We start from the raw sequence: 101,289 nt of genomic DNA on the forward strand, positions 1-101,289 counted from the left end.
GCACTGTGGTTGTAGGGGTTGACAGGTACTTGCGTGCAATAGGTGCCAGCCTGGCATGTGCTCCTTCTCTCTTTAACCACCACTGTAGTGGACACTCTCCTATGTCAATTTTGGGCTCTGCTTTGTACAGATTCAGACAGCAGTCTATAGCATCTTCCTCTGTATCTGAATCAGGAGAACCCAGCAAGCAGATGGACATCTTGCTCTTCTTTGGTGAGGGTTCCTCTGTTGTCTGAACAGATGGTTGGTGTGCATCCGTCTCTGACATCAGAAGGTCATGTACTGATGCCCACACCTCTCTTCTTTCATCTTTGGAAAGGCATTTAAGATCTTTAAACCTGGGATCAAGGGCAGTAGCGATCTTCAGCCATGTGAGATTGCTGCTGTCCCTCCGCTGAGCTAGGTCTGTGGTAAAAATCTTCTTAAACCTCAAAACGTAGACTGGGTCATCATCTGAGGGCTCCATAATCCTGAACAAATGACACAAGGCTGGCAACACCATGGAACAAGAGACATACCGCTCTCCTCCCAGCAGTTCGGTAACATATCTGCAATAGAAAGATCAAGTCTGTATTTTTCTATTAATCACACAGAGACAAACATAAAAACTACATATGAAAATACACAGAGAGGTGGAGGTGGAGAACATACTTGAAAACAAAGCTAGAATGCAAAGATAGACACACAATCATGAGAAACAAAATGTATTTACCTGCAAGGTTCCAGTAGTTCCTCCAGCTTTTGCAGTCTGTCAAGCTCCTGGTCAGTCAACATAGTCACCTTGCTGTTTTGTTGAGTCAGGATGGTGGTCAGCCCAAATTTGTTTCTCTGGATCCGCTTGATCATCTCTAGGGTGGAGTTCCATCTTGTTGGAACGTCCTGAACAAGCGGTTCTGTTTGATGTCCATGTGCAGCTTGCTGTGCCTTTAATTCCTGAGCGTTTGCTGGACTATGCTTAAAATGTCCAACAATCTTGCGACATTTGGCCAGAGCCCTTTCAAATGCGCTGTCATTAAGAGAAACTGTGACCGTTCTTTGCAGAATGTGGGCCATGCAGGGCATGTGTTCAAATGGAAGTAGTCTGGCGGCTGCAACCATGTTACGAGCACTGTCGGTGCCAAGCGTGGTTACCTTGTCCTTGATTTTCCATTCGTTTGCAACATTCAGAAAATGGTCAGCACACGCCTCAGCATAGTGTCTCTCTTCAGTTTTACTCACTGTTAGTGCAAACGATTGCATAGTCCAGTCGTTATCAATAAAATGCGCCATGACCCCCAAGTAATTATCGTTGTTCACCGAAGTCCAGTGGTCTCCGGTGAGAGCGACATTCCTTACTTGCACAAGCTTGCTGGACTGCTGAGCCCTCTGGTCCCCATACAAAGTGTGCAGTCTCGACACAATGGTTCCTCTCGAGGGCAGATTGTAACACTCATCTCCTGATGCAGCACGAATGACTTCTCTCAGTCCATCATCTTCTACTATGCTAACTGGTCGGCAGTTTTTAGCTATCCAAACAACCAAGGAATTGGTTACCTTTTCTCTCACATTTTTTGTTATTCGTCCACAAGCACCATACTCCTGAAGCGTAGACTGGCGAGGTCCCGTAGAGGTGGATTCAGTTGGGTGTTTTGCTCTCAGGTGATACGCCAGTGATGAACTGCTTCTGTGGTACTTGAATTCAGCTTTGCAAATTGTGCATCTTACTCTCGTTTTGTCCAACAAGCCATCAGGCAACTTCTTAAAGAGAAACTTTCCACCCAAAAGTCCGTCCTCATCCATGCTTGCGTGTGTTAGCTAGTGTTAGCTAGATAGTAGCATGGTGTCACTTCTTCTTCTAATCATTTCTGTCAGGCCAAACGCCAGCATAGCACACTGTTGCCCCCTCCTCCAGAGGTGCTCATGAATTTAAAGGTCTTAGATTACAGGAAATTAATAAAAAAAACAAAATCAGCGTTAAATTTTTTTAATGCATTAAACATTTCACGTTGATCTAAACAATTAACGCGATAATTTTGACAGCACTAATATATATATATATATATGTATGTATATATATATATATATATATATATATATATATATATATATAGAGAGAGAGAGAGAGAGAGAGAGAGAGAGAGAGGTAGATATGGTGTAACAAATGCGTGTTACAAAGTTTATATGGTTTTCCATTGGGTCCTTTCTCGGGCCAGGTACTTTTTTTAGTACCTACTCAGCCAAAGCAATTCAGTCAATCTGAAAATGTAACGTCAACAGATTGCATTCCACCGATTGGCTAGTCAGTTTTGTCACTCGATGACTCATGAGAGCATGTCATTCACAAAAATCAAATCCTCAAAGCCTGTCTCCAAATCTGACAAAAAGCTATAGACCACACAGCAGGTCTACCATCGCCTCAAGTTTCTCCAGTGTGATGTTGTGCTTTTGTTGTATGCAAAATGGGACTTTTAGTAGTATTGCTGTAATGACCTTGCACACATAGGCAGTACTTGATTGTAATGAAAAACAATTTAACTGAGTTGGGTCGAGCCGAGAAGGTTGTAATGGAAAAGATACATTAGCTCATGTCCTCTTAAAGCACAAACAGTAGATAGTAGCAGCATGCTCCCTTTCGGTTATGTAAATGGTCAAGTTCTTGTTGAGCCGGGCAACACATAATTGTGACTAACATAAGAATTTATTTGTTCCTAGGGGTGGACGACAGTAGGAGCCTGGGATTTCAGGCACCGATAGAGGATGAAGAGTATGAATATTTAGAGCAGGAGGAAGGATACACGACAGAGCTGGATTATGTAACAACATCAAGGTTAAAAGACAAGTGCATAAATGTCTACTATGTACAAAAGTATATGTGTTATCTTTTGTATCCCAGCTCCCGTTTTTCCGTGTTTTCCTTAGGTTCTTGACTCAAACAGTTCCGTCTAAGAGGAGAAAAAAACATGGCAAACGTCGAATCAGCAAATCACAAAATTGCATAGATCTCAAAATCCGCATATTGGAAAACCCAAACATTGAAGTGCTTTCAAATACTGGTAAGTCTAAAGCAAACGTGATGTGAAATTTAAATGTTAAAAACAGAATGAAAACACCTCAGTACACATGAAACTCTGGAGCAGATGTGGAAGATTTCACTGTGATTGATTCAGTGTTCCTCTGTGTTCTAGTGTTTCGGATGTACCGGCTTCACAAGCTGAAGGTTCGTCGTGGTTTGAAGGAAGCTGACTTCCTGAAACTACTCAGGTCTACCTTCCCTCAGCTGGCTGGAGATGAACCTTTTGACCTTTTCTTATATTGCAACCTCAAGAAACTGAAACCTCTGCAAGTAGACTCTGTGACACCAGAGGAAATCATCAGAGTTTCTCGGGGATCTACCCTCTACATACGACTGCAGGTACTGTGCTGAGAAGATTTAACTGATCTCAACAGCGTTACCAAAGATTACAACACATTGACAACTTGATTTGAGAAGAAAATTCCGACCTTCTGTAAAACAGAAAGAAGATGCTGATGAAGATCATGAAGATCTTCCATCCACTGAGACAGACACCCATATAAATCTCAGAATCCGCATCCTGGAAAAGCGAAAGATTAATGTTTTGTCAAAACAAGGTAAGTCTAAAGCAAACATGATGTGAAATTTAGATGTTTCTGCTATAAAAATGCAGCACATGTAAGCCGTATATCACCTTGTTACCTACTAGGTAAGTTCTGAAGTGCTTTTCACCCTTTTACCTGCTCGGAGATCGGTCTATTAAACACAGGTGAAGCTGATGGTCTCCACCACACCTCTATACCAAAAACAGTCATTTGCACCTTGTAAATCACAATTGTTGATGCCAGTAATGCTCGAGAGCAGCTGAAACCCTGGTCAGGACCAATGTTCCCTCTAAGCTGAGTACTGCGTACAGAAAATCTAGGTTGCGCGCAAAAAAAAAATCTAACCTGAATTGAAATTAAAGTAAATATTTTAACAATTCTGTTTTTTGCAGTGTTAGTAAGTGACTGGCTGCTCCCGTATGGGGTTAGACCGATGCCACCTTATCCCATAGTCCAGCCAATAATGCGATTCACATTCGTATATACGCAGCTAATCAACATCGCTAACAGGCTATGACAGCGTCCTTATGTGTCGACACCGGTGTTTTAGCTAGCAAAGTGGCGTGACTGATGTGGCGTGAAGCCACGTTAGTGTATAACCATTGGAGATGTGAGCAGGACAGACAGAACAATTGACGGAATAAGTGTGGACTTTATACCAGTTTTTAAATTGTGTTGATAGGCCACGTAAAACCAGAGTTATGACAAAAATATCTGCAATGTTTGGTTTTCTTCCTGAATATTATCATTGTTTATATTTACTGCGGGAAGAAATGGTAAAAACTGCGTTTTATAAGGAAAACGCTCGAAAGCACTCTCCACCTGTGAGCAAAGACAAAACCAAAAAGCCCCCACCCTTTCCCATTCGTCGAAAAATGTACCATGTCGACCAATCAAAACATGATATGGCAATATGGCATTTAGTGGTTTAGGAATGGGGGGGCATCAAATTTGATGCAGAACAGCTGACTGTTCCGTAAATAGTTTGAAATGTTTTTTTAAAAAAATGCCTTAGTTGCATTTTTAGGTAAACAGTTGCAAAAAACTTTGTTTGCAAAACTCAGTAACTTTTTTGAAGAAGTAACTATATAATTAACTGCCCGACATCAACTGTATTTTGCAGACAGAGCGTTACAGGACTATCTCCCAGACCAGACTCATACCCATAATACAAGTCAGAGCTTGTATGTAAATGTAAATGCTATAATTTGATTATTTTAATAAACCATGTAACTTGGATGGATTCGATGCTGGCATGACCACAGTGCACACGTCTGATGTCGCTCACAATGGTCCAAGGGATCGCTCAGGGAGTTTGTGTGTTCGCTCAGACACATGAAAAATTAGAGGGAACATTGGTCAGGACACATATACCGTTTGTGCTGCCTCCCTGCACTCTACATGGACATCTTCATCTTTCTGCACTACTCCCTGGTCTAAGAATTGTAACATATTAATAAAGAAATATGTACTATAATACCAAGAATATTTTCATTATAAAACACAATGAAAACACCTCAGTACACATGAAACTCTGGAGCAGATGTGGAAGATTTCACTGTGATGATTGGAACATTAGGAGCCCATGTCACCACTGGTACCTCCAAACTGTGAAAGCAGATTCCAGATTCAATTGGAAAGTAGTATCAGACGAACATTTAGTGAAAGTACAACAGGAAAGTGATGATTTCTTTCTCCTAATACTGGAAAAATTGAACTGATCTCTCAGCGTTCCTCTGTGTTCTAGTGTTTCAGACGTGCCCGCTTCACAAGCTGAAGGTTCATCGTGGTTTGCAGGAAGCTGACTTCCTGAAACTACTCAGGTCTACCTTCCCTCAGCTGGCTGGAGATGAACCTTTTGACCTTTTTTTAAGGGCCAAGCACAACAAACTTAAACCTCTGAAAGGAGACTCTGTGACACCAGAGGAAATCATCAGAGTTTCTCGGGGATCTACCCTCTACATACAACAGTCACTGTGTCCAGAAGATTTAAGACTTAAGATCCGCATCCTTGAGGACCCTAAGATTGATAAGATCACAAATATAAGTAAGTTTAAAGCTTTTAACCTTCAAAGATCTTTGGAAGGATTTGATGCCGTTAACGTTTTCTACCTCTTATTAGCTCCTTAACTTGATTTAGAGGCTTTGCATGTCTCAAGAGTCCAACGTACTAGTCATCCAGCTCTCTGTGCAGGTTTGCTGAGTTACCCGTTTATTAGTTGATTCAGGAAAACATGTCTTCTAACTTGTCGATGACTGAAACTGCTCTGACTGTAGTCACACTACCCGCTGTCTTAAAAAACCTCGTAACATTATAAAAGATACCTCACACTCTGGCCACTCCCTGTTTGAACTGTTGCCCTCGGGCCGACGGTACAAAGCAATCAGCGTAAGGACAAACAGACTCAAACACAGCTTTTACCAAATCAGAAAAATATGTCTTGATGCTGCTACTAAAAAATGTCCATCACGCTACTCCTGAAGTGATCTATGCACTGACTGAGGCATGTGTGTGGGGATTGATTTTATTTTACAAATTTTATTTAAATTTTACATTTGTATGGATGATGCATTGATCAGAGATCAATTCTAATTTCGTTCTACCTGTGACAATGACAAAAAAGACATTCTGATTCTGACTTTGTGAGCTTCTCTGTTTTCTCTCAGTGTGTCAGAATCACCCGTCTCATGAGCTGAATGTTCCTCGTGGTCTTCAGGAGGCTGACTTCCTGGCTCTGCTGAGGTCCACTTTCCCTCAGCTGGCTGCTGGTGAACCTTTTACCATCTTAATTGGTCGCAACCACGATCTAATTCCTCCAAGAGTGGAGAGTATGACTGCAGAAGAGATCTGCAAGAACAGGACTAGGAATCCTGGTATTTACATCCGACTGAAGGTACTGCAAGAACCAATTTAACATCAGGGTGAAAACATTGTTTAAATGTAGAGCATGTTGTTCTGAATAAAAAATCAGATAAAAAAACGATTCTTTTACTTTTTGGTGGAAATTTAGGGTCCAGAGAAAAGGTCTCTACAGAGAGAAGATGCTACCGCTGCTGAACTTCCTCCACCCAGCCTGGATTCAACCACACTGACCACTGAGTGAGTCAAAGAAAAGAGTAAGCTGCTGCTGTTAGAGTTTGTTATTTATGTCAACAGTTCAATCCAATTTTGTTCTTTTCCCCCAGAGTTGAGTCTGAGAAACCTCAGATCAGTCAATCAGACACCCACGTGCATCTCAAGGTCCACATTGTGGAGGACCCTCAGATGGATACCATCTCGCCCAATCGTAAGTTCAAAGCCTTTTAATTTATCTGTCCAGTACAATATTCAGTTATCACCACTGTGATCACATGCTGAGCTGAAATAATAAAGAGTAGCCGAGCATAGCTCCTAGGGTGGTCAGGACACATTTGTGACTATGAGGTCCTTTGTAGAGCTCTGTAGGCATGCTGCTGGATGGTTTGGGAAGCTTGTGATGACCTGAGTTTGGACCAGTTTGTCAAAGCACTTCATGATTACTGGAGCACGAGCCACTACACAGCAGTCATTCAGAATGCTGATGGTGGTCATTTTTTGGTAGTGGTACCGTGATAGAGGATTTCAAGCAAGGCTGTCAGTGGTAAGGCTTAATGTTGGGGACATGGTCTCTTTGACTGACAGGTGGCTGTAGCTGCTTCCTGAACCTCAGCTGGACCTCTGGATTGTGTTTGTGCTCTTGGAGCCTTTTGGACCATTTTAATGCAAATATCTGATAAATATTGTAGTTGCTTTGCAGCTGATAACAGACTGTCTAAGACATCTGAGCTCTTGTTTTTTGAATGAAATTGTCAGGTTTTGGTGTGATGCTCCCTGTTAGCTGGCAACTTAGCACTCTTTCCTGTTTTATCCCAGTGTTTCAGAATTACCTGCCTCATGAGCTGCAGGTTCCTCGAGGTCTTCAGGAGGCTGACTTCCTAGCTCAGCTGAGGTCAACCTTCCCTCAGCTGGCTGCTGCTGAACCTCTGGAGCTCCTGATATCTAATGACGACAAGATACTAGAGCTTCTAAATATGGAGTCACTGACAACTGAGGAGATCAAAGAGGCTGTCCAGTCAACTGGGAGTGCTACCCTCTTTGTTCGATTGAAGGTACTGTGTCAGATTCAGCATTTCTGCCTTTGTAGATTTTTCTTTTGTCCTTCTTAATCCCTCCACATGGCATTGTCAGAAACCATTAATTACAAAACCCATACTAAATAAAAACTATAAAACTTTCCAGGCCTCAGAGGATGTTCAGGATGATGTGAATAAGCTTGATGGTGCTGAAGACTCTTCATCCTTTTCTGAACAAACCACACTGCACAGGAGGTAAGTGATTAATAAAAAACGGTAAAATTGGAGAATGAAAACACAGTTTCATAGCATTTATTATGTTGCATTTTGGAAATGGACAGTGACAAATGGACTGATTCCTATATAGCGCTTTTCTTCTCTCCTGGAGTACTCAAAGCGCTGTTTACAACATTCCTCATTCACCCACTCACACAAGGACTTCTAACCTCAAGTACAATCTAACCAACATTCACACTCCAGTTGACGCATCGGAGGGCAACTTGGGGTTAGTATCTTTCCCAAGGATATTTGGCATACAGACTGGGGAAGCAAAGGTTCGAACCACCAACCTTCCAATCAGTAGCTGATCTGCTCTACCACCACAGCCCCACCTTTCCCCACCCTGCCCTGCCCCGAAGATGGTAGTTTGACCCATCTTCAATCTTATGGGTTAGAAACCGTTTTGAAGATGAAGATGAAAGAAGTTACATCTTGGAGAAAGAATGAAGAGGGCTGCATTGGTGTGGCCAAAAAACATATTCTGCAATGTTCTCCCTTGAGACATTGCTGTAGAAAACCGGCTTACCTCTGGTCTCAAAGGTGTTCAGAAACAGTAAAGATCAAAAAACACAATAAGCTTTCTCCTGGTTGCACTCCTACCTGGTGTGCTGTCTTCTGGCTTTAATATTTTGAGCTGTTTGATATTTCCTGTTGTAGGGGTAGACTAGGGCTGCCAAAACTATTATTTTGATAGTCGACTAGCAACCGATTATTTTTGCAATTAGTCGACTAATCAAATCGTGCATCTATTGGATGTATACCGTACAGCTTATTGCATCAGCATGTGTCTGCTCTTATATAACTATCATTAGCTTACAGTAGAGCTGGGCGATATAAGATTTTTTCATATCACGATATGTTTTTTTCATTTCAGGCGATAACGATATCTATCACGATATCAGCCAAATAACTATATTTGTAAGATTTAAATGTGCCGTTGCTCACAAGTAAAATGTGAAATAATCAGCAGCTTGTTTTTATTTAAATATTTATTTCCCATAATAAGTTCATCCATTAAGCGGACGCGAATGGATGGATGAAGTTCAACAGGGTAGATGTCTGACAAAAGCCGAATGACGAATTAGCGCTTCCAGTCAGAGACTGAGGCTACGTCCACACGTACACGGGTATTTTTGAAAACGGAGATTTTCCGTTTTCGTTTTAAAAAATAATCCCGTCCACACATAAAGGCAGAAATGAAGGTAAACGCTGCTATGAACATGCCAAAGCAGCAGGTGGAGCTAGATTCCTAACCGTGCAGAAATGTTGGCCAATCAGAAGTCTAGAAGCCTCGGTGGGAAAAGTAAACAAAGCTGGGGCATAGAAGCAGAACCGAGTCGTATGTGTGGAGGGACAGTAACTGTGTGTATATGTAAGCATTTAAACACTGCAGAGAGTAGAATTAACAGTAACAGTATTGTAGAAATTCATTTCACCGAAACAATAACGTGGCGCACAGTGTGACGCATGCACCAGTTTATTGTATTTCCAGACTTGCTTTCGGCACATTTACAGTGCACGCTACTCTATTTTTTGTCAGACTTGAAATAGCCGAAATACCTTCACACTACAGAACTTCTATGGCTCTTCCGTTCGACAATCTCTCCGGCATTGGAACCAGCATCTGTTTTCTCTTCGGTAACCTTCGGTCACGCTTGGTTGATTTTTCTAGTCGGCACACTCATTTCCTCCATTACCCGGGCGGTACGGTCGCTGGCTGCTTCCCAAACAAATACACATGTGCGGCTTGGCACTTGTGCTGTACGTAACAAGTCACGCAACATGACGCTGCGGCTGTGATTGGTTCGGCTCTGCGCTACTTAATTTGGATTGGCTGACCTTTTTTTTTTTTTTTTTAAGAGGACAAGAGTGGCGAGGTCTATCGCGATAGTTTAATTTCTCTATCGAGTAAAAGTTATATCGCGATACATATCGTTATCGTTCTATCGCCCAGCGCTAGCTTACAGCTTGAAGTGTTTAAGGTATGTGCTAACTTAAAATAAAGACAAGATGATAGTTTATTAAACCTTTAATGAAATTTGCAGATTGTCTCAGTGGAGTTTAATAAACTCAGCCGTCTGCTTCTCGCTCCCTAAAATTTAACAGGACATTGGAGTAAATTCTCGACCATCTCACACTTCTGTTTAATCAGTTTTCTATTTGACGTTTATTCAGCTGTGTGAAGACTATAACTTTAATCTCAACCAAACTGATTTACTCAGGAACAAATAAAAAACACTGAAAAAATCCAAACAATGACATTTTTAAGTTATCTAAGTGACTTATATATGTTTAACCTGAGTAGCAAAAGACCGCGGGGGAGTCGAAAATGATGTGCCGGGGGTTGACTGTTCTCGCTGGCTCTAGTGAGTCTTGACCTCCTGGTCAGCTATCGAGCTGGTGCGTAACAGGTGTCTCCGAAAACGTCGGAGCACTTTTGCAAATATGTGATGTCTTGGTAAATTGAGCAGATATTTGAAGCTTACACAGCTACATTCTCGCCTGAAAATATCTTAAAAGTTTGTTACTCTTACACTCTTTCTGGGTTGTCTGTGAAGGTTCTCAGTCATCCAGGTCATCGTAGTCAAAGGAGCTTGTAAAGAAAAGCGTCTGGACTTCTTTAAGTTGCTTGAAGACGTTTCACCTCTCATCCGAGAAGCTTCTTCAGTTCTAAGGTCAAATGGTGGCGAGTCCCAGATTTTCAGGGTTGCAAAATAAACCTTTAAGATATTTTTAGGCGAGAATGTAGTTTTGCGACCCAGAAAGAGTAATATTAAAACTAAGTAGCTGCTGCCGTTGTTGGAAACTGGGCCGCGCTATGAATTCTGGGATAGGTTGGGCCACGAAGGATACACCCGACCCATCAATCAAATCTAGGGAAAAAGAGGGTGGATTTTTTTGGCCATATTTCGAGGAGTCTTCGAATTTGGACACCCTTCGTCGCGTTAAACGACTTACCTACTACTTACTTCTGCGTCTTTCAGAATCTTACAAAACTTCCAACGACGTGTCGACTTTTAAATTACTTGTCGATGATTTTTATAGTCAACATAAGCGTGACTCCTCAGCAGTGGTGATCTGCAACTTAAAGTGATGTACAGAATGAAAAATGAACTATCTGGAAGTTGTTGTTCACTCATATCATATCAAACCTTGAAATACAGGCTTCCTTAAAAAGATTGATTAAATGATTGATTGAAAACTTTGAGCAGCTCCAGTGCTGGATGGCAGATGTTATGTTAGCAGAGTTTTGCTGCTATTGTTTCTTTTCATTGCTATTGAATGCAACCTGATCTTTGCCCAGAGAGTAATGAAACATTATGATTACCGCTCCATTTATCAGGTATGGCATCACTGGCAAGATGTGGCGTCATCACTTCTTTTCCTCTTATACTAGACTATGGGTATATGGATGATAGGTAGCTGTTTAAGATACAAAGGTGTATTATAAGACATGATGGTCTGAACACTGCTGATTAGCATGCTAGCTGGCATGCTAATCAGCAGTGGATGTAAAATGTAGACATGTTTAATATTTCTATTTTTAACATTCTGTTGATATTATTGATTATATTATAAGTTAATTTTTGCGTGTTTTGATCTTAAAGTATGTATTGACAATTGTCAATTGTTTTCAAGCTAATTTGCGAATCTGATTTGAGAAAGGCAGTCAGGTTTGCCAAACTGCACAGCTGCTAATGATAACCTTTATGCAGGAAGCATTAGTTATTCCATTTATTCTTAAATGGAAACAGAGATGCTGGATTGCTAACCCACTATTAAAACTCCTGTTTCTAAACGAGATGCTGAATGTGAACCAAGATTGTTCCAGATTACATTGACTTTTATTCAACACTGACTACCAATTTAGCTACTGAAGAATCATTTCATGGAAATGTGTGTTTAAATGTTCAGTCTATTCTGTCTTGGAGGAAAACATTTTCATGAGTGTCGTGGATCTTTTTTCTCACAGTAATGAAAGGAAACCCTTGGATGAAGACCTGAAGGATATCATCCTCAGAGCTTTGCCATTAATTTCTGAAGACACTCAACAGTCATTGATTCATAAGCTGTTAAGTGATGGAGTGGAGTCTACCCAGGACCTAAAATTTGTCATTGAAGATGATATTGCTGACTTGCTGCCTCCCCTTCAATTACAGACACTCCTGGAAGCATTTAAAAATGGTAATGTTGACGTAAATACACTATTTTTTCTATACAATGTTATAGTAGTATATCTGATCATTTCTAACAGCCTTTTTCTTAAAATATATATTCCCTGAACACTAAATCCGTCAGTACAGCGAAATGGTAAAATTGTACTGAAAGTTTTTAAAACTGTTTTTTACTTCTGTTAACTTATTTTGTCATTCTAACACTGCTGGTTTCCCCACTGAGTGCTACAGCCAAGTGTCTGTGTTTTTTACCAAAACCTTTTAATATGATGCAGCTCTTGATCCATCCATTATGTGATGTTTATCTGGGTTCACATCAGGGGCAGCAGTCTGAACCGGACCTGCATGAATGGGTCTTTAGTAGTGCTTAGACATTTATCTAACAAGCAAACGATCCTTGATTCAATCCCAGAAAGAGACACAAATCCCTTGGGAGCTCCAGGAATAGAATCAGGATGAAAAATCTGCCAAATAAAACATCAACTACCTGTGTGGTGACCCTCTGTGGCTGAGGGAGCTTTTCACAGCGACTGCCAGCGACTTCCAGAGACTACTGGCAACCACCCTGTTGACTGTTAGATAGATGTCTAGGTTTTTCTGACCAAGGCCTTAGAGATATAATGAGTAACTTGGCTATTCAGAGGGGTATCTATCTGGATGGAGGCGCTACTCCGTTAAAAAAAAAAAACAGTTAAGGGGGATTCATTATGTCTATGGAGCCTCAGATCCTAGGGAAAATCAGAACCTTCTGGTGAGATTTTTGCTAGTATTTGTAAGATAAGAGATAAGATAGAACTTTATTAATCCCTCGGGTGGGTTCCTCTGGGAAATTCGATTTCCAAGAAAGCACAGCACCGACAGAAGTTACAGAGTTATACACACACACATATATATAAATACAGAGACAATATAAATAAAATATACGAAGGGGATAAATAGAATAAATAGGAATAAAAATAAAAATACAAGTGAATTGCACATTTCAAGTATTGAGTCTATTGCACCGTTGACTATTTACAAAAGTATTGCACAAAAGGTATTGCACAGTGAGGTGAAGAGGCACTACAGCTTAGTTGTTCCCTCCTTTGTCCTCCTGTTTCCCCTCCCTCTCCCCTCCAGAGAGGAGTTAAACAGTTTGATGGCGTGTGGGACAAAGGAGTTTTTAAGTCTGTTAGTTCTTGTCTTGGGGAGAAACAACCTGTCACTGAACAGACTCTTCTGATTGTTTATGGCCGTGTGCAGAGGATGCCTGGCATTGTCCATAATGTCCATCAGTTTCTTTAATGTCCTTTTCTCTGCCACTGTCACCAGAGTGTCCAGCTTCATGCCGACCACAGAGCTAGCCCTCCTGATCAGTTTCTCCAGCCTGGATGAGTCCTTCTTTGCTGTGCTGCTCTCCCAGCACACCACAGCATAGAAAAGTACTCCAGCAACCACTGACTGGTAAAACATCCTCAGGAGCTTCCTGCAGATGTTAAAAGACCTCAGCCTCCTGAGGAAGTACAGTCGGCTTTGGGCTTTTTTATACAGGTACTCTGTGTTGCATGACCAGTCCAGTTTATTGTCCACCCACAGCCCGAGGTACTTGTACTTGTTGACCACCTCCACCTCCTCCCCCTCTATCTGAACCGGCAGTGGACCTGCTCTAGACCTCCCGAAGTCCACAACCAGTTCCTTAGTCTTTGAGGTGTTGAGTTGCAGGTGGTTTGTGTGACTCCATGCGACAAAGTTCCTCACCAGACTTCTGTACTCCTCTTCCTGATCATCCCAGATACACCCCATGATGGCTGTGTCGTCTGCAAACTTCTGAATATGGCATAATTCAGAGTTGTAGCAGAAGTCAGAGGTGTACAGGGTGAAGAGAAGAGGGGACAGCACAGTTCCCTGTGGTGCTCCTGTGCTGCTGACCACTGTGTCAGACGTGATGTCCTTCAGCCTGACGTACTGTGGTCTGTCGGTGAGGTAGTCGGAGATCCAAGCCACCAGGCAGGGGTCCACCTCCATCCTGTTCAGTTTTTCTTGAAGCATACAGGGCCGGATGGTATTAAAGGCACTGGAAAAGTCAAGAAACAGGATCCTGACCGTGCCTTTTCCCCCATCCAGGTGTGAGTGGGCTCTGTGTAGGAGGTACAGGATGGCATCCTCCACTCCGACACCCGCCTTGTATGCAAACTGTAGTGGGTCCTGGGCATGTTGTACCTGTGGTCGGAGGAGGTTGAGGAAGAGCCGCTCTAGAGTCTTCATAAGATGTGACGTCAGTGCCACCGGTCGGAAGTCATTCAGCTCATTGGGCCGGTTCTTTTTGTATTCTCATGTTCCTGGTTTGGTTGTTGATAAAAGGCTAGTGGGGTATTGTCTTCATTCTGGACACCAAAGTTTGTGAATATGATAACTTGGAAACAGGGTGACATAGGCGCATCTACTAAAAATCCTGGATTAGTTCAATTTCCAGTTAAATTGAACTCACCGTTAGAGGTCAAGTTTTCTGAAAACCTTAAGAATCCATAACTCAAGAACAAGGAGATGTAGGGTTTAGAAAATTATACCATAGGAGGAGGATACTGGGAGGCTCAGGGGTCGGACTGACGGTCGGCAGTATTTAAAAATATATATATATTATTAACTTATTTTAAGCTCACCCTTGTATAAGAGACAATTGAGCTCACTGTGTGTTTTTTTCCTTTTCCTTTTCAGAGACAGACCTGGTTACTTTGGACCTGCCAGTGATTCCTTCCTCTAGCTCACTGCTCAGCAGTCCTGCAGCGTCACCTTGCTCCACTTCATCTGGTGTACTCCCACTCTCAAATCAAGAACATGACAACTCAGAAAGCTGCGGGCAAACCACCCTTTTCAGAAAACATTGGGCAGAGACGTTCCAGGTGCCCTGGGACCTCATGCCAATGGAAATTCAAGCAGCGGTTGCTGAGGGCAAGAGACCATCCCCTGCAGCAAGGAGACAGATGGTTAGAATTTTAGCAGATGAGATGAGGAAACACGAGCTAAACCCAACACGTGCTCAGTGTGTAACCATCTGCCGAAACATTGTCCGTAAGTACCCTCAGAGCTTTGCTGATCTGTGTGACAACGGTCAGCTGCTGGAAGAGGATTACATCTCGCTTGTGATTCAAATCAAAAACCGAATTGATAACCTGAAACGGACCAGCAACTTTCGCCACAGCCGTTTGTCTGGAATGAAAAGAGGATCCACCAACAATTATGGCTGCGCCAGATTTGAGCCTGGCCTGCTGCCGGAGGAGACAAATGAAACAGTGGAGCGAAAACGCCAGCGACTGGAAGAAATTTACCATCAGGATGGCTCAAGCATGGTAGAAAAAGACGAAGTAAAAGAACTCATGAAAGTAACCTTCTACCTGCAGCGCCGCCAAATAAATGCACTCCCAGTACCGGCTATTAGAGATTTAAGGGGCCGATGGCCTTATCTTTTCACACACAATGGACTTTATACTCATTTCGAGCTGCTCACTGATATCAAAGTGCTTCGCACTCTTGAGGTTGCAATGGAGGAGTGTGGACCAACCATCCTGGAGGTCTTCAGCAAGTCCACTAATCCAGATATCCAATCCATCCTCTCAGTGGGTCCAAAACTTGAACTATCCTTCTGCATCCTGCAACTTCTGATGGCTCACTTCTCCGAACCCCTCGGAGGACTGATTCTTTTTGCAAATGTGAGTTATTTTAGGGGTTTTGATTTCTTCAAAGGTGACACCTGTATCTGTTGTCTCTGTTATTGGGGAAGACAGCAGTTTTATTTGTTTCATGTTTTTGTTAATTAATTTAGTCATAACTCTGTGTCCTAGGCAAATGCCACAGCAGCTGAATTACAGACGACACTCCAACTACCTGCAACTCCTCGACTGATACTCCTCGGTATGACATACATATTTATTTTTTGTTGTTATGATTAGGGATGGGTATCGTTTAGGTTTTATCCGATACCGGTGCCAAATCGGTACTTTTGAAACAGTGCCGGTGCTCAAACGGTGCTCAAACCGGTGCTTAAAGAATGGAGAACACAAACTTTGTCCAAAAACCTCTCATGTTCAGCTGGTTTTTTGTAAAAAGATAACAATGTTAGCCTTTTCTGCAGCTATGGGGCATATATGGTATCACTCTTGGCTGGAAGCAGTGCTTAAACAATGGAAAAAACACAAACTTTGTCCAAAAACCTCTCATGTTTAACTGTTTTCCACTTTTTCTTTGGTCATTTTAGCCTTTTTGGCCAGGGTGAAGGGAGTATCTGCCATCAAACAAGAGGACAGCTGCATGTAGCTATGATGATGTTTGCTAGTTCACCTTACATGCATTAATGTAATAACGTGGTTAGCCTACTCAACGTAAATTACACACGAACAACATTAAACTACTCACGCAGAGAAGAACGGCTGCTGCTGCCATCATCATCCTCATCATTTCTGCTACACTGGCAGGGCTAGGGGCCAGGACTCTCCTCTTCGTGTTTTTGGGGGATGTTGCATAACAGGCAACCCACCCGCAGTAGATGCGCTCGGTGTGAGGTCTCGCAGCAAGCTATCAAATACGGCGCATTTCTCGGCTTTTAAAAAAACCGCTATGCGTCGCCTGGTGTTTCATCGGATTTGAGGTGTTATCTCCTTTGACAGCATCACAGTATCAGCTTAAAGCACTTGTTGCAGGCTGCTGAGTTTGCATATTTTGCTGTGAAGTACAGCCAGACTTTTGACCGCTTCGCCTTGGACATTTTTAATCTGTAGCTCTGCTCTAACTGAACGTACGTACCTGGGCCCGCCTACTATCCTCGGAAACGTAAAATGATTGGCTAGAAGTGTATCACAGCTCAGGAAAAAAAAAGCACCGAAATAAAGCACCGAAATAAAGCACCGAAATGTGCGCTGCTTTTCGGTCTGGTTACTACAGTTTATGTCAGAACCGGACACCGGTGCACATCCCTAGTTATGATTGCAAAAGCCAACAGCGTTAAGCATTAAGTGCTTCTTGAGAAGAAAAATAGCCTCACTATAATTTCATAACTCATGACTTATAATGTCATAACAAAGATTTATCTTATTACCCAAGAATCCTGTTACAACAGTGAACGTTCACCCGTTGCCAAATGCTAAAAGTCACAAGAAATTTAGTTCAACTTAAACCGAGATGAGTTAATGAGCCTTCAGTCGACCTAGAGGAGGTCAAATTTTAATTACCGGTTGCCTTTCCCCCCCCCCCATATTTTTCACCCTGTTTCACTGTTGGCTTCTTTCACTTGCCTTGTCTCTTTTGCACATTTTCCATGCAAACTGCAGTAATCGTCATCCAGTTAGGAAGTCACCAACAGGTCTCCAGAGACTGAAGCTTAAAACAAAAGGCAGAGTCATGCTGACGTTTTTTGGCACCTTCACAGATTGCAGGTTGTTCCTGATCTTGAATTAGAAAATGTTACCCTCACCTGTTTGTCTGCTGTAAAGCATAAATGTGGCACAACTCACATTCAATATGATGATCACTGGAAGACACCAGCTCATAATTTTCTCCATAGCTCCTCTGATATTGGAGGACTCTGTCTGGGCAGTAGAAGTTTTAGCACCTTCAAGTGGTGAAGATTCTCCATTTCCATTTTCTATTTTATTATGATGAAAAAAACACAGGAGACTTTGTATAACTTGCAAATCAAAAAATTGTCAAAGTCAATAAATTAGAAGAAAATCATGTCTTAAAAAACAGCTTCTGCAACAAGCTACTCTTCAGCACCCCAAAGAAAACAAACACAACACAAAAACAAAGCTTATCTAGCTTGCTTTTGCAAGTTGTATGCCCAAAGTTCCCTGTAAATATATGTTCAGTCAACATGAACAATGTTTTATATATTGCCGAGTCATATACACTACACAATCATCGGCATATTAAAATTTTATTTTATGGGCGCGACTCCGGAAGCTGAAGTCACGCTGTGTGACTGGAAAATCTACAGCTTTATTTTCATGCCTAACTGCGAAATTCTGGTCAGATACAGATGTTAAATGTTCTTGACAGGGTATGAGTGATGTACTTGATGGTTCTGTGTGTTTATTAACACATTTGCACTGAAGAAGTATATTGAATAAATAAGCTCATTACCATTTCAGTACTAATGGTGGGATTTTATTTGGATTTTAAGCCGAATCACCGGAAAGCTCCATTCGCCGCTGGATGATCAGTCTTGAGGGGCACATCATTTGCGAGGGCATCCAGCCGACTTTTCTGTCCGGCCTCGCTGCTGTCTTTTCTACTTACTACATCTTCAATCTTCAGTATCAAGACGATGCTGCATGCACACTGGAATTCATTCAAAGGTTAGATGAGTACATTTTCCAGCTGTTAATTTGTGATGTGAGGTCTTTGTGCTAAAAGGCTTGCAAGAACCCGTTCCTGTGTCACTTTGGATCTGACCACACATTTGTTTTTTCCAGGCGATTGATTGGGATAAATCCCGACACAGGCACCAAAGTTCCACAAGGCAAATTCCCGTCAAAGGAGACTGGGAAGTTCACACAGGAAAAGACTTCGCCAGTCAACCCCCAAGTTTTAAAACTGTTAAAGAAACTAATGGATGTGAACCCAGCTGTTTACACCCACACAACCATGTTTCCATCACTTCAGGGGACATCAAACTGACATTCATGTTTGTTTTCGTGGAGAAATCCGAATTTCTGGGGTCTGAAGAACCTCTTGGAGCAACGGCCGACACTTTGGAGCTTGCAGTGTAGTGGCTGGATATCCAGACCAGAACTTTGGGTCCCATGCACTGGTCATAGTCTACATTGTCGGTTTTAAAGAGGTATGATGTCATCAGATTGTTTTGAGAGTGCACTTTGACTAGTGCATTTGTCTTTCATTCTTCATTCGGACTTGCTGCATGCACCAAGTACCAGAAAAGTTTCTGGTGCCACAGATTCTGCAGACTGTTTATACAGATCACCCTTTGCCTTGCTTAAGACTTTGAAATGTGCAAATTCAAAGTGTGAAAGAAACAAGGAACAAATACAACTTTATGCTGTTTTCTTTGTTCGGGTTGACTTATGTTCCCCAATGCAAGCTGCTGTTTTCTAGCAGAAACTCTGAAGTACTATATTTTGTTTACTGTACACCTTTTTTTAAATTACTGTAATTAAAGTTACATTTCTGGGGTAAGATTTGGGCATTGTTTTACATTTCCTGTTTATCTTAGTTCATTGTTTACACACTGACTGCATAAAGGGCAGTGGCGTGTCTAGAAAATTTTTGTTGGGGGGGCCAGGTAGGGGCACAGATTTGGAGAAGGGTGGCAGATGTAATTGGCAGATAATGTTAAAAACAATTCTACCAACCGTTAACCATAATTCAATAACCCTATAAACCTAATAACCGAATGAACTTTTAACTCTTATTAGAATGAGATTTTAACCACTACGGTGCAAAGTTTTTAGATACTGCGTTGATAAAGTACAAGAGATACAATCAGTCAGTGTTTATTCAGCATTCAAGGACATCAATATTTGCATAGTATTTTTACTGACATGTAGTGCACATATGTTTTGGGCAAAAACATTTTTGAATATTAAAATACGAACATTTGTAACAAACAATTGGCAAATTAGCCAATGCCAATGCAAAACTTTATCTGCCTGTTAAAAAAAGAAGATAATCTTCTCACAAACTGGTGTCTGATTTTGAAACAGGAAAAAAGTGGGGAAACAACTGAAAAGACTAACATTTGAATAAAACCTGAAAGCAAGTAAATACTTTCTATGCTGCCTTATGGTAAACTGTGGTAATATTGATCAAGAACAACACTGGCTGATGATGAAATACAGTCAGCTGGCATGGTGACACTGCCAGTATTAAGCTGCAGGGCTGGACTGGGACAGAAAATCGGGCATTTTGACTACAGACCGGCCCACCAGGTATTAAAGCCATAAAGCCTTTGAATGAAAACAAACGCTGTTGTGACAGTGATATACACTGTCTTTTTGGTATATATATGATTTCTATACATTTTACGTCAGATAAAAACTTTGTTCGCAAGATTCAGATAATTATTTAATAAAAGCTAGATATTTTAAATGAGAACAAAAAAAAAAAGTATTTCTTTGTGCCCCCCTCTCCCTGTTAATGCCCTACTTGGCACCCTGGAAACACTTTGCTAGACCCGCCCCTGCACAGTTACCAGCTGTCAGCTACCTAAAAAAGGATCCTGGGGTTATTTGTCTCTCAGAAACAGTTCATAACTTCCCTTCAACTCATTCATGTCACCTAAAAGGTAAACCTGTTTCTCCATCACCTGTTCAGCTCTGATGATTCAGTAAGGACATCTTACTGATATACAAACAGATATACAAACCGACATCATGACCAGCAGCTTTACAGCTGTCGCTCCAGCAAACGTCAGCTGATACTAGAAATTAATATTAAATAAATTCTAACAACAGCTGATCAAGCTTAAACGTGCTGCTGTTGTTTAGCGTGACATCTGCTGGTTTCCTCTTTCTGGCGCAAAGTGGGCGATAAACAAGAGAGACGATCAGCTGATCATTGATCAGTTTCATGATTGAAGTAGCAATAGAAGAGGCAGCTGTAAATACAGAATAACTCCAGCTTTGTGTCTTTTTCCATCCTAGCTGAAGTCCGGGACAAACTGCGTCTCTTCTCAGCTCAATACGAAACGTGTAATATTTTCTCTGAATGAGGGACCATTCCATTTTTTTAAGGAGCCGTTGGCAACTCTACTAACCTTATGAATAAAATAAAGTTCACTATCAGTAACATCATGGCACCCACCCAGCTGTATAAAAACTCCGTCAAACTGGCTAGAACGCAGTATGAGTTATTGCAACTGACAGTAAAAAGTCAGCAACATGAAAATAAACTCCACCTAAACTTGGTTTATATCTGACCCAGATAGACTGCAGGTCATAACTTCTTACCTGAAGTTCAGTTCACCTGACACTCGGACTGGTGGCTGCCTCGGGTCTCTCCTCTTGCCTCACCTTCCCTCATCCACCTGTTGCCTCTGTGGAAGCTCCGCCATAGCCACCACCAAACAACTGAGTTATTTTTACACATCGGCCAGCATCTGGCCAATCCACCACCTCTCATTGTTCATGCCGTTACAAAAAAAAAAAAAAAGTCATCAGCCCACCATGCAAACGTCCGATGGCCAGTCCAGCTATGTTAACTAGTTAATCTTTCGCCGAAAAAATGTTTTCTGCGGTGCCGTCTTTCGTGCTTGGCTCTCCTACCTTTGCTAACATGATGCGCATAGTGCAGAAGCCGATGCTACATTCACTTACACTCGGATATCTGAGCTTCACCGTGAAACCATAATCGTACATTTGATATTTCATTAAATTTTATTGTTTTATCTTCGGGGTGGCACCTGGGGTGGCCAGTCTGGTTGGGGGGGTGGCCTGTGCCCCCCCAGGCCACCCCACTGGACACGCCATTGATAAAGGGCCATCTGCAGTACTATGTTTATTTACTATGCAGTACTATGTTTAGTACTATGTTTATTCAGTATGCCACAAAGTTCAAATCCTCTCAGAAGGGTTTGTACAACACGACAGTGATGCAAGCATGCCAAGTCAGCCAGTGGATTCAAACTGAGGATCTTAGTGGAATGAAAAAAAAAGTATATATATACAGGGAGTGCAGAATTATTAGGCAAATGAGTATTTTGTCCACATCATCCTCTTCATGCATGTTGTCTTACTCCAAGCTGTATAGGCTCGAAAGCCTACTACCAATTAAGCATATTAGGTGATGTGCATCTCTGTAATGAGAAGGGGTGTGGTCTAATGACATCAACACCCTATATCAGGTGTGCGTAATTATTAGGCAACTTCCTTTCCTTTGGCAAAATGGGTCAAAAGAAGGACTTGACAGGCTCAGAAAAGTCAAAAATAGTGAGATATCTTGCAGAGGGATGCAGCAGTCTCAAAATTAGTGATGGGCAGATGAAGCTTCATGACGCACTGAAGCTTTTCATCCAATTTCTTCACCCCAGCGCAAAGCTTCATGAAGCTTCATTTGCTCTAGCAGGACACCTACTGGACGTAAAAATATTAGTTGGCATGAATTTGAAGAGTGTGGCCTTTTGCACACAGCCTGTAAATGTCAACAACTAAAGGAGTGTGTAAAACATCTATATTGTAGTGATGCAGTACACTGTGTATATTTATACTGGCAGTATGGAAAATGATCATTTGGAAATGCTTAAAATGGAAATGATCATTTACTGTGAGGTGAGGTGTGGTTGGGGTGTGGACAGTGGTTGTGCTTTTGTAACGTTGAGGTATGGACAGCTACACACTGAGGCGTCAGTCCTGCCTGTTCACATTTTATTCTGTAAAAACTAAATTTTCACTGCTTTTATGACCTTTAGTGGGGAGAACATAGCTAGGATTTAATGATTTAACAAATCTTTTGAATCCTTTGTCCTCCACAATGCTAAATGACTGGGAGTCCTCAATCACCATGCTAACCAGGTCTTCATCTATTTGAGATTGTTCTCCTGAGGAAAGACAATAAAGACAAAGCACAAATATAAATATCACACACGTAACTTATTACAGTTGTATAATATTGTTATATCATTTAGTAACATTACTGCATGCTATTTGATGGCTCACCTGGTCTTGCTCCACAATCGGTGTTCCCCTTATTCTCATGCAAAGCTCTGTAGTGCCTAAGCATGGATGAGGTGTTGTTGTTATATCCCAGCTCCCTGGCACATAGCAAACACTTCACCTTGTACAAAAGTAAAGCCGCTTAACATAAATTGTATTGCACCATCAGTATTATGAAAATACATCTTCTGTAGAAATTTACATACCTTGTTGGGAGGAATAAGATCAAAATGTTCCCACACAGGGGAGGACATCCTCCTCTTCTTAGCTGGCTCCATTCTCTCCTGACTTTCTCTCCTCACTCTCATAAACCTCCAAACTGTCTCCAAACTCTCACTAACCGCAACTCTCCATCAAACACCCACATTTTGAATGAAGTCTGAGGGGTTTATATCTGTCATAGCTCGCGGCAAAGTTCGAACCACTTCATGAACCAGTCACGTGGTACAGCCGGGCAACGAGGCTTCGGACGTCATCATTTTCAGCCCCTCCCATAAATGAAGCATCGCGGATACGCGCATCGCGGAAACGCCCCCTCAATTACTCGACACAAGCTTCGAAGCCTCGATACAGAACGTCACATCACTACTCAAAATTGCAAAGCTTCTGCAGCGTGATCATCGAACAATCAAGCGTTTCATTCAAAATAGTCAACAGGGTCGCAAGAAGCGTGTGGAAAAACCAAGGCGCAAAATAACTGCCCATGAACTGAGAAAAGTCAAGCGTGCAGCTGCCAAGATGCCACTTGCCACCAGTTTGGCCATATTTCAGAGCTGCAACATCACTGGAGTGCCCAAAAGCACAAGGTGTGCAATACTCAGAGACATGGCCAAGGTAAGAAAGGCTGAAAGACGACCACCACTGAACAAGACACACAAGCTGAAACGTCAAGACTGGGCCAAGAAATATCTCAAGACTGGTTTTTCTAAGGTTTTATGGACTGATGAAATGAGAGTGAGTCTTGATGGGCCAGATGGATGGGCCCGTGGCTGGATTGGTAAAGGGCAGAGAGCTCCAGTCCGACTCAGACGCCAGCAAGGTGGAGGTGGAGTACTGGTTTGGGCTGGTATCATCAAAGATGAGCTTGTGGGGCCTTTTCGGGTTGAGGATGGAGTCAAGCTCAACTCCCAGTCCTACTGCCAGTTTCTGGAAGACACCTTCTTCAAGCAGTGGTACAGGAAGAAGTCTGCATCCTTCAAGAAAAACATGATTTCCATGCAGGACAATGCTCCATCACACGCGTCCAAGTACTCCACAGCGTGGCTGGCAAGAAAGGGTATAAAAGAAGAAAAACTAATGACATGGCCACCTCGTTCACCTGATCTGAACCCCATTGAGAACCTGTGGTCCATCATCAAATGTGAGATTTACAAGGAGGGAAAACAGTACACCTCTCTGAACAGTGTCTGGGAGGCTGTGGTTGCTGCTGCACGCAATGCTGATGGTGAACAGATCAAAACACTGACAGAATCCATGGATGGCAGGCTTTTGAGTGTCCTTGCAAAGAAAGGTGGCTATATTGGTCGCTGATTTGTTTTTCTTTTGTTTTTGAATGTCAGAAATGTATATTTGTGAATGTGGAGATGTTATATTGGTTTCACTGGTAAAAATAAATAATTGAAATGGGTATATATTTGTTTTTTTGTTAAGTTGCCTAATAATTCTGCACAGTAATAGTCACCTGCACACACAGATATCCCCCTAAAATAGCTAAAACTAAAAACAAACTAAAAACTACTTCCAAAAACATTCAGCTTTGATATTAATGAGTTTTTTGGGTTCATTGAGAACATGGTTGTTGTTCAATAATAAAATGATTCCTCAAAAATACAACTTGCCTAATAATTCTGCACTCCCTGTATCTATCTATCTATCTATCTATCTATCTATCTATCTATCTATCTATCTATCTATCTATCTATCTAGATAGATAGATCTATCTAGATAGATCTATCTAGATAGATCTATCTAGATAGATAGATAGATAGATAGATAGATAGATAGATAGATAGATAGATAGATACTGTCATGCTCCAGACGGGTTGTTGTTTTTTTTTATAGTAAATGTGTGTATACAGTGTTTCAGTCTGCTTTCTTTATAACGTTTCTCCCCGGACACATTTTGCGACAGCACAATAAGAACACCGTCCGGTCAGTGTCGTTCGCCTCTGAGACGGACCCGTGAAAACACACACATGTTTTATCTCGAGAAGAGCGGCAACTCGGAGTCCCCCGACAGCGTCGCTAACATGTCCAAGAGCGACATACTGAGAGGAATCATCACTGAGAAACTGAGCACAGCCGCCCGGGAGATCTTAGCAGTGGTGGAGAGGACTGTAGCCGACTACGAGGAGGAGGCTGCGGGCTTCAGGCAGGAGATCGACCGGCAGAGGAGACTGCTGGAGCTCCTGCAGCCTCGGGTCAAGCTTGAGAGGACAGGTCAGTGACAGAGGCGGATTTGCCGAACTTCATTTAAAAATGACTCATTTAATATTTCCTCGCTAGCTGGTGAATATAGTGACTTCACAGTGCAAGAAGAAAATGTCCGCACAATTGTTTAGAAATGGATTAACAAGTCGGCATGCGTTTAGTCAGCTTTCACAGGATAATGTGAGACAATCACCGCTTTTGGGGTTCCTTTAACTTTATGGGCAGCCCACCCCCTGAAGCTAATGAAAAATTAATTCTACTAAAACTCAAACTTTTCACTTGTGTTTCTTAAATTTTGACTTAATAACTTGCAGCTTTCCCTTCCCCACTGTCACCAAAGTGCGTGTGATGTGGTTTCTATGTATTATTGTAGGGTCAAATGTTGTAATTTGACACTGAATAAATAAAATTGAATTGAATATAACTGAAATTTCTAGTTATTCAGAAGTAAGTTGCATTTTCAAGTCGGCTTGTCAACATTTTTAATTAACCCAAAACTTGAGCTGATTATAAACATTTTTGACTTAATGACTCATAATTTACAGTTTTTCAGGAGTTAGTCGCAATTTTGAGATACTGATTTGAAATTTGGACTTGGCTCTGATCAGCAATTTTTATTTTTCAATGTTGGAAATGAGCTTACATATAAAACATAAAGGTGAAGTTTTCACAGTTCACATGAAGCCTGCTCTATCAGTTTTAAGAATTTAGGATGTCAGATTTTCCACAGTCTGCAGTTATTTGAGTGATAAACAGGACTAAATCCCAACTTTAAAGCTGCTCTTTAAAAATACATGTTGCTTTCAGCTGTTCATAGCAATATTGTGTTTGGCCATACATGAAGTAACTGATCAGATCTGACTGACAAAAGTAATCTCTTGTCACAGATCTGGACATCCATGAGGTGGTGGTCATGACCGGAGACAAAGAGGATCAGCAGCACACACATCTGCCGGGTTTGTTTTCTGTCAAAGCTTGTTTTCTTAAATGTTGAGAAAAAGGAGGAATGAGTGAATGAACGACTCTAAGGACAATACGTTTTTGCTGCAACACTAAAGATGATGTTCAGACTTACATATGGTAGTAAATAGTAAAATAGGGTGTGTAATGTTTCCAGGTATGGAGGGTCCTGGAAGTCCAAGTCTGCTACGTCGTGATGAAGATGAAGATGAGCAGCGGATGGCCCAAATGTCGATGAGTTCCAGGCAGAAAAGAGAAAATCTGATGCACCCGGATTATGAAATACCAAGGTTACAAATGCAATCAGAATCAGAATACTTTATTGATCCCTGGGGGAAATTATTTCAACAGTTTATGTCAACAGTCTGGATGTTACAGTTAGTTTACATTGTGACGCTTTGTGTTTTAACAAAAAACTTTGCATTTGCACCACGGCTTCACCTTTGCCAGTACTGGCCTGAATGTAGTGCTGTAACACAACTACCATTTCTCCTGACAGGAAGAAGTCCAGCAGACATTGGCTCAGTGACACACAGAGACATCTACATTTCAGGATTTGTTTCCTGGAGGACTCTCAAGACGGTATGCTCTCAAACATGGGTACATTTGAAGTTCCTATCTTAGCACCTGAACCAAATAGCCAGACCTAACGATACTAAAAACCTTAAATGTTCAAGGACTTGCAGATGAACTTGCAGAGTTCTGAGATGCTGCCGGCCAGGATAACCATTGTTTCCTCACTGCTTGCAAAGTCTTGATCTCACGATGGTTTCTTCTTTTTCAGGGTTTAAAAAAACTCTGTTTGAGGACCTGAAGTGTCCCCGTGATCTAAAGGAGGGTGACTTCTTGGACATGATCAAGTCCACGTTCCCTCAGCTGGCCGGGGACAAACCGCTGAACATCTTCAAGTCTGACCACAGTAAGAGACTCCAGAGGCTCATGCTGAAGACCCTGACACCAGAAGACATCTACAGGACCACGAAGCCCACCGGGCTTGAAAAGGCTGTCCTCTATGTCAAACTTAAGGTCGACACTAGAGTAGTTTTCCTCACTGCTGCCACAGATATAGTTATAGTCATGAAAAGTCTGTTAACAGGTAAAACATTAAAGGAAAAATGATAAATAAGTGTTCAAAACTAAATACCTCTTATGGTGCGTTTGATTTCTTCTGCTTCCAGCTGACTCTTTAGGAAACAAAACAAATGACAGCACGAACACACCACTGAACAGAGCAGAACATTTCCACTGTAATAACAGATCAACTGTAACTTGAATTGCTGCTCTGAACTTGGTTCTGTTAGTATTGAGATATCTTCATGGAAGTTTGTGTTTATTTGGCAAAAATGGTGATGAAATATGTCCTAAAATAAGCTTTTCCCACTGTGTCTGTCTGAGATACAGTCAGATGAGCCAAAACAAATGGCTTTGACCTGCGTTAAAACCATGTTCTGATTGACTAAAATGCAAACAACTAAAACAAGAAGAATAACTGATTTAAATGACGTTAGTACTTTCTGAGTTTTTGTAAAGTTGTTTTGTTTATCTTACAGACAGGAGAGGAAGACGAGGAGGAAGAACTTCACCTGTTACCCACAAGTGATAAACCTTTAACACACAGTGACAGAGTGCTTATGAAAGGCGATGAAGCCATTTCAAGGTGAATTAAAAACTTAAAAAGAAATGTTGAGTTATTTTGTTTAAAGGTCAATGAAACAGTGTGTCCTTTTTACAGGCTGTTAATGAAATATTAGCAAGTATACCACCCTATAAAGATAAAGATCCCCTAACAAACACAACCGTTTGAATTGCTGGCTTGTATGTAAAAGCAAAACATTTACAAACACAATGTCAAACAGTTGACAGATGACACTCTACTCTTTACATAAAACCAAATGAAAACCTCAATCAGGATTTTTTTTTCTTAAGTATTTTTATTCATATTTAGGCATGAAAAGATGAAAAAAGATCCTGATTGAGGTTGTCATAATTCATGCATGACAGGGTAAAATAACAATAATTACAATGTATCATGTCATACACCTATAGTAACATTAAACGACCAGTGGGTGACAGGGTATAGAGTGACACATCAGCGTCCAATGTAGTGGTTCATGTGTAAGTGTAACATCAACACTGACACAAATACAGAAAACAGCCTTTGAATAGCTGTTCACTGTAGTGACCACTATGTGTGAAAGAGTTACAGGCCTGGACTGGTAGTCTTGCATATTGTGCATTTCCCCTATTGGGCTGGCGAGCCTGTGGACTAATAGTTGAATGTAATTTAATTCTTTGTCGATATAATTATACGGGCCAGTCCATCCGTGCCCGAATAGACTGTTACAATAGATCATAGAAAATAAAAATGATCTACACAAAAAATTATGTTTGAAGGCAAAACGACTGGAATGAATTAAAACACTGATCCATGACCAAGAAATATTCTTGATTTTATAATAAATTCACAAAATGAACTAAATTTTAATTTGTATTCATTACCCTCATTGAGAACTGCAACCATCAGTAAAAAGAAACCTACTGAAGGAACACTCATTAGCTATTTCTATAGTCTTAAAATTATTTGTACCCAACATTTAAAACATTTAATTGCTCCATATTCTTGATATTAAAAATACGTTATTATCGACCAACATAATAGCCAGCTCCTCACAGCTTTTAAATATCATGATTTCAAATAAAGTTTTGATTATTATATTAATGTGAGGTTTGCAAGCAATTTGTTATAATTCTTGGCTTGTCCGTATTTTTCAGTCCATATTCATAAATGAATTTATGAAAATCTTTGTTTTCTTACCAGCTCCGTTCAACAACTAGACTATACCAAAGTGGATGTCATGGCCAACAGCTCAGCATCACAACTACAGCTCTTGCTAACAAAAGATGCTGCTGTAAATGGGTCTAGTGATGACAAACATGGAGTCGTGGCATTAAACCCAGAGCTGCAGGTGGCAAAACGTTCGAAGGCAAAAGAGCTCCAAAGTAGTTCGGAGACAATTCAGACAAGTACAATAGCCTGTAAAGTGTGTGGACTCCAGGGAAACCAGGACAGCTTGATTCAACATGCATGGAGTCACGTGGATGAGTCACCGGCTGTTTGTGGAATTTGTGGAGAACGTTTTGAATCAGTGGAAACATTAAAGGGACATCTTACAAATGACCCAAAATATCACAACTCTAATAACCAAATGTCTCTGCAAACAGAGGCGAAACAATACAAATGTGAAACTTGCGCTAAATCATTTGGTCTAAAGGAGCAGCTGGAAATTCATTGCAAGGAGCACGCTGGCCTACAGAAATACCACTGCAACATCTGCGGGAAAGCTCTCTCCCATCTTCGATCAATGAGACGGCACAAGCTGACTCACACAGTGGAGCGACCCCACAGTTGTGAAGTTTGCGGGAAGCATTTCAGATGCCCGCACGTTTTAAATTCTCACAAGAAAATCCACACGGTCAGGGAGCGGCCGTATCTCTGCCACATCTGCTGCAAAAGCTTCATGTCAAACAGCGTTCTGTCGACTCACATGAAGATTCACAGCAATGAGAGGCCACACATCTGCTTGGTGTGCAAAAAGGCTTTTATTTATAAAGGTAGTCTAAAGGCTCACATGCGAATGCACACCGGCGAGAAACCGTACAGCTGTTCCCAGTGCGGCCGCTCCTTCAAGCACAAGTGTCACCTGAACGACCATGTCAGGAGCCATTCAGGCATCAAACAGTTTGTGTGCAGCATTTGTGGGAGAGCGTGCTCTCGCCAAACTCAGCTGAAGACCCACATGAGGACCCATAATGGAGAGAAACCGTACCAGTGCGACATCTGCAAGAGGTGCTTCTCGCACCGCGGTACTCTCAAGTCACACGTGAAGATCCACGAGGCCAAAAAAAAAGACAGTGACCCGCCCGAAAACCAGACAGTGTGTTAACATGGGCTCGATTCCCTCCTATGCAACTTGTACGACTCTTGACTTTTTTTCTTTTAAAGAAAAAGTGTTAAATGAGGTATTCCTTTGGTAACAAAGCTCATGACATAAATACTTGGGTCTTGAGAGAAGGACATGAATAAAAATTATTTAATGAATAAATAATTTTTATTAAGAAAGAACTGCATAATTGGTTGTTTTTCTGGATATAAGTACTGAAAAGCCTAAAGAGATGACTAGTTCTGCTTTTTTGAAAGACAATTAAGCCAAATCTAAAGGGAAGAAATCAAAATGTAAGGAACATGTTTGAATGATTAAAAACACACACCAGCAGATTCACAGAAATAACTGACACTATCTTACCCTGTAGCGTAAGGAAAAACATGAAAGTAGACTTTCAGTCAGTCAGTAAGAAAAAAAACTAATTTGCGTTAATTTAAAAAAATTAACGCAAAAAAACCAGTCTTGATTCTGACTTCATGTTTTCAAAATCATATATATATATTACACATGCAAAGACAGACAGGAAATGTATAGAGAGAGATATTTGTATATATCTAAAAGATGAAAAAATATTTGATTTCTGGGGGATTTTGTGGAACTTAATTAAAATTAGTTTAAAAAGTTGTACAACTTAAAAAAGCTGTCAACAAAAGAGAAGAAGCAACATTTACATCTTTAAGATGTATTTATTTTTTGCTATTATGTTGCTAGAACATAACAAAAATTTCAGTGGTGCCCTCGGTAATAAAGAAAACACAAAAAAGATAAATAAGTTTGGGGGGGTTGTATATTTTGTTATGCTCAAAACATCATCAAGAGGTACAGTGTTGATGAGGTATCAGCTGAAATATATATACCAGGTTATACGTTCATGGAAAACCAATTTGCACCACAGGATGGTGCGTCAATGTTAACGTTTGAAATTTAGAGTTATGTCATCTTGAAACTTGTTTCTTCTAAAGATATTGAGTCAAAATTTTGAGCTAATTACAAAAGTGGATGTAAAACAAAAAAGATTGTTTTTCTCATTAGTGGAAACTAGCTCCCATAAAAGTCTCTTGAAGAAGGAAATATTAAAAGTTGAACGAAGAGCAGTACATCAGAAAACATAAAAGCCAGACAAAAAGGAGAAACAAAGAGAAACTTTAAGGGGAGTTTTTTACTCTGACTTAACCTTTGTTACGTTTTTTTAATTGACAAATTTAAGAAAATTTACTTTACAGTGATATCTGTTTAAAAGAAAAGCAGAGAAAACTTTTGAATGAACACGCTTTTTGTTAATTGATATTGAATTGAAACGGTTATTAATGCATTTTCCGTGTTAATTAGAAACAGAAATATAAAGGACACTAACTAATAATAAAAAAAAGTTTTTAAAGCAAACATTTGGAGAATAATCTTTGTAAAATAATTATTACATTACTAAAACTGGTTGAGTTGTTGAATTGTCACTGAAGGCTGTCCGGATAGAGTGGTCAGAAAAGGATACAGCTGTTGTTTCTCCCCGGACGCATTATGTGGCTGCACCGTAACAGTCTCAAACGCGTTCGACATCAAAACTGAAAAAACAAACAAAGAAAATCATGTTTTGCTGGACAAGCAGCAGCGGAGGCTCGGAGCCACTCGACAGCGTCGCTAACATGTCCAAGAGCGACATACTGAGAGGAATCATCACTGAGAAACTGAGCACAGCCGCCCGGGAGATCTTAGCAGTGGTGGAGAGGACGATAGCCGACTACGAGGAGGAGGTCGCGGGCTTCAGGCAGGAGATCGACCGGCAAAGGAGACTGCTGGAGCTCTTGCAGCCTCGGGTCAAGCTTGAGAGGACAGGTCAGCAAAGTTATGGTTATGGGTGTTCCGAACTTTCTTTACCAAATTACACATTTATGCTCACTAACTGGCAAAGAAAAAGATCAAAACATCTGAAACGAATGATACACAGATTGTTTTTATGACGTAAATAAAGATTTTTGTGAATTGGGTGCTTTTGGTCACTTTCGCATTCTCTACACAGCACTTAATGTAGAAACGGACAGACTTAGTGAAGGTAAAAAGATCAAAACAGCTAATCACCTCGGAATCTGTTTTACATTTACCTTATCATGAATATTTCACTATAAATATTTTTTTTTTTTTAGTTCTAGGCCCTCATAATTAAAAAAAAAAGTGTTTTACTTTTAAAGAGCTGCACAGCTGTGACGTATTGATGGAAGCCAGTCTCGAGGAGAATGAGCATCACATGCAACAGTCAGGTGTGTTTGTGAGGTTTTGCATTGGAGATTTTGTGTTGTAAAATACAAAAAACACCAGCAGTACAAGTAACTGAACTGACAAAAGCAGATGAAGTAGAAGTAAAAGAGGAGTTCGAAGCTCTCTGAGTGTTAGTGCTGGTTCGAAGTTATGAGATTTGCAAATGAACTGCATTTTGTTTTATTCATATTTGACGTAGAATTCCAACATTTTTAGAATTGAGTTTGTAGTAAAAAGCCTTTATTTTAGTGAGTTAAAGACATTAAAAAATGCAACAAAATGCATCAGCTTGCACCTCTTACAGGGTGTAGTGATACAAAGATGCTAACAGAACAGTTACAGCTGCACTCAGCACAGCTGTGCAACACTAAACAGCATATAAGAAGGCAAAGTGTATGTTTTTGTTTAGAGCTCAGCAATTTCCTGCTGTGAAATTTAGGTTAAATTGGGTTTTGCTTCAGTGCATGCATAAAAATTGTAGAAGTGTGTGCAGATGTTGTAAAAATTTACTTTAGTTGTCAAACAGTCCTGTGATGTAAAACTCAAACATTACTGTGTTAAAACTGACTTTCTGTGTCCAGATGTGAAGGACACTGTGATCTCAGGTCTCCCGGTGTACGATAATGTGGAAGAGGAGGGGGTGGAGATGCCATTTGTGCAACCAGACACAAGCTCCACACAGCATGAAGAACAACTTAAGGAACCAGATCATCAAATACCTGTAAGGTTTGAAATTCACATATCTATCTTAGATATGTGAAAATGTCAAAACTTAAAATTATTCAAGTCAGCTCTCGTGTGATTTATACTGAAAATTAAAAATTTTGCAGTAATTGGTTGTTAATTAGTTTGAGTTGAGACATAAAGTGAAAACCTGGCAGAAATGCAACACAGTCCAAAACCGATTAAGTATTTAGACATATTACTAAGTGTGTCTACATAAGCTGTAATTGCCTCAAACAGCCTTCAGTTCAAATCTTATAACTTAGCTCTCTAGATCCACCTGAAGGTCATCTGAATGTATTCTCCAAGGTTTAATGTTCTGGTCAACCAATTGGTAGAGTACATTTTGAGGCTCTATATCATTTCAATGAGGTAAATTGACCTACCTTTTTGAGTCTTTTCTACCAATTGTATTGCCAAAAAAATCCACCAAATGGCACCGTGACTTAAAAAGATAGCCCGAGAAGGGTCTGGCTGCAGCCGCTGTGGAGTGCCATATTACCTCCACAGTAACCGGAAACACGTGACCTCCACAGTAGGCAGAAATACGTGACCTGCATGGATACAGTGGAAACCTTGCAAGTGGATCGTAAAGGTTGGGACAGAGTCTTTCATATATAAATTTGCCGTTAGCAATTTCATAATTCTAGGAATCATCTAGTTTGCTTACATTGATCATGTTGGCACTTTGCGTTACAGCAACGGGCATTTTTAAATTTTGGTTTTTTTATCCATGGCAGAGAAACACAGATATGTCTGTTTACGGGCCCTGGTTAAAGTAAGAGAGCTGGATTAAGGGCTTCTGTGGGCGAGATGGCAAAAAATACACATTTTGCGTTAGAATATGATTTTTTTTGTTGGCATCAAAGATGGAAAGTAACAAAGTACAAATACGTCATTACTGTACTTAGTAGAAGTTTCTGGTATCTGTACTTTACTGCTACACTTTCTTGTGCCTACTTTATACTTCTGCTTCTTACATTTTAGCATGACATGTACTTTGTACTCCCTACATTTTCAAATCAGGGTTATTACATTACATCTGCTTTTTTGTTGCCCAGATTTTAGTTAGCCTCGGTTAAATTGTCTATTATATGTCAATAGATACATATGTCACAAATAAAAGTGTCTTGTAAATTAGTTTTTTGTAAAGAATTTTCTCCCCAAATCTCTTACATGCTAACTGTAACGTGTTATTTCTGCTAAAACCTGAACCTAAATGTGTATACGGTGTTTATCTGTTTTTCTCTGTTTTAGATGCACATATCAATTTGGAATTCTGCCTCAAAGCCAGAATTGCAGGAATGCACAACATGTTGCAGAAGACTCTTTCACTGCCCTCTGTGCCCCAATTTCAGCCCTACTGTCAGGGCAGTGATTGAGGAGCATATAAGTGGACACATTAAAAATGCTTTGCCTTTTAAAGGTATGTTAGTATTATATATACCTTATAGTTAAAGTTATAAACATGCACTTCTTTTTAGTACTTCTGCATTCTCTTTGTTGACTTAAAAGTTGCTTTTCACATTGTACAGTTCAGTGCATTCATCAGCAAGAGAAAAATGTGTTTTCATTAAATACATTTTTTGTTCCTGTTCACTACATTTCTTGACAGCTCTTGTGATCCACACCATTTTGCTTTCATTATTGAGGATGGCTTGGATATTTTTCTTAACATGTACACTCTGATTGTTAGATAAATTGATTGCATTCCATATAACTACATTTAAATTACATGTGTTTTTTTTCTCTCTTACAGACAAAATGATATGCCGGTGCAGGCTGCCATGTAGGACAACAGGACACTTTCACTGTCCTGTCTGTAACATGACAATCATACGGCGTGGGGATATGGCAAGGCATTTATTGTCATGTCAACATAATGTTTCAATAGCTAGTCAGCCACCACTATCAGGACTGCTCCCCACTGCACTCTCCAAGGTGCCCCGCATCCCTCTCAATGTCTTCTCTCCAACATCTAAACCATTTTCTGAATCTTCGGTAGACCATGCATATGCTCTACCCTCTGTGCTAAATGAAGTCCATGAAAATGAAATGCCCTCACTGTGGTCTTAGTCTTCTTAAAAAAAAAAGGCCAAAAATATTTATCACGATATACATTTGAAAATTTGCGATAACGATATAACTGACGATATAATTTACACCAGACAAAATACTTTACAACTCCTCAACTTTATTAGTGCAAAAAAAAAACAACCCATCAACATGCAGCATGCTCTACTAAAAATAGTGCTTTGTTGTGTATCTGACGGATGAAAGCTAAACCAGTTCTACACCACTGAAGTTGCAGCATATTTACAAACCAATTCTGGTTCATCTGTTTCATTTAACGATCCACTTTCACTCTTCTCATTCTGCGTCGCCACCATGTGCGTATGTAAACAAAGGCACCGCGCATGCACGTTTCACCCATATTCTGTCACGATGTTTCATTTTCTTATCGTTGCCCAACATTACACCGGTATTACCGTGAACGATATGATATAGCCCAGCCCTAATGAGGAGGCATTCAAACAGATCAATAGATGTTTGTCTGGCCTGTCATCTGCAGTGTTTTTGTGTAGAGGGACTTCTTTCTGTTTGTTTTTCAGTTTGCAGAGGACATGGAGCTCTTTTTAAAAGCATGTGCTGACGAGCAGGGATTACGGGTCAATGCGATGTTTGACATTTAATGGAGAGATGAAGGAATTGGCTATTTGTTGTTGTTTTTTTATTTTTTTTTATGTGTGTTTGGGTTGTTGTTTTTTTTTTTTCAGTGTACAGAATTCCAATTAAAGTTATTTCAAAATGTTGTTTACTTGTTTCCATACTTACAGTAAAACATTACAGTGTAAATGTAACAGCATTGTTTTATACTTGAAACTTCAAAATTAAAAGCTTAGAGTTGCTATTAACTAGAGCTGGGCGATAGAACGATAACGATATGTATCGCGATATAACTTTTACTCGATAGAGAAATTAAGCTATCGCGATAGACTTCGCCGCTCTTGTCCTCAAAAAAAAAAAAAAAAAAAAAGGTCAGCCAATCCAAATTAAGTAGCGCAGAGCCGAACCAATCACAGCCGCAGCGTCACGTCGCGTGACTTGTTACGTACAGCACAAGTGCCAAGCCGCACGTGTGTTTGTTTGGGAAGCAGCCAGCGGGTAATGGAGCCAGCTCGTAATGGAGGAAATGAGTGTGCCGACTAGAAAAATCAACCGAGCGTGACCGAAGAGAAAACAGATGATGGTTCCAATGCCGGAGAGATTGTCAAACGGAAGAGCCATAGAAGTTCCGTAGTGTGAAGGTATTTCGGCTATTTCAAGTCTGACAAAAATAGAGTAGCGTGCACTGTAAATTGTGCCGAAAGCAAGTCTGGAAATACAATAAACTGGTGCATGCGTCACACTGCGCCACGTTATTGTTTCGGTGAAATGAATTTCTACAAGACTGTTACTGTTAATTCTACTCTCTGCAGTGTTTAAATGCTTACATATACACACAGTTACTGTCCCTCCACACATACGACTCGGTTCTGCTTCTATGCCCCAGCTTTGTTTACTTTTTCCCACCGAGGCTTCTAGACTTCTGATTGGCCAACATTTCTGCACGGTTAGGAATCTAGCTCCACCTGCTGCTTTGGCATGTTCATAGCAGCGTTTTCCTTCATTTCTGCCTTTATGTGTGGACGGGATTATTTTTTAAAACGAAAATGGAAAATCTCCGTTTTCAAAAATACCCGTGTACGTGTGGACGTAGCCTCAGTCTCTGACTGGAAGCGCTAATTCGTCATTCGGCTTTTGTCAGACTAAAGTAACTGTTAAAACTGTTTGAAAAGCTCAGCTATACAACAAGGAGAGATTGAGAATTTCCTTTTAGTTCTCAGTTTATTTGATATTGACAAAAGTTAGTCAGTTTTGTCGGTTCTTCTGTAAAACAAACTAAGATTTATTTTTAGAATTAATATTTTGTTTCTAAGTGGAATTGACAATTTAGTAGTCTGTTTCGTTTGTCCTATTTTGAAACTTAAACGCTTTAGCGGCTGCCTTTTGTGTAGTTTGCAATATTTGCCTTTATTTATCTGAAAAAGTCTCATGTTCCTTAAGTACATCTACCCTGTTGAACTTATTATGGGAAATAAATATTTAAATAAAAACAAGCTGCTGATTATTTCACATTTTACTTGTGAGCAACGGCACATTTAAATCTTACAAATATAGTTATTTGGCTTATATCGTGATAGATATCGTTATCGCCTGAAATGAAAAAAACATATCGTGATATGAAAAATCTCATATCGCCCAGCTCTACTATTAACATTAATGTGTTACCCTGTAATCAATAAGATTTTTATACACTTTATGCATTAAAGCTCTGGGCTTTGTGCTGGCCATTTGTAGCCACTTCACTTTTATTTATTTATTTATTACCATTTTTGCTGTGTTAATGCAAGTGGAATGAAAGGGTCTTGATTTTTTTCAGCTTTAATAACTTTCAGCTTCTTAAATACATCAAAAATATATTCACTAAACATTGTTCTTGCCTCTATCATGGCAAAAAATGGCTAAAATTGCTTTCACTCGAAACTCAACACCTAAAAATTATACTTTTTAATGTTTTTTTGTTTTGATTTTACAAATTACATCATTTACCCAATTTTGGCCATACAAGCAATTCCATGTAATATCCTTATTTTCAAATAGGGGCGTTTGATGGCTTACCACACCCCAATGGATCAAAAGATTGACGGAGGTTTGATTTTAAGGATCTAATACAGGGGTAGGAAACTACAGGCCACGAGAGCCGGTGTCCTGCAGTTTTAGATGTCCTCGATCCAACACAGCTGATTCAAATGGCTAGATTAGCTCCTCAACATGTCTTGAAGTTCTCCAGAGGCCTGGTAATGAACTAATCATTTGATTCAGGTGTAGTGACCCAGGGTGAGATCTAAAATCTGCAGGACACCAGCTCTTGAGGACTAACGCTCCCTACCCATGATCTAATAGTTTGAGTTAGCTAATGTTATGAGTAACGATGGAACGATCTGATATTATGCATCGTATCGGTCCGATACTGATCTAAATTACTGGATCGGATATCGGAGAGAAATTAAAAATGTAATCCGATCCATTAAATATCACGAAAGCACCTCACAAAACTTGCGACATGGGGTAACTCATAGTGGCTGAGAAATGTGAGACCTCTCGGCAGTCTGGTCGAGCATTTGTAGCCTCGCTACCAAACCAGCACTTCATCTCTGAGAAAGTGATCCCAGAGAGAAGTAAAGCAAGTGTGTAAGTTCATCTCTGAATGTTTGTGAAGCATTCCAGCGTTAAGCTTAACAACCGATATATGGAGCGACTGCCTCTTCTTGCTGCTACTTCAGTCATGAAACTGATCAGTGATCAGTTGATCGGCTTTTCTGTTGTGACTCCGTCTCTCTTGTTTGTTTTTGACCCACTTTACACCAGAAAAAGGAAACCAGCGGCTGAACAACAGCAGCACATTAAGCTCGATAAGCTGTAGCTAGAATTTATTTAATATTACTTTCTACACCAGGATCCTTTTCTACGTAGCTGACGGCTGGTAACTGTGCAGGGGCGGATCTAGCAAAGTTTAGCCAAGGGGGCAGGTAGGGCATGAACAGGGAAAAGGGGGCACAAAGACATACTTTTCTTTCTTATTCTCATTTAAAATGTCTAGCTTTTAATAAATAATTATCTGAATCTTACACCCAAAGTTCTTATCTGATGTAAAATGTATAGAAGTCCATTACCGTATATAGTAACCATTAAGTCAAGGTTCTTTATTTGTGACATGCATAGTTATACAAGTATAACACACAGTGAAATGTAGCCTGACACGCTCCTCGACATGTGCAAAAAAATTGGGGGGGGGGGTGTAGAGGAAGAACATTATATATATATATATATATATATATATATATATATATATATATATATACATATATATATATATTAGGGGTGCAACGATACACAAAATTCAATTCAATTCAATTCAATTTTATTTATATAGCGCCAAATCACAACAAAAGTCGCCTCAAGGCGCTTCATAGATACAGAGAAAAACCCAACAATCATATGACCCCCTATGAGCAAGCACTTTGGCGACAGTGGGAAGGAAAAACTCCCTTTTAACAGGAAGAAACCTCCGGCAGAACCAGGCTCAGGGAGGGGCGGCCATCTGCTGCGACCGGTTGGGGTGAGAGAAGGAAGACAGGATAAAGACATGCTGTGGAAGAGAGACAGAGGTTAATAACAGATATGATTCAATGCAGAGAGGTCTATTAATACATAGTGAGTGAGAAAGGTGACTGGAAAGGAAAAACTCAATGCATCATGGGAATCCCCCGGCAGCCTACATCTATTGCAGCATAACAAAGGGAGGATTCAGGGTCACCTGGTCCAGCCCTAACTATATGCTTTAGAAAAAAGGAAAGTTTTAAGCCTAATCTTAAAAGTAGAGATAGTGTCTGTCTCCCGAATCCAAACTGGAAGCTGGTTCCACAGAAGAGGGGCCTGAAAACTGAAGGCTCTCCCTCCCATTCTACTTTTAAATACTCTAGGAACAACAAGTAGGCCTGCAGAGCGAGAGCGGAGCGCTCTAATAGGGTGATATGGTACTACAAGGTCATTAAGATAAGATGGGGCCTGATTATTTAAGACCTTGTATGTGAGGAGCAGGATTTTGAATTCAATTCTGGATTTAACAGGAAGCCAATGAAGGGAAGCCAAAACAGGAGAAATATGCTCTCTCTTTCTAGTCCCTGTCAGGACTCTTGCTGCAGCATTTTGGATTAGCTGAAGGCTTTTCAGTGAGTTTTTTGGACATCCTGATAATAATGAATTACAGTAGTCCAATTCACGGTTCGGTTCGATACTTTGGTGTCACGGTTCGATATTTTTTCGATACAAAAAATGTTCATGCATTTTTAATTTGTCATTTATTAAAATTATAAATATATATTTTAACTCAAAAGTACAGTTTTTAAATTTAACCCTAACCCTTGTGCGTGTTTTTTATTTTGACAGCGAATGCGCACCTGCGGACCACTTATGTGCAGCCCTGGTTATTTAGCTCATCATATCGCAGCCACAGAAATTATTTTGTCCATGAAACCATAAAGCTGCACTTTCTTTTTGCCTTATAGTCTGATTTGTCATAACTTCTCCGTTTTGTGGTAAGCTTTTCTTTGGCTGTCACTTCTTCACCCTGACCTGTCTTATTTGGCTCAGCAGAACTGAAATGCTTTTACACACGTACTCACATAAGCTCAGCGATTCTCTGCGCGATCAACCTCTCACATGTTTAAGCTTGCTGCGGGAGATTTCACTTGTCATGTTTGCATAGTAAGCTAACGATTAATAAGACGATGTCAGAGGAATTGGTGCGCAAATTATCATCACTCACAGATCAGTGCTGTCGCTCTCTATACACAGTTCGCACGATTGCAAAGTGAAAGCAAAAAAACAAGCGCAAATTCAAACGCGACTTCAATATGTCACATATTGACAGTGGCTCACCGATGCCAATGACATAATTACCCAGCTACATTTCTGAAAGAATGCAAAAGCATTGACATATATTTTTCCTACAATAGCCCGATGGGCAGGGAAGAGATAGATTTTGGTAGCCCGACTGGAAAAATCGCTAGCTCCGGGACGTCGGGCTAGCGATATTGCAAGCCCTGTATCTGATTGAGGAATCACTCATCTTTGGAAAAGAGTTTATTACAGAGAAATGGCTCTTTCCAAAATAAAAGCTATACTATCCGCTTCTTCTGGGCTATATTCTCAGCAGCATAAGGAGAATCATGTGCTAACAGCTGTCTAAATGACTCGGCTAAAGTTAGTAGCATGCTTGCTTTTTTTTGTCTGCTTCCACTTGTCTTTGCACTAGGATGATGTCGGCGTAAATGTGCAGTCATATTCGTTGTGTTCCCACTAGTGCTTTCAGGTTAATCTCGTTGAAATGACCTTAACGCCACAACACGGCAAATCTCCGTTAACGAGCTACCGCCGATCGCCCCGTGCATGGGGCTAGACGGCCAACACGTTAACGAGCTAACTGCGCTAACACACTAGTTCACACCAATGTAATTGAGCATTGCATGGCACATCCAACATACTGTTTTACTTTAGTCCATGACTCGCTTACCTTCAGGGTCATACGTCACATGAAAACCAAAATAATTCCAAACGCCAGATCTGAATGAGGTTCAATGCCTGTTGCAAGGAGAGCTTAACTTCTGTCTCGCTAGCTTGCCCTGCGCTCTTCCTTCTGACTATGCTGTCTGTGTTGAGCGCTCAGTGGATCTGCGCTCGACAGTGCAGCCTAGGCGGAGTAGTCGAACACAGATTCACTGAGCGCTCAACACAGACAGCATTGTCAGAAGGAAAATTGATAAAATAAATTACAAATGTTGTATTGTTCGATACATATGCGTACCGAACCGAAAGCACTGTATCGAACGGTTCAATATCGATACGAATATCGTTGCACCCCTAATATATATATATATATATATATATATATATATATAGGTATATATATATATATAGGTGTATATATATATATATAGGTATATATATATATATATAGGTATATATATATATATATATAGGTATATATATATATATATATATATATAGGTATATATATATATATATAGGTATATATATATATATATATATATATATATATATATAGGTATATATGTATATATATATATATATATATATATATAGGTATATAGGTATATATATATATATATAGGTATATATATATATATATAGGTATATATATATATATATATAGGTATATATATATATATATAGGTATATATATGTATATATATAGGTATATATATATATATATATATAGGTATATATATGTATATATATATATATATATATATATATATATATATATATATAGGTATATAGGTATATATAGGTATATATAGGTATATATATATAGGTATATATATATATGTATATATATATAGGTATATATATATAGGTATATATATATATGTATATATATATATGTATATATATATATATATATATATGTATATATATATAGGTATATATATATATATATATAGGTATATATATATATATATATATATATATATATATAGGTATATATATATATAGGTATATATATATATATAGGTATATATATATATAGGTATATATATATATATATATATATATATATATATAGGTATATATATATATATAGTATGTAGTATATACATTAAGTTTAATATACCCTAGTAAGGTATAGTACTTTTTCCTTTGGGAAGGTACCATCTGTGCAGTCTGCAATTCTGTTGAAGAAAGATGTTGAATCTATTTATTTTAATTAATTTTTAATTTAATTATTGTTGAAATATAATTGATTTCTCTGCATTTTTTTTTACACGTGCATTAAATTAAAGTTGATTGCGTCATAAGGCGCATAGGTGGTTCCCTATTTTTTATTTATTTATTTTTGCTAGGAGTTGGCAACCCTATTAGTTAGGTTGCTTAATATTTCCGCTAAGTACTCTTTAAAATACCAGAATAGTGAGCATGGTGTAGGTTTAAATTTATTAGATTTATCAGTATTTCTGAATTATGAAATAGTTTTTGCATACAGGTTTAACAGAATAGCTTTAGCGTTTAGTTTTTTTTAAAACTTGAGTATGAACTTATACAAAGCAAGATATTAAAAAAATTATTTTGTTGATTTAAAAAATACACTATATCAGATTCATATCGGTATCGGCAGATATCCAAATTAATGATATCATTATCGGACATAAAAAAGTGGTATCGTGCCATCTCTAGTTATGAGATTCAAATATTTTTTTAAAACACTTTACCAAATGATTAATTTGTCGATTTATGATAAGATATGATAAGATAAACCTTTATTAGTCCCTCAAGAGGGACATTTGAATTGTCAAAAGTTATGACAACTTGGGACACTTCACTGTGAAAACCAAGGCCGTTATAACCACTGTCCAAAGGTACTGTCAAGGTGGAAATGTCAGAAGTGCAAAGTGTTTCTGTGCCTGAAAGGCCCACCAGCAGTGCTTTGTTGCGCATCACCAGAAACAAAGGACATCTAACACCTCTAAATTGCAGTTGGTTCTGTAGCACAACAACTCTCTTGTACCTGTTCTGTCTAGTCTGCTGCTAAGTTACAGAAGTTTATAACTGATTTATTAAGCTTTTAAAAATATTTTTGTATTCAGAGTTTTACCATTAATGAAAATCTCAACCGTTTGGTAGAGGCCTATGTTTAAAAGAAAAACTATTGCGTTTCAAACTATGTTTGAAAAAAAAAAATCTAAACTTTGTTACTGTTGTTCTAAAGGAATAAAAATGCAAAGAAATATTTTTTTTAATTGCAATTGTCTTGATGTGAACCTCAAATGGTTAAAAGAATTTATAGAATTACAAAGACAAAATCTCAGAACTTACACAGCCTTCAGTCCATTTAAAAATATAGATATAGAGTCTGACCAATACCAACACCATTATTTGTTGTTTTGAAAATTTGTTATATATATTTTTAGACACATGAAACATAAACAGACGCTCAACCATAAAAGGCCGATGGGGTGTTGTCATCACCCCCACTGGGTGGGTGGCATGGACACACAAGTGTGTACCCTGCCTTATGCCCAGCTAGGATAAGTTCCAGCCCTCCCGTGACCCTTGTCCACCTCCAGCTGGAGGTGTAGCTGCTGAAAATGTCTAACTAAATCTCATTGACCTGGAACACAACTGTTTTCTCTTCACTTTTAAAATTTTTATTTATCAGCCGATCTAAATGTCAATACAGATATATCAGGAAATGTTTTATATCAGTTGATTGCTCAGCCCCACCAATACGTTGGTTGAACTTTAGTAGATGCTACAACAGGAAAGAGAAGTATGTTCTTCTGTATGGATCAGAATTCCAACTCAGCATTTGCATCACAAGCTTTAGAGATGTACCAAACTCTGACATAGACAACATGTGAGACTGTTGTTCTCTTTGCAAGAATAGATGTTACCGCTACTGTTTCAGGAAATCTCACTTTCAAACACAGGCACTTGTAGCTAAAATCCTGAGTCTACATCCCACTCAGAAGGGCTAGAATTAAACTTTTAAGTGGTTTTTTTTTGTATTTACCATTAGGATAAAGGGATGGTGAACCATTTTTTTCACTCGAGTTAAATATCAGCAAAGACTTTCACCTTTTTTATTCATCCCGAATTGTTGATTCTAATCATCTGAACAGAGTCAACTTTTTGGTATTTCCTTACCTGGATGATTGAGCATGCATCAATGCTTTTTAGAAAAGTTTTGTGGTTCAGTTTGTATCTAACCAGGCCAGAAGTCAGAGTGTTCAGACCTCTCAGTTCTATTTTGTTTGTTGTCTAATGTATATTTTGAGCTTTTATCAAGAGATTATCTGTAAATAAACTTGTTTCTACAATCAGTTTGAAGTGAAGAGGCCCAGCAAAGCTCTGACTGGAGGCACGCAGACCCTTCCAAATTTCCGGATCCGCATCTTGGAGGATTCCCAGACTGAAATACTCTCTAACCTTGGTATACTTCATGTTCTTTGTTTTTCAGATATGTTTTTTTTTTTTTTTTAATTTTCTTACCAATATTAAATGTGTTGGAATGTAAAGAGGCCCAGCAAACTGTTTCAGAGTGACATTCATCGTTATTTCAGGACCTCAAGGTGGACTCTTAGGTTTTACAAATGATCATGAAAGTGCCTTTTTTTTTCTTGGTTTCACGATTTCACAATGACTTCTTTGTATTTCAGTGTTTAAGAAATGTCCGGTGCAGGATCTGAGGTGTCCTCCTGGTCTACAGGAGGACGACTTCCTGGAGCTGCTGAGGTCCACCTTCCCTCAGCTAGGCTCTGATGAACCTTTGGACTTTTTTACATCCAGCACAAACAGGAGGCTCCAGCCTTTGCAAGTAGAGCCAAGGACCCCAGAGGTGATCTACAAGGCCATCAAGACTGCAGGAAGCTCGGCCCTCTACATCAGACCGAAGGTAGGTTGATACAGTTCTAAACAATTCATAAGAGGCATTTTGACACTTGTGGTGTGATGTTTTGTTGGGAAGGACTGCATTCTCTTCAAGATTCAAGATCCAAGAGCTTTATTCTCAATACAGTAGTATACAAAGTATACAGTGTATACAGAATTATGTGACTGAGTGCAAATAAGCATGTTGTTTTCAGGTCCAGTTTGTAGTGGATTTGTGGAAGGTTTTTTTTTTTTTTTTTTTTTTGAGTCTTTTAATGAGTATTGTAAGGTGTTCATAAGGGTGTATGTGTATATCAGTCATTTTGTGGTAGTGAGTTGAGGGCTCTGACTGCTTGGGGGAAGAAGCTCTTGCAGTGTCTGGTCGTTACGGTTTTGATGCTGCAAAACCATCTGCCAGATGGAAGGAGGGAGAACAGTGCATGTGAGGGGTGGAAGGTGTCCTTCACTATGCTGTTCTCACGTCGGATGATGTGTCTGCCATAGTTGGGAGCTGTCCTCACTATCCGCTGCAGAGACCTCTTTTCAGCGAGGGTGCAGTTCCCGTACCAGATAGTGATGTAGCAGGACGCTCTCAATGGTTCCCTGGTAAAATGATGAGAGGAGGGAGACTGTCCTTCTTCAGTTTCCTAAGAAAGTGAAGACATTGTTGGGCTTTCTTCATGATGGTGGTGGTGTTCAGGTTCTAGGAGAGGTCAGCTGATATGTGCACACCCAGGAACTTCACACTGTTGACCATCTCAACAGCAGATCTGTTGATGTGCAGTGGGGTGTGGGTCATTGACCTCTTCCTGAAGTTAACAACCATCTCTTTAGTCTTCTGAACATTTAGAGACAGGTTGTTATTCTGACACCAGTCCACCAGGTGTTGAAGTGTCATCCTGACATCTGCTGTGGACAAACAGAGTACTTGGTCATTGGGGGAGGGGGGCATCTTCCTTGCTGACTCTTTGTTCTCTGCTTCAAAACGTGCAAAGAAGTCATTTAGTTGGTCTGGCAGTGAGGGATCACTGCTGCATGCCGGAGGTTAGGGCTGGGCGATATGGCCTAAAATCCATATTGCGATATAATTTGAAGCACGTGCGGTAATGATATATATCGCGATATATGATTTTCTTCTGTATAACGTATTTTCCACACTATAAGGCACACTTAAAATCCTTTAATTTTCTCAAAAATCGAGAGTGTGCCTTATGTATGAATTCTGGTTGTGCTTACTGACCTCGAACCGATTTTGGCGTGCAGAAATCTGTTAAAAAAATGTTTTAGTACATGTTTGGTAAGCCGCACTGCTTGATGGATTGTCAGAGCATTACGGCTGCCATAGTGAGGAGCTTCACGGAGTAATCTGGGTCCAAAACTCCGTCCGCTTCAGGTCCCAAAGTCAAACGAACACTGAGAGCTAAAAACGGTCTAAATTCTTTCGTCTTTAATAAAATCATCAGCGTTGCTGTTTAACAAGTGTAACAATTAAGTTTAACATCCATGCATCAATGAAAACAGAATTTATTAAATTTGACGGAGTTACAAGTTAACAGGAAGTTAGCTCGCTAGCTTCCACCCAAACATGACATACCATGTTCTGACTGAGAGATTTTTGAAACTAATTAAAACGTGCAGCTCTGCTACCACTTCCAACATAAATGAAGACAGAAAACTAAACAGCAGTGGCGTTTGCAGGGTTACTGAAGTTGGACTACCTGGTATATAATTGGTTGTGCTATGCGACTGCTAGCGACACAGCTATGTTAGCATAACATTAGCACAGTGAAGCTGGAGGACGAACACCAACTTTTTTTCCACGCAATAAAAGTTAACGTGAGGGATTCTGGTGATCAGGGACAAATGCAATCGCATAGCAGGATGCTATACACGGGCTAAACTTCAGTCAGGAGAACAACTGAGATTATTCATCCACAATACGAGGTTAGTTATTAATATACTGCAACAACATGGGAATAGAACAGCTGCGAGAGAATTCAACATTAATGAATCAATGTTACGGAAGTGGAGGAAGAGCAGTTTTTGGCTTTCCCCATATTTCAAAAGTGCTTCATCTCTTTGCCATGACTGTCGCCCGGCATAATTTGCAGATGATAATGGTTGTAGCCGCTGCGATGCTTTCAACCAAAACAGGCGCAGCTTGATGATGTCATCAACATGCGCTATTGCAATAGAGCGGTATAGTCAAAATCTCTATCGTTGGCCAAACTTATATAGTTTCTATCGTATATCGTTTATATCGCCCACCCCTACCGGAGGTGTTGGCTTGTAGCCCGTGATTGTTTGGATGCCCTGCCACATGCACAGAGTATCCTTTGTACTTGTGAAATGTGTGTTGATCTTATCTGCATACTGCCGCTTTGCCTCTTTGATGGCCTGTGATAGGTCTGCTCTGGCTGTAGTGTAAACTTCTCTATTTTTGGACTTAAAGGTAGAGTCTCTGATTTTCATCAGGTTGCGTAGCTTTGCAGAGAACCGGGGTTTTTATTCAAAGCAATCTCGCAGAACAGATATGACCCCCTCTTGCCATGTTTTCACCTCTCTGACGGTTGGAAGTCTGATCCGTTTGTTGATGGGTCTCTTAATGGCATTTTCAGAACAAATATTCAATAATTTTGCCTGTTCAGACATGTTCTGATTATTTTCATACCAATTGGGTTGTATTTTTACCAATTAGTGCATATTCATCTGGTATTGTTATATCAACAGGGTAACAAATTTTTTACACATTTAGGGTTGTTTGTTCAGTCCAGGAGATTTTTTGCGATTGTGTAAGTTTTTCCATAGAGACTGAATCATTTGGAAGCTAAAGCTTTCAAATGATGAAATGTTATGTCAGTTGGGGCATGTTTTTTTTCTGTTGGGGAAACTAAACACTGGGATGGTGAAGTTTGAGATATTTTTCTGCTGTGTCTGTTTCTCCAGAAACAAGATGACAACTCCAGATCCAACCCTGCAACACCATCAGCTGATCGAGCAAAATATATCAAAAGGTAATCAAACTAACCAGAAGCATTATATGTTAAAAGAATGCTTAAGGAATTGGGGTTGGTTGACGTGTGGAGGGATGCACACTCACTGGAAAAGAAATATACCTTTTCTTCACATTCCCACCATATGTATTCAAGACTGGACTATTTTTTTATGTGACACTTTGATAAGCATAGAATTATAAATTGTGATATAGGGGTGAGAGATATTTCGCACCATGCAGGGGTGTACCTGACACTCCATTTGGATTCAGATCGCAAAGAGACTTTATGGAGGCTTAATACTAGTCTACTAAATGATGTAGAATTCAAAAAGTTTGTAAAAGAAGAATTTAAGGAATACATGGAGTACAATAACAATGGTGATATTTCTCCTAGTATTTTATTGGATGCAGCGAAGGCAGTTCTTACGAGGGAAGCTAATTTTGTGGTCCTCATATTAAAAAAAGGAAAAAGAGAAGTATCTAAAAGACCTTACTACGAGACTGAAACACCTAGAATCAGAACATATGAAAAATTAAAGAAACACAACAGATATTAATAGGTTATATGATGGGCTAAACTCATTAAGCAGAATTATTATGAAAATGGTCCCAAATCTAAGAGACTCCTTACTTGGAGGATACGGAAACAGCAGGCTGACAGATTTATTCAGAAAATTAAAAACCCAGCAAATGATAAGATATGTCATGACATGAAAAGCATAAAATAATCTTTTGTGACCTATTATACCCGACTGTACGCAGAACCACACATGATAGATGTGCCCTCTGTTAATGTATTTCTTTCCTCACTTGATTTACCATCGATAGGAACAGAACAAAATACAAGATACACAAACAATAACTGCGGAGGAGATTAACAAGGCTATTTCAAAATTGAAAGGTAATAAGATGGCCGATGAGGATGGCTACCCGGCAGAGTGGTATAAACACTTCAGAGTAGTAACCCCTCTGCTGAGGGATTGCTTTAACCATGTGCTTACGGGGGGGGGGGGATACCACCATCCTGGAAACGAGCAGTTATTTCAGTAATTCCCAAACTGGGTAAAAATAGAGCAGAATGTGGTTCCTATAGACCCGTATCAGTCTTGAATATCGACTATGGGATATTTGCAACAATATTAGCTAAACGGTTGGAATTTATAACTTCCGAACTAACTGATACAGAAACAGGTTTTGTTCGAAATAGGCAAACTCATGATAACGTGAGGCGGGCTCTCCATCTAATAAATAAAATGAAAAATATCGAATCAGTAGCTGTCAGGCTTGATGACGAAAAAGGCGTTTTGTAATTTTATTTGGGCCAAACAAAAACCAAGAATAAAATTTTAGACATTACAACTGCAAAAGGACAAAGGTGGATTCACTCTGCCATGTCTTGAGGACTATTATAGGGCTGCACAGTTACGAGTGATGATTGGGTGGTGTGATCCAATGTGTGAGGCTAAATGGAGATCAACCACTCATTAAAGGACATATAGATGCAGACCTGCTCCCAGCACTAATGAAAGTGCCCATAGAGACATGTTATAGGATACTCAAATATAAGAAAACTGAAAAAAGTCTGCTTACGATTCGGATTTTGCACCTGCAAACATGGATAAGAGATTTATAGAGTGGTCACATAAGGGTATAACAGGCTACTGGAAGATTACAGATAAAAATGTACTAAAAGACTACCAGCAACTCCAGAGAAGTTTTTACTTGGAAAGACAGGATTTGTTTAGATACCTCCAGCTGAGGCACCATTACGACAGAAACATAAAATTCCTAGAAGAGGAGGACACGGGCTTGGTTAAAATCTTCATTGACTCTTGTAAGGGGAATGCACCAAAGAAACACATATCCAGATTATACAAATGTTTACAAAGATGTAGGAATAATGACACAACATATATCAAAGCTAGATGGGAAAAAGAGGCTGAAATAATAAAACATGACAACAACTGGTTCAATATATGTAAGGCTGTGGTAATGACCTCAAGCTCACATCTATGGAGGGAATTTGCATGGAAAAACAGTGCGTTTTTTTGTCACGCATAATACTAAGAGTAAACAAAGTAAGGACCCCGACAAGGCTCAGTGTTGGAGAAACTGTGGATGTGTATCTGCAGGACATTTTCATATTTTTTGGGAATGTGCTAAGATTGTTCCCTATTTGCTAGTAGTAATCAAAGAAATCAATACCGTGATGGGCTTGAACTTGGCCCCTGATTTCACTGTGTTTTATCTATGTGATTTGCCACAAGGACTGAGGAATTCAGACAAATATCTTTTATTGATACTTTTGGCTGGTGCAAAGAAAGCCATAACTCGCAAATGGCTAAACGTGGATCCACCGTCATTCTTGGACTGCATAGGCATTATCAAGAAAATTTACACAACGGAGAGACTGACTTTCTCACTAAGACTTGCTGCCGATAAATTTGAGAAATACTGGAAAAAATGGGATCTTTACTTAAATGGAAAAATATTATAATTTCTGGTACCATGTGTCATTTCTGTAATTCACCTATTTGATCTGATTGTACCATAAAGGGATATGTCTTTTTTTTTGTTTGTTAGGCTAGATGCTCTGTGCTTGTTGGGGGTCTGCATGTTTTGTAAAAGATATACAGGACTGTCAATAAAAATAAAGTGTAAAAAATAAAAAGGTAATCAAACTAAAGAGGGCATCACTTGTGCGCTCTTGTGTATTTGCTGGCTCTAAAGACGTATAGCACTGCTGCACCAAACCTAGAGCCAGTCATACATTTTGGCCACGTTTTGTTGTAAAAATTGAAAACACAATGCTGTGACACTTTCAGCCAATTAAAGCCATTAAAAAATGTATTTTCCTTCTTCTCTGCGTGTTTGCGTTTGATAGGGTGAAATACAATGACGCAAAGACTCCTATAGATTTCCGGATCCGCATCCTTGAGGACTCTCAGATTGACACGCTCTCGAACACTGGTACGGTCATGTTCTTCATTATGGAGCTAAAATGATTAGTCGATTAGTCCTAGAGACTGGCAAACTATGATTGCTAAATAAAAATATATGTACAGTGGTGTGAAAAGGGGTTTGCCCCTTTCTTGATATATTTTTTGTTTGTCACACTTGAATGTTTCAGATCATCAAACATAGTTTTAGACAAAGATAACACAAGTGAACACAAAATGCAGTTTCTAAATGAAGGTGTTTATTATTAAGGGAGGAAAAAAATACAAAATGTGTGAAAAAATGATTTCCCCTAAACCTAGTAACTGGTTGGGCCACACTTAGTAGCAACTGCAATCAAATGTTCTTGATAACTTTAACAGCGCTGAATTTTGGCTCACTCATCTTTGCAGAATTGTTGTAATTCAGTTGTATTGGAGGGTTTTCGAGCATGAACAGCCTTTTTGATGTCATGCCACAGTCTCATAAAGATGTTTTCTGGCAAAACTGAGATGTACCTTTTGCTCAGCAGTGGTTTTTGTGTTGGAACTCTGACTTGCAGACCATTTTCCCCCTTAATAACAACACCGTCATTTAGATGGGCGATCGTGGCTCAAGAGTTGGGAGTTCGCCTTGTAATCGGAAAGTTGCCGGTTCGAGCCCTGGCTTGGACAGTCTCGGTCGTTGTGTCCTTGGGCAAGACACTTCACCCGTTGCCTACTGATAGTGGTCAGAGGGCCCGGTGGCGCCAGTGTCCGGCTGCCTCGCCTCTGTCAGTGCGCCCCAGGGTGGCTGTGGCTACAATGTAGCTGCCATCACCAGTGTGTGAATGTGTGTGTGAATGGGTGGATGACTGGATGTGTAAAGCACTTTGGGGTCCTTAGGGACTAGCAAAGCGCTATACGAATACAGAGCTGGAAATCGGGAAGGGGGTAAACACTTTTCCACATCACTGTATATATTCCACAGCTGGTTACTAAGTGGTTGCCTGAGGTTATCAGAAAACTCCAAAGCAATTACAAGGAAATCGAAGGTGTAGCAACTGATTTTGGATAACTAGCAACTAGTCAGGGAATGCACATTTTTACCTAGCAACCAGAAGCTGCCAGGGAGTCTCTAGGCTGGTGTAGCTGAAGCCTTAATAAGTTACAAAGAAGTGTGTTTGTGTGAGTCCTGTCACTGATTTATGTTAATGCAAGTTTACAAAACCTCTCAGTGACCAGTAGTCGTTTGATGAGGTCTTCTTGGACTGTGGTTGATCACTCTGCTAATTTTTTTTTTTTGTTTTCTTTTGTTTTATAGACTCAAATAACTGTTAAATAACTGTTAGTTAAATAACTGTTAGTTTCTTTCAGGCTTTAGATCCATCAAAGGTTGAACTCTTTTTATTTCAGTGTTTAAGAAATGTCCGGTGCAGAATCTGACGTGTCCTCGTGGTCTGCAAGAGGACGACTTCCTGGAGTTGCTGAGGTCCACCTTCCCTCAGCTGGGCTCTGAAGAACATTTGGACTTTCTCATATCAAGCTCACACAAAAGGCTCCAGCTGTTGCAAATAGAGCCGAGAACTCCAGAGGCGATCTACAACGCCATCAATGCTGTTGGAAACTCGGCCCTCTACATTAGGCCAAAGGTAGGTTGAAGCAGTTATAGACAATTCATATGAGACATTTTGACACAACATTTACATTTGTTAGCACATGATTTCTGCTTTTCTGTAGAGCAGCAGCTTTCACAATCTGCTTTGCTCCTAGCTTGTCGATATTTTTGAGTCAGGTGACTTTCTAGCAAGGAAGTAACATTTGAAATATGGTTCTTACTGGCTTGTAAATGTCTGTAGTTGTGGGTTGACTAGAAGAAGAGAATTTTTGAAAGGACGGTTGAATTTAAAAAATCTAATCTAAACTTGTACTTTTGTTGTTTTTGCAAATAAATTTGTAAAAATAATTTGTGGAACTAACCCTTACAGACAGGGAAGGAGGAGGAGAAGACCCTTCACTCTTTACAGACAAATGTCGATCCACCGTCCAGTGATGCCGAGGCACTAAGAAGTGTTAAAGCTAAACTGCTTTCCAGGTAATTTAAAAAACTGATAAAACAACTGAAATTAAAGAGATTTGCTACTGATATTTTTTTTTTTACAAAGGCTTTTACAAAAACATCTTCTGAAACAATAAAAAATTAAATGAACAGCATGAAAAAAAATCAATTGTAGCCAGATGACACCATAACTTACTTGATTATTATGCTTAATTAGATTAATATAAAGAAATGCATACATCATTTTACTAACAGGAGTCAACTGAAAATTAAAGATGGCGAAATCTGAGAAAAGAAAATGGCTCTAGAATTCGCAATTTACAGTTTTACAGGTGGAAATTTTTCAGCAATTTAATTAATGCATTTAATTAATTAATTAAGATATATAAATCTGAGATCTAGTCTAATCTCCTAGTTTCCTAGTTTTGTGTTTTGTTTCCTGCTTTTAGTGTTCGTGTTTCACAGCAAATAAAGCCGTTTTGAGTGTTAGACGTTAAATGTCTCAGTTTGTAAGGGACAATTCAGATGACCTTTATTGGATCCCAGTGATCTCTGGGGCCCTCAGACAATGTCAGTTAACACAATCCTCCGTGCCATCTGCAGATACTAGCTAAAGCTCCGTCATGCAAAAATAAGTCATATTTGAACATGGCCCAGAGGTGCCATCATGTCATGTGGGCCAAGAGTCATTCGAAGAAGTCCAAATTTAATATTATTGTTGGTGATCATGAACGTTGCGTTCGCCAGGGAGACCATCCATCGTGTTATCAGCGTTCAGTTCAAAAGCCAGCTTGTCTGATGGTAACGGGGTGTATAAGTGCAGACGGTATTGGCAGTGTGCTTGTTTTGGAACGAACTATGAAAGCTGAAAGGTATATAAAGGTTGTAGAGCAAGATATGCTTTCCTGGGAGGAAAACTCTTATCCTTTTTTTGTGCAAATTTTTGTTTTGCAACAACATGTACCTAAAGCCCATTAAATATCAAGTGTTTTTCGAGATTGGATTACAGTGGTCCCTCACTATAATGCGTTCCATTTTCGCGGCCTCGCTGTTTCACAGATTTTTTGGGTGCAATTTTGCATGCTTTTTTTTTTCACAGCGCATTTTGTCCTATGTCCTGATCGACTGTAAACCATTGTCAATCACTCTCGTACCATGTCTCCAGTACAGTACAGGATGTGTTCAGCTTGTCAAATTTACATAAATCTTCGCTAGCAGAAGAAAGCAAACACAACAGTGTCGACGTCAAAGGCACCTGCAGTAGCACACCAAAAGGCAGAGGAAGATGCACAAAAAGTTGGACTTCTGGACAAGCTAAAGGAGGATAGAAGTTACCGTATTTTTCGGACCATAAAGCTCACCGGATTATAAGGTGCATTAAGCAAAAAAACAAACAAAAACCAAACAGTCAGATAAGTCAAACTTTACTCAACTCATTCTTCTTCCATTGATTCATTAATGATGAATTCTCTGGCAGCTGCTCTATTCGTATGTTCTGTACCTGAAAACAGGTTTTGATCTTTGGTTTCATTCTATAATACTGGACTTATTTTTCTACAAAGGTTTGAACTTTGTGTGAAAGTGTGTGAAAGAAGTGTGAAAATGTTCATGCCTGTCCGAGAAAAGTCTACAGAGTGTGTAGTGAGGGGTTTTACAGCCTTAAAACATCTATAATATTTGTAAAAAATAAAGATTACCAGTTTGCGAATTTTACCTATTGTGGGTTATTTTTAGAATGTAATTCCCGCGATAAACGAGGGACCGCTGTAACTGGGATTCAGTGAACACTTAAGACTTTGTCTTAAAGTCATTTCGAATTTGCACAAAGTAACTACAAATTTATGTTCCTCGGCAGCCCAACTCAGCATGACGATGACACCACAGTCAATGTTCTGGCCACCAACTCAACATCAGAAAACCAGGACCTGCGAACTGAAGAAGATGCTAGTGACAGCGAAGTTAACTCCAGTGATGGCATGAATGAAGATGAGATGTTGGATGGAGACGATGACTGGAAACCTGATCCCAAGCTGCAACTGCCAAAAAGAAAAAAAGAAAAACAAACAAAAAAGAAGCAAGTAGCCAAGTGTTGGATAAAGAGGTTTAAGGGTAAAGTTTCCTGTAAAGTTTGTGGAGTTGGGTACACTCACCTGGCCAGTTTGATGAGACACATCTGGAGTCACGTGGATGAGCCGCAGAGTGTTTGTGGAGTTTGTGGAAAGACTTTGGACTCTGTGGAAAAGTTGAAGGACCATCTTCAAAATTACCAAAAAACTTACAAGTGTTCAATTTGCGGGAAGTCTTTCTACTCCAGAAAGAGCTTGCGGAGCCATGTGTCTTTTCACACAGCAAACAAGCTGTTCAAATGTAACGTTTGTAGCAAAACCTTTCCTCGAATGTCTGCCCTGAGGATTCACCGTTCGATTCATGTGCAGGAGAAACTATACCAATGTGATATATGCCCCAAATCATTTGTTCTTAAGGGACAGCTCACAGCTCACACCAAAACCCACACCAGGAAAGAGCGATACCACTGTAAGATTTGTGGTAAGTCTGTCGCTGATCGCAGGGCTTTGAGCCGACACAAGCTGACTCACACTGGTGAGCGGCAGTATTGCTGCCACATCTGCGGAAAGCAATTCAGACTTCAATGGTCTTTGAAGACTCATGAGAAGATTCACACAGCCAGGGACCAACCGTACCTCTGCCACATCTGCTGCAAAACCTTCACGACAAATCAGACCCTGAAGGCTCACCTGAAGACGCACAGCAACGAGAAGCCTTTTGTCTGCGTCACATGCAATAAAGGTTTTGTGAGCAACGGCGAACTAAAGAAACACTTGCGAGTGCACAGCGGTGAGGCTCCATACGGCTGCACCATATGTGGACGTTTTTTTAAACAAAGGGCTGCCCTAAACTCCCACGTCAAGATCCATGCGGGCATCAAACAGTTTGTGTGTGAGATCTGTGGGAAGGCGTGCTCTCGCAAGGCACACCTGAAGATTCACATGAGGATCCACAATGGAGAGAGACCGTATCAGTGCACATTATGCGAGAAAGCCTTCACTCAGAGCCACTGTTTAAAATCGCACATGAAAACCCACCAGCCCGAAGAACACAAGTCCGCCACTCAGTCCACGCTCTAAGAGACATTTTAGCGCAGGGTCTTAAAAATCAGTCAGTTAAACATTTTAGTTTCCCAAGTTCATGTGCTACAACCTTTTATATTTGTTTGTTTTCTTAAGTCAAAAAAGTATGGAAGTGTTAACAAATTTTTCAGACTATTTTTGGATAGTTAAATGTAAATGTGATTATGATGGCCTCACTATGGTGAGTTTTCCCTGAAATAGAAAAGGAAAAATTCTGTGTATTAACAAAAAACGAGTGACTTATTCAGTTATTGATTATTTCTTTTGGAGATTATTTCGTTTTTGGGGTTTTTTTTTTTACCAAATATGTAGATGAACATTTTAATTTTCCTTTTTCAACTTGTGTTACTTGACACTGCCGACTAAGGTGGAGTCAAAAAAGTAGTTTATGTTCTTCTGTTGAGCAAATCCTCAACTCCAGACTTTCTATCCATAAAAAATTCTATCCATCCATCAAACCAGTTCAGACTTGTGGGTGCTGACTGGGGTCTATCCTAACTGTCAGAAGAGGAAGAGGATGGATGAATGGATAAATATAATTGTTAAAGTGCCACCTTGCCTCAATTGCTGTAGTGTTAGCAATTACAGTATGATTTTTTTCCAGATGAGTCTTGTTAGATTCCGAGGTAGGCTTTGGGGTTTCACTTGTTTGGAACAGCAAAATGTTACAAATCTTACTGTGTGAACTGTGTGCTTAATTTAGATAGTAACATGCTTCCTTGAATAAAAAAATAAACAAAAAGCTTACTGGTACTGAGTTGGACCTCCTTTAGCCTTTAGAACTGCCTTAATTCGACCAGGCAGAAATTCAACAATGTGCTGGAAACATAGCTCAGAGATTTTTCTCCATATTGACATTAAAGCATCGCACAGTTCCTACAGATTTGCTGGTTGCACGAGCATGATGCAAATCTTGGATTTAGAGCATGTTCAAGAAACCAGTTTGAGATTATCTGAGCTTTGTAGCAGTGTGTGTTACCCTGCTGGAAGCACTCATTAGAACAGAATGGGGGAACTCAGTGTCCTGCAGGTTTTAGATGTCTCCTTGAACCAAATGATTCAAAATTACCTCATCAACATGTCTTGAAGTTCTACAGAGGTAATGAACTAATCATTTGGTTGGGATGTGTTGACCTAGAGTGATATCTAAAACTTGCAGGATGGGCCCTTGAGGGCTGGAGTTCCCCACCACCCTGCATTGTTCCCCCCATCCCTCAACTCTTTTTCCTGTGAACACTTTCCTGACGAGCTGCACACATCTAATGTGTTTTACCCATGTGAAAAATAAATAAATTTATTCATACATGTTACATGTCATACAATATATGTTAAAATCTCAAGTGACACAAAAAGAATAATACACTACGCGACGCTATCACATCACTATCACATTACCAATGCTGGCATCAGCTTTAACCTAGCCCTTGGCCTTTGGGGGGAGTTGTGCTTTCACTAAAATCTGTTTTAAACAATATGTGTTGGATATATTTCTAAAACAAAAAAAATATGCCTCATTATTTCCTTTGATGGTTTCTATTGGTGATAATTTAATCGGACACATCACAGCAAAACACTTCTGACAGTTGTGCCAGCAAAGCCAGAGGGATCCTCACCCCTGACACCAACACTGAACCTGGGGGTGCCAGAGAGGGAGGAGTCAAGGGTCGTGGTGAAATACAAAAGAGGATTATATCTGAGTGTTCGTGCACAAAAATGTTCTAAATATAAATGTTTTTTATTGTTAATGGAACGTATTGTGTGGGCATTTCTAGGGCCTGCAAATGTACATTTAAAAAAAAAAGAGTGAAATTGAAAAAACAAAACTGTTTTCCTGTGAAAAACTAACAGTTTAATATCTTAAGGAAATACTTTTCGTCCTGTTTTGGCAGTTTCGATTTATGAAGTAGACTGATGAAAGACAGTATTATGGCCACAGGAATAAAGAGCTCAACCAGCCCCGACTCTCAGGTGATTGAGGTTGTAGATGGTTTACAATCTGAACATTTGGGGGGTTTTGTGGGTGTAGAAGAGAAAACTATGAGGAGAGCACTGGAAGAACCTGAGGGAAGAAAATAGCTGTTTGTTGGGGGGTGGGGAGGTCGAGGGGTTTATAAACATCATGGACACGAGTTCATCTCTACAGTAGAGATGAATCACACTCAAAGACTGTCCTGCCACTCTTCTCCGTGCTAACATCTGAATTATCCACAAATCTCTAAATCTACTTTTACTTTAGGTTTCTTTCATATATTCCCTCCTTACAGTCAAGGACAGACAGATGCCCGGCATAGAGGTAAGTATTCATTCTAGTGATTATTGTTATTATTGGATTTTTAATTGAATTATATCAAAGGATATCATGGGTGTATTACCGGCTCTTTGGTCCTTATTTGGGGAAACTGTTGTACGGTAAAGTCATTGTCATAAATAGTCATATTGATATCACATAAATACAAGTTAATTTCTACAAAACTTATTAATTTAACTTCATTTTATTGTAAAGTAAAAAAAATATGTTTTTTATGTTTTGAATGGTAAATTTCATCATAGTCGTCTTTTAAAATTAAGATTTTCATCTACAAATGATAACAGTTTGGTAAATAAAGATATTCATGGCAACTCAATGACTTTTAGAGCAAATATAAATGTAACTAAAATAACAATAAAACAGTTTTAACAGACGAAAGTAAACAGAGTAAAAGTGTCAATCAAATGTAAGTGCTTATAAAGCGCTTTTGTGTTGACAGTTACATATTAATGATAGAGAAATAACCAGTAAATGATCATTTGTAATATATAGTGTAATGCATGCTAAGATGATAATGAAATGTACATTTATTCATTCTGACTGCCTGAGTCACTGTAAACTGTGGATTATTGATCTTATTTCAGGAGATGGGACTAAATCCAAACTCTGCAGGGCTGAGCTGTGGCGGTAAAAATCAATAAACATAGATAAAAGTAAGACCATCAAAAAATACATTTTCTGACAACATTCGAAAGTGATTTGTTTCCTCCTTCTGTTTCAGTTAAACTGCAGGCGTACGACTGGTGGCCAGCTGAGCAGCAGCAGTATCTCAATACGACCAGCAGGGGGCAAAATAACACGCCACAGACTCAAAGCACTGCTGCTGATACTGTGAGTGTTTTTATCCCCATCTGTTCACACTGTCAGGATGAGGCCTCGATTCACTTCTGATGAGATGGGTGTGTGTGTGTGTGTGTGTGTGTGTGTGTGTGTGTGTGTGTGTGTGTGTTGAAACCTTCCCTTAAAGCCAGTATGTTCCCTTTCTAACAGAATCAGTGTTAAATGCAGTCCAAGCTCGGGGTCCACTGTCCCCAGGCTGTTTTCATGTGCCTGATGTGTTGAACACAGTGTGTTCAACACATCAGGCACATGGGAAAAAGCTACAAGCTGCTGCTTTCTGTTTCTATTACGATCAAGACTGAGACACCAGGAAATTGCTGGGCAGAGATCAGCAGCCTCGAGGAAGTTGGGAGTGAAGCACCGATAATACACAAAAGGAAATAAATGTATTCATTATACTAGTGAACATCCTGTTACCTGCCATTTAAATTAAACCATCCATTTTCTCAACTATAAATAAATTAATAGTACAATAAATTATTTAAAATGAACTTTTTCGGATTTGTAATCGTTCAATTTCTTTTTTTAAACTAAATGTTTGAGCCTCTCTCCTTGTCTCTCTGCAGTCCGTCCATCCTCTCGTTCCTCTCCTCCTCTACAGCGACAGACACTTCCCCTCTTCCTCTCTGTACAGCCAGCCAATCAGCACTGCTGCTGCTGCTGCCCAGCAGGTCTCCGCCCAGTCCGGGCAGCACGCCTGTTACCACAGCAACAGTGCCTTCAGGTGAGCTTGTGGTGGGTTACTAAAGTTGAGCAGTGCTTCTGATGGAAACCAGTGGTGTGAATGAACTCTGTGCGCTCGTGCCTCTCGCCCTCGGCAGCAGGCAGCCTGTGAAGAAGCCTCTGAACGCCTTCATGCTCTATATGAAGGAGATGAGACACAAAGTGCTGCAGGAAGGCCAGGAGAGAGAGAGCGCCGCCATCAACCGCATCCTGGGCCGCAGGGTGAGAAGCCTGATGATGTCAGAGTGACGCAGGAGCAGGGCAACACAAACACAGTTTCAAAGGGTTTCTTTGGTTGCTGGCTGATGTAGCCCTTTTCACCATTTTTAATGTTTGATGTTTGATTTATGCAACTCTGAGTTTGTTTAATAAGCACTTCCTGTCTCTGTTCCTCAGTGGCACGCTCTGTCCCACTCCGAGCAGTCCAAATATTACGACCTGGCGCAGAAAGAGAGACTCCTCCACATGCAGCTCTACCCTGGATGGTCTGCCCGGGACAATTATGTATGTTTTATTTTATTTCATTTTATTTATCAGAAATTCTCCCTTTGCATGTCTGTGCCTGAAAGCTTCTGCTTCTTTTTTTAATCTTCAGGGTAAAAGGAAGAGGAAGCAGAGCCAGCAGATATCAGGAAGCACTTCCAGGTCGGGTTTTTTTTAATATCCGTCACTGACAGTCCAGTCATATTCATAAATATAGGACATGATGATATTTGAAGGATTTTGGAATTAGTGTGAGTGAATATATGCCAAAAATTCAAAAAATGTAATACACAAAAATATAAGAATAAAATAGAACAGTGTTTTATTTCCCTTTTTAATAATAAAAGGGAAATAATTTTATCAGTGTGTGCTCAGATATGGAGTTTTATGGGAATATTTTAACTTTAGAAGAAAGTGTGTACTTTATTGTACTTTATTGAGCCCCGTGGGGAAATTGCTCTCTGCATTTAACCCATTCACTCAGTGAAGCAGTGGGCAGCCATTGGGCGCCCGGGGAGCAGTGTGTAGGGACGGTACCTTGCTCAGGGGTACCTCAGGGTGGCTGTTAAGGGGAATCGAACCCCCGACCTTCCGATCATGGGGCAACCACTCTACCTACTGAGCTATCCCTGCCCCTACTTGCCTACACTGAGACTTTTTTAATGTACAGATCCTGATTCTCCCAGTAAAACTTTCAGTTTTATATATTTAACAGTTTTTGAGACATTTGGGAAGTGAGCTGCAGTTATTTTTAAATAAATATATTTAATGGCCAAATAAACAAATAATATTTAAATAAGATTGTTATGACACTATTATTAATTACATACATCAACTGGTTTTAAATAATTTTAATTTTCCAATGGTTTTGTACTAATTACATTGCTTTTGTATTATACTGAGTTTGCTTTCAGTCAGTGAGCACCTGTCTGTACGTGGAAACGAATAATAAACACTGGCATTTACACACCAGGGGGCGCTGCAGAGAAGTGTTAATAATTAACCTAAAGTTTCTTTAAACTATAAAAGTGATACACTGGGGTTTAGTATGAAATAATTACTGTGAATAATCTCATAAAAGCTGAGATTTTAACCACGTGTGTAAAACTATTTTCTGTGAAATACATACAAATCTTTTCTGTTTGTTTACTGCAGCTGGACTCTGAATGCTGGATGAGAGCTCTGAAGGGGGGGGGATAATCAGACAATGACAAACAACTACAATGTAATAAAACAGCATGCGTGACTTTTCTGTCTGCGTGTTTGATTCTTTGGCTGTGAACTCCTCCTACACGATGAGGAGTGGTGGTATATCTTAGGTTAATCATCATAGCACCTAACTAAATGTAGTTTATCAGTATGTCAACAGCACGAACAGACCAAACAACACCACTATGGGCATGTAGCAGTAACATTATTGTGTATGCAGGCTTATTGGGGCTACCCAAAACTTTAAAATAGTCAAAATTAAAATAAATCCTCAGATTTTTTTTAAATTGAAACCCACTGAGAAAATGACTTGAATCCTTATGAAATGACTGCTCAACTTACCTACTTTTTATCTCTGCTTAAACTGTTAAGTAGTTTAATTTGTCCCAAAAAGTGGACGTAGTGTTTTCAGTGAGAGAAACGCTTTGTCAGAAGGAATAAACTTTCTGAGATTTCCTTACGTGGATGATGGTGAACATTCATCAATACACTTTCATTCGTATTTTCCAATCATAAATCTTTATCTTAAGTTATGATCGTTACACGCTAAACAATAATGTCACTAAACAAACAACCTCTGCAATCTTTTCCTGAAAGATTTATGACTTTACAGCTGATAACTGCCTAGTTCGCATATTATTAAGTTTTTATTTTAACTTAAAAGCCATGACGGTCAGAACAATTAACACTGATATCACAACACAACAACTCAGTTCTTCCTGATACTGCAATGCTGGTTTTGTGACTTACAGAGAATAAATAAATATAACAAAACTTTTTAGAACAAGTCCTAAGCCAAATCTGGATGAAAACATGATAAAAATTGAAATGACAAGCATTCACATGGAATTTACTTTCACATTTTTGACACGTCTGAGGCTTCTTTTGTTCAGTTTTGCAGCATTTTCACGAGTAACCTACAGTTTATTTAAGGTGACAGAAGAAAAGAAAAAATACAGCTGACAAACAGTTGGCCAAAAGAAAGTGGACATTTAAGGATGTGGGTCTTAAAGAGACAGGAGCTTTTTTTTCCTCCAGAGAAGATGTATATGTGAATTGTATGTAGTAGTTCATCTTTAAAACAGAAATATTTAACCATAGTAAACAGTTCTGTGCTCAAAATAAGTCTTTTATTATCAAAGCAAACGTGTGATTGTGGCAGTGTGTTCAAGTCAACATTGGAAAAATGTGAAGAAACATGTTTATAAAACTGTGGAGCTTTCTGGCACAACGACCTTCATTATTAATGCTAGGTACATTAGGTAGAATCAAAGTTTGCAGTAAGGTTTTCTTTCACTGATTGATATGGCATTTAAAAAACAAAAAACACCCACCATTAACTCAGTGCCTTAACACTTAACATTAAGACTTGAAAATATAACTTAAACAACAACAACAACAATCAAGAACATAAAGCTACAAAAACAAATTAATTGACACTGATGAGGACCCACCTGGAGCTAGCACTGAGAATTTGAAGTCAAACCACTTTAAACCACCACAGCCAGAAGGAACTGTAATACTTAAGGGTTTAGTTTATTTTGTGTTAGGTTGCACATCCAGAAACAACAACACGGCTAGTTTAGATTTAGTCTTTTTTTACCATTTGTATGTGCAGCTTCATTTTCCTTAAGTATATCCCAAAGATATAATTAACACAGTTAGCAACAATCCAGACTGAAAAATACAACACAGCTTAGAAGTTTAGCTTTGGCACCACTCTCAGACTAGCTTACAAAAAAATAGTGTCTTTTCTTGTTGGCAGGTTTACGTCATGGATGCTGAAGACATTAAAAATGTTGTTTCTGATAAAGAGCAAGAGCTAATAATGTAAACGCACCGTCTCTTCCTCCTGTGAGTCCTCAGTACAAAAAATGCTGATTCCAATAAATAACCTGAAGGTAGAGTCTCATGTCCACCTCTGTCCATCCGTCCTCTTCAGGAGTCAGGGAGGACAGATGCTGCTGTCATCAGGTGACTTATCTCCCCTCCTCTTTGTCCTCACTTAACTATCATACCTGTCCACTATACTGTATCTCCGTCTGCATGAGGTAGTAGGGATGGGCACTGGCCACCCAAACTCAACGGGAACAGTAGCCTTGACGTTCCCTTCCAGGAATTTGAAGATCCGGTTCCACCAGGTTCTAGTCAGGTACTTGTTGGGTTCCTGATTGTGTACCTGACAGAGCACCACAAGTTAGAAAAGAAGAAACAGTTGTTGTTTTCAGTCAATTTTGAAGTCACTCAGATTTGAACTTGTCCGAGATTTTTAGTAGATGCAGCTATGCTATGAGTTTAAAACTCTTTATGTATCTTTATCTTAATGTAATAATACCTGACACAGTGAAATAACAATAGGCCAAAACAAGATGGCCCAACACAAACACATTCCAAACAAAAAGTGTATACAAAAATGTATAACAAATTATATATACTATGTCCTATCGGCCTTCTCATTTAAATTGATTCCTCCATTTCAAATGCTTTCGTTATTCCTGCAAGTGTTTCGTGCTTCATGACTAACATTTTGTTGCCTGCCCATCATGCTGCTGCTGCTTCTCTATTTGTTATGGAGGTGTGTTGGTTTAAAAATGAGATTGTATGTTTTCATCTGGTCTTGTCTGACTAATTGAAGCAGCTGAAAGAATCCTAAAACCCCAGAACACTGAATAAAGCCAGGAGATGGTGTTACGAGGCCATAACTCAGTGTGTGTCTACTCACATGTGATTCCAGCATGGCGTAGTACCACCGGAAGGTCCAGTTGACGACAAAGTATGCAACCACCACATCGATGCTGTAGTGTTCATGGCCGAGGAGGATGCAGATGAGTCCAAATATGCTCAGGAAAAAGCAGAACCAACGATACCACCAGAACCTGGGCGGGCAGTCTGAACACAAACAGGGAATACTAATAAAGCAACATGCACAAATTAGTTTAATACTACGGCTAAGTAGTAAAATCAGGGTAATGTGAAGTTAAGAGTTTATTCGTGATAAGTTGCATATCAATGTGTGTGATCATGTAAAAATAAATAGGTGTGTGGTTACTCACACTCCTTGATGAAGAGGTAGGACAGCCTCAGCATGATGGTGTGACCGCTGTACAAATAGTCTCCACACAAGATGTGAGAGCCGGTCACATTCAAACCTGAAGACACAAAGAAATGCAGCGTTTTATGTTAAATAATTATCACATCCATCCATTCGCTTCCGCTTCCCCTTTTCAGGGTCACGGGGGGCGCTGGAGCCTATCCCAGCTGTCATAGGGCAAGAGGCGGGGTACACCCTGGACAGGTCGCCAGTCTGTCGCAGGGCCAACACACAGGGACAGACAACCATTCGCGCTCACATTCACTCGCACATTCACACCTAGTGACAATTTGGATTATCCAGTTAACCTATCCCCACAAGCTGCATGTCTTTGAACGGTGGGAGGAAGCCGGAGTACCCGGAGAGAACCCACACAGACATGGGGAGAACATGCAAACTCCACACAGAAAGACCCCGGCCTGATGGTGGAATTGAACTCAGGACCTTCTTGCTGTGCGGCAACAGTGCTAACCACCGTGCCACCCCGTTAAATAATTATATTATATTATATTCATTCATTTCACGTGATTAAGAACGATGCAGAACTTTTAAAGAAACTCTGCACATTAATGTTGAGTGGACTCGTTTTCTAATGTAACCTTAGCTAATGTTGATAATTGTTGGTGGTGGGAACGAGGCTCCCTGGTGTGAGTGAGCATAAATGTTACATCAGTACTCCTTCTGCATGAATAAAACCCACTGATGATCAATCTCAGATGCCCTAATCTCCGCTGTGTATGCCACAGTGCAATGCAGCAGTGTCCGGTGCTTGAATACACTAGTGTTTCCTGTGAGTCAGTGTTCAGCTACAAGCCAAATACTAAACACTTACTGTACATATTTTATAAATCTAGTTTTACCTCCTCCTGAGACCATCCGGATAATCCGCCACATTTTCTCCGTCACATTGTCGTAGAGCTGCATGGACAGGACAAACGATCTTTAACTGAAGAAGGGCGACTAGTGAACAGGTGAGTACTTAGGTGCACCTTTACATACCTTTGGAGCGCACTCTAAGTGTTTTCCAGGTACCGGCAGGGTGGTGATGTACATGGTGATGCAGCGATACAGGTAGAGCGTTGCAATCATGAAGAAACACCGCCGAGCCACGATCGCTCTGCAGACAATAACATAAAAGTGTTTTTTCAGTGAGATTCCAATCCGTGTGTCAAAGGACAGTTTGGCAAGAAACTGAACCCCGTTCACAGCTGAATGAGACAAAGCACTAAGTAACCCCGGGGACAACTGGGGGAACACTGTATATAAGAACCAGTCCATTTATTAAGTACTGCAAAAATCTGAGGGAGAAATAAAATTGACTACAACAGAGAGTGGGGACCCAAGATGGAAAACTCCCAGCATTTTATGTGTTTCTAACACAACCACGAGGTAATTAAACATAATTCACTAGCATAACCAGAAATGCTGACAATAACAACAAGTTAGGAATTAGTGACGTGCCTTTGCCACAGATCAAAACACCTTTGCGATCAGGAGATGTGGGAAAACTTTCTCTGTCGGAAAATCCCTGTAGTGATTGTTAAATGCACTGGAGCATGCCTCACTAACGCTCCGTCAACTACAATTAAACCACGTAATGCATGACACTGTGAAACTCGTGCTCTGCAAGAATGTGAGTTTAAAAGATCACACTGACGTTTACTCCATAAGGGAGGGGAATTGGGCTTGGGTGCAGTACGAGTGTTAGTACACCTTCAATCCTTAGTATTACCTGTGTTTAAGTGCCAGCCACTGGACGAGCCACAATCCACAGAGAGTCAAGCCACAGGCCTCTGTTGCTTTGAAGGCCCAGGGCACTCTGTCAATGTAGTCGAAGAACTTGTCAGGAAGCGGCGGAATCACAGATTTGTCAGGCACCCGTTCATGGATGATAACGATTATGACAGCGTTGAAGACGAGGGCGAAGAAGGCGTAGATAAAGGACACGCCCGTTTTCCACCACTCTTTAGGGAGAGGGTCGTCGGACTCCTTGGTGATCTTGTCGTAGTTGCAGCGTTGCTGTATCTTGTTGCACAGCGAGTTTATCAGCTGGTTCTCTTTCAGCACTTCAGTAATTTTTCTGCGCCTGCCTTTGCCGTCACCATCGAGAACATCCTCAGAATGAGGTGTCCGGGAGATGTGGTGAGTATGGTTGGGCACCTTCGTAGACTGAGGAGGTGAAGGCGGATCTGTCGAAATCACCTCTATGCAGTTTTTATCATCTTCCTGGATCAGTTCTGATGCTGCCATTGAAGTCTTTGGCAAATAAGTTCTCTGATTTATGTGAAAAAGTTTAATGAGTTCTTTGATCACTCACAAGAGTGAGCTTCTGTGTCAATAATGAAGAAGTCCGACTGTCAGCAGCGATTGAGCTCCTTGGTCTGCAAACCATTTGGTATTAACGACAGAGCAGCAATCTTCAGTATTTGCAGTGACGTCACAGAGAAAGCAGGTGACCGGCATAAACCTGAAAAAAAGAAGACCATGAGTAAAAAAAATAACTACAACTACAACTCTGTTATGAGTTATCAGTAAGGATCTTATATAGACTCGCATTAGTACACCTACATAACCCAAACAGTTTCACTACGTCGTACATCTGCAGTGAAATAACGTAAGTTACAAAAACAGAAACTAAGATAGACATTGCATGTTGAGCGTGTCAGAATCAGATTACATTAGAGTTTAGATAACAATAATCAGATGAACTTACAGCATCTGCCCTTCTCATCCATCAGATAAAGTTTTTCAGCTGAATCTTCAGAACAACGATGATTTTCAAGAACTCTCCTTTCACTCACTGAGTATCATGCTACACCTGCAGTGTGGGTTTGTCTTATATTAGCGGCATCACCATTAGCCCAGATCTTTACTAAACTGCATAAAGTGAAAATTGTACTTTTTCATTAGACCTACTCCATAACCTCAGCCCAGAAACCGGTCTTGTATTGACACTACAAATTTCTCTCTGCTTCTTTTTCTGCTGCCATTTCTCAAATCGACTGGAAGTGCACGGATCAACTTAAAAAGATGAACTCCGCTGCCAGTTCTTGCTTTGGTGGTGAAATTGAAATAGTCACACTGGCAACACTATCAGCTGCTTGTGTGGAGGATCTACATGTGTTCAACACAGAAGTACAGATTAATCTTTAAATGCATTGTTGTACAACACAGGTACTCATTCTGGTCTCCCTTACAACTCAAGTCCCCAAAATACTGGTAATATCAGCTCGCACACTATCATGTAACTCTCTTAAAAGCAGACCTTTACCATCCATTCATCCAACCTTTTTCTGTTTATCCATTTCAGGGTCACAGCAAGTCATTCTGGTCCCTCTTAGGACATTAAGTCCTCACAGAGTGACTGTAGACAGACTTACGTCCCCACAATGTCAGTAATACTGGTATACACACACCTACACCCGGAAGCCCACATGACTCCAGAGAATTTGGCCTTTAGTAACCTGAGGATGACACTCCCTGCAAAGCCAACACGCCCACACAAACACAGTGTGTGAACCCACAGCTGCTGACACGTTCTGACAGCATGCCACCTGGGACAGACACCGCCATTTCAAGTCTTCACCTTCAGGATCAGTATCTGCTGATAATGTGCTGATAAACCTCCCACGCCCTTCCTCGTTCCAGAAGCAAGGCGTGGTTTGACAAATAACAAAATGATCATTAAACTTCAGTTTAAAAACATAAAAACTGGGCCAGCATTAGAAACGAACATGACTATTCAATGAATCCAAGTTCATAGTTTGATACTGACTTACATGTTATTTGAAATTATAAGGATTTATTCATCGACTTCTAAAGTAAAATGTGCACTTGTAAACCCACTGCTGATAAATTCCTCCTGAGTGTGTTGCCTTTCTACCAACACTTCACACAGGAGTGAATGTCTGACATCACCTGTGTGTGAGCATCGCCATGTGAATGTTTTCTAACCAGTCTCACCCGACAGAATTACTCAGGCAAGACGTTTCCATGAAAATAAACTGTTCACAGCTGTATGAAAGATGCTAAATGATAATTAGTTAGTTTTAAGCTTGAAAAGTTGAACTTTTTTTTAGAAAAAAAAGTAGTAAAGTAGAAAAAGTTGAATATAATACAATAAAGTGATTCTATAAAGTGACTACAGCTGTCATTGCAGTTTCTAGGTCCCCAGCCCCAGTTAGCAGCTGGTGGCACTGTAACATATTTGAAATGATAACTGTGTTTATAGAATACATTTAACTGTGTAGCACTTCTGTCACCAACCAGTAAGATTTAAGCATCCAGTTGAACATCCCACACCCCTGATACTTTTAGGGAACCAATCATGTTGCGAAAAACAAAAACCCTAAAGAAAAAAAAAAAAAGAGTAACTGTGTCCCTACGAACAGCAAATACAGAAAAATCCAAATAACTACCTTTTCATACTTTGTCCCAAACACAACTCCTGCTGCCCACCATCAGCTGCTCTGCCCTGGATGAACCTTTATTTGCTTTTCTGCTCCCGTTTGGTTTCATTTTAGCGTCATTGTGTCAAAAGCTCCACTTTCTGCCCTGAACTGGCAGAAAAGTGGCCTCTGCTCAGCTACCAAGCTACATCCTGTTTACAGAGCAGCAGAAACGAAGTCTAATCGAGTTACAGGCATGAGAATTCAATTTCACCAAGTTAGAGCTGATTCATTAACCCAGGACACACGAGTTTTACACTGCTGCAAAGCGCCCAACTTACCTCACTGAGATAGTAAGATAAAGAATATTTTCATCTTTCACTCACCAGAGAATGTGTTTAGCCAAAAAAAAGCACAAAATTCAGTCACAAGGATTTAAAACAGAACCAATGGTCACACTGTGAGAAGAGCAGGCTTCATAACAGCCTATGTACTCACTGAAATGTCAAATGAGTAAACTTACCATCGTTTAAACAAATAAAAGTAACACAAATACGTAATATTGTAATATAGTGTTATAGAAAACACATAAATAACCTCATTAATGTGCTGGAACTGATAAATACAGTCACATTTCTATCAGACTTATTTGTCTGACCAGCTGATTAATGATTCATTTGTTTTTAGAGCAACATAATGTTTACAGTCACTGGCCACTTTTTTTTTTTAGGTACACCTGATAAATTGCTCATGACTTTGAATGTGACATTGCTGTTTATGCAAGATGGGCTGATCTGCTGGGATTTTCACACATTTAGCATTTATGAATGCATGCAACATGTGGAACCTTGAAGAAGATAGGCTGCAGCAGCAGAAAACCACACAGGGCACCGCTCCTGTCAGCTAAGAACGGGAATCTGAGGCTACTTTTCGATGGTACGGTCGGAATATGGGGTGAACAACAGGAAAGCGTGGACCCATCCAGCCTTATATCAACAGTTTAGGCTCCTAATGGTGTGATTTGGTATGGGGCACAGCTTGCTTGGCACACTTTGGGCCCCTTATAATCCAATGAGCATCATGTAAACACTACAGCTTACCTGACCATGTCCATCCTTTTATGACGATGGCTGCTTCCAGCAGGAAAACACACTGTGTTACAAAGCTTAAATCATCTCAAACTTCTTTCATTCCAACTTACTGTACTCAGATGGTCTGCACAATTACCAGATCTCCATCTAACAGAGCACCTTTGGGATGTGCAGCCAAATAAATCTGCACCAACTGTGTGAAGCTAAATGTCCTCCTTGAATCTGTGCCACAAGGAACTTATGGCAAAAAGGAGTCCAGCCTGGTATCTGTTAAAGTGGCTAGAGAGACAAGCTGGAAGTATTGTACTGATACCTGCCAATTAATCCTTTATACCAGCTGAATTAAACACAATGAAAACACATCTAATATGCAAGCGTTGAATCAAAGACTCAACAGAAAGGCAGGAATGACATGTTTAAAAATGTGCCACAAAACAGCAAACAGCCACGAACTTTGAGTTAACTTTCTGCTAATTAATGACTTATTAGCCAATCAACAACTGATCGATTAATTAGTCTGAAAATCCCATTAGCACAACATTAACAAAAGTAAGAAGGAAGTAATTTTAAGCTTTACTTTGATAAACAGAAGTTAAAATTAGTTCACGTTAAATAATTTCCAGCAACTAAAAACAAACGTTTCGTGACTCTTTGACGAGTCTGATATCGATTAACTGGCTTATCATTTAAAAGGTGTTTGAACCCCACTCTCTGATAGAACAAGTACAAATTCACACAAAAAAAATGGTGTGAACATGTCAAAACCGTGAAAACCTACTCCGATTTAACGTTAAAAGTTACATTTCGTGTCCACGGCTTCGGTAAGCCAGTGTACGTCTCACATTTTAACTGGTGCAACGTAAACAGGAACTCAAACACACCTGTCGGAAGGTGCACGCGCGTTTCCCGTTCGTTTTAGGTATAAAACAGGTTAAAACAATTGTTTAAAAAGTTTTAACAAAAGAAAAACAAAACTGCAGTTTGTGCGCGCGAAGACGGACAAAAATAAGACTAACTTTTTGTCACCTTTCCTTCCACTTTTTCACCTCCTCCTGTTCCTCCTCTTCCGTCTCCTGGTTAAGCGACACCAAGGTTCATCTGCACGAGCCTCTCTGTGCTGGTGAGAAACTGCGCCCCGCCTCCACATGTCCCTCGTTTGACTCCAAATATGGTGATGCTGCTTCCGCCTGCATCGCGCCTGCACCGCTGACTCAACTCGAAACGGGCCGTGACTCACCTGAGATCGACTTCTCTCGCGGGACCTTCCGTCAAACGGAGAGACGGATGTACGGAAGCTCGTTTTTACCAGAAAAGTTACAAAAAATAAAACTAAAAATAAACATTTACAGCTTGACAGAATCAAAGTTGTGATGATGAGAAAAAGAATGAGGCTACCAATGAAACATTTTTCATTTCCTAATTAGGTAATGAATGAAGGCGATATTTGTCTAAGTGATGTCAGCATTCCTAACACCTCAGGTATGCAGGTAAAGAAACAAAAGCCGGTCATGGCAGAAAAACAAACATTTAATTCACTGAGTCACTTTTAATCTTGAAGTCAATGATTAAACAATGTAGGCAAAAAAAAGGACTATTTATAGGTTTTATTTTTACAAGTATTAATCGTATATGAATAAATTGACATTGCTATTATTTTAATATAAATCTTTTACACTAATATGTTTTCTGCATGTATTTGGACCAAATTTATACCATAAATCAGAGATGGGAGGGGGGGGGGTCAGACACATTTAAATCTCTGTGATATCTTAATATAAAAACGTTAAAGAAATTCTCCTTTAGATAATGAAACAAAATCTCTCACTGTGACTTTTTTTTTAGCTTAAGTTTGTAAGAATTTGTAAATTACAGAAAAACTTCTGGTAGGTCACAGACACTTTCTGTTAATAAACCTTTTTATGTGTACTCATTGCAAAACCAGTCAACTGTTAGAAACAGTTGCAGAGTGTGCTTTGCAGTTGTTTAGGAATGTGTACGAATAGCCACGGGGAGGTCTTTGAAAAGCTGTAAAATATGAAATCACAGTTAAAAGCCCAAAATGTGTCTTCCTTTACACTTTCAAAAGCTTCCGGTGGGCCTGAGTGGAGTGTGGTCGAGTCTGGCATCTGGGCTTTATGTTTGACACCCTGCCTTAAGTAAATCAGTTTTAAAATATGCATTCAAAAATGAACCATTTTAAAAGTTAGAGGCATATAAATGATAAATACGTCAAAAACACATACATATAATAGGAAAAAAATGTGGATATGGACAATAAGCTAAACTTCGTAAAATTCACAAAAACAATTTGTGAACTGATTAAAGTATTTAGTCAACTCATTTTATTCAGCACATCTAAACAGCAAACACCAAAGTGATGTACAGCATGTAAATATATCAAAATCAATTCATAAAACGATAATCTACAAATTAAAGATGCAAAGATACAAATGAAGTGTTAAGTGCTATCTAATGACAAATAAAAATAAAAATAAAAAAATCAATAAAAAGACTCATTTGAAAAGAGCCATGTTTTAAACCTGCTCTTAAATACTGTTAGTGAGTGAGGTAAGTGACATATCTGAACAGCAAGACACTAAAAACTGAGAATGCTCGCTCAGTTGTACGAGTCAGTTGTATGTGTTAGTCGGGACTCTGCAATTAGTAACAACCTCACCGAGGGGTGTGAGACACTGTACTGTAAGAGATCTGATAAATATTCTGGAGCATACCCAAGCAAGCACTTACATGTGAGTAACCATATTTTAAAATAGATCTCGTACGTCACAGGATGCAAGTGTAACAACATAAAAACAGGCCAATGAAATTATTGTTTTTGTTATTATTATAATTATCATTGTTAGTGATTTATTATTGAAATTGTCTCATTTCTCGTTGGGTTGTAATACCAGATGGTTTCACCAGAGCGAGCTCACTGTCGACTAAAACCAAACACACTGAACTGAATCAGATCCTCTCAGTATATATACACAGTGACCACAGGGCCAGCTGTTAGAGTTAATATGTTTGTATCTGGAGGTTATTGTCATGGTCCTGAGTCTGAGGACTCAGTGTTTTGTGTTTCCTTATGCTTTTGTTCATTCCGAGTGTGTATTCTGTTGTGATTTTGCCATTTGTTAGGTTTCTGTTCTTTGCCTGCCTGCTCCCACTTCTCTGTGTTCCCTCTGTCTGTCCATGGTGTTATTGTGTCTGCTCATGAGTCTGCCTGTCAAGTTCAGTGTCCTGTCTGGTTCTCTGTGTCTGTTAGTTTCCTGTTTTATTCTGAAAGTTCATGTCTCATGTCAGTGTGTTCAGTTTTACCTCTCCCCTGTCTCGTTAGCCTAATTGCTCCCAGCTGTGTCTCCCTCCTGTGGCCCATTCCCTGATTACTCCCCGTGTATTTAAGCCCTGTGTTTTCCTGTGCTCTCTGTCGCGTCGTCTGTTTAACTCCGTGTCCGTCTGCATCATTCTGTGTAACCCGGTGTTCAGTCTGCATCCCTCCGCCATCTTTCTTTGTGCATTTTGTTCCTCCTCCCGTGCGTGTTTGGTTTAAGTTGAGTTCTTTAGTTTTCCCCAGTTTAGGTTTGTTTTCTCCCCGCTCTGCTCCTCCTGTTTTTGTCACCTTATCACCTCTGTAAATAAACATTCACTCGCACCCCAGCCAGTGCCTGCATTTTGGATCCTTTTCGCAATTCACCACACGACTGCTGCGCAGCCGTGACAGTACAACACGACAGAGAGCACAGGAAAACACAGGGCTTAAATACACGGGGAGTAATCAGGGAATGGGCCACAGGAGGGAGACACAGCTGGGAGCAATTAGGCTAACGAGACAGGGGAGAGGTAAAACTGAACACACTGACATGAGACATGAACTTTCAGAATAAAACAGGAAACTAACAGACACAGAGAACCAGACAGGACACTGAACATGACAGGCAGACTCATGAGCAGACACAATAACACCATGGACAGACAGAGGGAACACAGAGAAGTGGGAGCAGGCAGGCAAGGAACAGAAACCTAACAAATGGCAAAATAACAACAGAATACACACTCGGAATGAACAAAAGCATAAGGAAACACAAAACACTGAGTCCTCAGACTCAGGACCATGACAGTTATGTTTCAGCAAATGTGAGATCATTTGCAAAAAAAAGTCAAAATTATCCTATTAATACACATTATGGACATGAATTTTGAGGCTGGTGCTTATTTTAAAGTAAAATAAAATAAAGAATATGAAATAAACCCTGATATTGATGTTTTGTCTGCAATCCAAACACGCATTTCGACTGGAAGTCCTTTAAGTAGTTATTTTGTTTTTAACCCCATCTAGTGGAGAAAAGTGGAATTACAACACTGCAACTTCTAATATCGAAATATTTTTCTCCAGCATTGCTGTAAATCAGGGGTGCCCAATCCCGGTCCTCGAGAGCTACTATCCTGCAGCTTTTAGATGCATCCCTACTCCAACACAGCTGAATCAAATGGTTTGATCTCTTCAGCATGCCATCATGTTTGGCAAAGACCTGATAACAAGCCATTCATTTGATTCAGGTGTGTGGGAACAAGGATGCATCTAAAAGCTGCAGGACGGTAGCTCTCGAGGACCGGGATTGGGCACCCCTGCTGTAAATAAAAGTGATGGTCATCGAAAGAAATATAAAAGCACCATCAGTATTTTTACATTATTGTAATGAATGGTTTATTGCTATTATTCAGTGTTTTAAGTTTACAGAAGTATGTATCTTCTAACCACACTGCTATTTCTGGAGAAATTGTAGTGGCATTGTTGCTAATGTCAGAGGAAAGGACATTGGCTGCCAATATTCTGAGATGTCATCAATTAAAGGAATCTAAAGTCTAATAAGTCTAAGAAGATTATCGTTACTATGTATCTGTTGCTATGCATCTGTTACTAAGAGCAGTAGTCCCCAACCTTTTTTGTGCCACAGACTGGTTTACGTCTGACAATATTTTCACAGACTGGCCTATAAGGTGCCGCGGATAAATACAACAAAATAAAACCAGTACCAGTACCAAAAAAGAAGATCTGTGGCCCGGGGGTTGGGGACCGCTGACTAAGAGGAATTGGGGGGTGGGTGCCTATGCCTCCACTCTGAACATTACAGTCCTTGAACTGAATGACAGGTGTTTTTTCTGTTTTTCTGTTTCTTTTCTTCTTCTTCTGCTCCTCCTGCATTTGTCCTTTAGCTATTAGTTGGGTAAGGAAGATGTCCTCGAAACCAATACGCTGCTGTAGGTGCTGCTGGATTTTGGACCTCATTAATGATTTGCTTTCACTTCTTGTGATTGGGGGCTATGATGTGGGCTTCCTCGATGGAAGGTATTACTTTTTTTTAAAAGTCTTCCTTCATGTGGACTCTTCACGTTTTCTTTGGCGGAAAGCATTACACCTTCCACTGGGCTAGTCTTGATCCAATTTCCATAAATTTGTCATACGTCGCCAAACCATCAAAGTCATCGTCGCTGTGTTTGTTTTACAACTGGCAACTGGTCATTAGATCAGGGGCTACCTTCTCATTTCTTAGGTGGTCTAGAAAGGGACACCCTAAGAATTTGCTTGAAGGGAACGCTTTCGGAACACCTCCAATTTGCTAATGTCGGTTTTGAGAAAGGTCCATGTCTCAGATTAATGCAGATGGATAGATGAGGTGAATCTTGGGGGCCACACATTACTGTTCTTCTAAACATACAGATGCAAATTGACCCAGAAGGGTTCATACCCTTTTCACACATTCATACGTCGATGTATATTGTAATAACATTGTTATTGTGAATTTTTTTATTGTGAGCCACAACAACCTTGTGACAGCCATGCTTTATATTTAAATGTGTAGTTGAAATTGTGACAAAACGCACATTTTTACAATTCATAGTCTTCAAAGTCAGTGTGTCTGAGATCAACATCAGACATGAAAACACCTGAAGTATTTCAAAACTGTACAGTACTTGAGTGTAAATGTAACCTCCAGTCATTTCTTCCTCTCGGGTCTTGTGGGATTTAAATAGGGAGGTGTTTGACCTTTCACCTCCAGCTGGAGATGGAAGCTGACAGCTGACACACAGCATATCAGAGGCGAACACACACTCTCGGCGAGCTTCTGTCTGTGAGCGGCTGGCTGACCAACAACATCCTGCAGCATGGACAACACCGACAACCTGTTTCACCCCAGGTACGAACACCTGAGTGACTTTTAATCCTCCGCAAATCCTCACTTTGCTCTGTAGGCAGTTGCAAACATGGATCTGTGAGTGGAAATGTAAAGGCTGAATCTGTATAATCTATTTGTAAAGCTGCTGAGGAACTGTCATATACTAAACATGAAACTGTTCTGTATATGGCATGTTTAACATTTTTTTTGGAACTGGGAGTATAAAAAGTTTGGGCTGTTAGGGTCTTTTTAAAACCTCATCATTGTCTTGCTGTTTAATATTTAAAATTCTTCCATGGTATTCAGCTCTTTTCCCTTTAAAAGATGCAGAAATTTGTTTTCCTTTCACGTCTTTTCTTCTCCATTATTTTGTTGGATTAAATAGGAGCGTTGTCATGTGTGAGTGTGTGGTGTGCCATTCGGTGATATTTTTAGCAGCAGGCCTCGCTGCAGCTGTTGTGTCTCTCTGCATGTCAGCTGTTCAGTAGCTGCTGTATGTGTTTGGTGGTCATGAAATTGAATCTGTCGAGTCTATTTGTGTTTATGGACATTAATTGTAGTTTTCCAGTTTCAAAAAGACACTCAACGTGGTGCAAGGTGCTGTTTTCAGAGGTCCTTTCACACGTCAGTTATTTTTACGCCTATGCTGATATTGGTCAGGCCCCCCTTTTCTCACCAAAACAGATCTGAGCCATCAGAGTGTGGACACAGGATGTCTGTGGGTGTTTTTGTGTAGGTGGATCCTTAATGAAGTTTTCTTTGGTCCATTTATGGAATTATATTAATGTCAAAATGTCATATGACATTATGTCATAGCAAAAACATAATTCGAGCAAATAATTTCATTTCACGGGCGCAATTAAATTCCTCACAAGGTAGAACTCAGCAGCCATGTCAACACCGAAGCCATCGCACATGTGAAAGTGTTTGCTTTGCACATGCTGCTACAGTTTTACGCTCTTGCAGGTATCTCTGCACTTGGAGAGGAATCCTGCAGAGCCCAAAGTAAAGTGATTTTTCATTTTGATGGACACTTCAGGTTACTGATTTAAACTGAGTTACACTATGACAGCGCTGTTTTAAACAGTTTTTTTAGAATTTGAAAACTAAAGTTTGCTGAATTAATCATTAAAGGTCTGCTGAGCAGCAGTGGAAATACTGACAACTGTCACTGGATTATTTAACACTGAAGGAATATTTAAACCACAGGATTCTGAGGTGAGTTCTGAAGCCTCTGCAGTGCTGTCCCATTAATGTGTTTTACAGTATTACATAGCTCATATGATTTAAAAAATGAAAAAACAAAACATAACAAAAAGAAAACCCATAACGAGGACCTGCAAAGGAAGTGTGCAACAGAATCTGGCAATCATATGTTTGACCAAAATACAAATATTTAAACCTGGCAACAAAAAGTTGCTCTGTCTGCAGCAAAAACATGTAACTGCACAAACATGACTGGAAGGGACTTGTTCAAAATGGGCCCTTGAATTCTGCACTTTTTAAGATGTTTCTCAGTGTTAAAATGAAGCTTGGTGATAAACCAGTACATCCACAGCTGCACAATAGAAATACAAACAGCTGTGGGTAAACTATCATACTGCACTTTCAAAATGTCAATAAATCCTCAAAACTGATGTGTAGCACATATTCCCTCTTTCATGTTGATTTTTTTATTTATTCATAAATAAAACAATTATATAAAATTCATTATGAAACCAAATCCTATGTAAAAGAATTAAATTAATATAAAATATAAACCAACTAGTCTTTTTATGGATCTGATATCCTAGTCTATTTGGATTTGTGAGTAAATAAATATAAAAACGTGTCAAACAGAAAATAAAAGTGGGTTGTTGAATATAATTGGTGAAATAAAATGATTTGCTCAGATTATGTTTTTGCTTGCGTATTTATTATGACATTAATATAATTCCATATTTTTGATATAACTAAGAAGTTAAATTCAGATAGGTATTAACCTAGTAACCTTTGTGATGGTGAGAGAAAATGGCAGCAAACTCTGTGTTTGTTTAAGAGGAACCAGGCGACACGTGGAGACAGGAACCTAATAACAAAAGGCAAGCCATTTATTAAGGCAAAAGACGAAGGTACATAATAAGAGAAACCAAAACAAATAGCTAATCTAAACTAGGAAAAACTAAACTAAGAGCAAAGAAAAGGGACAGTGGAAAAAAACTAGGGACCAGGAACACAGGGGTAGACAAACAGACAACCTGACAATGAACAAAGGAAGACCAAGGACTTAAATGCACAGAAGGGCAAACACAGCTGATACAAATAAACATGACACCAAAGGGAAAGCAAAACGAAACACACTGAACGTGGACCATGAGACATTTAAAAACTGTAGGGTTTGGCTTCGTTTTCAAGTTGCAGCTTGGCTATAACTGTGACCAAATAAGCACAAGAGCAGAACTTCCCCTGATTTTAATGTAGACATTGTTACAGCACTCATTTCTTCCCTGCAGTCACAAGCACAAATGCCACCTCTCTTTCATCAGTTATCATATAATTAACCAGATTACCTCACTGGTTTACAAAGACTTTTGCTGCCGGCATGTTTCTTTTTACTTGCTTCTTTATCACTTACAATAACAGTAGCTGTTAAAGGGGATATTTGCTTTAATACTACAGAGATAAATGTGTCGGTGACATTGGAGTGTGTTTGTGTATGTAAATGCTGACCGCGCCACAGTGGAGAGCTCCGTCAGGCGTTTTTACATCGATCTTTATGCAAAAAGTCTGGCTTCTCTGAGCTATTTTTTTCTCCACAGATAATATCTGTGTAAACTTACCTGACAGCTTTTTCTGTGCTTTAATGTCTTAAATCAAAATCAAATCAATTTATTTATATAGCACTTTTCACAGGATAAAAACCACAAAGTGCTTCACAGTAATATAAAAACGGAAATACATAAAATATATCAATAATCAAACATACAGCACAAATCTAATTAAAAGCCAATCTAAATAAATGAGTCTTAGGCTGCTTTTTAAAAGAATAAATACAATCAAGGCAACATAATGATGGAGTCAGGACCAAGATTTTAAAATGAATTAGTTAAGCTGCTGACACACTCACACTGACCTCTCGCCTGTCACTCAGACTCTTTGCACCTTTCTGGCCTTTTGCTTCAGCTGAAGCTCTTTTTTTGATATGAGTTCCCCATAAATAACATTAATGATATAGATTCGTGAACAACATGAAAATGATCTTGCAGATGTGTAGAAAATGCAGGAAGGCTTATTTTGAAATGTCTCTTGCTCTTCACTTAACAATTGCCAGATTCCTTTTAACCTCTTTTGCCTTAAACTCTAAAAGCCAAAAAACATGTTTCAGATTTTCAGCCCACTGCATATGCAAACCCTTCAAAGTTATAAAATGAAAACTAAACATGCAAATTCAAAATTTTTTACAAATCAATGTTAGAGTGAGCGGTGTACTTAAGCATCCTCTTGTGTGAGAAACCAACCCGCAGCTTCTCAAAATTGCCCAAATGTGCCGAATATTAAAGTGCACAATGTCCCAGAGCAAGGACCAAGATATCTTTATCTTTATCATTTAGACTTTTATGGCATTGAGTTGCCAAAGAAAGCAAATTAAGCGTGAAATATTCAAATCATATGAGCCTTTTTAAATTCATAGAGGATGTTTAGGTCCCATATAAACACAATTCATTTACATTTGAAAGAACAGTAAAAATAAGTTTCTCCTGAGCTCAAATTACACAAACGAGCAAGATTTCTGGATATATTTGAATAAAACTATTCATAATGCAGAGGTGGGCAGTGAGTTTGATGTCTGGCATCAAACAGGAAGTGTTGTGTGGTGACTCATTTCAGTTTTGATCCAAAAAGCCCACAAAAAACAACCTGTCTTTGATTAACTCTGACATCTCACAATGTGTGTTTATGTGCTCGCCTTAGGCAAAGACAAACCCTTCACTTCCCCTCCTGTAAGATATCATCTATATAAACATTTCATCAGCACATTGGTGACATCATCTCCTGTTTGATTTGTATAATGTCAATCATTAATTAGTTAAGCTACATGGAGGTTTACCACTCTGTACTTTGGACCCTTTTGGGTTCTCTGCACCTCACAAGAGACACTACAAGGACAGAATCTTTGGACTACCCTCCAGGAGCTTTTGTGACATCCCTAAATCTATGAATATACTGTAACAGCTTTGCTGCTATCCACTCTTCTGTGGATCTTTCCTGTTCATCTTTGTTGCATTAATGAAGGCCCACTTAAGAAAACCACATCTTTTAAACGCTCGTATAATATGTATGTGTGTGTGTCTCCTTCTGTTTCAGAGGGAGCGTGCTCTGTCTGATAGTGTAAGTTCCCGATAACCCAACTTTTGTGTTGCAGTTGGTTGTGAGAATCAGTGGTCAGGTACTGGCCTCTGTGTGGATTTCACCGTTGAAGTTTCCATCCTCTGCGATGAGCCCAGGAATGGGAATCTGTTTTGCTTCAAAATGCTAGCATCTCATTTCTTTTTCAAACAACAGGAAGCACTATACTTAAATGTCCCATTGAAGACTGTGGGACATTTATGTACTGCCAACACTGACTTTCTTATAGAATTTTCTTTCCAGAGACATTTAGTAAACAGAATTTCAGTCAAATCTGAAACTGGTAATCAGTTTAATGCCAACTCCAATCGATTCCAGTAGGTAGACAGTATATACATACACACACAGCAGATTGACAAGGTCCTTGAAGCATTCAATCTTGTTAGATACGAGGCATAAGGCATGAATGGGATTTGAACCCATGATCTTTGGTTTACGAGACCAACGCCTTACCACTTGGCCATCATGCCATGTGTTTCTTTACAGTTCTTACCATTCATCTCCATTCCAGTCAGTTCCAAGATGAAAAATATTCACAACCTCTTGGACAGCTAACGTATTGAGATTTCTCTTTACTGGAACAAAGGAGTAAATGCCCCAAACACAACACAATGGCATTAGTGAAGTCACTACGAGGTGTGGCTCGGGATTTTTCTTCCCTGTAATGTTGCCTATAATGAGTTTATTATTGTCTGCTAATCTGGTCCTAAGTAGATATAGACTTGATTTAATCCTACAATCGGAAAATTGTAGGATTAGGAGATGAAGTAAATTAGAATATATATATATATATTTAAAAGAAAATACTAACAGGAAAACACACGCTGAAGGGCTGAAGGGCCAAAGTCAGCAGATGGAGCTGATTTTGGCCCTTCAGCATGAGTGTTGTGTTACCAGTCCTGTTTATCATTAAGGTGAAAACCTAGAAATTTGTATGTGTCAACCACCTCAATGTCCAAGCCATAGATGTTCACCAGTGTGATGGGTGGTGGGTTTCTCTGGAAGTCAACCACCATGTCTTTCATCTTACTGGTGTTGATGTGCAGGTTGTTCACATCTGATGACCCATATACGTTAAATCATTTCCCTCAGACAGACATCCAATGATGGCTGTTTCATTAGAGAACTTCTGGAGGTGACAGTTAGTATTTTGTGTCTCAAGTTCAGTGGAACTGAGAGAGGACCATTCCCTGATGCGGCCCTGTGGTTCATAGCATCACCTCAGACACATAACTCACGCACTGCAATCTGTTGGTGTGGTAATCGATAGTCTATGTAGTCAGATGACGATGGACTCCAGCTTTCCAGCTTCTTACTCAGCGGTGCAGGTTGAATTGTATTGAAGGAACTCAAGAAATTGAAAAACATGACTCTCACAGTCCTTCCACTGCTTTTGAGTTAAAACCACAGGCCTGAAGTGGTTAGCCTCCCTGGGAGCCCAGTCTTTGGCACTGGAAACAACAACAATGGTAACTAAATAACAACTGGTGCATCTGGAATGTTTACAAGGACCATCAATTGATGTTCTGAACCACTTATCTAGTTAATGGTTGCAAAAGAATCTATCCCAATTGCGCATGTCTCTTTTATATAACCTGCATGACATTTCATTGTACCTGAGAAAATGAAATCTGACTACTCCTCCATATCAGCATCAGTAATTATTTTTGTGTGTCTGTTTTGTTTGTCAGTCTGGAGGCTGCTGTCATGAAGTTGGATCCAGAGGATGGGGAGCAGATCATAGACTACTTTAAAACCCACGCTCTGCTGACCAGAGAGAAAGCTCGTAAGACAGAAGAGCAGAGTTTGTTTATTATTCAGTTATCCATCAGCCAAATGATAGAGTTAATCACCAACTCTGAAGCCATTGTAATTTTGTAAATGAAGGACTAATAATCAATTGAAGACTTAGGTATCAAGAGGTAATGAACCCACTGTGGGTGTGATAAAACCTTCTTATTCGTGTGTTTCAGTCCTGCAGGCATCTGTCAGAGAGCAAAAAAAGCTGCTGGTGGAAAATGCCAAACTCAAGAAGGACATTGAACAGCTGAAAACTCAGCTGCAGGATAAACAGAGGAGACGTGCCGGTACATACACTTTTCATACTGCCGTGCACCATAATAGATTGACATTGAAATCGTGACAGGTCAAAAATTGCAGTTTTGTCTGTGACATGTGGTGACTTTCACAGAAAAGCAAGGAAAGTGTCTCATTAAATCTACAATTAGTTAAAGTAAAATAGAGTTATTGTTTTCAAGTAGACATGTTATATCACTTGACATCAGCTGTAGCCAATGTCAAATCCAGAGCAAGCTCAACTATACAGTAAAGGCATCAATGGGGCTTGAAACCACAATCTTTGGTTTAAAAGACAAAAGATTTGTGGTCTTACTACTTGGCAGCCATGCTATGTTTACACTACTTCATTTTCATGGCCACCACTTTCGTTGGAAATGGAACCTTCCTTCCCACCTAAACTTTCCAGTTTAGGGCGGGCGTGTGTATACTATCCTAAATCCTTGGTGTGGGTTAAATAGGGCTAAGAAACAGATTTCACTCTTTGTAAGTCTAAATTAGTCGAATGTTTTTTGTATTACAAGTTTCATTGACTACTATATTTGGGTAAGAAACTGGGGTAGTGTATCATCACGGACACATCGGTCAGTAAACATTCAGTATTGTTATAAACTCTCACTAAAGGCATGAATGGGGATTGAACCCATGATCTTTGGTTTACGAGACCAACGCCTTACTACTTGGCCACCATGCCTGCTTTGGGAATGAGGAGGAGAAAATGCATCATCTATCCAGCCACTACCCCTTCTCGGGTGCCTTGTCAGTTAAGTTTAGTACAGTTGGATTTTAATGCTTAAACTCTGTCACTAGGAGCACATGCAGAGGATTAAATCACTACCTGGACCAATACTTGTCTTCGAGTATGGTTAGATTACTTTCTGAGCCATGTTTTCTGTTATTAACTGTCAATAACACATTCATTGGTGCCTTTCCTTCCTCAAGAATTCTAACTATAAGATTACTTTCTGCAACACAGAGACAGTAGTCTCTGAACATCACCAAGTGACTTTAAACATTGGTGATGCCTAACAGAGGTTTTTATTTGCAGCAAAGCTTAAAAACTATGAAACAATCAAGACAGCAACTTTGGTAACTTAAGTAATGCCTTGTGATGTGGCATATAGCATGTAACACCTCAAGGAAGCACTAAGGGCATGGATGGGGATTGAACCCATTCTACTTGGTATAAGACACCAAAGCCTTACCACTTGGCTACCACACCTGGATGAAGCACAATGTTGTTTACTCCAACTTTGACCCCATTACCTGGTTGCTGCAGCAGAAATTAATATACATTAGAACAGCAAACAAACATCGTGCCTTTGAAATCACTTTTCTATGTTTTTGGATATTCTACTATTTTGCCTGAGTGGTGGAACTTCAAGTTCTTCTCCTGCTTATTCCATCTGGTTGTAGCTTTACTGCGTTTTCCATTCAGAGACAATCTTCTGCTCACCTTGGTTGCAAAGATTTTGGAAATTCTGATGTCAAAGACAAAAACTGTTTACTTTGCCGATACCAGAATGCTCCATTCAAGAAGACTAGAAAGTCACATTAGGTTGTAGAGGACATCATAGGATATATCATTACTACCAGTGAAACTTCAGCATCCATGTGACATTAACAATACAAGACGCTGAACATGGAAGACATCCTTTGTAAGAAGGCATGGATGGGGATTGAACCCATGATTTTTGGTTTACGAGACCAACGCCTTACCACTTGGCCACCATGCCACTGTTGTTGTACTCTTTTGTCATACTTAAGGGTGTTGTCAGACATGGTCCATGTTTATTGTAGACAGTTGACAGGAATTTGTCTTAGTGTGGCCACATATACAACAGATCACATCCAAAAACATAGAATAAAGCACGTCATCATGCAGAATACAAGAATACAACTAAGATATTAAGAAAATAGAAATACTGCAATATATCAGGGTACAGAATCTGTACCTGATTATTACCCAACTGAGCATTTCACTTGTTGAAGACTAAACTTTGGAAAGAAAGGTCAGAAAGGTCCTTAAACAAACAGCAACTGAAAGCTGCTGCAGTAAAGGTCTGGTAGAGCATTAAAAAGTTGGAAAAGCAACTTCTTGCAATGTCAATAATTTCAAGACTTGCCAGCAAAGGGTTTTCAAACAATAATTAGAAATGAACATTGTATTTTCACTTATTTAATTTCTCCATTTACTTCTGAGCCCCTGAAATGACGGGATTGTGTTGAAAATACTTTACTGCCTCATATTTTCATGCAGTCCTTTCGTTCAACCCTTTGAATTCAAGGTGAAAGTCTCCACTTCAGCTGCATCTGAGTGGTTTCATTTAAAATTGAATGTAGTAATATATAGAACCAACATTAGCAAAGAAAGTTGTCTTTGCATTTATTTGCTGATGAGGCACTGCCATGTCTTTCTTTCAGCTAAAAGTTTGCTCCCTACGGCTCCGCCTCCACAGACCCCTAACCTTACCTCTACTACAGCTGCCAATCAACCGTCTTCACCTGCTGGTGCAACAGGTGCTTTTCAGGTCAATCCTCTTCCTTCTTCCTCCTCCTCACATGAGCGGAGAGACAAACACAGCAGGAGGAGGAGAGGAGAGAGGAAAGGTGAGAGTAGAGTGAAAGACAAAGTCAAATAAAATGAGATAGCAAAAAATATAAATAAAATTACTGACTCTCTTTGTCTACTCAGCTCGTTCAACCTCGGACCTTCTTTCCCTGGGGATGGAGTCACAGGTTGACGTGTCACGACTTGACCTGAGGGTGGGACGAATCCTCAGCGCCCGCGTCCACCCGCTGGCCGAAGCCATGATTGTGCAGGAGGTGGACATGGGAGAAAACAGCTCCCGGACGGTGGTTAGTAAGGTGGGACAGGAAGCAAAACCTGAGGAGGTAATGTGACTTTATACTGAAAACTATCATCAACTTTGTTATTGCTTTAAATAGGCTATATACAGTATACTAAATGAAAATACAATATTAATAAAAAATATTATTGTTATTATTTTACATTTACATTTTTTGTCAGAGTACTGAAATTTTTTTCCAGTAAGTATATTGATGACATTTTAATTTTTTAAATTAATATAGTTTTTTTTAAAAAATATTATTACTTATTATTATAAATGTATAATTTGCCCTTAACATATACTGCTTAGCATTTCGAGTATTTTTTACTTTTCTACTAAATAACTTCTATTTAATGCTTACAAAACAAAATAGTTTCTTTCTCTCTGTAGCTTCAGGGCTCCTTAGCTGTGTTGCTATGCAACGTCAAGGCCTGTAAGCTGAAGGGCGTGGTCTCCCAGGCCCGCCTCCTCTGCTGCTGCATCTCGGATGACTGTGTTGAACTGTTAGTCCCGCCCACAGGCTCCACCCCAGGAGACAGGGTCACTTTTCTCAACTACCCTGGTAACAATGTAGCATTAAAATATATGAACACAGTGACTGAGTTAAGCAGAGTTTTAAAAGCAGTTTATAGAAGCAATTGTAACTCAGATTAAACAGACGCAGGGCAATCGTGGCTCAAGAGTTGGCATTTCGTCTTGTAATCGGAAGGTTGCCGGTTCGAGCCCCAGCTTGCACAGTCTCGGTCTTTGTGTCCTTGGGCAAGACACTTCACCCACTGCCTACTGGTGATGCCCAGAGGGGCCGATGGCGCGATATGGCAGCTTCGCTTCTGTCAGTCTGCCCCAGGGCAGCTGTGGCTACAACTATAGCTTGCCTCCACCAGTGTGTGAATGAATAATGGAAGTGTACAGTGCTTTGAGCTTCTCGAAAAGCGCTATATAAATGCAATCCATTATTATTTATTTCTCTGCCGACAGTTTTTAAAGCTTAAACTGACTAAAGATTCTGATACCATCTTCTCAAGCATGAGTATAAAGAAGAAAATGCTGCTGAAATTGATCAATTTGTTTTTAAATTAGACTTAGTTTTTTCCATAATGTCTTTTGCGGGTAAATCAGCAGGTACTTTCGGTAAATAGTGCAGGGGTCTCAAACTCCAGTCCTCAAGGGCCATTGTCCTGCAACTTTTCCATGTGCCCCTGCTGCAACACACTTGCATGCTGAGGTGGCAGTTCAGCCATTTGATTCTAGTTACAGCAGCTCATGAGTGAATAAACATGGTGCAATAAAAGTACTTTTAGCTTTCTTACAACAAGCCTCAATTGCACATACATTCATGTAAATAAATTTTTTCTCCCTAACCCAACATTCAAACGCTGGTGGACATATGAGGGTTCAGTATAATGCTAAGAATACTTTGATATCTAGAACAGGAGCCAGGGATCTAACCACCGACCTTCTGATTAGCAAGTGACTTGCATCATATCATTTTAAAAAGTTATTGTCTAAAAATGTTAAAAATAAAGTAAACATCAATGTCCACAACTTTCTATACTTTTCTGACCCAAAGAAGCAAAGCAATAACAAGTATAACTGAAAAAATCACTGGAAGCTGCCACTCAGCAAAGAATTCAACCAATCATTCGAAAGTGGGCTTAAAGAGAAAGGAGTTAAAGTAGGTTGTGTCAGACAGAGGATCCATCCATCCATTCGCTTCCACTTATCCTTCTCAGGGTCACGGGGAGCACTGGAGCCTATCCCAGCTATCATAGGGCGAGAGGCGGGGTACACCCTGGACAGGTCGCCAGTCTGTCGCAGGGTTAACACACAGGGACAGACAACCATTCGCACTCACATTCACTCGCACATTCACACATTCAGAAAGAGGATGCATAACCATAATAGAGATTTATAGTAATGTATCTGGAGAGCTAGAAATAATTGATTGACATGATCTTTTTTCACTTTATTCCTTATGTGAATTAAAAGAAATCAAATCATTTGACTCTTCGTGAATGACTGAAGACATAAAAGATGTACTTTAATTCATCTTGATGCAAATTTCTAAAATATGTTATAAACCAAAGAATATAGACACAGATTAAATTTTTTGGGCTCTGGTGTAACAACGACACAGATTTGCATCTTACTACTAAACATTAACAAAGTAATGATCATTTTCCGGACGGGAAGAAATCCAATCATGTCGTTGTCAGTTAAAACCTTGATAGTTAGTTGCAAGAAGCCATAGTTTGTTGTGCCTGTGAATAAAATACATTTGTTAAATTAAAAAGTAGGAGATAAAGTCCTTGTTTTGTATCTGCACCACAAAAACATTTGGGTTTTTTTCACTTTCCTTCACTGTCTTTCTCTTCCCGTGTTCAGGTGAGCCGGACAAGGAGCTGCAGTCCAAGGAGAAAGTTTGGGAGCTTCTCCAGCCGGACCTGCAGGTCGATGGCAGGGGCGTGGCCAATTACAAAGGATGTAGCTTTGAGGTGAAAGGCAAGGGGCTGTGCAGGGCCCCCTCCCTCACCAACTGCATCATCAGATAGAAGTTTGTGTAACTGTGAAAATCCTGTGCAGCACTGCGGTACATGCTTACTGTGACTAAGCACCTGTTTCTTCAGGTGTTTTGTAAATGAAGAGTTTAACAAACTTGTCACTGTGTGGTGTCAGTGGTCTCTGTTCAAACACAAAGCAGTTAAAGCAATACCGAACACTTTAAGTGAATAATAAAGCAGCCATAAGAAAGAAATACATAATTTCTTTCCACAAATAACTTTATGTGATAAGAAGCTGACTTCAGATTTAAAGATTAACCAAATAAAGGCCCCACATGGTGTCAGACAGAGGTCCTGATGGTCAGAGCCCTGTGATGGTTCTTGGCTGAGAGGCAAAGAATTTGGTCTCTGAGTGGTCGCCCTCTGACTGACGACCAATCACTGGTGTTATCTAGGAACCAGACCCCGCCCCTTATTTCCCCAGCCAGATTTCTGAGCCAGCCAGTAAAGGGCTGGGCAAGGTAGGCTGAAGGCTGAAGCCCCGTCTCTCTCAGGTGGTCAGAATGCGTGAGGATAAGTATGGAATGCTGATGCCATTCTGGACCAAGGAGCTTCTGAAGGCCAAAATACAAACACAGAAAACAAACACAATTAGCAGATGCAGACAATGCTGTTAAAAATAACACAAGATGACCATGAGCTCAGGGGCCTGATATCCGAGTCACAGAGCGCAGTACCTCTGCATGCTGCTGCAGGTGTTTGCCTTCGTGCGGCAGGTCGGCTCTCACAACGATGCTGAGCACATGCACGCCTTCAGGGCAGAGTTGGTGGATGCTCAGTGGGTCAGGCACTCCAGGAGGCGTGTCAACAATTCTCAGCATCATGTCAGTCTCCACCCCCTGTCTTCTGAAAAAGCGTGGAAAAGTGCGCCAGAGGAGGCGACACTCAGTGGTCACACCTGAGATGCTTCTTCCTGTTTGGAATTCGTCTCCACCTGTCAGGTGCAAAAATCTGTAGTATTTTTTTTCATCCTTAGCAAATCACGTTTAGTGATTTTACATGATTAAGTTAATTTATCATTGTGTATGTGCTATAAGGAGAAAGGTGATTCTAAATAGAGCTTGTCCATAATTTTACATTTCTTATGTTCATCATATTTCTTAAATGAACAAGAACCAACTTTCAGGGCTTAAAAAATTAAACCTGCAGTTTCTCTAATGTCCACTTGAGGCTGATTTCAAAAGAGTGTCAGTTTCCAAAGGCTCCCATGTTAAAATGTTAACTTTACAGCAGAAACAAATATGTTTACAGCCTGATACAAAGAACAATTTTGGTTTCTATTTTTCCTTTTTATACTATGTTTCCAGTTAAAGGCACTGGTGCTAGGGACATGGCCTCTTTGCCTGCAAGGTTGACTCTGAAACAGGTGGCTAACTGAAGTGTCTGAACTGTGAAATACTGTAGCTTTCTTGTGTGGCAAAGCCCATTCAAGGAGTTTGTGCTTCAGTTCTGGTATACCAGTCTGCACCAGCATTGCACCTGTACAGGACACTGGATCTAAACAAACAAGCATGGGTGTGGCCAAACTTCAAAATAAGGAGTCCAGACTCAGTGGCAATTTGGGAAATGTTTCTATGGATACACCATCAAAAGAGACATAAAGCAAAATGTATTTAAAAGAAAGTTCTGTAGAAGGACTGACCAAGAAGAGCATTCCCCACAGAGCTCCTCCCACTCTGAGGGCCGCCTAGCAAAACCACGTTCAAGACCAGCACGTCCCTTTTGCCATCACCATGATGATTAACCCACCTGCTGAGGAAATCAAAGAGGCTGTTTCCAGGTTGACCGTGTTCAGCTTTGAGAGCCATCTGAAAAAACAAAGTCTTCTGAATACACGTCTCACAGTGTTTAATATAAAAGTCACACACTGTTTAACACTGATTATTCTTTATTTCTAAAGACTTTTCTCATTCAATGTCATATTGTGAGATTTGATATAAATACTTTACAACCTCATACAAATATCAGGTATTAAATCAACAGATTTTAAGCTTTTTTGTTTAATTTCATAGTGTTAGATGCAACACACAAAGGTTAAAGGCAGGGCGAGAGCAAATAAAATACATTTCAAAAAGAGATTTTATGTAAAACTTTTATTCCTATTTAATCTTATTATAATAGGCTGGATGGTTTCTTGATAAAAAAAAATAACAACACATACGTTAAGTTTATAGGTACATAAATATTTCTGGCTTTCTTCGAGCTTTGCACCTGTCAGTACTAAGCTAAGGTCAGGACTGAGTAGTATCCCAGACCGATCCAGTTTGCATCCAACAGAAGTCGAAGGACAAACGAGTGGAGCTATAAAATTCATTAGTCAAAGTTTTATTGAGACATTATTTTATTCTAATTGTAAAAAAAAAACTCATTACACTAACTAACCTTTAAGAAAGAGGTCTCATAGGGTCATGAACAGTAATATTTTCTTTAACTTAAAGGCTTTGAAACTGTAGTTAAACAAAAGTGAGTCTTACCTGCTTTACTTTACCAGGAGAGGCAAAAGGTTCAAGGACTGCATATGCTTGATATGGGAGGTTGAATGTGTATTTACGGGAGTGGTTACTGGTTAAACTATAACTTGCCGGTCCTATCTGTGCCTCGCTGCAGTTTTATTGGGTTATAAAAGCAACAAACATCCGTGCAATTCCTGACACTGATGTTCCCTGTGTTACCTGTTGTGATTAAATCTTCTGTCAGCTTGCATCAACTAAAACCAACAGGCAAACAGAATTCATGACTTGTAAATAATGAAGCAGGTTTTAAGGGAAAACTGTCCCACAGAGCAATCATCTACTCTCAGTTTTTCCTGAAAAAGTCAAATGAAAAGACATTTTATGACAGACTGCAGCTCATTGATAATACATCGCTCATTCATCACTGATTTACAATTTGTTCACGGTAATTGGAATTACAGTGAACCTCCGTATAGTTACTGTAATGTAGATTTAAAGTATTTAACTATTTAACTTAGCTTACTATAACATTGTAAAATGGTACTTACACTGTAAACACTTGCAAATTACAGTATAATGCTGCAATTCGTTACATGTATTATTTTTATGTCTTTAGACTGAAAAGTACTCACGGTGTGTTGCCATCAGTGTTGGGTAAGTTACTTTAAATTAGTAACTTAGTTACATTACTAGTTACTTCTATCAAAAGTAACTCAGTTACTTCAAGTTACTCGTTACTTTCAGAGTAACTAGTTACTAGGGAAAGTAACTTTGGTTTTACTCAGAATTCTCTTGTTAATGTGTTGCTTCCGTAACTGGATACCCAGCAAGACTGTCAGTCTTCTAGCTTGCTTACTTGCCACAAGTGCACTGTGCCACCTACGATTAGAAAGGAAAAAATAATGCGCACATTTCCACGAGAGAAATCCCACGCCTGATTCTATCCTAGCCATTCTATCCTCGCTTTTTACATCCAACACAAAAACTGCAGTCGTGGTGCTTTCGATTGTACTCAGAACTCGGAAATTCTGCCTTCTGAATAGGAAGATGTTGGTAACACCAGACTGCAGATGAGCTGCATACAGGGCTGGACTGGGACAAAAAAATCGTCCCGGGCATTTTGACTAGAGACCGGCCCACCATTATAGGAAAAATCATAAAGCCTTTGAATGAAAATAAACACTGTTGTGACAGTGATGTACACTGTTCTGATGGTATATATGTATCAATCTATCAATTGTTTGTTGCAAGACTCAGATAATTATTTTTTTAAAAGCTAGACATTTGAAATGAGAATAAGAAAGTATTTCCTTCTGCCCCCCTTTCCCTTTTAATGTCCTACATGGACCCCTGGCAACACTTTGCTAGACCCGCCCCTGCACAATTACCAGCTGTCAGCTACTTAGAAAAGGATCCTGGTGTTATTAGTCTCTCAGAAACAGTTCATAACTTCCCTTCAACTCATTCATGTGACCTAAAAGGTAAACCTGTTTCTCCATCACAGCTCTGATGATTCAGTAAGGACATCTCCTGGTTTCATCTTCATGTTTCCCTCTCACCAGATAACCAAACCGTCATCATGACCAGCAGCTTTACAGCTGTGGCTCCAGCAAACATCAGCTGATACTAGAAATTAATATTAAATAAATTCTAACAACAGCTGATCAAGCTTAAACGTGCTGCTGTTGTTTAGCGCGACATCCGCTGGTTTCCTCTTTCTGGCGCAAAGTGGGCGATAAACAAACAAGAGAGAAAAGCCGATCAGCTGATCATTGATCAGTTTTCATGATTGAAGTAGAAATGGGAGAGGGAGGGGGGAGGATGAGAGAAGAAGAGGCAGCTGTGCAGCAAAGACACAGAATAACTCCAGCTTTGTGTCTTTTTCATTGTAGCTGAAGTCCGGGACAAACTGTTCCTTTTCACCTCAATAAGAAACGCGTAATATTTTCTCTGAATACCAGACGATTCCGTTTTTTACGGGACGGTTGGCAACTCTAATAATTAACCTTATGAACAAAATAAAGTTCAACATCAGTAACATAGCACCCACCCCGCTGTATAGAAACTCCGTCATGCTAGCTAGCACGCAGTACGGAAAAGTCAGCACAACGAAAGTAAACTCCACCTAAACTTGGTTTATATCTGACCCAGATGGACTGCAGGTCATAACTTCTTACCTGAAGTTCAGTTCACCTGACACTCGGACTGGCGGCCGCTTTGGGTCTCTCCTCTTGCCTCCCTTTTCCTTCATCCACCTGCTGGCCTCCACCACTTGCTAATGTTATTGAATCTGTGGAAGCTCCGCGATAGCCACCACACGAAGTAACGAATAATGAGCCTATCTAAATCCCAGTAACGAGTAACGCGTTCCTGGTTTTGGCATAACTAGTTACCGTGCTCTTTACCACAATAATAACGTAGTTACTGTAACGCGTTACTTAATAACGCGTTAGTCCCAACACTGGTTGCCATAAAACCAAAACTAACACAAAATTAATTTTAAAAACTGACTCAAAACATTAAATTTATGGTGTTACTGCCATGTCAATTTAAACATATTGGAGAAAATGCAGACATGTTTAACAGTGAGCCCTTACACCAGCGGTGTGAAACATTAGACTTGGGGGCCAGTAGTGGCCTGGCAAACACTCCAATCTAGCCTGTTGGACGACTTTGGAAAATGTGAAGGAGGACATAAATTTTTAACTTTTAATTGTATTTTTTTTTCTTTTAACAGATTTACAACTTTTCTTACCAATAAAGACCTGCCCCATAGCCGCAGCCTCATATGACACCAAAATGATGGTTTTGTAATTGTAAACACTTTCACTTTCTTTCATTTACTACAGCTGCATTTCATTGTCATGTAGAAAAACCGAGACATATTGTTGCAATTACGCTTCTTTTTCTTACATTAAGTTAATTCGTTGATTAATTGTGTAGTTACATTTCAATACAGTAGAAGAAAGGGGATTTTTACCGGTTTGGTCCAAACATATACATATAGTAGACTAGATGTTGTCTTATATCCTGCTTTATTTCACTTTGACCATGCGGATAATAATGCAAAGTTTAAACCTTAATACAATTTTAAAAAGTAAGTTATAATAACAAAGAAATCACCCGCTGGTAATGTTAGTATGAAGGGGCAGATTAGGATTAGATCTAGGCCAAAACCATAAATGCTTAGTTTATTTTAACATGGATTCTTTGGGATGGACTCTCTGTTGGAGTCAGCCTCAAGTGGTGATTGGAGGAACTAAGCTAAGAGCTAAGAATCAGGTTATCATGAGAGCAACAAGGAAAACTTAGGAAGGAAACGAGGAACGTGACGCTCATGCAGATAAATCACCCACGCAGAATATATGTGAACAGGGAAGCTGGGAAACACAGCTGGAGGGGTATGGAAAACACTGTGTGTGTTTGTTATCTTTATGACAACCATACACAGAGCGAGAACAGCTATGCCCAGCAGCTACCAGCCACAATGAAACCAACACATGTTCTTTTCTGTTGTCCTGTCCAGACCTTCAAAAGATCACAATCAATTGGAAGGAAGGTTTTAGGAAACAAACAAACAAACAAATCCTTACATGGTCATACCCACATGCCATCAGATTGTAGTTTTATTCTTGTAGACCTTTAAAACGGTTTTTATCAGATCAGACCTCACTTAACCTCTTTCTTTACAAACCTTTGGAGATGATTCCTTTCCCACTTTAGCTTGTGTTATCAGTGCCCATCAGCTAAGTGGAAAAACATTAAATAAGCATGTGGTCTGAGCAGATGCAGGGCTCTCTGTAACAGATATTAAAGCATGAGAAGGATGTGATTTAACCACTAGTTTTATGTACTCAAGTTCAATCTTACTGCATTGTATTGTTCAAGTGACCAGAGAGCCTAGGGATCCTTCTTACTGGTCTCCTTTCTACTTAAAAACTTTAATTTTTCTCAGTTCAGAACAGAACTCCTAATGATAGATTTTCTGTCTAAAGTATGCTAAACGCTACTTTTAACCAAAATTGCAGCATTAGCTCTATACAAAGCCACAACAGTTTAACACATCTTAGATTAACACACAAAACAAATATACTTAAGCCCATTTTGTTGTTTAGATACACAAAAAACAAATAAGAACAACAATCACAGTCACAACTTACATTTATTATGATCTAGGCTACCACTTGCTACAAGCTAACTGCTAGTAAACAATAACAAATCCAATAGAAATGGGCATCTTACAAGTATCCCAGCAATAATGAAACAGAAAAAATAACTGATTATGATTGGAAATGACAACTTAAATCTTGTGGGTTGTTATCAGACATTACACTTTCCAAACATGGCATACTTTCAGCCATATAGCTTAAAAGGTAAATCTTAAGGAGTTCAACTATGTTCAACTTAGATTGACAAATAGTTTTATGTTACATTACAATTTCCTTTATAATTGCTGGTATAAAATCAGCAGAGTGCTACAACCAATTAAATCTGATACATATTTACACCAACATTAACTCAAAAATATACAGACACCACTTACAGGAAAGTAATTCCTCTCGACAGCCTCAGACCTGAAACTTGAGGATGTTTTTAAATGTGTTTGTGTAAAAAACTGTTTGAATTATTTTATTGAATAATTTTGTCTTTTTTTTTTGGAATTTTTGGTTCCTTACTTTATCATTACTATAAATTTTCCTAAAGAAAATATTAAATTTGGAGGTTCTTGGTATAATTTCGTGCTCCAGCATCAAGCACATTATTTTTTTTTTTAGATGCCTCTGATTTGACAAAAGAAGAGAAGGTTAACATATCTGAGGCACTGTTTTGGAACATTATTTTATTGTAACATTATATAACTACAAATGTATTTTTTCAGAAAATTTAGCGCTTGGGTCTCTGAAGTCCAATGGGTTAGAGTAATATTTGCACCTCTTGAGTGCTTCAGTTGAAAATCATCACCTAGTTTAACACCTGTAAAAGCTTATTTTCTTTTTTCTTTACAGGTTGAAATTGTGGAGAAGTGTTTGAAGATTGAGTTCAGTATTCCTTCTTAGTTTTAATTCAACGTTTTAGCTAATACAGGTTTGTTTGATAACTATTTTTCCTCTTTAGTAACGAAGTAATGATGTTATCTTTGTTTTGGGAATATGAAAACAAAACCTTTTCATTTCAGGTTTCTTCAAAATCTCAGCACATGAATACATGTGCTGGAGGCAGTTGCAGCAGATATGCATTAGGGATCAAACACCGGTTCTTTTCGTGGTGGTGCAAATGGGGTCAAACTGGATTTCAAAGTGGTTTCTGCTTGTCTAGACACAAATGAGGAAACAAGATCTGCACCACAAAGAGTTTCACTTCCTGCTGAGTTTGCCTGTCAGTGCAGCCTGGCAGGAAGCTAATTAGCATTAGCATGTAGAAACACTGTAAGATGTAGTGGGGGAGGGGCCACGGGTGTTGTCATGCATTTAACAAGTTATGTTATTCACCCCTCCCTTCATTCCACAGGTCTTCATTTTCTGTCTCTGAGGTAAGTCATTGGCAAAAGCAGCAACTCACTAGTCCTTAGTCATTCTTTCGGTTTGTCCACTTCATTTAGATCGGTGACACACATGAAGCCTTGCCTTGGCTGGTGATGCAGAGCCTGAAGACAGTCCTGAGGAGTAGCGAGATGAGGTTGCCGAGAAGTTGAACCGTGACACTGCAGCTAGTTGGGTACCGGGTTCTCGCAGTGTCTGGCAGATGAGTCCGTCCCCACAGGGACAGCGCTGGAACAGCTCCAGACCGTGGTTCCCCTTGCGTCGGTGTCGCGTGCAAACCTGTCCTTCATGTAGCACGGGCTTGCAGATGCGAGTCCAAAAGTGACGGGCGCAGCACAGACCGTCCAAGCAGTCGGATGAGCGCAAGCAAGGATTCCCGACCTGACCTGAAACAAACACACAAACCCTTAGAGAAACATGAAGGAGGCAGGGGGAAACATACTGCGGGTTTATAACACTAATCTCACTTCTGCCAGGGGATCCTTTGGCTTCCTGCCTCCCGCCTTTCTTTTTGGTGAGCGGGCTTAGCGCTCCATCAGTGTTTGGAATCCTCTCAGACACAAAGCCGTCCACATCAGGAACACAAATATCTGCCGCAGGAAGAACATAGAGATAATACACTTGATAAAATTTTAATTATGAATAGTTTATTGTCATTAATGTTAAACTGAAGTTTTCTGTAGAGGAGCATCTAAACTGTTGCTGCAGCGGTTGGTGGGGCAACACATTGTGTCCCTGAGGCAGGGCCTCTTCCTTCTGCGGCAGGTCTTGCAGTGGGAGTGGGCAGGACGTCTTGAGGAGGTGTGACAGTAGTTCCCCTCTCTGCACTCCAGGTCACTCATGCACTGGTAGACCTGCAGACAGACACACAAACATTATTACAGAGTAACAAATGAACCTGGTTTTCATTTTGTAATTTAAGGTGATCTTTTCGTACTGGTGAAAAAATAGCATGAAATAACAAACGGAGGGCTTAAACTACTCTGACTTGCAGTGCCCTGAGCCACTTTATGTGAGATTTATACTTCTGGACTAAATCTACGCCATAGGTAAGTCTTAACTGCAGACCTCTCTGAAAAAGTAACTACATGTAACATAAACACAGTCTTCAAATATTGTGATTGGCCTGAAATCCGAATATGCATTTCTGGCTAGTTTTCCTCTGATTGTCAATGGATCATAAATGTCATCGACTCATTATAGGCTTGCATAGGCGACATCATAGGCTCAACGCAGAATTATCAGCGTTTAATTTTGTAGCACTCTTCTAAAGTACACCTCAACATTACAACTTAAAACTGTACATTGGGGCAAAACAGTCCAGTTGATAAACCAAAGAAACCTTTTATTATCCTTCCCGATGATGTTGAAAGCCAAAGAAATTTTAAAACATCATCATAGTTTTTTTTTTATCATGAAAGCTTACAGCATCATAACAGCTGAGAAGTGCACCTGAAACAGTATCCTGCTGATAAAAAAGGCCAATGAACTTTTTGAAACAATGTGATGTTCTTGATGATAATGTTTAGAAACATGTAAATATTATAAGTGACTGGTAACCCAGATGGTACCTGTAATTTGAAAGTGAATACAGACTTGTAATATTCCCACCAATCAAACGTTTGAAACAACAAAAAAAGACCAAAACTCCTGTCAAACTGAAGCAATGTAACCAATAATGTTCAGTCAATAAAGCTTTTGAAACATTGCAACAACACTGCAAATAAACATTTCTCTCTCTCTCTCTCTCTCTCTGTATATATATATATGTGTGTGTGTGTGTGTGTGTGTGTGTGTGTGTGTGTGTGTGTGTGTGTGTGTGTGTGTGTGTGTGTGTTTTATTTAACAATGAAAAGGACCCGAGTCCAAAAGTGCTTTGTCAGCAGCACATAACTTTACAGGGAGTAGGAAAGAGTCAACTAAACTAACGTTTTCGATACAACTAAAGATTAAAGGCCAATAAAATTTTAATGAGCTTTGTAACATTGTAATAGTTTGGTCAATAAAATTTACATATTAAAATACATCGTAACAAACAAAAATCCCCTGTCCATTTAGTTTAGAAACATTGTAGCTAAAAGTTTAGCTAAAGTTGTTAATTAACTTTAATTAGTAGTAAATTAGTTAAAAGTCATATTTATATATGTAAATAGTGAGATCTGTGGACTCGGTTAAAAAGCAGCTAAAAAGTCATCTGTTTAAATGTGCTTTTGTAACCAATGCTGTTTTGGCTTTTAAATTGATTAGCCCTTTGTTTTATCCAACTAGAAAGTTCCTATAAAAATACATTTTTCACTCATTTCTTACTTGCCATTACATTTGCATGAAGTGGGACTTTAAATTGTGTGAGAGGCAAATGTTTGATTTGATTGACTTCAAAGCACAGACTTGTTGAGACTTCTGTGAACCCCCTCAGACTGAAACACGCATCGTGGTAACAGACTCACCGTCAGGTCCACTCTCGGCTCCCACGCGCTCCTGTTTATCGGCAGCGCGTCACTGTCCCCGAGGATCTCCGTACTGACGGAATTCTGTCCGACGCGCGCCTGCCCGCAGCGAGAACACGCCAAAAGCGCGATCCCGAAACTGACCAGCAGCACCAACCAGCGGCTCATGACTGCAATCAAGATTTCATTAGACACTGTGAATAAAATCACTTCATGTACTGACATACCATTATCATCATCCTTTCTTAAACATACAGACTTTAATATCTCCACAAGAATAAACAAGAGACAGTAGCGGTCTAAATGTTTTCCATTTAAACCAGCAAAAAAATCACTCACTTGTCAGCTGTAGACTTTCTAATGGATGGAAGAAAATCGTCACAGTCCCGTGCAGTTTGCTGCTGCAGGTTTAAATTTCCCGTTGCTTCCTTTTTTTTTTAAAAATTAAACCAACTCCCAGGAGCGCACGAAAATAAGAATAAGAAGACGAGCCTTCGCTTCAGTCCTGTCCTTCAGTGCAGGACAGGTGAGAGGAACCCGGACCCTGATCCACTTTATACAAATCCGATCCTCCCACATCCTTGGTCACGCGGAGCCCTAACCCGCCCCTGCAACGCTTACATCGATACCCCCACCCTGTCACCTGCATCCACGGCTGCAGGTGACAGGGTGACAGCGGAGGCACTGTTTAGCTGTAAAGCTCCATATGGTGAGTTTGCTGTTTTTGCCATTCAAAAGTCCCATTGAAAAACAGAAGTTTTACTGGGAAACCTGAAACATGGGGTATAAAAAAGTGGAAAAGTACACACACACACACGCACACACACACACACACACACACACACACACACACACACACACACACATGAAATGAAATGCATATTGAAAACAATATGCAAATTTAAATATAATAAAAAATTAAAATAAATACAAAAAAATGCTGTCCTTCTAAAATGTGTTTTCAGCAGATGTTTTAATCAAACTACATATCCATTCAATATGATTGATGGGGCTATGGATTAGGTTATCCTTCTGACTCACTTGTATGTGAAATTCCTTGAAGTGGTAGTGGTGAGGATCTCAGTAATCTGAGCTCTCATTTTGATATATCACTGAAATGGCACTCTCGCTTGCACTCTTGTGTCTCCACATCAGTGGTTCTTTTAATAAAAAGCTCATTAAACCTAAATCTGGTGATAAAGTGACCAAAGGGCTTATCTTCAGGAGTAATTAACAGTGTGTAGGAATAAAAATATTTCAGCCTGAAGTGGAATTGTGACAACAGCTTGTACATTGAGGCGATCGTGGCTCAAGAGTTGGCAGTTCATCTTGTAATTGAAAGGCTGCCGGTTCGAGCTTGGGCAAGACACTTCACCTACCGCCTACTGGTGTTGGCCAGAGGGGCCGATGGTGCGATATGGCAGCCTCGCTTCTGTCAGTCTGCCCCAGGGCAGCTGTGGCTACAACTGTAGCCTCCACCAGTGTGTGAATGAATAGGGGTATTGTAAAGTATATAGTAAGTAAACTATATAAACGCAATCCATTATTATCTCCTACACACACAAACCTTTTACTTATCTCTCCATCTCCATGACCTTTCTCAGACACATTTAACCTTTCCACACCTACAAGAGGAACAACACATGAGTGCGTGCGTTTTTATTGTGTTGATAAGATTGGATGCTGTAATCGTCAGATTAACACACCTACAGGATCAGCATTACACTCACACATCCCCTTACTGAAATGTCAGTTAGTCTACAGTAAATTAACCGAACCACATTAATAAGATGCTGTTAGCACACACACTTATGTCTTAAAGTGAAGCTGTATGCGAGATATCACTAGTCTAACAGACCTCATGGGAAACATTAAAAAAACACATTATACATACGAAGGGACGGGGGAGCTGGAGGTTCACTAACAGCAGGAGGGTCAGGTCTTGCATTTCTTATATTGATAAGATGTATAGAAGTATATGAAAAATTCAACACGTTCTCACTCCAAAAGCATAACATGCTACACTATGTGACAAATCGTCAGTATGTTACGCTTTCGGCCACCCAACACGTTCCTATGTTACACGTGCGGAAACAGGACTAAACATGAGAAGACTGAATCTACACGTGTACATTCATCTTACTTTCTCACCATGAATCGCTTTGGAAACACTTTCTAACACGATGTTGTGGTTAAGGTTAGGGATAAGGTTATCGTTAAGGCTAGGTTTGGGGCTGGAATACATGGCTGGAACATGTCTTAGCGTCGGGAGCATCATACTATTGGATTTCATCCCCAATCTGGAACATATCATAGGGATGCAGAAGGTTACCTTTCGCGTTCCCATGGGCCGCCTCGGGACATGACAAATCGTCGGTATGTTATGCGTCAGGAATGAGAAAA

General features: G+C 39.7%; 9 protein-coding genes and 3 non-coding genes across 21 annotated transcripts in view; 5 read left to right on the forward strand and 7 right to left on the reverse strand.

The window, feature by feature from the left end:
• The window catches only part of LOC146578961 (E3 SUMO-protein ligase ZBED1-like), a 1,917-nt gene extending 138 nt beyond the window's left edge, over nucleotides 1–1,779 (reverse strand). Inside the window, exons 1-2 of the mRNA XM_085260405.1 lie at nucleotides 713–1,779; nucleotides 1–548 (exon numbers count right to left, since the gene is read on the reverse strand). The exon at nucleotides 1–548 is cut by the window's left edge and continues 138 nt beyond it. Of these exons, the coding sequence (XP_085116531.1) occupies nucleotides 1–548; nucleotides 713–1,779 (1,615 nt within the window). The remainder of the gene's footprint in view (nucleotides 549–712) is intronic.
• LOC146578959 (uncharacterized) overlaps nucleotides 1–19,307 on the forward strand; it is a 37,397-nt gene extending 18,090 nt beyond the window's left edge. Inside the window, exons 11-25 of the mRNA XM_085259976.1 lie at nucleotides 2,692–2,806; nucleotides 2,899–3,032; nucleotides 3,165–3,391; nucleotides 3,495–3,609; nucleotides 5,345–5,644; nucleotides 6,265–6,491; nucleotides 6,609–6,697; nucleotides 6,784–6,884; nucleotides 7,490–7,725; nucleotides 7,856–7,944; nucleotides 11,942–12,153; nucleotides 14,838–15,829; nucleotides 15,962–16,031; nucleotides 18,295–18,469; nucleotides 18,587–19,307. Coding sequence (XP_085116102.1) covers nucleotides 2,692–2,806; nucleotides 2,899–3,032; nucleotides 3,165–3,391; nucleotides 3,495–3,609; nucleotides 5,345–5,644; nucleotides 6,265–6,491; nucleotides 6,609–6,697; nucleotides 6,784–6,884; nucleotides 7,490–7,725; nucleotides 7,856–7,944; nucleotides 11,942–12,153; nucleotides 14,838–15,829; nucleotides 15,962–16,031; nucleotides 18,295–18,469; nucleotides 18,587–18,791 — 3,287 coding nt within the window. The 3' untranslated portion in view covers nucleotides 18,792–19,307. The remainder of the gene's footprint in view (nucleotides 1–2,691; nucleotides 2,807–2,898; nucleotides 3,033–3,164; nucleotides 3,392–3,494; nucleotides 3,610–5,344; nucleotides 5,645–6,264; nucleotides 6,492–6,608; nucleotides 6,698–6,783; nucleotides 6,885–7,489; nucleotides 7,726–7,855; nucleotides 7,945–11,941; nucleotides 12,154–14,837; nucleotides 15,830–15,961; nucleotides 16,032–18,294; nucleotides 18,470–18,586) is intronic.
• Nucleotides 19,308–24,940: 5,633 nt separating this feature from the next.
• On the forward strand, nucleotides 24,941–30,243 carry LOC146578962 (uncharacterized). Its single transcript, XM_085260122.1, has 7 exons — nucleotides 24,941–25,219; nucleotides 26,098–26,166; nucleotides 26,328–26,460; nucleotides 26,670–26,752; nucleotides 26,955–27,196; nucleotides 27,721–27,827; nucleotides 28,989–30,243. The coding sequence occupies exons 1-7, from the start codon at nucleotides 24,976–24,978 to the stop codon at nucleotides 30,112–30,114; spliced, it is 2,004 nt and encodes a 667-aa protein (XP_085116248.1). The 5' UTR covers nucleotides 24,941–24,975; the 3' UTR covers nucleotides 30,115–30,243.
• Nucleotides 30,244–31,624: 1,381 nt separating this feature from the next.
• On the forward strand, nucleotides 31,625–57,001 carry LOC146578963 (uncharacterized). Of its 3 annotated transcripts, XM_085260049.1 has the most exons (12): nucleotides 31,625–31,944; nucleotides 32,298–32,366; nucleotides 32,946–33,085; nucleotides 34,345–34,513; nucleotides 34,847–35,028; nucleotides 44,596–44,704; nucleotides 44,931–45,166; nucleotides 48,088–48,155; nucleotides 51,021–51,106; nucleotides 52,468–52,703; nucleotides 53,040–53,146; nucleotides 54,966–57,001. In XM_085260049.1, exons 1-12 carry the CDS (start codon nucleotides 31,698–31,700, stop codon nucleotides 56,254–56,256), a joined length of 2,940 nt encoding a protein of 979 aa, XP_085116175.1. In that variant the 5' UTR covers nucleotides 31,625–31,697; the 3' UTR covers nucleotides 56,257–57,001. The 3 variants fall into 3 exon arrangements, with proteins under 3 accessions (XP_085116175.1, XP_085116159.1, XP_085116167.1); XM_085260033.1 differs by lacking the exons at nucleotides 34,345–34,513; nucleotides 34,847–35,028; XM_085260041.1 differs by lacking the exons at nucleotides 32,298–32,366; nucleotides 34,345–34,513; nucleotides 34,847–35,028.
• A 1,364-nt stretch (nucleotides 57,002–58,365) lies between these two features.
• Nucleotides 58,366–61,952, forward strand: LOC146578964 (uncharacterized). Of its 2 annotated transcripts, none has more exons than XM_085260342.1 (8): nucleotides 58,366–58,552; nucleotides 59,152–59,194; nucleotides 59,289–59,398; nucleotides 59,974–60,131; nucleotides 60,232–60,352; nucleotides 60,527–60,634; nucleotides 60,726–60,775; nucleotides 61,769–61,952. In XM_085260342.1, exons 1-8 carry the CDS (start codon nucleotides 58,538–58,540, stop codon nucleotides 61,788–61,790), a joined length of 627 nt encoding a protein of 208 aa, XP_085116468.1. In that variant the 5' UTR covers nucleotides 58,366–58,537; the 3' UTR covers nucleotides 61,791–61,952. The 2 variants fall into 2 exon arrangements, with proteins under 2 accessions (XP_085116468.1, XP_085116458.1); XM_085260332.1 differs by having other exon boundaries at nucleotides 60,229–60,352; nucleotides 61,769–61,949.
• A 370-nt stretch (nucleotides 61,953–62,322) lies between these two features.
• Nucleotides 62,323–71,535, reverse strand: sgms2b (sphingomyelin synthase 2b). 6 transcript variants are annotated; one of them, XM_085260209.1, is made up of 8 exons: nucleotides 67,830–69,325; nucleotides 67,627–67,731; nucleotides 66,646–67,380; nucleotides 65,913–66,030; nucleotides 65,774–65,831; nucleotides 64,876–64,971; nucleotides 64,545–64,711; nucleotides 62,323–64,001 (listed from the first exon to the last, which is right to left on the reverse strand). In XM_085260209.1, exons 3-8 carry the CDS (start codon nucleotides 67,161–67,163, stop codon nucleotides 63,828–63,830), a joined length of 1,131 nt encoding a protein of 376 aa, XP_085116335.1. In that variant the 5' UTR covers nucleotides 67,164–67,380; nucleotides 67,627–67,731; nucleotides 67,830–69,325; the 3' UTR covers nucleotides 62,323–63,827. The 6 variants fall into 6 exon arrangements, with proteins under 6 accessions (XP_085116335.1, XP_085116310.1, XP_085116317.1 ...); XM_085260184.1 differs by lacking the exons at nucleotides 67,627–67,731; nucleotides 67,830–69,325 and adding an exon at nucleotides 71,409–71,535; XM_085260191.1 differs by lacking the exons at nucleotides 67,627–67,731; nucleotides 67,830–69,325 and adding an exon at nucleotides 71,419–71,499.
• A 4,925-nt stretch (nucleotides 71,536–76,460) lies between these two features.
• On the forward strand, nucleotides 76,461–88,547 carry aimp1b (aminoacyl tRNA synthetase complex interacting multifunctional protein 1b). Its single transcript, XM_085260239.1, has 7 exons — nucleotides 76,461–76,592; nucleotides 82,649–82,743; nucleotides 82,931–83,044; nucleotides 85,458–85,643; nucleotides 85,729–85,928; nucleotides 86,276–86,447; nucleotides 88,271–88,547. The coding sequence occupies exons 1-7, from the start codon at nucleotides 76,561–76,563 to the stop codon at nucleotides 88,435–88,437; spliced, it is 966 nt and encodes a 321-aa protein (XP_085116365.1). The 5' UTR covers nucleotides 76,461–76,560; the 3' UTR covers nucleotides 88,438–88,547.
• trnat-cgu (transfer RNA threonine (anticodon CGU)) lies at nucleotides 81,356–81,427 on the reverse strand. The gene has a single exon. It is a non-coding gene; the product is annotated as a tRNA-Thr (tRNA).
• Nucleotides 83,656–83,727, reverse strand: trnat-cgu (transfer RNA threonine (anticodon CGU)). Its single transcript has one exon. It is a non-coding gene; the product is annotated as a tRNA-Thr (tRNA).
• Nucleotides 84,698–84,769, reverse strand: trnat-cgu (transfer RNA threonine (anticodon CGU)). Its single transcript has one exon. It is a non-coding gene; the product is annotated as a tRNA-Thr (tRNA).
• On the reverse strand, nucleotides 87,853–90,947 carry LOC146578970 (GTPase IMAP family member GIMD1-like). 2 transcript variants are annotated; one of them, XM_085260312.1, is made up of 4 exons: nucleotides 90,921–90,947; nucleotides 90,089–90,254; nucleotides 89,124–89,380; nucleotides 87,853–89,000 (listed from the first exon to the last, which is right to left on the reverse strand). In XM_085260312.1, the coding sequence occupies exons 2-4, from the start codon at nucleotides 90,252–90,254 to the stop codon at nucleotides 88,728–88,730; spliced, it is 696 nt and encodes a 231-aa protein (XP_085116438.1). In that variant the 5' UTR covers nucleotides 90,921–90,947; the 3' UTR covers nucleotides 87,853–88,727. The 2 variants fall into 2 exon arrangements, with proteins under 2 accessions (XP_085116438.1, XP_085116447.1); XM_085260321.1 differs by having other exon boundaries at nucleotides 89,124–89,292; nucleotides 90,196–90,254; nucleotides 90,921–90,944.
• A 3,409-nt stretch (nucleotides 90,948–94,356) lies between these two features.
• Nucleotides 94,357–99,415, reverse strand: LOC146578971 (dickkopf-related protein 2-like). Its single transcript, XM_085260298.1, has 5 exons — nucleotides 99,226–99,415; nucleotides 98,887–99,056; nucleotides 97,137–97,293; nucleotides 96,907–97,029; nucleotides 94,357–96,825 (listed from the first exon to the last, which is right to left on the reverse strand). The coding sequence occupies exons 2-5, from the start codon at nucleotides 99,052–99,054 to the stop codon at nucleotides 96,491–96,493; spliced, it is 783 nt and encodes a 260-aa protein (XP_085116424.1). The 5' UTR covers nucleotides 99,055–99,056; nucleotides 99,226–99,415; the 3' UTR covers nucleotides 94,357–96,490.
• Between the last annotated feature and the right edge of the window lie 1,874 nt (nucleotides 99,416–101,289).

This window comes from Mchenga conophoros, linkage group LG3, assembly GCF_057382185.1.
Source record: "Mchenga conophoros isolate Kocher_MC1m ecotype Shallow Benthic linkage group LG3, M_conophoros_male_GT1.1, whole genome shotgun sequence".
Lineage (NCBI taxonomy): Eukaryota > Metazoa > Chordata > Actinopteri > Cichliformes > Cichlidae > Mchenga > Mchenga conophoros.

Bases quoted from the DNA above. Each gene is read 5' to 3' on its own strand.
- sgms2b (XM_085260184.1), bottom strand. From the start codon at position 67,163: ATGGCAGCATCAGAACTGATCCAGGAAGATGATAAAAACTGCATAGAG. The intron at 66,031-66,645 runs GTAATACTAAGG...TATTGTCTGCAG, and splicing joins TGGCTGGCACTTAAACACAG to AGCGATCGTGGCTCGGCGGT. The intron at 64,972-65,773 runs GTAAAACTAGAT...TTGTGTCTTCAG, and splicing joins CCGGATGGTCTCAGGAGGAG to GTTTGAATGTGACCGGCTCT.
- LOC146578970 (XM_085260312.1), bottom strand. From the start codon at position 90,254: ATGGCTCTCAAAGCTGAACACGGTCAACCTGGAAACAGCCTCTTTGAT. The intron at 89,381-90,088 runs GTCAGTCCTTCT...TGCACCTGACAG, and splicing joins TGTGGGGAATGCTCTTCTTG to GTGGAGACGAATTCCAAACA. The intron at 89,001-89,123 runs GTACTGCGCTCT...TTTGGCCTTCAG, and splicing joins ACCTGCAGCAGCATGCAGAG to AAGCTCCTTGGTCCAGAATG.
- LOC146578962 (XM_085260122.1), top strand. From the start codon at position 24,976: ATGTTTTATCTCGAGAAGAGCGGCAACTCGGAGTCCCCCGACAGCGTC. The intron at 25,220-26,097 runs GTCAGTGACAGA...CTCTTGTCACAG, and splicing joins GGTCAAGCTTGAGAGGACAG to ATCTGGACATCCATGAGGTG. The intron at 26,753-26,954 runs GTATGCTCTCAA...CTTCTTTTTCAG, and splicing joins CCTGGAGGACTCTCAAGACG to GGTTTAAAAAAACTCTGTTT.
- aimp1b (XM_085260239.1), top strand. From the start codon at position 76,561: ATGGACAACACCGACAACCTGTTTCACCCCAG. The intron at 85,644-85,728 runs GTGAGAGTAGAG...TTGTCTACTCAG, and splicing joins GAGGAGAGGAGAGAGGAAAG to CTCGTTCAACCTCGGACCTT. The intron at 86,448-88,270 runs GTAACAATGTAG...TCCCGTGTTCAG, and splicing joins CACTTTTCTCAACTACCCTG to GTGAGCCGGACAAGGAGCTG.
- LOC146578971 (XM_085260298.1), bottom strand. From the start codon at position 99,054: ATGAGCCGCTGGTTGGTGCTGCTGGTCAGTTTCGGGATCGCGCTTTTG. The intron at 97,294-98,886 runs GTGAGTCTGTTA...GTCTGTCTGCAG, and splicing joins AGCCGAGAGTGGACCTGACG to GTCTACCAGTGCATGAGTGA. The intron at 97,030-97,136 runs GTTTAGATGCTC...TTCCTGCGGCAG, and splicing joins CACCAACCGCTGCAGCAACA to ATATTTGTGTTCCTGATGTG.
- LOC146578964 (XM_085260332.1), top strand. The intron at 60,353-60,526 runs GTGAGAAGCCTG...TCTGTTCCTCAG, and splicing joins ACCGCATCCTGGGCCGCAGG to TGGCACGCTCTGTCCCACTC. The intron at 60,776-61,768 runs GTCGGGTTTTTT...TGTTTACTGCAG, and splicing joins ATATCAGGAAGCACTTCCAG to CTGGACTCTGAATGCTGGAT.
- LOC146578963 (XM_085260049.1), top strand. From the start codon at position 31,698: ATGTTTTGCTGGACAAGCAGCAGCGGAGGCTCGGAGCCACTCGACAGC. The intron at 35,029-44,595 runs GTGCCCCGCATC...TTCTACAATCAG, and splicing joins TCCCCACTGCACTCTCCAAG to TTTGAAGTGAAGAGGCCCAG. The intron at 52,704-53,039 runs GTAGGTTGAAGC...TAACCCTTACAG, and splicing joins CCCTCTACATTAGGCCAAAG to ACAGGGAAGGAGGAGGAGAA.